We start from the raw sequence: 129,610 nt of genomic DNA on the forward strand, positions 1-129,610 counted from the left end.
GAAGTGTAAATAACAATATCTTCCAGACAATATTGTTGTAAGAATTAAAGGAGAGAGACACGGGAGGTGCCCTACACAGGTGGCCTGAGCTGGGATTCCATGTTCTACCTGTAGCAGCTCTGTCTTACAGAAACATAATGTTGAGCCACATACAGAACTGAAAAATTTCTGATAGCCATATTAGAAACATCAAAAGACATGGGTGAAATTAATTCTAAAAGTGTTTTACAATTTTTCCCACTAAGTCTTTAAGATCCGGGATGCATTTTATACTTACAGCACATCTCAATCTGGAGCAGGTGTATTTAATGTGTTCAATAACCACAAGAGGCTGGGGGCCCACCCTGTTGGGCAGCATAGTTCTGGAGAGTATTGGAAGCAAAGCTATAGAGAGACACTGAATCCAATTCCTCCCTTCCCTTCCCAAGTCTGAATCTTTTAGAAATGCAAAATCAAGCTATGAAAAACATCTTTCAAATTCATTTCCTCTCTTTGGGATGTCTTTTTTTCAAGTACTCAGTTCCTTGGCTGACACAAAGGAAGGTATTGGGCTCTGGGTGAGCCTGGATGTGGGATGTAGATTTTTTTCTTTTTGTCTGTGACCAGCAGTTCTAGTAGGAGAGTACTTTCTAATTTTGGAATAATAGAAACCACTTATTAAGTATCCAGTACAGTGCTAAGTGATTTCCGTGTATTGCTTTATTTGATCCTCACAAAGACACTGTGAAATAGGTGCTATTACGCTGTTTTTACAGATGGAAAATAGAAGCTCAGAGAAGTTAAGTAACTTGCCTAAAGTCACACAGCAGGGAAATGACAGGGACACTGGATCTCACTGAATTTGAACTCAGGGTCTATATTGATGAGCTTTTATGTTATTCTTTATCATTAGCAAATTGCAGAGTTAGGACTCAAATTCACCTCTGACTCCCTAGTTGATTCATACTACCACTCTGAAGCCACAAGTTTCTCAAAAAAGGGAATAATAGTAGTCACTTTGCAGGGTAATCCGGAGTATCAAATGAGCTAATTTACTTGCAAATCTGTACTGGAAATGGAAGTGCTTTGTCTCACTATCAGAGCTCTAGTTTTGGCCTTTCACTAGAGAGGTTCACGATCCGGTTATCACAAATTTTTGGATCCTTTAGTGACGGTGTCAGGAAGTGTGACTCCAGTGCTTGGCACAAAAGGCCAAGAAGTTAGAAAATCTGGGATGAGCCCGTGGGCCTTGCACGTCCCTGTGTGATGGAGTGCAGTGAGCACTGGGCCAGGAGTCAGGACACTTCTGTTCTAGTGGGGGCGTCTCTCGCAAGGCTAGGAAACTTTGGGCAGGTCCTTTCTCTGTAAACAATGAGAACAAGACCAGAGGGGATCTGAATTCCTTCCCAGCTCTGACCCTTCCCTTCGCAGAGAAGAGGACCTCGCAGTGCGCGCGCGCCTGCCCCCCCGCGCGCGCGCGCACACACACACACACACACACACACACGCAGAGTTTAAAGGCCCAGCGCATGAGCCACGTGACTACAAATGCACGCGGCGCTCTATTCCCCAGTGGGCGGAAAACGCAGGGGTGGCCTTATTATGAATGAATATCGAGCAAAACCCACAGAATTGAGGCTTCAGAGAGAAGTCACTATGGTGACCAAAGCAGAGAAAACGAGTGTGGGCTCCGAGAGCCCTCCAAGGTCTCCTGCCTTTCATTCCAGAACTCTGCCGGGCTCCCGGCACGGCGGGCTCTGCTGCGTTAGATGCCTCAAGGTCAAGGGAACAAAGAGAGAACAACTAAATTGGCTTGTCTATTCCCGTCTTCGTCAGCAACCACGGACCAGGGTGGGAGTGGGCTAAGCCTGCAAGGAATTCGGATTTGGATACAGGGGCCAAAAACTCCTACAGAAGGGGGTCACCTCTGAAGGTTCACTGCCTGGTGGAGTGGGGAGGGGTCAGGAGCTATGCCACCTCCAATTCAGTGCACCCAACACCCAGGTCTCCGCTTCCCGAGGAGAACTCCTTATGAATCATTTAAAGTCCCTGAAAAACTCTTCTGGGACTTGCTTCTCGCCTTCACCCAGCACGCACACCAAAGTAAAATATGTTGTGTGTTGTGACCCAACGGAGAAGGGCAGGCTGCTGACGCCTCTGGGATCTAGGATGCGGACTTTCTTATCCCTCCTCCCCATTAGCTCCTGGGCAACCCACTCAGGCCTGCTGCTCTGCACACCCTGTCCAGAGATTCCGTGTTTGGAATCCTCCTATTGGGAGGATGGCTCAGGTCATCCTGGGTGGCCCAGGTCCTGATTCCCCAGTTGGTGAGTTTCAGCCCACCTAAGGCTCTGTGCTGACAGCTGGGAGCCTGGAACCTACTTCAGATTCTGTGCCAGTCTCTCTCTCTGCCCCTCCCCTGCTTGCTCTCTCTCTCTCTCTCTCTCTCTCCTCTCTCAAAAATAAATAAATAAACATTAAAACAAACAAAAAAAGGAATCCTCCTATTAAAAGGCTACCCTAGGCTTTTTTAAAAAAATTCACTTAGTTATATATTTATTTGCTGAAGTAAGGATTTAAACATTTCTTAAATACATGTGCATTATAGAAAAACGAGAAAATTAGGATAACTGGGACATGCAGATGAGCAAAAAGAAAAGAAAACCCACATTGATTCTACCCCCTGGAAATAACTATTCACTTGCCTAGTCATTTGTTTATGAATTCTACAAATGTTTTTTGAAAGCCTGCCATGTGCCAGGCACTGTGCTACACATGCGAGAGATGCAGTGATGAACAAGACAGACATCACAAGGGTCTTTTTTTCCCCCTAGGTATAGCTAGACACGCATTCCTTCCTAAACCATGTGAGCTGTTTTTAAAACAAACAAATACAAATAAAACAGAGTAGGAATTTGGCATAAGAATGTACCAAAGCAGTTTAGACCTGTATTTGCATATGTAGTCAGAGCACTGGCTGGGGGTAAACACTGGAATAGCCCTAAAATAAATGCTAACACTAGTGCCTGGTCCCTGGCTTCTGGCTCAGAATTTACTTCGGATGAACCAAATGACTTCCATGCTCCCACCCAGGCCTCCAGACCTCTGGGAGGGATAATAAGAACTGTTACCACCTATAGACATGATCCAATTTAATGTAACCTTCACAGCAGCTATTTGAGGTAGAGATGATGATGATCATTCCTGTATTACAAACGAGGAAACTGAAACAGAGGTAAATAATGATGACAGAGGAGTAATTCTATCAAAATGATCTGGGGGTTGTGGTTTCTCAAGATTGGCCCTCGTATCACATGTACCTCTTTAGCTGACGTTTCCACCTATTTTTCAGAAATCTTCACATAAGGTCAGGGGCTCCTTGTAATCAATGAGCAAATAGGTATTGATCTCTGATGCCTATTTTTATTTTTTATTCTTTTTTATTTTTTTAGTGATCTCTGCACCCAATGTGGGGCTCAAACTCACAACCCCAAGATCAAGAGTTGCATGCTCTTCTGACTGAGCCATCCAGGCACCCCATCCGATACCTAGATGTGCCTCAGTTTCCTAATCTGTAATGGTGATAATTATGGAATGTACCTAATTAGGATATAATATGGTTTAAGTGATTTCATGCCGGATGAGAAGTAAGCACATGATAGAGACTAAATACCATTACTTGGATAAGCACTAGTCTAAGGAAGCTATAAAATGAAATCTTTTTAAGAGTCTCATAATCTAAGGGGCACCTAGATGGCTCAGTCTGTTAAATGTCTGACTTCAGCGCTGGTCATGATCTTGTGGCTTGTGGGTTTGAGCCCCGCGTCGGGCTCTCTGCTGATAGCTCAGAGCCTAGAGCCTGCTTCAGATTCCCTCTCTCTCTCTCTCTCTCTCTCCCCCTCCCCCACTCATGCTCTGTCTCTCTCTGTCAAAAATAAATAAACATTTAAAAAAATTTTTAAATAAACATTGAAAAAAAGAGAGTCTCATAATCTAAGACCTGCTACCTTTAAAATGATAGAAGAACCCAACTGAGAGAAATAATCAAATACATAAATGTTCTTAGAATTTTTTTTGAGAGGGTGGATACAATCAAGGTAGAATCTAAGGTCAGGTTTAACTTGTGGGCTTGCAACTAGAAGGCTGGACAAAAAATGCACACTGATATGCCTTTTATCCAAAAATCCTGTCCTGGAGGATGGTGAAGGAAATAGAAGAAATAGCCAAGAGATCAAAGTTGCCAAGAGCACATCTTTGGAGACTCAGAGACCTGGTGCCCATCCTAATCCCATTTTCCAGCTTTAGAAGTTTTCTTTGACCTCTCCGAGGCTCCCTTTCCTTCTGGGTTGTTGCAAGGATCAGCATTCATTTCTGCAAGACACCCAGCATGAATCCTGGCCAACTATCACCATTTGCCCAGGACTGTCCCACTTTTAAGCTGAATGTCCTACATTCCAGAAAACCCCTCGGTCCAGGCAAACCAAGATGGTCAACATAGAACGACTCCCTCTAAAGCAGTGTCCTTGAAGTGCAATTTTAAGGAACTATGTTGACATGGCAGCTGTTGAAAATATACAAAGAAGGGAGGGGGAGCATGTGAAAAAACACCCAAGACTGTAGAGGAAGATGTCTCAGGACAGTACCCATCTTTGATGTACTTATCGTCCCCAGGCTTACCTGGCTGCTGTCTACACCTGGCACATAGGAGGTACTCACAGATCAATGATGGCTCTCCTTATAGGGATTGTTCTCAATATTAGGATTGACCTTTGTAATATGATGGCCTCTTCCACCTGCCTATCTGAGGTGTGCATCTGTTAGTAAGGGGCTGGTGGTATGGGATGTACAGCATCTACATAAAACAAGAGGCTTTAACACAGTCTGTGGATGAGTATGTGGGGTGAGGGAAGATTTAGGGAAATATCTCAAATATTTTTCATTTTAATTTTTTTAAATCTTAAAAAATTTTTTTTAATGTTTAATTATTTTTTGAGAGAGAGAGAGAGACAGAGACAGAGAGAGACAGAGTGCCAGCAGGGGAGGGACAGAGGGAGAGGGAGACACAGAATCTGAAGCAGGCTCCAGGCTCGGAGCTGTCAGCACAGAGCCTGATGCGGGGCTTGAACTCACAAACCGTGAGATCATGACCTGAGCTGAAGTCAGACACTTAACCAACCGAGCCACCCGGGCACCTGTCATTTTTTAAAATCTTTAAATTGTGTGGTAATCAGCTCCCAATGATCCTTGCCTCTTGATACTCATGCTCTTGCATAATCTTCTCTCTTAGTGTTTGGGCTCAACCTACTGACTCGCTTTTTTTTTTTTTTAACACTTATTCATTTTTGGAGACACAGAGTGAGATAGGGCGTGAGAGGGGGTGGGACAGAGAGAGGGTGGGGAGACACAGAATCCGAAGCAGACTCCAGACCCTGAGCTGTCAGCACGGAGCCCGACACGGGGCTCAAACCCATGAACCACAAGATCATGATCTGAGCCAAAGTTGGATGCTTAACCCACTGAGTCACCCAAGCACCCCTTGACCTATTGACTTGCTTCTGAATAAACCATAGCACAAGTGATGAGATGCCTATTCTGAGATTAGGCTATAAATGACTGTGACTTCTCTATTGCTTGCTCCATTTTTCTCTGATGAAGCAAACTGTAAATCATGAACTGTCCTATGGACAGGCCCATGTGACAAAGAGGTGAAGGCAGCCTCTAGCCAGCAGCAATGAAGGAATTGACTCCTGCCAAGAATCATGTTAGTGAGCTTGGAAGTAGGCCCTTCCCTAATCTAGCTTTCAGGTGAGATTGCAGCCCCTGTTGGCATCTTGATTACGTTTTAAGAGAGACCCTAAACAAAGGATCCAACTAAGCTATGCCTGAATTTCTGCCCAGAGGCACTGTGATAAAATACATGTATGATGTTTAAGACACTAGCAGTAATAGATAACTAATATAAATCTATATACCGAAAAGCACACATAAGTGCATGGCTTGATGAACTTTTATAAACTGAACATTCCTGTGAAACAAGTAGGTAGATGAAGAAACAGAAAATTATCAGAATCCTAGAAAACCCTACTCATATTAGCTTGTAGTAGTCATTAGCTGAACTGTCCTGTTCCCCTTCCCTGGTCAAAAATAACCTCTATCCTGACTTCTGAGAGCATACATTTGCTTTGCTTGTTTTGGTACCTTATGTGAATGGAGTCATACAATATGTAAAATATCTTTTTTTGAGCAGATTCTCAGAGAGATCCCTTGATACATTTAGAACCACTGAGATGCATGGAGAGAGAGCCAATGATTGATATGTTTGTCAGTAGTTATCAATCACTGTCTTGATCTGAGAGTAGGTGATTTGATTTTAGAAGAGAAATATTGGTTACTGGACAGAAATTGTTCTAGAACAGGAGGAGCAATTCATTCAGTGACCATGGTTTTGCAGCCATGTGCAGTGAGTTAGTTCCTTTTGTGGTGGGTCTCTGCTCCCCATGCTATTTTTTGTCTATAATTTGATTTCCTGAGAAACCAAGCCCAGAAAAAAATAACCACAATTAGCCATATTTAAAACTCTCCATGAACCAACACCCCAGTGTTTGGGGTTTTATTTAGTCTTTCACAAGGTTGGTTAGTGGGAGTCAGAGCCCCTAGAATATGATTAACACCAGATGTAATAAGACTGAATATCTAAGGGCACCTGGCTGGCTCAGTTGGAAGAGCATCCAACTCTTAATCTTGGGGTTGTAAATTTGAGTCCCACATTGTGTACAGAGATTACTAAAGAAAATAAATAATAGTTTAAAAAAAAGACTGAATTTCTAGATCTAGTTGCTAACAATAATGGCAGTGTGCTTACTATAATTTAGGTTCTATGTTAAACACTTTACATATATCACTTAAAAACAAGCACACCCTTATGTAGTTATTATTTAGATATTTTGTAAATGAGGAAACAGAGATTAATCAACTAGTCTAAGATCATGCCCAGATCATATAGCTAGCCAGAGGCCAACGGGGGAGTCACATACAGTTTCATACACTTCCACGTTGAGTTTTTAGCTACTGAACTGTAGTACCCCACAGAGCTCAAGATCAAAGTCTTCTTGTGACAGTGAAGATCCACTTGAGTAGTCAGCTATATTCCTTATCCCTGCCATTTATCTGTCCATCCATTCAGTGATCTGTTTAATCACCATTTATCTACTTGCTATGGTCTGAATGTTTGTGTCCCTCCAAAATTCATATGTTGAAATCCTAAACCCTCATGTTGATGGTATTAACAGATGGGGGTCTTTGGAAGGTGATTAGGTCATGAGGGTGGGGACCTCATGAATGAGATAAATGCCCTTGTAAAAGAGGCCCAAGAGAGCTCCCTTGTCCCTTCCTACCATGCTAGTATATCAGAAGTCTGCAACCTGGAAGAGGGCTATCACCCAAACCATGGTGGCACCCTGATCTTGTACTTCCAGTCTCCAGAACTGTAGGAGATACATTTCTGTTGTTTGTAAACCACCCAGTCTGTGGCATTTTGTTCTAGAAGACTGAATGGATTAAGACATCATCCAACCTTTCAACCATCCATCCAACCCTCATCCATTCATCTAACCATCCATCTAATCTCAGATACCATGTGGCTATCCATTCCATAAACACCAAGGGCTTCTTCTATGCTGATTCTATGCCAGGAAGAGGCTGAATGCAGGGTTGACTAGGATACAACAGCTTAGGTTCCCAATAGACTTGAAACTCCCTGAGGGTAGAATCTCTTGTTTTTATATCTTCAGTAGATAAAATATGATTTGGCTCTGTATTCCTTTCCAGTCTTATTTCACCAAGCTATGTTCTTGCTCATTTCTCTTCAACAACACTGGTCTCTTTCTGTTTCTGGAATGAACTAAGCCCCCTTTGGCCTAAGGACTTCAGCAATTGCTGAAGTCATACAACAGTCAATAACTGGCTCTGTCTTATCCTTTGCATTTTAGCTAAAATGTTTTATCACCAGAGGGACTTTTTCTGACCACCTTATCTAAAGAAGACACTCTCTGCCCCTCTGCTAGAAATGATTGCTTATCACTCATCCTGTTTTTTTTATGGCATTTCTCACAATCTGTAATCATCTTGTTTACTCATTGCTTATTTTCTAACTCCCTAATTAGAAAAATAAGCCCCAGGAGGCCAGGCATTAAGTTTCTTATGTTCTTTCTACATGCCTTCAGCCTGGTAAGCCCAGTAACTGGCACATAGTAGGTCTTCAATATTTATTTGTTGAATAAATGGATGAAAGATGCATGATTAGATCTTCCCAGTATTAACAAGCTTGAGGAGTACTACAAAACAAACCTGAAAGATAGAGGAGGAACAGAGAGGGCCTCGACAGAAAAGCAGAAGGGGTTACGCTTGATGTGAACATAGAGACCCAGTAGAGGCTCTTGGGTTGCAGGATGAAAACAGTGATTTAGAGAGAGGACTTGGTATGCAGCAGTCTGCCATAAATGCTTAATTTAAGCGATTCACTGCAGTATCTTGCGATGAATTACTGTAAGAGTTAATCAGGTTCTAGGACCTGAGCTGTATTTTTTTCCTTCTGAGAGGTTATACAGTGTGGGAACTCAGCATGGATCTAGGAGTTTTATAGAATTATATGTAATAATTAATTGACTATAGTGAATTATAGACCAAGTGATCATGGTGAAAACCCTGTAAGGTGGGATCCATGTCTGTTTACTGCAGGCATCTGGCCTGCAGGAGATAAATTATTTGTTCAATGAATGAGTGAGTGGAATAGTTGTGCACCTTGGCAGAGGTGTGTTAGATTGGACCTGCTGTTAGGTGTGTGACCTCTGAGATCTTTAACCTGGCTAAGGGTCAGTTTTCTCATCTGGAAAAGAGGGAGAGGATTTAATTCACAGGATTTTAAATGAGAGCTTATGGGAAAAATCTCTGACACAGACTGGACAGTCAGTAATTTCATTTCCTTCTGCTACTTTGGAGATGCTAAACCTGCCCTGACTAGGATTTCCTATTGGCTTTTCCCAAGAGCCCCGTGACTTGAAATAGTCAGAACATATGGTGATATTTAGTTTTTTCCATTTTTGGTCCTTTTCAATGTAAAATTGGAATTTTGTCTCTGAAATTTACTAGCTGAGTGACCTCTTTGTGCTTCAATTTATCTCTAAAATGGGTGTAATAGTACCTACTTCATAGAAGTAGCATAAGGATTAAATGAGATGCTATACTAAGGGTTTGTACTAGGGCCTGGTACACAGGTGCTCAATAATTGTTAGCTATGATTATTTAGAATTTCATTTTTTACTCTCCTTAATACTGTCAACTTTTCTCTCCTCCCTCTGTTGGCAATCGCAGTGCCTACAACCTCTTCTGGAGAATAGGCTGATTCTGAGGTGCAATCTGAAATAAATGGCTTCAGTAGACTCTTCTAGACATAACAAATGAAGAGACTTAAAACGGGAAGAGCGTTAAGGTGGGAGCATTAGGACACTGAAAAGAGTTTTTGAGCCTGTGGCAGAGAGCCCAGGAAAGAAAAAGGTTTAAGCAAGGAACCAGGTGCGTCCACTTTCCAGTGAATTTGGAGACAGCAAACAATGTTCACATGTAAGCCCCTAAATGCCTCAGGACTGCTCTTTGGAACATTCATCAGCTGAACACAGTATGCATGGTGTCCCTCCTCTTTTCATCAGCATTTTCCTACTTTGAAAAAAGTAGGTGCATTGTTCCTAGAAAGTGGAGAGAAGTCAAGGAAAACACTCCTGTGTGTGGCTGGAGTGTCTGTCACGGGGTTATGGAGAATGTCTTGCACATCATTCTCATCTCCAACACCTAGCACGGTTCCTACCCTAGTAGGAGCTCAAAACATGTTTGAAGAATTATTTTCAAACTTTAGATGGCCTTCCAAAGAAGCTTGTCGTGCCTACACGCGGCCGCAAGCAGGTCCGCGCCTAGAAATAACATTTATTCTAAGGGCCTCCGCGCAGGGATTCTTGGGAAGCTGTTCCCCTCGCATACTCCCCTTACTCCTCCCCTCGGTCGCCTTTGAAAGAACTAGCACGCTACGTGATTCTCTCCTTTATCCCACCTCTGAAAGCCTGACTGATAATGGGCAAGAGCGTAGACCAACCATAAAACTTTATTTCCTCTTTCAGCCAATAGAAAGAGGCGACAAGTATGTGGCTCAGCTTTTGTGACTTCCCTCGTCCCCTCACTCCTCCTCTAAGATTCAACATTTGACAACTCATCCCGCCAATGAGAAGTTCCTACTCTGCATGGGAGGGAGGGACTGACTGGGTGATAGACGCCCGCACCTGGCCAATGGAGTATCACAAGTGCGGGAGGGGTATAGGGCGCAACCAATGGCGCGGTGCCAATAACGAGCAGCAGGGAAAGGGCGGGACGAAACTGTTCAAGGGAGGGAGGGGAAGGCCCAGGGAACCAAGCAGCGCTGCTGCCGCCGCTGCAGCCCGAGCTGGAGGAGGGAGAAGCCAGGAAGAAAATGGCGGCCGTGGCTGCAGAGGCGGCAGCGACTGCAGCGTCCCCCGGGGAGGGGGGCGCCGGCGAGGCCGAGCCGGAGATGGAGCCCATCCCCGGCAGCGAGGCTGGCACTGACCCCCTCCCGGTCACGGCGACTGAAGCATCTGTGCCGGACGGCGAGGCCGACGGGCAGCAGTCTTCTCCCCAGGCCGACGAGCCGCCGCTCCCGCCGCCACCGCCGCCGCCGGGGGAGCTCTCCCGCAGCCCGGAGGCGGCGGGGCCAGAGCTGGAAGCTGAGGAGAAGCTGCCCGCTCGGGTGGCGGAGCCGGCGGCAGCCGCGCCTCAGGGAGGGCCCGAGCTTCCACCTTCCCCTGCACCGCAGCCCGAGCAGCCCCCCGCTCCCGAGGAGCGCCAGGAACCGCCGCTGCCCCAGCCCGCAGCCCCGGCGCTCGTGCCGCCGGCGGGCGGGGACTCCGCGGTGTCGCAGCTGATTCCCGGCTCGGAGGTGCGGGTCACGCTGGACCACATCATTGAGGACGCGCTCGTCGTGTCGTTCCGTCTAGGGGAGAAGCTCTTCTCCGGTGTCCTCATGGATCTGTCCAAAAGGTACTGCGCCCGCCCCAGCACGCCCCCAGGCCCGCTTGGTCCCTAGGGAGGGAGCGAGCCGGGACGACCCCTGCATCCCCGGCTCCCGCCGCCTGCACGCCCTCGGGTCCCGTGCGGCGCGGGGCGCGCGCTCCGAGTGGGGCATCAGCGCGAGCCCGGGAGAGGGCGGTCCCTGCCCCAGGTGGGCGCCTGCGAGGGCAGGTGTGTCACCAGGTGGGGGACGCGGGTGCCTGACGGGCTCGCGGAGCTCATCCCTCACCCCTGAGCCCCGTCCCTGACGTGGCCCTGGTGTACCCCCTCTGGGGGCTGGTGGGTTAACGCGAAATGCGGGAGTTTTGCGGAGAACCTGGTGCGGGGGTGGGGGGACGTTGCTTGTGGGGCACTTTTCTTCTTAACCTTTAACGAGGTTTAAGAAAGGGGTTGTGCGTTGGGGTCCCCAGAAGGTTAACTGTCACTCCTTATAGGGGGAAGAGTATTTGTTAGAAATGAACCTCCAGACTGTTTTTCTTACTGTTAGAACTAATTCTCACTAGATAACTGTGCAATAGGGAAGCACATTTGTCTAATTGAAGTGATGGTTTTAAGAAAAGCCTAAAGAAGAGAGATTTTTTTTTTTACCCTGTAATATCAAGATGGTGTGGTATAAAACTGTTCAAATATTGACTTCTAATACTGTAGACATAGTATAAATTTATGTATTAAGGGCAAGAAGGTTGAGTTCACCCATAAGCCTTTGTCTTAGTCATTTTCATCTCTGATTTAAAATGTTTAAGGGCATTGCTTTAAACAGGTAAAGAAGGTGTTCTAAGTCTAGAGTAAAGTTAATCTTTCTATTCTCTTCTTTTGCAGATATGAAGTGCAGAGACTCCCATTCACGGCTCTCCATTCTGTTTCCTGCAACAGCACACACTCTGATGGGTGTCTCACCTGTTTGGAAATGGCTTATTTTAATATGTTTTATTTTAAATTTCTTGTCCTCCCATCAAGATACCAGAGTCCTTTTCCTATTTGGGAGAAAAAAAAAACATTTAAAATACTGAAAGCGCTTGTAAAAAAAAAGAAATGTTGAAGTAGAGTGTTTGGGCAGGGGGGAAGATGGGAGCTGGAGCCTTTACAATTAATTACTTCTGTACATTGTGTAATCTCAAAAAAAAATTTTTTTTTTTGGTTTTTTTTTTTTTTTTTTTTTTTTTTTTTTTTTTGAGAATTTTGGATTAGGACTTTTTGCACTTTTGTTTTCATAGTTAGAAAGCAGAATAAGACCAGTGTGCTTTCTACTGATGCGTTTAATAGTGAAGGAGAGAGACTCAGTAGTGTGTATGCTATTGAATCAAACAGAAATGAAGGCCAGTGATTGTGTGAGAATCTGGATTTCAAATCTGCAAAAGGAAGGTGCAAAAAGGTAAGTTGTTCCTGGCAATGGAATGGATAGTGCTTTTCTCTGTTGAGGTGCTCATGGTGTTGGTGTTTTATTTTATTTTAAAAAATTTTCTTTGATAGGAAATTGCAATTTGTTGTTTGAGTTCTACTTTGCTAACCATGCTTCTTATAGACAGCAATTTCTTTGCTTGAAGGAGGTATTTTTATTGCAAACCTTTTGCATTTTAATGTTTTAAAGTGAAAGGATTCTGTCATTAAAGTTTTTTTTTAAAAGGTCGTTAAGGAAACCATATCAACCTTTCAACAAATACTTATTGAACACATCTGTGACTAAGGCACCGCTTAGTGTTTTGAATGTTATGAGATACAGTCCCTGCCTTCTGGAAGCTTATATATGGGAGGTAGCCGTTGTGGAATTGGTGAGGAAATAACAGAGTTTTTAAAATTTAGCACTTGAAGGAATTATTATTGGACAAATGATTGACTAGTTGGGTATCTCTTTTTCATAATATAATTTGGAAAAATGGATCTGTCCATATATTTTGTAATCTGTGCTTTACCTTGATTGCATACTTGCATGTGCAGTTTGGGGTTAACTGATGATCCAGGAGATAGTCTTCATAGATTATACCATGACTATAGTAATCAGCTGCTTTAAAAACAGTTTGTATCCTATTTGAATTGGCTGTTTAATTAAACCTTTGGCTAAAAATAACAAGAACTTCCTATTGAGTGCTTATTATGTACCAGGCATTGTACCACTTGTTTTAGTCTTTATAACTCTGGTGGTATTTTTCATTTATATAGGAGGAAATTGAAGTTCATTTAATTTGGCCAGTCACTGCGCCTATGGCAAAGTAAGGATTCAAGTGTAGGTTGATCTGATTCTGAAGCCTATACATTTTCTATTTTCATATTAGAAAGTTGGGCTGGCAAATTTTCTTTTAAACAGTAAGTAAAGAATTGCAGATTTCTGAAATTTAGTGCCTATCTTGATTTCAGTAGTTATATGGGATAATACAGAGGGTATGAGTGTTGGAGCCAAGCAGATTCTTCAGTCAGGTAATAACCATGAGACCCTTCTGCTCTGCACCTTCCCCATTTCCTTAGCTGTAAATTGCAGAACACAAAGCAGTCTCTGAAGTCTTGGTTCTTGTTCAAGGAGACAGGAAAGAATTACATTTGGGAGACTCCTAAGTGCCTCAATGTATGTGCATGGTTTTCTTCAATCTTTAAAAGGGCCAGTTAATGCTTTTGATTATTTTATTCTGACATTATGAATGGTACAGAAATGTCTTTTAACGTTGGAAGAGTTGTTCACTATGTAGAAAAGTGTTCAGTCCTAGTGTACAGCTTTTCATATATATGGATTGATCCGGAGTCTGCTTTTGTAAGCATTTGATGTTCTTCACCCTCCTGTCATTGTATTATTTTTTGCCTTATTTTTAGTTATTTGATTGAAGAACACATTTTTGAGGAGAATCTTTTTTGTGGAGAAAAGGAATAGGACACATGTGATTGAAAAAGAAAAAAGAAAGTGGTAGTACCACTTATTGAAAAGTAGATTGATCTGGGCAGAGTGTCAGAGTAATTGGGGTCTGACTCCTGGCGCCAGGCTTTCTAGTTAACACTGTAACTTTGGGCAAATCTTTATGCTTCTTTGGGCTCCAGTCTGTAGTCTGTGAGGATAATTCATTTTTACTTTAGGCAGTTCACAAACCCAAACATTAAACAAACTTCATCCCTCAGTTTATGTATTTGTGTAAAATAAATAGGGTGACCAGGAGGTCTGGTTTTCCTGTACCACCCCAGTTTGATTACTTCCTCCTCATATCTTCAAAGTAGCTTGCTTTGGCTACTATTTAAATGACATGGTCACCTAAAAATGAAGATACTTGAATATCTGGTTAAAAACTGCTTTTATGTAGCTTAGGATTTATGAAACTGAATACCCTTTCAGGCATTCTTTAGTTTATTCTAGGTTCCTCCACTGTTGTTTTATACCCAGCTCTCTTAGGTAGTTTAAATTACATGCCTACTCCTGATTTCATTAGCAATATGTAATGACAATAATACTAGCAGATAAAAATAATCAACTAACCCACAAATTCAGTTTGGTTTTCTTACTCCCTTTTCTTCCTTAATCTTAAGCTTTTGAAATTTTGACATAAATACATTTGTTTCATTTAGCATTATATAATAAGCATTCCTTCAGGTTGCTAAACTATCTTAGTGATTATTTTAGAATAATAAAATCAGTGGTTGTACCATAATTTTCTTTTGTATTTTATTATGGGAAATGAACCTCCTTGTATGTATCATTCTTGCTTTGACGTTCATCAATTCTTAGTCACACTCCTTTCATCATATGCCCACCTCCACTGGATTATTTTGAAGCAAATTCTAAACCTGTTTCTTTACCATAAGAATTTTGGTATAGATCTCTGAAAAGATAAGAACTTTAAAACCATAATTGTACTGTTGTTACCACAGCCCAAATAATGGCAGCAGTTCCTTTCTATTATCCTGTGGCCAGTCAGTGTAAAAATTTCATAGTGCATCTCAAAATTAACATCTCAGTCAGTATCTAAGTTTTGTTCAAATTAGGATCCAAATAAAGTTTATACTTAGTAATTGGTTGATGAGTTTCATAAGTTTTTCTTTGGTAGTTCTCTTGCTGTTACATTTATTCCCTTGCAGTTTATTTGTTAAACCGTTGACTTTGGCAGAACTTTCCACATTCTGGATTTTTTTCCAGTTGCATCCCATTGGATGAATTTTCATGATTTTTAAAAGTAGTTCTTTTCCTTCAGGAGCAAACTGAAGGTGCAACAGCCACAGTCCCCTCAGGACCTCTTTTGAAAGCCTCTCTTCCCTAGTTTGGGTCAGTAGAAATGATACAGGTATCACTTGCCTGCTTGCACACCGTAGACCTATCGCTTAAACACACTTTCAACTTTAATAATTCCAAATATAGAAAAATTTAACCAGTGAAGATTTTCTGCAGAGGGCAAAAGGCTGCAGCCCCAGTTTCTGAAAACGTAGTTTCAGCCTTCTCAATCCCTACCTGAAGGAACAGTATATACCGGGACCTATGGTTTCTAACTACACAGAGGGATCATTTAAATTGTTTATTACTGCTCTCCACATCTTAAAAAGTAGTTCTAAAGCTACTTTGAAATCCTGAAAAATCTCTCTGAATTCCATTTTTTTTGATCTGATATGAATTAAGGAGTCATGAAGTAAATGTTTATGCTTAAAAACCCTGTGCATTTTAATTTTGTGGTACATGCTTATTACAAGTTGCAGCTAGTTACATTTTAGACTTGACCTTTTACAAATATTGACTTGTGTGTGTCTATGGGGTACTGTTGCATTAAAAAGAATTGAGGTGATTTCTTTAAAAAACTTCAGATTTCACTAAGTTCTTAAAACAGTTTGTAGAAAATTTATTTGTTTTTTTTAAGGAAATATAAACCAAGACAATGATTTTCTTTCTTTACAGAGACCATGAAACGTATGGTGCAATAGCTCTACTTTTGGTGGGAAAAATATACAGCCATTCTGGTGAAGCAGTGAGTAGTGGTATTAGTAGCTTATATTAAGCATCCAGGTTGAGAATTTAGGTCCTGAAGTAGTATGCTTGAATGCTTGTGTTGAGTTGTACGTATTTAAAACACTTAAATTTTTATTTTATTTATTTTTTTTTGGTGATTATACTGCTTATATCCCAAGGTGTTGATAAAAGGTTCCCATAGTAAGATAGCACAGAGGCAAGTGCCAACTACTTTCTGACCCAGACAGTTTTAGGACACCCACTACTAAATCAATATATATGTTGTATTGAGAGTGCGCTCTTCCATAGCATGTTGGACTGCAGGATTTTCTTTTTAAGAGGTGATAATTGTTGGACATTAAAAACCTAGTTTGAGTGTAAAGAATCCTGTAACATCATGCTATTAAAAACAGATTTTAAAGCTAAATTTTATAAACTAGATAAACTAGATGTAGACACAAACTATGCCAGGCGTGTTTTATTGGACTTGGGGTTTCTAATGAGGCTAATTTTCAGCCTTTTATATGTAAGACAGACCATACCTCACTATATACTGTTTTAAAGCAAAGTTGATGAAAATCGGCTTAATCTTCCTAAGATCTGTTTTTCTGTGGGGAGCTATTAAAGAGTTTGTGTAGTATGTGCTCATCTTCTCTGTTATGGCTGAGTTGATGTCACATTGATTAAAAAAAAAAGTTCTTCATAGTTATTTGTGCCTATGAAGTACATCCTTATTTCTTGATATTGGCCCTGTTCTTCCTAAATTCCGGATTGATTCAGGAACACATTACCAGCAGAACAGAGCTTGCTCTAGTTAGTGTCTGATCTTGCAAGAGAGTAAGTGGAGGTTAAGTTATACTGGGTGGATTTAACAGAATGTTTTTGCTAAACATGTTGGGCAGTGGTTCTCCAAACAAATGTGCTTAAGCTCCAATTTGCAGTTTTAACCAAGATGATTCTGATGCAGGTGATTCTTGTACCATATTTGGAGATAACTAATATTTAAGGAGTGGTTTTGCCAAAATAGGACCATAAATTTGTTAAACCTGTTTTAAAAGTTACTGGTTAATTTTGATTGGGATGTAATTACAAAGTAAGCAGTACATGTGGAGATGGGCCACTTGTGTGGCAAATCTAGATCCTTAGTATAGAACTGGCAAATAGGTATCCTAAATCTGGTTACCCACTAGAAATTTAGTAGTCTATAACTTTTATCTTTTTTCCTTGGACCAGTTTTATATAGTCACCTTAAAATAGAATAGTGTTTTTTAGCCTTTTAAAACTCATACCTCCAAAATATTTGATTTCACTGTCTGCATATTCCCATCTTCTAGGAAGGTTGCCAATCTTTACTTTCTGTAATTAACAGTAGCCACTATGTATTTCCCACTCTTAAACTAGGTCCTAGGCCAAGCACTTTGTATACATTGTTTTCACTTGACTCTCTGGAAAATCCAATGAAGTAAATTCCGCTAATCCCCATTTCACAGATAAAGACACTAAGGCTCAGAGAGATTAAATAAATTGCCTGAAATTCTAAGTGGTAGATATTAGTAGGTAGTTTACAGATGTCCTTTTTGAACAATATGCAATTCTCTAAGATCAGAAAACAATCATGGTCTAAATCTAATACACTTCACTGTTTTTATCATTACCATTTAGCTTATGATTTTGATGGGGTGGGTAGAAATGATAGATTCCTTGTTCTTCTCTCAACCGGGCAATAGTTGCTTGCTTTTAAAATATGAATTGCTCGGGGGGTGGGTGGTGCCAGGTGGCTCAGTCAGTTAAGCATCTGACTCTTGATTTAGGTTCAGGTCACGATTTCAGTTCAGGTTTGTGAGTTCGAGCCCCGTATCGAGCCCCGTATCGGGGCTCGGTGCTGACAGCGCAGGGCCTGCTTGGGATTCTCTCTCCCTCTTGCTCTGCCCTTCTTCTGCTTGTGTGTGTGTGCTCTCTCTCTCAAATAAGTAAACTTAAAAAAAAAAAAAATGAATTGCTTGGAGCGCCTGGGTGGTTTGGTTGAGTGTTTGACTCTTGGTTTCGCCTGGGGTTGTGATCTTAGGGTTGTGGGTTCGAGGGCTTCACATCAGGCTGCGAGCTGAGGGTGGAGTGGAGCCTTCTTGAAATTACATCTCTCCTGCGCCTCTCCCTGGCTTGCTCTGTCTCTTAAAAAAAAAAAAAAGGGGGGGGGGAATTGCTCTTCACTCCAATTTAGTGAATACTTTGGGCATTTTTGGAAATGGGGTTGGTTCATATATGGTCCTGGGATGTTTTGCCAACTACTGAATAGCTTAATTGGAAAATAATTTGAAGACTAAAATATTGTAAGTTGTTGAACAGCCAGTTTTTGGTAAAATACGAATAGAAAAATAAATTGAATAAATTGTCTTAAAAAGTCTGAGAAATCATTTAGGCCTCTGTGTGGTGGACCCCATTAGACATAATACAAAAGAGATATTAAAAGTACTTAGAATTCATAATAGAAAGTTTGCAAACTGATGAGTGTTCACATTAATGAAAAGGATCCTTTGATACCAGTGTTCATTTTCTTGGGAAGGTGTCAACTGTGTTGCTCCACGTGATGTATAAAAGTGAAGTCAAGATTTGTCTGCTCTTGACTGGTGTTGAGCAGCCGACTTGACACATGCTTCCTGAGTTCCGAGCCCTTCACTGGGCTCCCTGCTGTCAGCACAGAGCCTGCTTCGAATCCTCTGTCCCTCTCTCTCCCCAGCTTGTGCACGCTCTCTCAAAAATAAACAGTTAAAAAAAAAAATCAAGAGTTTACTATTAAGGAGTTAAATAATTTGACTACCATACAGATGTTATTACTATTTTTACTTTGAAAAAGACTGAAGCATATGGGCGCCCGGATGGCTCAGTCAGTTAAGCTTCTGACTTCAGCTCAGGTCATGATCTCGCAGTTTGTGGGTTTGAGCCCTGCATCAGGCCCTGTGCTGACAGCTCAGAGCCTGGAGCCTGCTTGGGATTCTGTGTCTCCCTCTCTTTGCTGCTCCCCTGTTTGCACTATGTGTGTGTGTGTCTCTCTCTCTCTCTCTCTCAAAAATAAATAAACATTAAAAAAAATTTAAAAAAAAGACTGAAGCATAAGTTTATCCATAGTTCTCTCCATCTTTATTTCCAAACTTAGTTATCCAGGTAGGTTTTTAGAGGATTGGTTGAAGGTACATGATTGGGAGCTTAAAATCGAAATTATTAGTGTTTAACTCCCTGACCCCTCCAAAAGCTATCCATATTTTATAAGAGGGTTGAATAGACTTTTCAAAGATTGAGTATATATTTTTTAATTTAGATGTTATTTAAAAATTTTTATGCAGCCTCCCTCCCTACCAGTTAATTTTAAAAGATATTTCCTGGGATTCTAGTTTATAATTGGTGCATGTTTTGTTTTTCTGTTGCTAAAGTCATCCTCCCTCCCTCCTTGCCCATTTGGGTACCCATAGTCCCTGCAGATTGCTCTTTTAATACTTGTAGTTTTTAATTAAAAACATGATCCATATTCACTTATATTTAATAAAATGAATACATTTTAACTTTAATAGTTACCATATATTGTGCCTACTTATTATGTTCTAGGCCCTAAGGTGAGCGATTATGCATATTCTCAATTAATCTAGATGACAGTTCTTTGAAGTTACTTAACTGCAGTTCCAGTATCGAAAAAGCTCTTAAAACTGAACTTTTTTGTTACTTTTTTGGTGACTATTTCATCTATTTATCTATCAAACCTTTACATCTACTTATCCCATTTAGTGTGAATTTTCTTTCATTTCATTGCTGAAGTATTAATATGCTTGATGATAGGCTGCTTGTTATCTCAAAAACCAGAAAAATTCTGAACTGGGAAGGGTGTCTATCTCCACAGGGTTCTGAAAAGAGCGTATAGAGCTGTCAGCTCCTCCTCTCCCTTAGTGGGGAGTGGAGGTGGAAGAAAGAGGATAAGTAACTTGATGAAACGGAGGTAGTGGTCGTAGCAGCAGCAGTGAGGAACCTGACTTTGGTTAACTGCACGGATTCATGTGCTGGCTCTACTACGTACCAGCGTGTGATCGTGGGAAGATTACTTAACCCTGTCTAAAATGGGGACAGGTCTAACACTTCACTAAAAGCGTTGTGGTGATGAAATCAATTAGTGAAAATAAGTATATATTAGAATAGTTGTTAGCATATAGTGAGTGCTATATGTATTAACTAAGTGGCAGATGTAAGCAATATGGTTTCGCTTGACTAGACACTCACCGTAAATCCTGTTATGTTGCAGTGTAATCTTTACCTTTAAAACACCTTAAAAGGACCGTAGAAGCTTCAGGTGATACCTGTGACGTATAACTTGGCCTTTTAATAAAGAAGAGTGACAGTTACATTTTACTAGGGAATGAGTAAGTAGGAGATGCTTGCAAAATATATGGTGTGGTGTATTTTTTTTTTTTTTTTTTTACGCACTGCCGCTTGGGGCAGATGGCTTTTGAGGAAATTTTGGGCTTTGTCATGAAGAAAAAGATACAGTCTCAGAGAAATTTAGTCCTTCTAGTGTTTCTACTTACTATATGCTTTTAAAACATTGAATAGGGCTTAGCTTTGAGAATGACATATTTCAGTGATGGAAAAGAATATAATTTTGTGCTTTTCTTTACACTTATTAAATGATAGAACAAGACTAGCATGGCTGAGCCTGTTTTTATTTTTTTAAATTTGTTTGAGAGAGGGAAAGCACAAGCAGGGGAAGAGCAGAGGTTGGGGGGGGGGGCAGGGAGAGCTGGACCTTGGTCCTGTGACTGTGAGATCATGACCCTAGCTGAAACCAACAGTCAGTTACTTAACTGAGCCACCCAGGTGTCTCTGAGCTAAAGTTTTATCAAAATGATGGAGACACTTCCGATCCCATCACTGTACAATCAGAAGCCTTCATTGGTCTTGTCCTTTTTGCGGGGGGGGGGGGGGGGCAATAAAAAAAAAAGTTTAGTTTTGAGAGTGTGAGTGGGGGAGTGGCAGAGAGCAAGAGAGAGGGCAGAGAGAGAGAGAGAGAGAGGATCCAAAACAGGCTCTATGCTGACAGCAGAAAGCCCAACTCAGGGCTGGAACTCAGGAACCTCAAGATCATGACCTGAGCCAAAGTCAGATGCTTAGTGAGTGGACTGAGCCATCCAGGTGCCCCTTTCTTGGTTTTGTTTTAAGTGACTAGTTTTCTCTCTTCACCATCCTCTCACCGAACTTTCATAGCAGTGCCCTCCCTCATGCACAGTGTCTCCGGCATGTGTTCTCTTTCCGCCAGATGGATTATCTTTGTTATTGCCTGTGTAAGCTGAATTCTTACCTCTCTCCTATGGAATAGGGAATCAGGTTGCTCTGTGGTGACTCCTAGTGCATCTGGTCATCTGCTGATTTTTTTGTGACACCTGTTCACTGTTTCTCTTTTCTTTTCTTTCTTTTTCTTTTCTTTTTTCTTTTTTCTTTTTCCCTTTTCTTTTCTTTTCTTTTCTTTTCTTGCTTTTCTTTCATTTTTGAGAGATAGAACAAGTGTGGGAGAGGCAAAGAGAGAAAGAGGGAGACATAGAATCTGATGCAGGCTCCAGGCTCTGAGTTGTCAGCACAGAGCCTGGCCTGGGGCTCAAACCCACCAGCTGTGAGATCATGACCTGAGCCGAAGTTGGACCCTTAACTGACTGAGCCACCCAGTCGCCCCAGTGTTTCACTTTTTTAAACCAGCTTAAATTGGTTACCAGCATTCACAAATGGGTAACCGCTTTTTACCACTCCCTGTTTCACTCTTCAGTAAATCTGTCTAGGTCCTTCTCGGTGTAGGCCATTTCCTACAAAGCTCATTGCCTGGTCACTAATCCACTGATTTCTTCCCTCTCAAGTCTGTAGTTTTTTGGCAACAAGTATTACATTCTGGTCTTGCCTACTGAAGTTGGGTTCTAGGACTGAGGCTTGGTTTTATACTGTGAATAATTAGCATAGTTGTATCTGAATATAGATTTTGTGCTTAGTGGTACTTGAAGTGCATTTGTTGGCATTTCTGCTTAAGTAGGACAAATTTTTGTTTTTAAGTAGGCTCTGCATCAGTGTGAGGCTTGAACTTATGACCCTGAGATCGAGAGTTGCGTGCTCTACTGACTGAGCCAGCCAGGTGCCTCCAATTTTTCTTTTTTATGTACCTTCTTTGCTTAAATGTTTTGGTGGAGTTGAGGTGAACTAAATTTAAGATTATACCTTTTAAAAACTAATTAAAAATTTTTTTTTAATGTTTATTTATTTTTGAGAGACAGAGCGCAAGTGGGGAAGGGGCAGAGAGAGGGAGACACAGAAGCCGAAGCAGGCTCCAGGCTCTGAGCTGTCTGCACACGGCCCGATGCGGGGCTCGAACTCACAAACTGCGAGATCATGACCTAAGCCGGAGTCGGGAGCTTAACCGACTGAGCCACCCAGGTGCCCCAATTAATTTTTAAAACCTTTTTATCTTAAAATAATTTCAAACACAGCAGAGAACTCTTATAATAAGCCCTTTATCTAGATTCACTAATTTTTTAGCATTTTGCCATGTTTGCTTTATTATTCTTTAAATGTATTTTTTTCTTGAACTATTTTGAGAGTAGGTTGCATACATCATTGTCCTTTACCTCTTAATACTTGTGCATTTATTTCTTAAATCAATATAGTTTTCAAATCCAGGAAACATTCACAAAGGACTTTTAATTTGCAGCCCATATTTCATTTTGTCAATTTTCCCAATAATGTCCTTTAAAGCTTTTTTCCTCCTCCAGTAAATGACCATGTATTGCATTTAGTTGCCATATAATATAGTCTACATGTAATAGGGACTTTTCCTCAATATTGGTTTGTCTGATAGTTGCTTACGTGAGGTTCAAGCTATACAGGCAGGGCGGTGTTCTCAGGGCACCACGTCTGCAGGCACATAATCCTTATTTGCCCTCATTGGTGCTGTTCACTTGGATTGTCCTCAGGTCAAGGTATTGTTCTGTTATTCCTCAGTGTAGTGACTCTTTCCCTTGCACTAATCATTCCATTACTACCATGAAAATATACTGCTCATCAAACTTTTCCCTTCTGTATTAGGTAGATATATAATTAAAAATTCTTTTTAAATTTTAAAAGGCGCATATTGTGTTCCATCCTAACCAGTTTTAAGTGTGTAGTTCCGTAACTAGTGTTAAGTAGGTTCACGTTGTTGTGAAACAGATCTCCAGAACTTTTCAGTCTTCTAAAACTAAAACTCTAGACCCATGAAATAACTCCCCATTTCCCCTTCCCCCAGCCCCTGACAACCACCATTCTACTTTGTTTCTCTGAATTTGACTGACTTAGATGTCTTATAGTGGAATCATATGGTATCTGTTTTGACTTATTGCACTTAGCATAATGTCAAGGTTTATCTTTATGTTGTAACATGTGACAATTTACATTTTAAGGCTGAATAATATTCCATTGTATGTACATACCACATTTTATTTACCCATCTGTCTTTTGATGGGCACTTGGATTGTTTCCACTTCTTAGCTATTGTGAATAATGCTGCTATGAACACAGGTGTGCAATTATCTCTTTGAGACCCTGTTTTCAGTTATTTTGGATATATACCCAGAACTGTGTGTACAGGCGTGAAGTTTTAATTTTGGGGGGCTTAGAGGCACATTTTTATTTTGTAAAATTTTCGGTTGTGTACAGCTTATTAATTTCATTTGTCCTAAGATTAAATTTTGACATGATAACCAATCTCCAGAGATGTAATGTGAACCAAAATCGTGCTTTACGGTTTCCTCCTTTATGAGTTAGCCTGTTGCTAATTTAAGGAAGAAGTGATTTCTGAAAACATCTACTTGACTTGAAATAAATCAGGATTATTATTTTTCAAGTGGTTAACTGCATATAATTTTTTTCCTACTGTAGATTCTTTAAGAGAACATAATTCTGGGAAGGAAAAGTTTATTTTTGTTTTCTGTTTATTGGAGGGAGGTCTGGTTCAGCCAGAACACTGGGGTCTGTCTCAGCTAACCTCCTGAATTATTTTCTGAGTGTTGAATTCCTCGGGACCCCTGTTTGCTTGCCTAAAATAGGAATACCTTAGTTTTTTGTTTCTTTATTTTTACTGTACAATATTTTTAAAAGAATTTCCTCCTACAGTTGGAGCTTGGCAACCAGAATTTGAAGGAAGAAAATGAGAATCAGTTGTGCACTGTTAAACTGTTGTAAGCAGGAAGGAAAAGAGTATAATCCTAGGTCAGAGATGAGGTGATTGAGGTTGCTGTGAAGTTAATGCAGATAAACAAAATACCGGCATTTAAAAAACACTTTCAGAATAAGAGGTAAGAGTTGTTGGTAAACATTTTTTGCTTTGTTTGAAGTGTTCCTGTGGAAAGGGAATTTGAATGATAATTTTTACTCTAAGAAGTGATGCCTAATTTAGGTATAGGATTGATTGGTAATGCTAGAAATCTTAAGCAAATATCATAATTTTATTACTGGGTGATTAAGAGCTTCATTTAGTCAAAGCTAGAATCCTCCATGGAATTCAGACCTCTAAAGTAGAACCCAAATATTAGAAAACATTCTTATCATTCCTCTAATAGTCACATTTTGAATTTTGCTGTATTAAATACTTTATATTACATTGGTTTCACCTTTACATTAGCTGAGGATACTTTTCCTTTCTTTCTTGCCTTGACACAAAATAACAAGCACCAGTATTCTCCCTCCTCAAGATTTTGGCATTCATTACTCCAAAATTATTAAGAAGATAACTAGTTTTAAAACTTAATTTTATAGATTCACAGGAATTTGCCAAGATAGTTCAGAGAGGTCTCTGGTGTACTTCACCTGGTTTTCCTCGGAAGCTATTTTTATTTTTTAAAAAAGTTTTTAAAAGATTAAAAAACAAATTTTTTTTTAAGTTTATTTTGAGAGAGCGAGCTTAGGTGGGGAAGGGGCAGAGGGAGAGAGAGAATCCCAAGCAGACTCTGATAGTGCAGAGCCCGATGCGGGACTCAAACTCACAAACCACGAGGTCATGACCTGAGCTGAAGTTAGGTGCTGAACCGACTGAGCCACCGAGGCACCTCTTTAAAAGATTTTTTTTGTTTTTATTATTAATTTCTTTAAAAGATTTTTAAAGTAATCTCTGTACCCAACATGAGGCTCAAACTCACAATCCTGAGATCCAAAGTCACATATTCCAGCAACTGAGCCAGCCAGGTGCCCCAGTAGCTTTTTTTTTTTTTTCTTAATTTTTTTTAAAGGTTTACTTATTTTTGAGAGCGAGAGAGAGCGAGTGAGCAGGGGAGGGGTAGAGAGAGAGGGAGACACAGAACCTGAAGCAGAATCCAGGCTGTCAGCTGTCAGCACAGAGCCCACTGCAGGGGCTTGAACTCACAGGCCATGAGATCATGAGCTGAGCCAAAGTTGGGATACTTTACTGACTGAACTAGCCAAGGTACCCAGGAGCTATTTTTAATTAAGCTATAATACCTGAATATTTTTCCTTTAGAGTTTTTGGGTAGTGGTTAAAGATACTGAAAATAGGTAAGGGTTAGGATGAGTCCCTGATACATTAATACCTTTGTGCTGCACAAAGAAGGGGTGAGGAAAAGAGGAAAGATGCTTTGTGTCTTATTTATTACTCAAGTATTTGTGAAAAGTTCTTTTAGAAAAAGCTCAGGCAAGGGATGTTAGTCAGCCTTCCACCTCTCCGTGATTGAAGTCTTCCTCTGCTGAGGTCACCCTTTGAACACTCAAAGGAGACCTAAATACCTTCACCTTAGAAAAAGCGAAAGCAAAAGTTCTTGTTAAAAATTTAAATTCTGCCTTCCACCCTAGGGGAGGGTCTTAGGATTGTCTTGTGGCAAGGGCTTAGGAATCTCCATTTTCAACCACCACAGAGTATTATGTTGCAGATTTTGAGAAATTAGATTTTGTGATTTTTTTTTTTTTAAGACCTGACCTTTTTTTTCTTTTTTTTTTTAAATCCATGCCCAACCTGAGGTTTGAACTCATGACTCTGACTGAGATCAAGAGTCACATGCTCTACTGACTGAGCCAGCCAGGTGCCCCAAGAGGGTATAGTTTTGTAGCTACTTTATATTCTTACTAAGGTTACAGTATCGTAAATTAGTGGTTTTCAAACTTTTGAGCATAGTTACAAATATATTTTATGTGAGCATCTGTATATACATACATAGATGAAACGGATTCATTGCAGTTTCATATATTTACACTCTGATTTTAAAAATTTAAATCATAGTTGTGATCCTAGAAATTGATATCTCAACCAGCATCTCCACCCTTAGTTACTAAGTGTTGCCCATGTTAGGGAGACATAGTAGGGAGACAACTGAGATGGAGTGGTACGTTGATACCCCTTTTCTTCTTAAAGTGATTTAATCTTTCTGGTCCTTTGAGAAAGTTTCCTTAACAAATATTTTTCTGCTTTTGCCAGTCATGCACCACTCACAGTTATCAGCTTGGCTCCCCCCACCCCCACCCCCTCTTTCGGTGCCATATTACACAATGAAGTGCCTTCCTGTGTTAGTAAAAAAAAAACAAAACATTTAATGCTTGTATTTTATATGCTTAAGAGGGAAAGGCGAGGGAAAAACCCCAGGTATGAAATTAATGTTTTTATTAAACTCTCTGAGCAAAAATATCAGATTCCACAGCTTATTTGATATAAAGTTCTAAAATAATTGGCTAGATCATCCCACTTTGAGATTATAAATTAAGGTTATAGAAATGTTCCTTAAGTCTAGTAAATTAGTTGAAAATAGGATCAAATTAATTAAATGAAGTAAATTTTAGTCAAGAAAAATGGCTGACCTTTTCCTGTTAATCCTTACCTGAATCCTTAGTGGTAGGAAATAGTGTTACCCATTTACACAAAAACTATTATCTAGTGAGGTTTAGTAACACCTATGGATATAGAGTTGGTAAGAACAGGTGTGAAAGTTTACCTCAAACATTAGGATGATTATGGTTTTAGTTATGCCTAATAAAGGAATGGCATGTTTTTTTTGTTCCACTGTGAAAACACCATGTGAGAGTGCAGGGGGGCAAAATGATAGCTTCTTAAATGGTAGAAATTTTATTGCTAATACCAGTTGTGGTTCTCACCATAGATAAGTTACATTGTTTTATATAGCTCTATGTTAAAATCCAAGAATCACCTGTCTTGTTCTGTCATCTTGAAAAAGTGGTCATTGAGCATATAAGAGAACAGGCTAAATGCCCAGAGTGCCTTGCAAGTAAATAGCAAGCCAACATTAAGTACTAGATACTAGAATAGAAAGCCACTTGGCAAAGTCTGATAGAGGAGAGTGTCCTTTGTGGATTAGCCCAGATTCAAATTTGCCCCACCCTAGGTAAAAGCTTTCCTCTTCCTTTGTAGTTTGTAAGTATTTCTCTCAAACTGTTGGTTTGTGGTCACCAAATAGAAGACTTCAGGAAGAAAATGATTTGGGTGTTAGAACCAGATAGAATTTAGTGGTGTTGGCTCTTACTATATCCCTGTCCGCGTTTGGGTGTGTTTATAGTCCTAAGAATGTAATCTCAACATTTCTTCCCAACAGAGATATTCTGAACCCTTTGGGGGACATAAGGACATTTTAGAGAGTAGAGAGTATGAGAACCAAGACTCATTCTCATGAAAAACAGACATGTAAAACATTCGCATCTTATGAGTTCAGGCTGCCTGAAGCTGGTCCGTGGGTTCTAAGCACCTCTGCCTTAAAGGATTGACATTAGAATTGTATTCACTGGTATTCAAACAGCATCAAATAGTGCTTAAAAGTAATGTGTTAACATGTATATGATGACATTTTTTTGGTAGTGTGACTTTATTTTTATGTGCAGGAGTCTGAGTGTGGCAAGTTTAGCTTTAAGAGTTCTTGATGTTTAGCCCAGGAGGATTAAACCACAGTGATTTCTAAGTCTACATGAGAAACAAGGTTATGTTGACCCCTGTTTTATTAGAAACGGAGAATTGTAAAGATTCATGTTCTGTACCAGTGCTTTGCAAATTTGGTCGGGACCAGTTTTAAAATCCATGTAATGTGTCATATTACATAATATGAGGTTAAAAGTATTTAGTGAAACTGTGGCATGTCTATTTATATATGTATACATGCATGTATACATAAATGTTTTAGATTGCAGTGTGAAAATATTTTTTTAATGTGTGATGTGTGTTTTAAACAGTTAGAAAGCCACAGCTCTATACCTGTCTGCTTGTGTGCTAACTTGAGCATCTGAATGTCTCATATTTTTATGATTTTGCGGGGCAGGAGGTAGATGAAGGGCTGAAGAGTTAGGGTGCAAGATGAGTTAAGGGAGCACAGCTGTCTTTGAGTCTTTAGTGATTAAACAAAGTTGAGATGGGGTTTTACTGATTCAGTGTTTTGGGATAGTTAAGGCTGAATTTGTTTTGTGAAGCTTTTGAAAGCTCATATAACCAGAGAGAGATATGTATGTTGCAGATTCATAGTCGCATTTACTAGACTTGCCCGTAGTCCAGCGAATGTAATATCAAATGTCATTTCATATTAAGCTACCTGATAGAATGAATGCCTTTCTGATCCAAGACTGAAAGGTCTGTTTTAAATAATCTCAGTTATTCTGGCACTGCTTAGAACAATCGTTTGAGTTTATACCTAGACATATAATCTGTTTAGCCCTAAGATATGGGACCAATGAAAAATTGAAGGGCTTTGGGATTTTGGGTGTGAGGTGGTCAGTTGGTATTTGTTTTTATTCTTTAATATGAAATAGTTTTCAGGAAAGCCATACAAACAAACATTAGGTGTTGTTGCAGTTTAAGAAACTGAATCTTAGACACTTACTTAACGACTTCTTTTTTTCTTTCATTTCTTTCCAAGGTTTGGGCCCCATGGGATCCCTGTGACAGTATTTCCCAAAAGGGAATATAAGGACAAACCTGAAGCCATGCAGCTCCAAAGTAATACATTCCAAGAAGGGACGGAAGTCAAGCGTGAAGTGAACGGTGCTGTTCCTGATGACCCTTCTCCAGTCTCGCCTCCCGAGCCGAGCCTGGCTGAAAGCCTGTGGACTTGCAAACCACCACCTCTCTTCCATGAAGGAGCACCTTATCCTCCCCCTTTGTTTATCAGGGACACATATAACCAGTCAATACCTCAGCCACCTCCTCGGAAAATCAAGCGACCCAAACGAAAAATGTACAGGGAAGAGCCTACTTCAATAATGAATGCTATTAAACTACGACCCAGGCAAGTCCTGTGTGACAAATGTAAAAACAGTGTTGTTGCTGAAAAAAAGGAAATTAGAAAAGGTAGCAGTGCAAGTGACTCTTCTAAATACGAAGACAAGAAACGGAAAAATGAAAGTGTAACTACTGTGAACAAAAAACTGAAAACTGACCATAAAGTGGATGGGAAAAACCAAAATGAAAGCCAGAGAAGAAATACTGTGGTTAAGGTTTCCAGTATTGCTCACAGCAGAGGCAGAGTAGTCAAAGTTTCTGCTCAGGCAAATACATCAAAAGCTCAGTTAAGTACTAAAAAAGTGCTCCAGAGTAAGAACATGGATCATGCAAAAGCTCGGGAAGTGTTGAAAATTGCCAAAGAAAAGGCACAGAAGAAGCAGAGCGAAACCTCTACATCCAAAAATGCACACTCAAAAGTCCATTTCACACGTCGATATCAGAGTCCTAGCTCAGGTTCCCTTCCACCCCGGGTTCGTTTAAAACCACAGAGGTACAGGAATGAAGAGAATGACTCTTCTTTGAAGACAGGACTTGAGAAAATGCGGAGTGGCAAGATGGCACCCAAGCCCCAGTCTCGCTGCACCTCCACCCGCTCAGCAGGTGAGGCCCCTTCAGAAAATCAGAGTCCCTCAAAAGGCCCCGAAGAGGCCAGCAGTGAGGTTCAGGACACCAATGACGTGCTTGTGCCTGGTGAGCGGGATGAACCACAGACACTGGGCAAAAAGGGCAGCAAAAGCAGTATCTCTGTTTACATGACCCTAAATCAAAAGAAACCTGACTCTTCCAGTGCTTCCGTGTGTAGCATTGATAGCACAGATGATTTGAAATCCTCCAACTCTGAGTGTAGTTCTTCTGAAAGCTTTGATTTTCCTCCAGGCAGTATGCATGCACCTTCCACCTCCTCCACTTCCTCCTCTTCAAAGGAAGAGAAAAAGCTCAGTAATTCCTTGAAAATGAAAGTCTTTTCCAAAAACGTCTCTAAATGCGTCACACCAGATGGCAGGACCATATGTGTAGGGGACATTGTTTGGGCCAAGATCTATGGCTTTCCTTGGTGGCCAGCCCGTATTCTTACTATAACTGTGAGCCGGAAAGATAGCGGCCTTTTAGTCCGACAGGAGGCCCGTATTTCATGGTTTGGGTCTCCAACAACCTCTTTTCTTGCTCTTTCGCAACTCTCCCCCTTTTTAGAAAACTTCCAGTCACGCTTTAATAAGAAGAGAAAGGGCCTGTATCGCAAGGCTATCACAGAGGCGGCTAAGGCTGCCAAGCAGCTGACCCCTGAAGTGCGGGCTCTGTTGACACAGTTTGAAACGTGAACATGGACAGTAAGGTAGGCAAGAACCATCGGAAGGCGCCACAGATTTTCTAGTCTAGTTAGGAGTAACTTCTACAAAATAGCTTGGCCAAATCGGAGAGAGAAATTGTACTCAGTTGGCTGCTTTTTTATACTTACCTTATAGCCATTTTTAGACTGAGAAGCTAAAATTGAACAAGCAATCAATTTGTCTTAAGGAAGTGAGATTTCAGCAGTATTTTTCAGTTTTGAAGTCAAACCATCCCAAGGCATAGGAGCCATAGCCTCAACTGAAAATGAATTTTTGCAGGGACTGTTAATTGCCATTTGTACCTTGTACTGTATGTGTGTATATTTATATATATATACACACACATACATATATGTGTGTATATGCATACATACATATATACATACATACACACATACACATATATATGTATGTGTGTATATATATATATATATATAAGATAGAGCCTGTCACTATGTGACACAGGTTGCATATTTGGGATTGCAGTAAGGGCTGGTGAGCTGGGGGCGGGGGGTGGTAATAGTGTGGATATTTAATGACGTCTTGTTTTTAATTAATGAACACTTAGCCTTTCTATGTGCATAATGGCGCAAGAGTTTGATACTTAGGTGTTTGACAGACTGAGATGCTTGCTATTCAGTTGCAGACTGGGCAAAGAGCCTGGTATTTGGGGTTAAGACTTTCAAGGCTGACTAGGTTTTTGAATCATCACTCTCTTTTGTCCAATGGGGATTTAACAAAAACTTTCAAATTCCTGGTTTGGGAGTTTAGGTAGGTTTGTCTTTGGATGTGTAAATAGTTGATTGCTAAATTTGGTCAGATTTCTCCTGACTGGCTGTTCCTAAATTCTTAGGATACGTCCTGGTAAATTACACTTTGTGAATTAATTGTCATATGTGTAATTGTTGCATTTTGGATGTACCTAATTTGATAATTTTTAAAAGATATTTCCGTTTAAGGTATCTGTTTGCAGGTCAGAAAATGAGAAAATGTAATTGTGTAATGCTCTGAAATGTAAAAAAAAAAAAAAAAAGCTGTAAATAAAATCGACTAAATCCAAATTATTTGTGTGTGTTTCTCAAAAAGCTTTGAAAAATTTCAAGATGGTAGAAAATTATTTGTTAGTGTGTAGAGGAGATGAAAAAAATCAAACTTTTATTTTCCTATTTGTCCTATCAGAGAAAATATCTGAGTATAGATGAAATTCAAGTAAGTGATCCTCATAACCTTAAAATGAAGTTTTATAGCATATAGGTCTGATGTGCTTCTAGATTTGAGACACTCTTCCCGCCAATTTCTCATAAACGTGTGGGGTTAATTTTCCTCATTTTTAGCCTTAATATTTCATCACATGGTTCTTGTAATTACAACCAGTCTCTCTTCCACCTGGTCTTCTGCCTCAGGTATCCTTGCTTTTGGGGCTAGTAATTTAGATCACTATTTTTCTACATGGTCCATGTAGATTTAACTTTCCATTTTTAGCTTTTCATTGTTAGTGAAAAGTAGATCTGATTGCCTGTGGAGGCAAGTTTATCCCAAGACTTTTCAAGTTGCTTTCATTTTTTTGTGTGTGTCTAACTTTTAAATTTGATGCAATATCAATTTGACATGGAAAATTGAAAATTTTAAGTAGAGCAACTTTTTGTGTAATTCTAAGTAATCCAATTTGAAATCTCTTAGTTACCTATGGAATTAATGGAGATTAAAATCCATAATCTGTCAGCTTCCTTAAGGTTATGGACTTCTATGATTTATGCACTGATTTCTGCAAAAGCAAGTAGAATTTCTTCTGGGGAACTCAGTCAATGCTTTTTGATTATAATAAACACACAATTGAAAAAAACAATGTTGCACTTGAATAGAACATATTCTTTCCTGCAAACAGAAACAACTATACTATTTTTAAAATTCTTTGATTATAACAGGTTGAAAGACGTTCACAGCGTGATTGAGGGGTTTTAAGGAATTAAAATATTTTTTTGGGTATTTGTTTCAGATTAATGAACTTGTTCATTCAGATATTTTTGAAAGTTTGAAATCTAAGGTTCAGAAAGATTTAAACAGGGCAAAGCAAAAAGTCCCTTAAAATATGTAATTTCAAGGCTTCATGTAATGATCCAGGTGAGTTTTATCTTAACGCAGTGGGTTTGACTGTGGATATTGCTAATAAGTAGTCAGAAGCTTTGGCAAATGTGCTCTGGTTGCATAAACCGAATTTGATTTATTTCAGAAGCCATGGAGAAAAAGAGTAACAAAGTCCTGGTTGTTGAGTAAAATAACATCCAATTTTATGTAGTCCATACCACTGAGGGAAAGGTTGAAATATAATCAGTAATGTGCATGATCTCTAATTATCTTGCCAAATACTCCCTCTGTTTTAAACTGTGGCACATTTCATTTGAAGTTTCCATAGGGGAAGAAACTTTAAAGAACTGCTTAATCTTAAAATCTGTATATTCTAAACACTAACCCAACAGCTGCATAGTAGTGTTTCATTCAAATGGAGATTAAAAAAAATTTGAGTATAGTTGACACACAGTGTTACATTAGTTTCAGGTGTACAGCATAGTGATTCATTTTCTCTGTACGTTATACCAAATAGAAATTTCTTAAACAGCTTAATGTATCCAGTAGAGATGGAGATAGAGTTGAATTGGATCATTGTAGCCATTTTCCTTTTACATTTTTCTTTAAAGTGGTCAAGAAGGAGGCATGTACTCTTTGTATGGAGATAACCAAAAGTGGTTTTTTTCCCCTGGCAGAGAGAAAACTAGGCTTAGACATCTCCAGTGGTCTAAAAGTGGCTTAGAATAAAGGATTAACAAGGGGAGAAACCAAGTAAAAAAGAGGTGTAACAGCGAAAGATGTCTTTATTTCTAGAATTGGTCAGAAATTTAAAGCATCAGAGTATCTTTCTCTAGTTTCCCAGAACAGCCAAGTGTTAATCTAAAAGGGGTATCTTTTCGACTCATTTATAGATGTGGAACCAGAGATCAGCAAAATAGGGAAAGTAGAATTCATTAGTCTGGAGCCCACTCATATGACTTGATGGACATGTATGTCCTATGTGCTTTTGACGGGAAAAATCTGTGAATAGTAACTAAGTTCATACTAAGTAGAATAGACAAGAATATAGGTATGAAGACAGACTGAAGGCAAAGAAAATGAAAGTGCTACCAAAATCAATTAAACGTGTATCTTCATTAGTGGGTTTGAGTTTCTAACTTACAAAATATTGACTTGCACCCCTATTTTGAACAGGTCATACTTAACGTTGGTTATGTTGAAGGAAAGATAGACATTTGCATTCCTTTACCTACATATACAAGTCCTTTATATAGAATAACTGAATTGGGAATTAGAAAACAGGCCTACCTCAGATACTGGGTTCAGTTCAGACCACCCAATAAAGTGAGTCATGAATTTTTTAGTTTCTTAGTGCATATACAAATTATTTCTATTCTGTTACAGTCTGTTAAGTGTTCAATAGCATTGTGTCTAAATAATGTATATCTTAATTTAAAAAATAGCTTTATTGCCAAAAATTGCTAACCGTCTGAGCTTTCAGTGGGTCTTTTTCCTGGTGTGGAGGGTCTGGCTTCAATGTGGATAGCTGCTGACCGATCAGGGTGGTGGTTGCTGAAGGTTGGGGTGGCTGTGGCAATTTTCTTAAAATAAGAAAATAGTGAAGTTTGCCACATCGATTGACTCTGCTTTTCATGAACGATTTATCTCTTTGTGGCATGTGATGTTGTTAGATGGCATTTTACCCACAGAAGAACTTTCGAAACTGGAGTCAGTCCTCTCAAAGTCCGTTTATCAGCTACGTTGATGTCATAGTCTAAATCTTTTGTTGTCGTGTCCACACTCTTCACAGCGTCTCCACCAGGAGTAGATTCCATCTCAAGAAACACTTTCTTTGCTCATCCATAAGAAGCACCTCCTCATCTGTTAAAGTTTTATCACGAGATTGCAGCAACTCAGTCCCATCTTCAGGCTCCACTTCTAATTCTAGTTCTCTTGCTATTTCTGCCACATCTGCAGTTACTTCCTCCACTGAAGTCTTGAACCTTCAATTTGTAAAAAAACCAGTATCTGCGAAGCGTAGTAAAGTGAAGCGCAATAAAACGAGGTATGCCTGTACCTTAAGAAATCTATAATTTGGATCTAAAATTAGATTTTTCCTTTTAACTTATGGATTTTTCTATGGTTTCTGCTGTATTGGTTCATTTTTGTTTAGTACTCCTAGCAGAGAAGGGACTGGCAAATGTCTAGAAAAGTTGATAATGTTTTGATTCAGGATATTTGGATTTGGGCCCAGTGAAGGCCTCCATAGGGGATTTGCTAGAAGAGAATGAAGACCCTCAGTTGGGGCAAACTTAGCGTTTGCTTTGGGATGGTATTAGGATGGTGGCAGTGAAGATCATCTCTGATTGAGATGCCTGATACAGGGAATTCAGAAATAGAACCAGAAAGAGCTGGTGCCATGCCAACTGCCAGGAGAAAATAAAAACAGCTAAGCTGAATTACTTACCTTTACCTGGTTCTGACTGAGTTAATAGGCCCTTCATATTCTGTGTTTACAGTTCGTGTATGCCCTCACTAAACAGAGTGCATAGAATTTAAAGAAAGAAAGCTTTAGCAATTTATGTGCTCTGTTGTGCTATTCTGAATAAAGGAATAGAAGGTTTAAAGTCATAGTGATATAGATGGTCTCTGTAGGGTTAGTTTTCCAGGATGTCTTAGTGTCTCTCCCATGGATAGTTGGTACCAAGAAGAGAAGCAAGTCTTCTTGTTTAGTCTCTACTCAAGAGACTTCATATTTATAGACTCAAGGATTTTTTTTTTTTTTGAACATTTACTTATTTTTGAGAGAGCATGAGTGGGAGAGGGGCAGAGAGAGAGGGAGACACAGAATCCAAAGTAGGCTCCAGGCTCTGAGCTGTCAGCACAGAGCCCGATGCGAGGCTCGAACCCATGGACTATGAGATCATGACCTGAGCTGAAGTTGGATGCTTAACCAACTGAGCCACCCAGGCGCCCCAGTATAGACTCAAGGATTTTTTCCCTTTCCTTGTGACTTTAGGTGGAAATTATTTTCTTCCTTCATATACATACACAGAACACTATAATTTGTTAGGGTTTTTTTTTTGTTTTGTTTTGTATTTTAAAAATTAAGTACACCTCACATAAAATTTATTTTAACCATTTTTTTAAAAAGTGTATGGCTCTGTGTCATTAAGTACATTCACATTGTGTACCCATCACCATCTTTCCACTTGTAATTTGGATTTTGATCGAAATCTTTTACATCTGGACTGATAATTTCCAAATAGCTTCTAGAACAGTAAGTCACGGGAGTGTTTTTCTTGGTCAAGCACCATGACTGGAACATGCACCTTGGTGCCTGGCTTCCAGGATTCCTTCCTGATCAGCCTGGTCAGTGCTAGAGCTGTAACTGCCTCGTGGCAAAATTTTTAGATGAGTTAGTGTGACTGCATTTGCCTATTAAAATCACTTAAGGTTAGGTTTTAAGTTAAAACCATTCCCTCCCAGTGACAAAAACAGTTGTTTTGGACAATTTTATCAATATGGAAATCATTGAAATTATTTTACTAATGGAATTAATTAGCTTCCAAAACTTAAATTATTATTTTTTTTTAACATTTATTTATTTTTGAGACAGCATGAACAGGGAGGGTCAGAGAAAGAGGGAGACATAGAGTCTGAAACAGGCTCCAGGCTCCGAGCTGTCAGCACAGAGCCCGACGTGGGACCCTGAACCCACGGACCGCGAGATCATGACCTGAGCCAAAGTCGGACACTCAACCGACTGAGCCACCCAGGCGCCCCCAAAACTTACTTACATACCATCACACTTTTTGCCATATTTTCAAATTTGTTTACTGTTACTCCCTTTGACACTTAAAAAAAATTTTTTTTTGAATCTTTATTTGTGAGAGAGAGAGAGAGCGTGAGCAGGGGAGGAGCAGAGAGAGGGAGACACACAATCCAAAGGAGGCTCCAGGCTTGGAGCTGTCAGCACAGAGGCCGATGCAGGGCTCAAACTTGCAAACTGTGAGATCATGACCTGAGCCGAAGTTGGACGCTCAACCGACAGAGCCACCCAGGCACCCCCACTTTTACACTTTTTATGTCAGTACAGTTAATGAAAAACACATACTCCTTGACAACATACTATTAAAATTCTAAAATTCTAAGATGATTTTGTGTACCACACTCTGGTAGGAAATGCTAAAGTAAATTAGTTTTTATATCCTGCCTTTAAGTCCAGTTTGGGATGGATTGAGTCAAATTTTAATGCATCTAATTTCTGAAAAAAGCAATTGCTGAACTTGAATTTTTCTTCAAGATTTCTGTGTTATTGTGGCACAAGTTAAGATTGGATACAGGGAGGTATAAAGGAAAAGAAACCATAGAATCAAAAATCACAAGGATTTATCAAAATACTGAATTTCTGAGTCAGATTCTTATTTTCTAACTGAATAAGTTCGATAGCTTATAGTGTATGTTGTCCAATTTATAGCCTTCTACTATTGGACACTTTGGTTTATAAAACAATTTCTTAAAACTTTGATGTTCGAAATAGACCAGTTAAAAAGTACGTAGTCTTAAAACTTGGTTTAAATGTGAATTAAAACTTTTTTCTTTAAATTCCTGACATTTGTATAAAGCCTCATTAAAAATACATTGAAAACACAGTCATAATTTATATTTTCCTTGTAATCATAAGAATGTGACAGGTAGCTGCTCTTTACTACTTTAGAAATCTAAGTCTTAACCAGAAATTATGATTTAAAACTGATAATTTTTTCTATCCTAGTGCCTGTATCTAGAAGGAAAACCACCTATGCCATAGCTAAAGCATTAGGCTGTTATTATAACACTTTTTCCCTTTTCATTTAAACTAAAAAAAATTGTGGGGCACCTAGGTGGCTCACTCTGTTAAGCATCTGACTTTGGCTCAGGTCATGATCTCACGGTTTGTGCTGTCAGCACAGAACCTGCTTCAGACCCTCTATCCCCCTTTCTCTCTGCCCCCCCCCCCCCCCACTCATTCCTTCTTTCTTCCTCAAAAATAAATAAACTAAAAAAGTTGTAATTATAATGTATATCATTATACACATGTATTCATTATAACACAAAGATTCACTTAAAAGTTACTGAAAAAGTCTAGAAGGGATATAATTTTCCCCTAGTAAAACAGTTTTTTGCTTGCCTGAAGAGAATGTTTTTATAAGAATGTGAGGGTTATCCTGTTGAGTGTAAAATATAGAAATGGATACTTGTGAGTATATAACTTGCCAGTGACCAGCAGTGCTCTATCCCAGGCTTGTATTGAGCAAAGAATCATTCTTTTTTTAAGTTTTATTTTATTTTAAGTAACCTTCACACCCAACATGGGGTTCGAACTTACAACCCTGAGATCAAGAGTTGCACGCTCCTGACTGAGCCGGTCAGACCCCCAGAGCCAAGAAGCATTCTTTCTCACTTTTCAGGGACATGGCTGAAAGTACAGGGTCTTGAGCCAGATTTCTTCCTGGATTCAATGGCAGGCATGGATCTGTCCCTTAGAAGCTAGCTGTGTGATCTTAGGTTACCTTACTGTCATCCTCTGTGATATGGGGAGAATAAATAGTACCTCCTCAGAAGGTAATTGTGAGAATTTAAAGCCATAAAGTGCCTAGCACAAGACCTATAGAAATAACTTGCTGTCATTTCCACAACCACTGCTTTCTGTGTATGGCATAGAAATTTCATTTCTGGTAGCTTTTGAAATAAGCTTTGTGTGACATACATTCATTTATAAACTGTTATAATAGTGTTATTACCTGAGATTTCAACAAACATAGCATGATCATCCATAAATATCTAGAAGTAGGCTGAACTATTTCCAACAGGCATTTGTGGGGAGCAACAGGGCTTTATAGTGAAGGGAAAACTGCATTAACCTTGCATTTCAACTCTCCCCTTATTCACTTACGTACTGCATAAATTCCAGTCTGTTCCTCTCCCACTTCTCTCCTTTATGCCAAGCACAGGGCCTGACAAAAGAGAAATGATGTCTACTTGTGAATGAATGAGGAAAAGTAATTCTGGTTCCGACAGGTATATACTAATGACCAATCACCATCTCAGAAGCCTGGCACATCCCAAATCATTTCAAAGACGTGTGGGAACTATCTGCCCTGGTGGGGCTCAGTGGAGTGAGTAGAGGTCCTCCTAGGAGAGCTTTATAAAGGCATCAGAACCACAAAGCTTTGCCTGTCAGCTTTTAAGTGAGTCAGTTAGCTGATTTGCACAAATGCCATATTCCCTTGGGACCCTGGTGTTTTAATATTTTTTGCCAAATGGTAAAAAGTGGCTATTAATTTGAAAATTCCTTTTTATTGTTTATTGCTACTGGTATGACTGAGTGGATAGTTTCCACTTTTTAGGAGGGAAATACCACACATTCCAAGGCCTTGATCTGCGTGTGCTGTGGCCATATTTTCCAGAAGGTAGTTATCTTTACCCATGGCTCAATTTTGAGATGTTAATTACAAACCTATGATTGCCCCCCCCGGTTTAGTTTTTAGCAGGGAATCTGGCTGGGAGTGGCATCTTAGTGTGAGTCCTGGTATGCTGGGAAGAACTGTGTGCAGTTTGTCTAAAACCCTATTATAACTGATTAGAAAAACAGCACCAAGGCTAGAAAAACAGAATGTCTACTGTAAAATGAGACACTGTGCTTTTCCTATTTGTTCATGTTGCATGATTTTACAGTGTGTTTTTTTGTTGTTGTTTTTGGGGGTGGGGAGCGAGAGAGAATGAATGAGTGGGTGAGGGGCAGAGAGAGAGAGAGAATCCTAAGGAGGCTGTGTGCTGTCAGCATAGAGCCCAATGCGGGGCTTGCTCTCTCTCACAAACCATGAGATTATGACCTGAGCCAAGATCAAGAGTCAGACACTTAACCGACTGAGCCACCCAGGCGCCCTGATACTACACTATATTCAAAGAAAACTTATATTGAGTGTTCAGCAAGATAACAGGTACAAGTATATAATCTTAATTCTTTAGTTTTTAATGCTGAACTTTGCTCTAAGAGCATGACCTCTACTCCCTTCTTTCATGACTTCCCCCCATTCTGATCTGCCCATTTATAGTTCTGCCTCCCAGGAATAGTTGCCATTGTTGCAAATAAGCTTTTTCTTAAAGGACAAAATAAGTAATTTCAAGTGAAATTGCTGCCTTTCATGCGGGTATCACTGCTAGGGCTCCGTGGCTCTTTCTAATGGATCATGTATGTGTGGTCCGTTTCTAAAGAGAAACCCAAGGCCCTAAAAGCACTGAGGGGAAACTCATCTTAAATATTAGGACAAAAGACTTATTAGCCAGGTTCTGTGGACTGGGACTGGCATGTTGATATTTTATATGGTGTTTCAGGGGGTGGGAAGGGCAAATGCACAGCAAGAGATCATTTTTTGATAGAGCTTCTTGACTCTCTTAACTAGAATCCAAGAGATTTAGAATGATGGTTGAAAACCTAACAAGTTTTACTTCTGGAGGGAGAGTTTCAAAGTTAAATTCTTTTGTGCACTCAAGATTCCTTTTTTTCTTCTGTGATTGCTGTTGGATTACAATTAATAATATATAAAACATAGTGTATTTGTTTCCCATGAACAAAAGGGCACATAACCTTATTAAATCTCATTTAAGAAAATTGTTCTCCTTTGAGTAAAAATTCAGAAGTAATTATAGATCAGGTGTATGAGGTTTCTCCTTTTCAATGTCAGAAAAGCCTTTTTAAAAGTTTTGATTATTTGTTACTGTTTCTGACGTACCTTAGTATTCTAAAAATCATTTTATTATAAGGACTGAAAATCATCTAAATAAGTGATCCCAGAGTTGACTTTATGGATGCGATGAATTTATACTTAAAATAGGGAAGTAAGCAGACAAACAAATATGTTAAAAATAAGGCTTAGAAGAGCAATCCTTCATTTGAATTATTCTTTGTATTTGAAATCTCTGTTCTAAAAGCCCCAGGGAGAAAGCTTATTTTGTCAGACTTCTTTCGAGCAGGTATTCACTCACACAGGAATGCCAGGTCCTGAGTAGTATGCATAGGAGGTCACAGACATTAAAAGGACAAAAGGATTCAGGTAGTTTTTGGTCATTCTGCAAAATAGGGTCTCTGAACTCATTAACGAAGTTAACATGGACAAGGATGACAAGTTCGGCCCTCGCCGATCAGGACTACTCCAGCCCTAGGTTAGTGGTAGGCTAGAAGAAATTTTTTAGCAGGAACATTACACGGGAGCTAGTATTGGAGGGCAGCATCTTAGTGTGTGCGCCCAAGGCGTCTTGCTGCTGAATTGACTTGTTCTGGAGAGTGCCCTCTCCTGGCCAATACTGGTGTGTACACACCTCAAATCTGTTTTCTTTTAGTATCCAAGCTTCACTTCCTGTGAAGTCAGCAAGTTATCCAGAATACATTCATGATGAAAATTCAACTGAATTTTGGTCTTATTTTTAAAATTTTTTTTTGTAAAATGGATTTAAAAGAACTCAAATGACTGCTCTATTTTTGTTAACTTGGTTTTTTCTACCATAGGTCTCAACAAATGGCAGCTATTACATCAGACAGTGACGAGTCCTGCTGCTCCCTTACAGTGTCTGACAGACCACTGTGGATTCAGACTGGGAGCATTGAAGTTAACAGTGAAACGGGCAGGTCTGTCTGTGCTAAGCCCTGCCACAAAGTGAAGAGGGCATCATGTCACCACTTGATCATTCTGAAGTAGGTTAGGCTAGACATAAAAGAGTTCATTAGTTCTTTTTCCTGAGTTTTCATTGACCTTTGTAGCTGGGTGTATCTCATATAGGTGACCGTTTTACTGAATGAAAGTAACTTTCAATTGGTATTACCAGCTGTGCTAAAAACAAGTAGAGCCAGCCTCCTGTGAGCTTCCATGAAATGAGTTTCTCCTAGGGCAGTAAAAGTTGAGTATCAGGTTGTAGAATTCTGTCAACTAGCAACAGAGTCTTCGTGGAAAGTCAAATAGTGGATTTCTCTATCTTTTCACTATCTGTCTTTGTCACTTTTATATTCATTTAACTTCTTAGTCATTCTTAATGTGTGTATATATAAGAATATATATATATACATCTATGAACATATATATATTCTTAGCGAACTAACCTCAGAACCATTGTCATTTATGTAAGGAAAGTCAAAATTCAGAGGGGGGCAAAAGATAATCCTGAAATGTGGCCATAATCTTTTTAAGTGCGTTTATTGAAACTTCTCTGGATAACGCCTTAAAGGCTTATTTGGGACTCTTCTACAGCTGGAAAGGTTTAAGGATTTCTGATGTACTGCTTCTGAACTTACGATCTCTTTTTGCTTCCTTGAATTAAGGCTATTTAACCCTCTGGTGTGTGCAGCTGGTGGTGAGCTGTAATTGGGCTGTATCATTGCAGATAAGCTATAATTTGCAAGCTGAGTCACAATGGCACATTTTGGATCAGAGATGGAGGCTGGGATATTTTGGACTCTTACCTGGATTGCAGGGATGGTAGCTACCCTTATGGTGATTTCTTGAGGAAAAATCATGTTTTAATTTTCTGTACATCTCATAGGAATCATAAGACATGCTTCAATCCTTGGCTTTCCTGTCAACCTGATTAGGCCTAAGGTTGAAGCCAAACATTGAGTCATAAATAGAAGGAAATGAAATTGTACATGGGATTGACTGTTTACTTTTTTCTTCTCTTTCATTTTACTTCCAGAGTTCTGTGTGGGTCTAAATAGTATTACGATTGTTAGTTTTAACAGGTGAACTTTTCTTAGTTCAGTGTCAGTTCTAAAAGTGTTAATCATTCTGTTTCTTTAGAAGCAAAGACTACATTCACCTTCCATTCTGATGTGTGCAGTGTAGAAGCCATTTTTCATTGCTTGCGAAAAAGCATGATAGAATGCCCTGTAAGTTTATTTTATAGGCCTTGATCCAGTAAGTCAGTGAGGCAGCACTGGGAAGCTTAACATAAGACCAAGAGTGCTAGCAAAGAATGGGAAAGACACCTACTTTGAAATATCTGGAAGTTAAACATTGGGAAGGATGGGGGTGGTTTTTCTTTTCTTTCCTGCATTCTGTGTTTGTTTTGTCAGTTATTATTCCACTGAAAACACCATAGATCTTTGGCTTAAAAGTACATTTGACCAAAAAGTCGTCATTCTCTCCACAATCACCTCTTTTGGAATTGAGGCTCTTATTGGTACTAGTCTCCCAGGCTTGAGAGGCGATAACCAGGGATTATAGAGGGCTTCAATGGGGTTCTTACCACTTGGTATTAAAGGGAAGTTGATAATGTTGGGCAGAAATTCTGGTCATGCTTCCTGGCAATCATTTTTATAAGCTTTGCCCTTTATAAATGTTTTGCTCAGGCTTGGTTTTTTTTGGAGGTATGGTGAAGAGGGCCTCTGCTCATGATCTGGTGTGATAAGGGACACTGTATCTAATGAGTGTACATAAGTGGCCTTTGAGTAGCGAAATGGCGCTCTTGATGCCTTCTGATGTGCTGTGTGTAGCTCTGGGAAGGCACCCTCCACCCCCCTTTTTTGCTCTTTATACATATGTAGATAGTATGCTGTGCAGCTGACTTGCACGTAGCTTGATTTGTTATATAAATTTGCTCCCATGTGTAGGCAGCCTGTGCTAGAGGAAGGCCTCTGGTGCTTCAGAGTGGTCCACAGCAGCTGAGGATTCACAGAGTTTAGTATTGTTTCTGGTGAGGTAAAGAACATAAAGCCGCACAAAGAACAAAGCTAAAACCCCCCTTTTATTAGGCAAATGTTCATCAGGTATTTTAAAAAATATACCCAAGTGCAGATTGTGTGAAGGAAGGTGACAAGTTTTGTGTTGGAATTTGGCCAGATGTACCTCGGAAATAAAATGAACGCTTCTGCTGGTTTAAAGTGGAAGTAAATTGTTTTCTCAAATATTGGTTAAGTTTAGCTGATTTAAAAGAAAAAAGTATGATCCTATAATCTATGCAGGGCTGAATTTAAACAACAAGGACATAATTTTTCTCCTATTTACTTGTGCTTAACTACCTTTTCTTCCTTTTCTTTACTGTATTTCAGCACAAAGACATTAGCAGGCTGCTGGTTTCATGGACCTGTACCACAGTGACACAGAACACCAGAGCATCAGGACTGAATGAAATTGGAGATTCAGATTTTTAAAGCTGCACTAAGAAGTAAATGTTAAGGCAGTGGTTAAAACCAACAGTCTATAAAGGGGCACTTGCAAATTGTGCTATATTAAACCGAAGACAAGGCATTAGGGGAATGTTTTATAAAAAAATAAACCATTGCAATAAGTTATGCATGAGAGGAGGAGAAAAGTGATACGAAACACGCAAGGAAATCACTTGAATTTTATGTATGAAGAATCACTGACCGTAACTTTTTTTGAATGTGAAGTTCTTACCAGTACAGTTTGGACAGGCCTAAGAAGGCAAGGGATGATGACAGAGAAGCTGCATTATTTTTTGAACTAAAACTTTGTGCTTTCTTCAAGGTTTTGTTAATCAGTTCAGCTATGAGCAAAGGCATTTCTAGAATGGATCTCCTGTGAAACAGCAATAGTCACATATGCCGAGGTGAGGCCAAGGTTTCCTTCAGGTGCTGGTGGAAACAACAGAAAAGATGATCTAACATCCTGCTAAAAGGATGGCAAAGTGCCCCACTCCACCCAGCAAAGAGATTTCGGACCTTTTTCTTTCTTCAATAAAGCAGGGCTGTATTATCTTGAATATACGTTTGCTTGTTAGAACATATTAAGATGTATTTATTTGCCACCAGTATTTAACATTTGTGCACATTTTCATAACAGCATTCTTACCTTTTAAATTCTGACTCAAAGTGGATAGGCTAGTGTTGATCTTAGAGTGAAAATGTATACTCTAAGAGCTAGTTCTTAATCCTACTGAGGTGGAAAGGCTTTTGCCCTGAATTGTGATGTGGACCTCTCTCATGGAGAGCCCTTCCTTCTAAGTGCAAGATACTCATTCTCCCAGGTGTCAGGTGGGACTTGACCCTGGGAACACGTAGTAGGAACAGACCCATCAAGAGCTTTCACACATGGAAAATGAATTCTTATTAATGGAGACCATACTGTTGTTTTGGTCTTTGGAAAATACATATTATGAAAAACTTTAATTTTTCTTTTTAATGAATGGAGAAAACATGAGAAAAACAGATGGACCTATTACTACTACATTTTTAAGGCATTTTATATTTGATGGTGCCGTACTTTTAATAATAATACTGAAGTTTTTTAGTGGCAATGCTGATTTATTTTTTACAAAATAATCCATATTGATTACTTAATACAAAAAAAAGGGAAAAATGCCAAAAAATAAAATACAAAATTCATTTGAAGCAACATAACTGAACATTTGGCTCCAGTGTTCAGACTTTCCATAATCTTACTGTATAGGTTTGGAATTAACCCCACACTCAGGATTAAGAAAAGGGTCTGGGTAAGAGTTGGGAAACATTTAATATACTTGACTAGGACTTGTTTTACGACTCAAGAAGAAAAGGTGAACAGTCTTCTAGTGAGCTTAAACAAATTTTGATTACACTGCAAATAATTAAGTTTGGAGTGCATTCTAAAGTCTTTTTGGAAAGTTCTTCATGAAGTCATTACACACGTTTGATCAAATCTGAAAAAGCTCAGGAACTAGCAGCAGGGAGTTCTAAAGATTACATGTACTTCTGTGGCGCCCTCTTAGACTTGGGTCCATCTTGTTCTTTCAGATGTTGAACACCAGCAGTACCTTTCAGGCTCACTTTAAGAACCAGAGAACTCTAAGCCATGGTGGGTTGTACAATAAGGATTTGTAATTAAGCTTTAGAATTCTTTGCGCAGTGATGGAAATGACCAAGAAATAATACAAAGGCAAAACCTGATCTCTCCCAATTCTTTTTGAGTATTTTTTCTCATGACAAAACTCTCAAAGGCATTTTGTTATAAACCACATTTTCATTTTTTAATGAAATTTGGTGGTGTTTAAAACCTAGACATACCATGTTGCTATTTCACTTTTCATTGCTTTAGTTGCTTAATATTTAAGCTTTGCTTCATGCTACCTTTGTATTTCAAATCTTCACAAGCCTATTTCATTTTGTAGACTTGAATGACAAAAATTGTTTCTCATCTAAAGTATGCTAAGACTTCAATGTTAAAGAATGTTGTGTAACATTTATCCAATAAAGTCTTGATTTTTTAAAATTTAGTTATCTAAAAACTTTTGTTTACTTTTTAGGAGTTAGATTTTTTTTTTTTAACTATTAGGACTCAACCACTGTTGTTCTTTAGGGAGCCGTTTTAAGTAACACTGCCTCCTTAGGCGAACAGCCTGTAAGTTTTTATTTAATCACCGGGAGATTTTATGGGACCCTCTATGATCAAAGGATAGAAGAAGGGTGAATGGTTTAATTAGGACCCTGTACACAGACATTACTGTTTTCTTCAAATTCTAGTTAACATATACTGTAATATTGTTTTCAGGAGTATACGGTTTTCTTTTCTGATGGAAACAAATTTACTACCATTCAGAGTTGGATGTGATTAAGTATCTACTGGTAGGTTTAATTTTAAGAAGTCCTGCCCCTTATGGATAAATGGTTGCTTCTTTAAAAGCCCAGCATGTCTGGGGCACCTGGATGGCGCAGTCGGTTAAGCGTCCGACTCTTGATCTCGGTTCAGGTCATGATCTCACACTTTGTGGGTTCGGGCCCCGCATCGGGCTCTGCACTGATGGTGCAGAGCCTGCTTGAGATTCCGTCTCTCCTTCTCTCTGACCCTACCCCACTTGTGATCTCTCTTTCTCTCTCAAAATAAATAAACTTAAAAAAAATGCCTAGCATGTCCAATGTGTTTGAGCAGAAACACTCGTTTTCAGGAAAAAATTAGCCTTTTAAAGCCTACCAGAGAGCTGAGATTTTTCAGACCCAAAAACTTAAGTTACTGTGTCTCACCCCCAAACCAGCTCATTTGAGATAAGCAATTCTTTAGAAGGCTGCCTGTTATTCCAGAGTATATGCAGAATCTTTAAGCTCAAATATTCTCCCATTTCAGTTTATCTATGTAAGTGTAAAGACGAGGCCACTGGATTATGGCTCTGTTTATATTTTGTATCCCCCCTGAAGTTTCCTACTAATGGAAATGGAACTAGAGAGAACCAAGGTAAAGAAGCCATGCACACATCATCTGGAAGGCCGCCACATGACATCCACCCCGCCCCGATACAGTCCAGATCATGTTATATACATGTGTCAGTGTGTTTACAGACACCCCTCTTAACAAAGGAGAGGGGATGAGTGATGAAACCCACGGATACAACTCAGGTCCTTTCTGGTCTTCATATAAGGAAATGTAAGTTTGGATTCATGCCCTGGAATCCTGTATGGAATGTACCAGTACCTCCATGGACATGCCGGGTATGTCACTGCAAATATGCCCTACAGATAAAATTAAGCTGTTTTCCTGCTTTTATACCTAAGAACTCATTTTTCTTCTTTCAAGTAATGATTCTTCCCTCATTGCTTTGAATAGAGCTGTGTTTTCTTTAAGCATACCTTGCTCTAGTGGTGAACATCCTGCCAAATCTTTGCTTATTCACAGTGAAATTTCATGGCCTAAACAAGTAGGTATCATATCAAGAAGGTAATGAACCTGGAAGGAAAGGGTATACGTCAGGAATACTGTGTCAGAGGAAGAAAGAGCTGGCTAAACCCAAGCTGCTAGGTCACCATACTTAAGCATACTTCTGGGATTAGCCCTTTCCCGATTCCCTTGTGAAACACGTTTGTAGAAGCAACCTTCTGACGCAAGGGAGGCAAAGTGAGTTGGTGACATTAAGAGGATGTTTCTATAGAGATAACCTGCTTTACAGGTATGGATTCTAATCTAAGGTCTACCAGTCACCTTCCTGACAGAAGAATCACACGGTAACCTCACTGGCCAAAACCATGGAAGATGGAATTTTTTTCCCTTGAGTGAACTAGTCTATAATTTTGTGCTTCTGAATTCTAAGCTCAGTGCATGATTCCTGAGTGGACAGCTCAGATCTGTGATCTAAAGCAGGTGAACCATATCATCAGTCTGAAGTACCTTGAGGTAAAGGAGTTGTCTGCTGTGTCACTGTTCCAGAAAAGCACAGCCAGGGGCTTCAGTAAGACACAAAGCAACCTTGTGGAAGACAGGGATAGGGCCGGGGATCCTTCACATGTTTAAATGAAGCTGCTCTAACACCTGTAGAAAACAAGGCAGTTACTCTTGACCTCTGATGTCAGCGCTGCCAACGGCAGGACCTCATCAGTGTCACGCTGCCTCAGGAAATCACCCGACCTTCTCTCCCAGTTAACTTCGTGAGGAAAAGTTGCAAATAGCGTATTCTATTTTGGGCTAGTCAAACTATTCCACAAAACAATGTTGTGTACGTCAGACCAAGTACCAGAGACCGTCCACCAAAGCCTACATTCTTTGAGATGTCAACACTGTTCTCCCTACTTCACTCCATTCCCTTGCTTCCCATTCCTGGCCTCCCTGAGGACTTCTGTCTTTAGTCCGCCTGAAGACTTTACCATCTGTGGATTTCTAACTTGTTACATTTGGGGAATTGGAGGGCACTTGGGTGCTCAGGTGGCTGCCAGGTGGGTGTTCAGGTGGGGTGCCTGATGTAGACATCCACCTAACACAGCATCCCACAGGGGGACAACAAGCTTCCAGTATCTTCGTATCTAGCTCCTCACCTTTGGCACTAAGGATTTCCCGGAGAGGCTTCTGAGTTGGTTCCCTTCACATCCGCCATGATGCCTGATGGCTTAGAAGCCCCAGTACCAGGCAGGAGTTCCCATCTGGTTGGGCTGTATTTTTTCAGCAAGCCAGAGCTCTAGGAGCTGGGACCAAATCGTGGCTGAGAGTGGTTAGCTATGCGCTTCCTGGGCAATGAGACAGCAGGCCGTGCCGTGCTTTAGCTAAGAGGGAAGTGTGGGCTTCCAAAGTTGCCTCCTGAGTGAAAGCAAAAAGAAGGTAAAGAGTCATATTTCTAGTTCTGGCTGATAAAGCTTAACTCCTATGTGATGGAGTTTATTCCTAGTTTGCAGACCTCACAGAGTTGGAAAATTCTTATTATAGAATATTCTAAACATCTGTAAAGTAGACTAGCATAACTAACAAACCCCATGTATCCAACCCTAGCTTCAACAATTAGCAGCTTGTGGCCAGGAGGACTGAAACGTTTAATGCCCTGAAGTATGAGGGCCATGCTCACTAATTTTCATATACTCATGTTACTAGTTTCTTGACTGCCCCTTGAAGGGTTTGAAGCAATTGTTCTGATACTCTAGGGTTATTTTAGCCCACCTCTCGGGTTGACTGGTAGCAAGCAGTCCATTGCTCACTTTCAGAAGCACTAATGGGCTTGGTCTAGTGGGGACTCAGGCCAGCTCTTGGCAGACAGCAGGAGGCAGATGGAAATGATCACCTTTTTCTGTCCGGCTTTTAACTGTACAGTTTCCTGAAGGTACAGACTTCCTAGCCCCTTCTGGTACAATGTGCACATGCTTCCTCTTTTAAAGGAAATGCAGGTGACGGAAGGACTAACTAAGCTCATAACTATCGAAATGGGGGGGGGGGGGGGGGGGGGGAGTGGGTTGCAGGGTGAAAAGGAGCATACACACTTCACTAAAAGTGTTCCAAGATTTTTACCAGGGTTTGGGGGTATCAAGCACACAGTACACCCCAAAAGACATATTAGAGGAAGAGTTCAATGCCTTCAGAAATGAGGGGGCGATGAAGGGAAAGGCTGGCTTATGACAGGAAGTGATCACAGCAACACAGACACAGAAAAGGCAACAGCCGAGCTGGCAGTGACCCCGGGGCTGCCCCTGGAAGACTGAGCTCCAGCAACTCTATGCTGCCTTGTAGGCCAACAGCAAGCTTAAGGGAAGTTCAGATAACAGAGGAAAAGGGACAGAGGCTTAAAGCACTGATTCTTCCTGTCCTAGGAGGTTTCTCAGATTGGCACCCTGGTCTTAGAGGGTTACTGGACCTTGCCCTTTAAAGACCTTAAGGATATTAAAGCAGCCATTCACCTGCACAGCTGTTCCCATCCTCTTTGATCTTCCCCTTTGACATTTCAATTTTTGCTAAACAGGTTGTAAAAGACAGGATTCACAGGTCTGGTTAGCTCTTAGGATCAGACAGACAACTCGGCAAATACATCTCCCAATCAGGTTTACATTTAATACCTGCTGCCAGTTCTCTAGCCCATGACATTTTACTCAGTAAAATCCCTCCCTCTGTCTTTCTAAATCAGTCTGGATTCCAGCTTCAGAGCTGTGTAAAAGGAATTCAATTACATTTCCAATAGGCCTGGAGGCCAGCTCAGCGACCCACAGCACCAGAAATAATCACCAGGCCCAACAACATTTCCAAGAGCAGTTCCCTACTTTTAATGCCACAAAATGTTGCGAGAAATAGGGACTTTCGTCATTTAAGACTGAACAAGCATTCATGCCTTTGACTATACCTGAGTTAACTCTGAAGGTCCAATGTGTGAGGTCTTGCCATTTTATGAAGTTCAAATGTAGGCCCAGTGCCACGATGTTCAGGTCATTAGCTAGTAGGCTCAGCCATTCCCCAGCCTCCACATCTCGGCATGGTGTAATATTCTCTATTCCTACAAGCACAATAACTTGTAATAAGATATGGAGTTCTGGGGGGTGAGACAAGGGGCAAAAGGGTGGGGGGAAGGGAACCCAGGGGCAGTGTTTCTGATGGAAGGGAATCATATACGGAAAGTCAGAGTTCTTAAGAAAAGAGGTTGGATCTTAAGAATAGAATATAACCATAACTCAGATGCATGACATGAGGAAAAGGAACTAATCTACAGTGCACTCCACAGAAAAAGCACTAGATGAGTAGGACTTTGTTGTAGGAATAGTCCCAGTTTCCTGGGTGAACCTCCTGTGAACAGAAAAGTCGCTCATGTCAAAGTTAGAGGGGTGGTTAAGACAGTATGGAAATACAGAGAACACAAGATTCAGTGGAAATGTGATCTGGGAGAGGGTGGGGAGGCTGAAACTACAGAACAAGGTGGGGATTTCTGAAAGTCTCAAGACAAACCCTTACAAGTCTCTAAGATGCAAAAATGAAAATTTACAGATGAGAAGACATATGCTTACAAGCCAGATTGAATGCTCAACATCTCAGGACATTTTACATGGCTGCACAAGATGGGCTCCCCACTGGCTTAAAGTGACTTTCTTTACAAAGTGTCTTTTTAAGCTTCACAGTGTATAAGTACTGGATTCACTGTTGAGAAATCCTAGCTGAGCCCTCTAAATTAGCCAGAACTGCACACCTATCCAAATAAAAACACTACTGTAGAAAGTTCTGGGACCATTAACTGTAGGGTGTTAAGGCCATTCTGGGCAATACACAGGGAAGTTCCAGATCAATCCCCTGGTCTCGACTAGGTGAAACCAAGCTATTATCTTTCATTGCCTCCCACCATATTCTTTGGAAGGTGAAAAATAGCACATAAACCTGGCTGACATTAAAAACACTTGCCAGATCTTAAGATTTTGAGGAAATGACTAGTTTCTACTTACCTTGGGATAACATATAACGGTTAGTAAAGGAGACATTTTAAAAATCAGGTACTAATCAAAGGGTACAGATACTGGAGACTTCTGGATTGTGATGGTTATTCACATTGAAAACACTTCTTGTAGAATGCTCTTTAATACCAATTAACTGGGTTTCTGGTAGAGCAGTAGGTGTTGGTGCTATTAAAAAAATAAACATGGCCCTTACCTTCCAGGAGCTCATGGAGGCAGGGAATAGATCATATTATTTAAATAATATGTATCTTAATAGTCTTCAAGGAAACTGTTGAAGGAGATCCAAAATTATTTTGATCATCACATCATGATATTGTCGGAGTAAGAACATATACAATATCAAATGCTTCAATTCTATTCCATTCATTCTAATGTCAACCATTTTCAAAAGGTTGAATCTATTTTTTCTTCCAGATTTGTAAACAGAGAAATAATTGTGGTTGATTAAAAACAAAAAAACAAAAAAAAAAACCTCCTTGGCTTAAGAAATTTCACACTTAGGGGTGCGTGGGTGGCTTAGTCGGTTGAGTGTCTGATTTTGGCTCAGGTCATGATCTCACAGTTCGTGGGTTTGAGTCCTGCATCGGGCTCTGCACTGACAGCTCAGCCTGGAGCCTGCTTTGGATTCTGTGTCTCCCTCTCTCTCGGTCCCTCCCCTGCTCGCACTCTCTCAAAAATAAACGTTAAAACAATTAAAAAAAAAATTCACACCTTGTTAGATTCTTTTTCTTTCAAGATTCATTGTGAGATTTCAGCAGGGTGGAGGTGGTGAAGGGAGAGGAAGCAGAGAGGAAGGCCTAAGAAGCAAAACCTGGGCACCTGAGTAGCTCAGTCAGTTGAGTGTCCGGCTCTTGATTTCAGCTCAGGTCATGATCTCATGGCTTGTGAGTTCAAGCCCTGCGTCTGGTTCTGTGCTGACAGTGTGGAGCCTGCTTGGGATTCTCTCTCTCCCTCTTTCCCTGCCCCTCCATTGCTCATGCTCGTGCTCTCTCTTTGAAAATAGACTAAAAAAAAAAAAAAAAAAAAGCATAACCTCTGGAGCCTGTGGCAATGACAATGTCTTAAGGAAGGCTGTATCTAGGCAAACATGTCTATTTCCTCACTCCCTGGAGGTTCAGACAGGTGCTCAGGAAATCTCAGCTCCAACCTTGGCTGAGTCTCAGCTGTTGAGCCCAAAGTCAGAATCTGGCAAAGTAGCTCTCAAAATGTGATCTGAGGGGAGCCTGGCTGGCTCAGTTGGTAGAGCATGCGACTCTTGATCTTGGGGTTGTGATTCAAACCCCATGTTGGGTGTAGAGCTCTATTAAAGAAGAAAAAAAGTGCCCTGAGGCCTGCCAGGAATTCCTGAGACCCTTTCAGGTCTCCAAGAAGTCAAAGCTATTTTCGCTAATACTAAGAGGTAGGTCAACTGCTTTTCTCACTGTCACACTGTCATGGGTGTGCCCGGTGTAGGATTCGCCAGGCTACACGACGGGATACTGTGACAACCTGAGTGCAGAAGCAGATCTGAATCCTGCTAGCCTCTACTAAGCCACACGTGAAAGAGATTTACAGAAATGTAAAATGATGTCATTCTTCTTACTGAAATGTTTTTGTTTTGGAAGACGTTTTTCTAAAACTATTGTTTTTTAAAAAAAATATATATAAACAAGAAATATATTTGCTATTTTTAAAGGAATTAACTAAGTATTTAAGGGACTTCCCAGTTTTAATTTCTCATCTGGTAAACATCAATGGATAAAATCCACATAACCCCAAACACTCTTCAAACGCTCTGGAGTGTGAGGGTCCTGAGGTGAGCGACCTGGGAATCGCTGCTCTGGCAAAACGGCTGCACACGACGTCATCACCACCGAGAGCCGGACACAGGCCTTTTGGCCAAAGCTCCTGCACAATCGCTGTGATTCCTCACACACACTTTTTTGAGAACTTCAGATGCCAGATTTATCATAAAGACAGCAAAGCAAAAGTAACCACGTGCTTTCTCCCTCTCCTTTTCCCCTTAATTCCATTTCAAAATCTGGAAGAGAGGCTTAGCATAGCACAGAATTAACACTGCACGTCATTCTGCGACCGACCAACGCACTGCACTCTAAGGGGCTCTGAGGAACAGATCAGAGCCGTGGCACATCTGGACACGGGGCAGGACTGCTGCAATGTCACTTACAGAATTATATGGGCACTTCAGTTCTGAGATGAAACCTGCAAGTCACTGCCTTTGACACTCAAACCAGAACTGAAAGCTTTCACCAACAATCAGTGATGACTAAGAAAGCCCAAACCTACCTTTGAAACCTCTGGGTTTGTGTAGTCTAAAAGAATATGGTTTTGTCTGGGATTCACATACCGCTCTTCTTGAATGGAGCTACTTTAAGTTGAAACTGTTAAGACTGATGCTTGGGCAAAAACACTGATCTCATCATGATCTGCACAAACCTGAAGAGGCCCAAGACACTGTGTGAGGTGGTTTCTGCATTCTAGTACCTGGCGGAATGGTCAGTTCTTCAAGATCATCTTCGAGGTGGCAACTAAGACTGTGGGCAGATCTGTGGATGCTGGTAACATTCAGCAACACTGAGCCTGAAGCCAGAGGAGCCTTCCGCTTTAGCTGTCATTATGGGGACAAAATTCACAAGCCAGCTCAGACCGTCAAAGAAAGCGTTTATTACCACAGAGGAAACCAGGAGACGCTGGAGCCCATGCCCGGCGGCCTGAGCAATGTGAGTAATCAGGGAGAGGGGGCAGCAGGCGGGAGCCTCATGAATCATGTCTGGGTAGTCTCTGAACCTGGCTTGGGCCAGGAGACACTTTGGCTGGGCTTGTGTGTATAGCTCAGGGAGGTCAGCTTTGACAAGCAGGCTTCTGCCCGGACAAAGCAAAGGTCAGCCAGAATCAAGGGTAACAGATGCATAGACACCACCTTAAAACGGAAATCAAATTAGGCTTATTACATCAGAAGTGCATTTGACCTGGATCATAAAACAAGAGGGAGAAGGGAGCACTGGGCCCTAGCAGATAGCCTGTCTTTGAGATAAGATGCTTTTGAAAGTTAAATATTGGCAGGGCCTTCCCCCTTGCTAACAGCGAGCAGCATACAATCTCCAAGCCAGCTTCAAAAGCTACTGTAAACTTTGTTATCTGTTATTATTTGGATTTTGAACAAAATTGATGGAGTAGGAACCAGTAGAGGAATCCTGTTTGATCTGGAAATTTTCGGTGGAGAGTCCAAAAGGTCGAAGAACCAAGTTCCCAAGATCTTTTAGTTTACCTGCAATGTAAAAGTGGAAATTCAAATAAATATGGGGAATAAACAGATGTAGGAAGACCTCGACTGATCCTGCCTTCCTATCTGATTACAAAATATAAAGGACATCTCTCTTCAGTTAAAGAAACTCCTGCTTTTAAAATTATGAAAACTTTAGCCCCCTCAGCAGTGTGGTCACACTTTAGGGCCACCCATCCCCAAGCCTTTTTTTTTTTTTTTTTTTTTATTTGGAGAGAGCAAGTGGGGGAGGGGGAGAGAGAGAGAGAGAGAGAGAGAGAGAGAGAGAGAGAGAGACACACACACACACACACACACACACACACAGATTCCAGAGCAGGATCCAGGCTCTGAGCTGTCAGTGCAGAGCCTGATGTGGGGTTTGAACTCATGAACCGTGACATCATGACCTGAGCCGAAGTTGGACACTTAACCAACTGAGCCACCCAGGCACCACCCCCAATCCTGTACTTTGTAGATGATCTTCCTGTCCCAACAGGCCCGGACCAACAAAGGACACAGGCCCTGGGATGAGTGATGGCCAAAGCGACTGTTGCTCCCAGGGGGGCTGAAAGCATACTGCCGAGCCCCAGGGCCTGGTGCTAAGGGCAGTGGACCCTCCAAGTCTGTTCTTTGTGGAAAAAGCAGCAGCCACCTGCTGCATCCAATTCTACTCAGCAGACTTCTACTGAGCCTGGGTTCACACTGAAGAGCTTCCTGCTTTACTAGGGAAAGCCTTAGCTTCTACACCAAACTCGTTGCTTCTCAGGAAACAGGCGTTCTTATTCCTTTGATGGCACCACCCACCTCAATAGTCCAGTCTCTTCTCCCCAAGATTTGGGCTTTACTCATTAATCACAGGTGCATTCACGTTTCAAAAACCAAAATTGAGACACGTGGTATAAACAAGGAATTTTATGTGGATTCTACATATAAGAGTGCCACAGAGTTTGTATGTCAACAGCTGGAGATTTATAGGGACTTATGGGGCAATGGGATGGAATATTTGAAGGTAGGAGCATTTTGGAAAATCTTTGGCTGGAACAGGTGAATACACAGTTTCAACTCTTTCTGAACAATTGTTCTTGCAGGTACGCTTCCAATGGAGAGGAGCATGGGGGTAAAGGGGAAGAAACCCCTAACTGTCAGAGCTACGGGTTCCTTCCCACCGTCCCACTTGTTAGCAGCTTTCTCTCTCTGAGGCCTCCCACCTTGAAGCAAAGCCCCAGCAGAGAACTTACAGATGCATGGCCTTCACATGTCAAGGTCTTTTCTAGTAACTCGTTGCAAGAGCTTTTGGTCTCAGTCTAAGACTTATCCCCCGGAAGCTCCCAGACCCAGGCTAACCAGTCTCCAGACAGGCTTCCCAAACTTAAACCTGGATCACACGTGCTGAGTATGCCTGTTTGAGGAGAGGCGCTGGCAGCCCATCCCCACACCCAGGTGCCGCCCAGAGCACAGCCTCAAGTGGATGGATGCCCAGGTAGGGGCCACAACAAACAAAGAAAGGAGGGGGCATCCTCAGGTAAGCATGAGTCACCCAGGACCTTGGCGGTCTGTCCTGGGGTTGAGGAAGGAGGGCAGGGGGGAAACACACATTTAAAGAAGCCAACTAAAAGGTCACTGCTGGCACAACCCTTGGCTCTTCTGACATGGAGCGAATGAAAGGAGAATGAATCTCAAGGGATGTTCACACCACGCTTCCCAAGAGCAGCAGCGCCATCTGGCAGCCTCCTCTGTTTGAGGGCCACTCTGGACTGGCGACTGAGCCCTGGGTGCCCCCTGGATGGAGGTCTTGCTGCGAGCCCATCTCACTGCACAGCAACCCATGAAAGCGCCAACCGTACGGGCTCTGCCATTTGATGCAATGGGAGCTACAGACTTCGGAGATGCTCTCGGTCTAGCGGGGAGGCAGACACAGGAGCGAGGTGCGCCCTGAGCCCCGGAGAGGAGCTCTCCGCCTGTGCAGGGGTGAGAGGCACCTCAGGAGAGACTACACTGCAGCGCGCTGAGGAACTGAGAGGGGCAGGACGCTGGCATGCCACTGTGTTCCGTGGATGCCAAGGGGACAGGACTTTAAACTGCAGATGGAGAGGGACAATTAGGGCCTTCTGCAGGTTCTCACTTTGCTTGCCCTGCTGAAGAAGGTGCCCACCACAGTGAGCCTTGCACTTTTAGCTTAACTGATTCTCTGGATGGCACTCATTAAAACGTGCTTCCCCAGAAGCCCTCTGCCGACACCTGCATGTCCCAGTCAATGACCGACTGAGCTCGGTAGGGGCAGACCAGGTGCTTTGACAGGTGAGTGGGGCTCCCCGATGGCTTTGCTGGAACTTTCTGAGCACTACATGCTGGGTGAGACTTCCTACTCCGCTTCCCTCTATCCTCCACAGCCATCTGACAGCTCCTACCCCTCTGCCCCACTTCCCCTTCCAGGTGTTTCCCCGATGGGTTTCTTGTACATCTAATCTGATCCTGCTTCTGTTTCTCTGAGGACTCAGCCTGCACACAGGCTATCATTCTCCTTCCTTCCATTCTCGGCCTTTCTAACATTCTGCAATAGTTTTACTATGTGATCTCCAGATCAGAATGTGGGAAGTTCTGCCTGCTACGTGAGACAATGCACACAAAGTGCCTGAGACACCTGATAAAGACACGATGAAAAAGTCTCCATGTTAGAGACGACCTGAGGTTCCCAGACTTGAATCTGACCAACAGTCCTAAGTTCACATGTGTGGCATCTCGCTGTGTGGTAGGGAGGCAGAGACAGGAGACAGTCACTTCACCAGAATAAGCTGAGATAGGATGGGGAAGACAAGAGAGACACACACACACACACACACACACACACACACACACACACAAGCCAGTTCACGGGGAAGCTGAGATATGAGTGCCAGGAGAGTCAGTAAGAAGATTCCTTCCTGGGGGTGGGGAGGGGGGAGCCCTGCCAGAGTTTCTCGTGTAAGAGTGTCCATGCGAATCATCATCAGAGGACAGACAGGACTGTAGTCATTTGAGACAGAGGGAGCGGGCAGGGCTGGCAAAAATGGTTTGGATAAATGTATAGAGAGGGGTGGGCAAGGGCAAGCAATGTGTCCAGTGGGCTCAGGCATGTTCTTATGAGCCAGGCCAGAGTCTATGGCTCTTGTGCCACGGGGAAGGCCACTGAAGATTTGAGAACTGAGCTTTAAGGGTTAATAATGCTGTGGCAAAGGAAGAATGAAAAGGAGAGGCTGGAGGTGGTCCTGACAGAAAGTTAGTGCAACATTCTGGGAAAGCAGCCATTTATTTATTCACTGAACAAATATCTGAATGCCTATAATGCTGGGTAAAGAAGTTCTGAGGGGTGCAAGGCTGGCTCAGTTGGTGGAGCGTACAACTCTTGATCTCGGGGTTGCGAGTTTGAGACCCACACTGGGTGTACAGATTACTTAAAAATAAAATCTTAAAAAGGAAGAAGAGGGGCGCCTGGGTGGCGCAGTCGGTTAAGCGTCCGACTTCAGCCAGGTCACGATCTCGCGGTCCGTGAGTTCGAGCCCCGCGTCGGGCTCTGGGCTGATGGCTCGGAGCCTGGAGCCTGTTTCCGATTCTGTGTCTCCCTCTCTCTCTGCCCCTCCCCCGTTCATGCTCTGTCTCTCTCTGTCCCAAAAATAAATAAACGTTGAAAAAAAAAAATTAAAAAAAAAAAAAAAAAAAAAAAAGGAAGAAGAAGAAAAGCTCTGAAATCAGACTGAGGCCAGTGAGAATATAAGGGAACAGAGTAAAACATTATGGTAGAACCAATGATTTTTTGGTTGAAAGATGATTGAAAAATTCATCTTTTGCTGTTTATGGTTACAGCAGAGAAGCACCTTCGGTAGAGATCATGCTCATAAATATACTCACACTCACCCTCAGGAGTTTCCCTGCTGCTGTTTAGAGTCCGGTTGGATGCTCAGAGACTAATGCAGCTTCCTGGCCCCTCGGACAGGATCTACCACATTAGCCTATCTGCCACCCTTTCCACTCGCTGCCAAATTGTACGCCTTCCCTATCTAGGCAGTAATCGGTCAGATTTTCTTATTTCCACTTGGAGCAGATCTGGCACCATCACTCAGCTGGGACGTGTCAACATGTCCGTGTTAGGATCTCATCTATTAGACTAACTGCAGGCAAAGAGAAGAGTCCCAAATTGCTTGTGCTCAGACAGGAATGTTTATGACCAGAGATCAACGCTTGTCACTGGATCCAGATCTGATAAGTGTTAGTTTCTATGCCTCCAAGCAACACTGTGTCACAATAACCCAATGGACTCTTACACGTAACTTCTCCTTGGAGATACTGTGTGGCAGTCCATTCACCCTGGGGAGGGCCAGGAATGCCATTTGTTTTCACTTCCTTAAGACAGCTGGGGTTTGGGCCCAGCAGGACACAACTGAATCCAGACTCATTGCATTTCCTCTTATGAGGCAGGAAAACTAAGCCATGCAGCTGCCTCTTGCTTTCCTTTGAGCAAAAGGCAAATCAAGCAGAGAATATGGAAGATAAAATAATTCACAGCCAAATCAAATGCCTACATTAGCTTTTGGGTGAAAGTGGAGGCTGAAATAAGCCTTCCCAAGAACTGTCAAAGAAGCAGGAGTGACTTTTTTTTTTCTTTAAAGTTTACTTATTTAAAGAGACAGAGAGAATGCAAGTGGGGGAGGGGCAGAACAAGAAGGGGACAGAGGACCTGAAGTGGGCTCTGTGCTAACAGCAGAGAGCTGGATGGGGGGCTCGTACTCACAAACCGTGAGATCATGACCTGAGCTGAAGTCAGACACTTAACCGACTGGGCCAGCCAGGCGCCCCAGGAGTGACTCTCTTGAGAGGAGCTGGAGAAGCAGCAACCAGGGAATGAGGCAGAAAGCAGGGCAGTGAAAATCTACAAACTGATACTCTCTGAGGGAATAATGACAGCAAGGGATTGGTTTAGAGACACTCATGTGGCCAGAGCACACTGCATGTGGAGTCTCTAACGAGCATCAGGCAGAGTGGCATGAAAAGAAATATGAAAAAAAGACCCTGGATTTCCATACTCACATGTATGACTTCAGAAGGTTTTTTTTTTTTTTTTAATGTTTATTCATTTTTTTTTTTTTTAAACTTTTTTTTCAACGTTTATTTATTTTTGGGACAGAGAGAGACAGAGCATGAACGGGGGAGGGGCAGAGAGAGAGGGAGACACAGAATCGGAAACAGGCTCCAGGCTCTGAGCCCTCAGCCCAGAGCCCGACGCGGGGCTCGAACTCACGGACCACGAGATCGTGACCTGGCTGAAGTCGGACGCTTAACCGACTGCGCCACCCAGGCGCCCCAATGTTTATTCATTTTTGACAGAGCGAGACAGAGCATAAGCAGGGGTGGGGTGGAAAGGGGGACACAGAATCCGAAGCAGGCTCCAGGCTCTGAGCTGTCAGCACCAGAGCCTGACGTGGTGCTCAAACTCACAAACCATGAAATCATGACCTGAGCCGAAGTCGGACACTCAACCAATTGAGCCACCCAGGCGCCCCTATGACTTCAGCAGTTTTAAGAGACAGTGACAACGTCAAGGCTTTCTTATGACGTTGGGTGAGGGAGCTGGTTCTAGGACCCTCTACTATGCAGAGCAGAGAAGCACCTAATGCACGGAAAGAGCCAAAAGAACGTGTCAAATCTTTGCAAAGACAACAGACAGGTTATTTCCAAGTGACCTTACGTAGCTCTTGATCACGGCATCATACAAGATGGTGTTCTTAATTCAGTTCACAAATGTGCACTTGTTAGGTTGCTAGTGGCCAGGAGTGAACACCTGAGAAACTTCAGGAATCAGGAGAGCAGAAATATGTTCCAAGAGGGTGTAAGGAGGTGATGGTATGAGTGGAAGAGCTGGGCTGGATGGGAACAAGGCCCAGGCGTGTGCCACAGTGGCTGGGCAGGAAGCAGCCGCAGGTGCCTATGAGAGGGAAGCATTACTGGGGTTGTTCTAATGATTTATGTAATTTTTTTTCTAATAATTTTCTCAATAACAGGCTAGAAAGGGAGAAGCAAGGATGTTCACCCTTTCATTAGTCCAACTAGGATTTTTTCCTTCACGGAGGCAGCTTTATCGCTCTTTTTTCTAACAAAAAGGAAGTCAACTTACTGAGAAAAGAAAAAGAAAAGAAAAAGTCAGAGATAACGGAGCAAACTTAAATAAAAAAGCTCATTTTGTTAAATAATGACCTCACTTTGTAAATGCCAATGACAAGTGGTATTGAGCAGGCTTTTAAAATCTTTAACTGCCAGTTTTTAGCAGAAGCCAGCATTCCAGAGAAACCAGCACTAAAAATTGTGTGGTCCACTGCAGAAGGCTTGCTCAGAATGTCTAGGGGTGAGATTATTCTGCCGTGAGTGGCCCCCAAGGACCCCCCAGCAGAGGAAGCACAGCCATGGCACCTGTAAGGGGGAGGGAAGAAGTCCGGAATGCTCTTGTGGGGCTGTGATTCCACCTCAAGAATGCTCTCTCCCTTTTAGGCTCTCCTACAGTGGGGAACACCTAGAGGCAGTATCTTATTCATGATCCTTCTACTGAGTAAGAATGTAAAGGAGTCTAGTTATTCATACTTTTTATGTTTAACAACAAACTGACATATGATTTACCAAGCAACTTAAACTGCTGAAATCCAACGAGGGGAGAAGTCATTACAGAAGAAACTGAGAATGAATTCAACTTGAATATTTCATACGAAGGGGACAATATAAGTAAAACCCAAAGCTACAGAGACAGAAATTCTGGCTCATGAGAATTTAGAGGGACTCAGCCAGCCAGGCAAGGAGAAATGGAAGTTTTGATTCCATCGGGAGTTGACAATGGCTATAAGATTCTGTCTACATCCATCCCTTCACAGTTTCAAACTGGCTCAAAGAAACAGACCCGGAGAACAACAAGGGTCTTTTCCAAGTGCACTGTGGCCACCCCAAATCTCCTCCAGCCTGAATCTGGCTCAGCTAAGTACAGATACTAGCTTTTTTCTAAAACAAAGAGTCACTGTTAGAATAGGTGAAAAATTCTCTTTTCCCTTTTCTTTGAAGAAAGAGTACCTCTAAAATAATTTTTTTTGCTCAAACAAGGTGTCAATTAGGGAAAACTGTCAAGTAGGTGTAAATTAGGGAAAGAAAGAGCCTTTTTTGGAAAAACTGGGGAATGCTCCAGAAGTGTCCCCAACTCTAAAACAGTTCTTAGCAGGAGCAAGAGGTTTTGGATTGTCCAGGTTTAATGGCTTGTTCTCAATCAGTTCTGCTATCAGACTGATCCTTTGGAAAATATGTTCTCATTCTCTGGATACTGACACCTATGCGGTGGCCATAAATGGCCAAGTCCAATTTATTTTAAGATTTTTTGTTTAGGCCCACCTGATGGCAATATATTAAATTCAATTCACATAGTAGATTTAGAAAATATTCATAAGGTAAAACACAAAGCAGATCTTGAGCAGGGAAATACGAGACAGGTTATAAGCAGAATGTGCTGGAGAGCTCTCTGTCTAGGAAACTTGACTCCCTTGAGTCAAACAGGCTGTTCATGGGAAGGCTTCTCTGACCCCAACTATAAAATGCTTCAGCAAATAAGAGAAATAAACCATGAATCCATTTGACGTATGCTTCACTCACACTCCTTTGTTCTCCTCACCATTTATTCCTCATTCCTGACTTCTCATGTCTTCTCAAACACTGAAGGGACTCTCATGCCATTTTCAAAACAAAAATTCCCTTAGTTCTGACACAGTATCGGCTGGTAGTGACTATACTCTAATGAAATGAAAAACATAAGTCATTTACTCCATGAAGAAACTCAACTCTTTTCATGAAATTCATGACCTGAAATAGTTGTTAGTGGGATCCCAGGTTGAATCACATTTTGCATTCTTGAAGGCAGGAAAAACTAAATAGAAGTTTAGTTTTTGAAAAGCTGACACCTCTCTAAACCACTCTAAACCTCCTGGAGTCCAAAACAGCTCAAACTCACTAGGGCCATGGTTTGGCTCACACAACAAATGAAGGGCCCCAGAGCTATTTCTCACTGTTGTATTTTCCTCCAGCAAGTACCAAATCCTGCTGTCTGCATCCTGCCTCCCAGCTACCAGGGCCATGGGAAAGTAAGGGGCGCAAACTTACCTAACATCTCTGCCTTTAGCTTTTCATTACGTTCTTCAATCTGCTTAGGTAATCTCTGAGGGGAAAAGAGGAGAAACAAGAAGAGCTGGTGAAAAATCTTCTGGCTTTGTTTTGAAATTGGGCAACACACACTTAATGTGAAAGTCAGAGCAGGTGATGTACATATATATGATCCTGTTAAATACAGAAAAAAAACCCCACAAATATTTGTGGGTGAGCTACACAAAGGAGTTTTGTCTGGTTCACTGCTATACTTCCAGTTCTTGGCCCAGTGGCCTGGGAAGAATCTCAATAAAAATTTGGTGAATATACACATAAAAAAATTTCTGAAAGAATACATACCAGATGTTTACAGTGGTAATATTTAGGTGGTAGGATTATAGTTTATATATTAAAAAAATTTTTTTTGGCTCATTTATATTTTTTAACTTGAAGTCCTTTATTAATATAATCTAATTTGCTAAGAAGGGGTCAGATCAATATTGGATGTTCCTAAATGATCACCTAGCTCAGGGTTTTTCAATCTTGGCAACATGATATCCTGGACTACGTAATTCTTTGTTGTGGGGGTTGTCTTGTGCATCTTGTGCAGGATGTTTAGAGCATCCCTGGCCACTAGATGCCAAGAGTACCATGCTGGTCATGACAACCAAAGTGTCTTCAGACATTGCCACATGTCCCTGGCAACCCATCCCAAATCATGCCAGCTGAAAATCACTGATCTAGATCAGAGTCTCAGATGGCTGCTTTTAGCTCTATGATCGGCCCTAAGTACTCTGCGATAACCCAGTTATAATAATTCAAAATAAATTCTTCATGCATATGACAACTAATATAAAAGGCTTCCTTTTACAAACGGTTTAAACCTAATTTGCCAAGGATAAAGGCTACCAAGAATTTAGCCAAGATTTTAAGAACTCTATTCCTTTTCTCCATGTCAAATTAAGTCAATACTACCACCAGAGATGTCAAAAGTCACATAAAGCACTAAAACTGGTGTCAAATTTACTTATGTATTTAATGATCCGAATCAGTCTTTTTCTCATTGCTCCATTTTTAGATAAATAAAAAATTTGTTATTACTGAAGGAATTCATCTCGAGGGTGCAAAAACACAAAGCAAAACAAAACCCAAACCACCTAGGACATTAATGCAGGGAGACCGGTCAACATCTCTCAGGTCTGCTTGGTGGAATAATGATCTCGTGAAATGAGTGGGAAGTCCTACATGGCGGGGCCCTGCTCAAATGCTCTGAAGTATCCAGACAGGAAATGTAACCTAGGAAATCAATCAGTGTAAGGCAATAGAGAGTAGCATAGTCAGCAAGGAACTGAAGAGTTCCAGCCGAATGCCAAGACACAGGAATTCAAGAAAGATCCAGTATGTCCACACCTCCCAATTTTTAAGAGGGGTCTGACTTAGATTTTCATCTAAACCTTTCCATTTTAAAATGCTGCCTTCAATGAAAAAAACGTCCCCGCCGTCTCATCTCCTGGAGGCCTGTAACCTGTGCTGTGTGCTGGTGCACACGACAGACCTCTCTGTCCTCATGGCCAGCTGGGAAGTTTGGCAGCGAAGAAGACTGTTTAATGAAGTCAGTGTTTCTCAAACGTATCTGAACATCTGTTATCTGGGAGGGCGATAATACAGACACATCCAACTCTGCAGCACGTGTGTTAGAGGGTGTACTGCTCTGCACATTAGAGACCAAGAGCAGTGCTAAAGGTAAAGGCACAGATCCAAGGTTATTTTTAAGGGGAGAACTCCAGTAATATGTAGCTAATTGACAACTGACCTAAAAATACTGTGATGTTTATTAGAAGCAAAAGGATCTACGGTGCCATGGACAAGAATAAGAGTCATTTTAAGAAAGATAAGGAGGCTAATTTGGAATATATTTAATTGGAAACATGCTGGCCATATAATAACTAGAAACTCGGTGACTGAAAAAGATGGACAGAAAAGCAGAGTTTATGATCTATAACACTAAGATTCATTTTGGACTAAACTGTACAACTACAGTGGACAAGATCTGCCTAGTCCAACAATGAAACTGAGTTCTTATTAACTCTACAGATGAACAGAATGGGGATTAAATGGCATATGGTCACAAAGTTAGATCTCCCATATATTTTGTTCCAGGTGCTAGTCCATTATTCGTGATCACTTTGACTCCTTAGACCGTATTTGTGATTGGTGAATAAAATGACAAAAGTGTGAAAAAAAAAATTATAATATAAATATATAAAAAACAGAACGTAGTTGGGTCCCAAAGGATTATTTAAGATTCAGTGAGTAGCAATACATGGAACAGAAAAAAAAAAAACACTTAAAAAAATTAGGTTTACCAGGATACCTGGGTGGCTCAGTCACTTAAGCGTCTGACTCCTGACTTTGGCTCAGGTCATGATCTCATGGTTCGTGAGTTTGAACCCCGCACTGGGCTCTGCGCTGACAGCACAGAGCCTGCCTGGGATTCCCTCTCTCTCCCTCCCTCTCTGTCCCGCCCCCACTTGCTATCTCTCTCTCAAAATAAATAAAATAAATAAAAAAAATTGGTTTACCATGCAAGCTTCTCTTGCTTGATGTATTGATGGATCTTTTTCTAATATGGATTTATAGTCCTCCAGGGCTTCATCTAGCTTATCAGTCTTCTCATACAACTCCGCTCTCCTCAATATTGCCCTGATATAGCTGGGGTTTAACTGAATAGCTGTAAAAAGAGAAGAAATCATTGTTACCATGAGGAAAAAGGGCCTGCACATCCTCAGCTATATCATGTTTCTTTATTAACCATCCTCCGAAGGTCTAAAAGGAAGAATCATTTGTCAAAGGCTACACCTGGCACAGGCAAACTTTTTCTTATAAAGGGCAAGACAGTAAATATCTCAGGCTCTATGGGACAGACCATCTCTTTTGCAACTATTCAACTCTGTGACTGTAGCACAAAAGAAACGACAATGTATAAATATATTTATTATAAATAAATAGATGGCTGTGTTCCCATAAACCTTTGTTTATGGACATTGAAATTTGCATTTCATAATTTTCATATATCACAAAATATTTCCCTTCTGATTTCTAACCACTTAAGAATGTAAAAGCCATTCTTAGCTCATGGGCTGTACACACGCAGGTGGCAGGCTGGATTTGGCTTGATGATTATAGTTTACTAAACCCTGGTCTATACCCAAAGTCCTGTTTTCACACACTTGTCCTTCATCTAGTTCACAACAGGCCAGAACACAGAGCCCATGTGCACAGTGCCAAAGTGAACAAGAATCTGAAGGTACAAATGAAAGAGTTGAAGGAACAGTTTGGTGGCAGATTCTGCTATGATCCTTTTTTCTAGGCCTCAATGACTGAGGTTATGCCTTAACTACTGAGGCTACATGTTTAGCTAAACCCCCATTGTTCCTTCAAACTTGTGTTCCAACACCTTTAGGTCACTGGTGCATAACACCCTTTTTTTTTTTCTTAATTTTTTTTAAATGTTTGTTTATTTTTGAGAGAGACAGAGACAGAATGTGAGTGGGTTAGGGGCAGAGAGAGAGGGAGACACAGAATCCGAAGCAGGCTCCAGGCTCCAAGCTGTCAGCACAGAGTTCAACATGGGGCTCCAACTCACAAGCTGTGAGATCATGACCTGAGCTGAAGTCGGACGCTCAACCAACTGTGCCACCCAGGTGCCCCATAACACCCTTTCCTTTATCCAACAACAATTGCCCTTTGAAAAATCCTCTGCCCATGTTTTGGATCAACTATATACTGTCTTTCTCCTATTCGTTTGTTTCTTTTTCTGTTAGAAAGCAATGTTATGGCTCTAGAACTTTTTTCTCTTCAAGTAATATACTCAACTTTTACTCATTCATGCTTTTAGTAACTATTTCTTTAGTAACAAATATATGTACTTCATGTAGTATTATCTCTAGAGTATAGTGGTAAACAAGCAGACAAGATCCTTCACATGAAGCTTTAAGCTATTCTAGTAGATCAGTGAAGGGAGGAAAATAAGGTAACTTCAGAGAGTGCTCAAAGACTACGAAAAGGGAATATCTGAGGGAAGCCAGCCATTTGAAAGGTGGAGTGGTTACAGAAAAAGGAGATCTGAACATCAGCAAACTGTTCCTAATTTAAATTCTTCTAACCCACACATCTCACACAAATTAAGGTTAAATACCTTCCTCCAAACAAAACAGTATATTCAGAATTAGTTCTAGCCCAACACAGTAATAGATCGAAAGTACTTTGCTAGATTCAAAGTAGTAACACTTTCCTTCAGTATATTAAGAAGGAAATACTAAGTATACAGAAATACTAAGCATAAAGAAAAGAAAGCCAGTAAAGAAGGTGATTAATTAATGTGAAGAAAAAAAAGAGAGGAGTTCATGCTGAGCATGAGTGGGACTAGATAACATACAAGCTTCCTTCTAACTCTTCAATTCTCTAAAAGAAAATACTATCCAAATATGGAAAACTGAAAAAATTTCCCAAATTATTAATTACCTAGAAATCCATGAGAGTAGTAGGATGCAAGAAAAAGTGATCATGTGTATTCTCCAAACCAACTGTCTGGACTATTAGGAAATTTTTGAAACAAAAACAAAAACCAACCAACCAACCAACCAACAACCCAATAGTGATCCTATGGCTGGGAGTGTGTCTATATGTTGGTGAGATGAAAAGACCATAATGGAACTCAGGTAGCAGACAGTAAAGTCTCGGTTCACTGTGTAGAATCTGAAAATGTAATTAAAATGATGGCAAGTAGGTTTGGAGGAATTATTACAAGTGAAAAGAGTACCAGTTCCCCAATAGAAGCTGCCCCTCACTGTGCTGCTTCTCTCTCCACAAATACACAGATCCAGATGCCCTAGCAGCAGTTAAAATCTTCAATTTCAATCTCCTCAGAAAGTAATTCAGACACTACAGAAGTGAATCCTGTTCCATGGGTTTCTGTTGCCAAGGTAGCTTTGAATTTTTCTTCACATATTTACTAACACAGGATAAACTGACAGAACTATCTATTCAAAAGCATGTATACTAAGGTGACTGTTATACAGTACCTCCAAGAAGGCTGAACTATAAAGCTTCTTCTTTTAAAGGTTCCAGAATAAGGGTACACACATGTACAAGTACAGTTGACCTTTGAACAACGTGGGGGTCAGGGGTGCTGACCTGTTTACCAGAAGCCTTACCAGTAACAGATGATTAACACATACTATGTATATATGTTATATACTGTATTCTCATAGCAATGGAAAGCTAAACAGAAAAAAATATTAAGATATCATAAGAGAAAATACATATAGAGCACTTTAATGTATTTATTGAAAAAACTCCACGTATAAGTAGACCCATGCAGTTCAAACCTGTGTTGTTCAAGGGTCAACTACACATATCTGACTGACTCTATTTGTTCAGCTGAGGTAATTAATGCTCTCATATGTTAACATACAACAAGACTAAAAAGTTTACCTTTGTTGCAGTCACTGATGGCCATCTCTTTCTTGTCCTAAAAGGAAACAAAACATTAATATGTGTCACTCTAGTTCTATCTTAATAGTTCAAAGAGTCAATAACATACACTGATCATTAATAACTGGTTGTGGAGATGCACAATACTCTTCAAAGACATCACATGAAAACATGCATGATATTTCCAAGCTAAAATTCAAACTAATGGTGACAGCTCTGATGTAAAAGCCTTCTAGCAACAAATTATTCATAGTTTCTTCCTAACACCTTTAAAGATTGTTGCAATTGACCTATTATATTTGCAAGGCACTTCACATTAGAATGCTGATATTGAGAAAAGGTTGTGATCAATGAGCAGGGCAAATGATTGATATATGAATAACTATTAATAACCCTCCTCTTTGGCTAGCTGTTGTATTCTCACACCCAAAGTGGTATCTTCCAGAAAGTATGCATTATGGACACACACTGTGGCTTATCATTAGTCTCGGTTATAAATCTTAATTTATCCACTGATGAAATAAAAATACAAAACAATTCATGAAATAAGATATCTAATTAAACTTGCTGAATCTAGAAGAATGGCATAGTGGAAAGAACACTGGATGTCAAAAGAACTAGACTGGAAATCCAGCTCTGACACTAACCTATTTAACTCTTCAAGCAATGTCTATTTTCCCCAAATCAGAAGTTTTCTACAATATTTCAGAAATTTTAATTCAAATAAATGTTCAATACTTCCTATAATGGCTATTGGAGAAAACACTAAATATTTTACACAATATTTCAGAGCAATGTCTATCAAACTGGGTTTCAGAATTCAGTCAAAAACAATTCCAGGAGTGGGGAGTGACTGCCTAATCGGTACAGGATTTCCTTTTGGGGTCACAAAAAAGTTCTGGAACCAGACAGTGGTGATGGTTACATAATATTGTGTATATATTTAATCATACTGAATTGTACAGTTTAAAATGGTTAAAATGGTCAGTTTTATGTCATTTTGCATTTTACCCACAACAAACAAAAAAGGTTTCAGAGTCATCTGGGAGTCACTAACTATATTATCTCTCTTCCAATGTTCATCGTAACAATTTACATATTAAAAGCTCTATGAAGTCCCGTAGTAAAGATATCTGTATACTTTTGTGTAAGTCAGTATTTCCCTAACTCACCATATTTGCATAAATCTAAAACACACAATTTCATATTAAATTCTTTTTTTTTAATCTTAAATGTTTCTTTATTTTTGAGAGAGACAGAGACAGGCTGTGAGTGGGTTAGGGGCAGAGAGAGAGGGAGACACAGAATCCGAAGCAGGCTCCAGGCTCCGAGCCATCAGCACAGAGCCCAACGCAGGGCTCGAACTCACAGACTGTGAGATCATGACCTGAATTGAAGTCGGAAGCTCAATCGACTGAGCCACCCAGGCACTCCTTAAAAAAAATTTTTTTTAATGTTTTTATTTTTTTTTTGAGACAAAGGGAGACAGAACATGAGCAGGGGAGGGGCAGAGAGAGAGGGAGACACAGAATCTGAAGCAGGCTCCAGGCTCAGCACAGAGCCCGACGCGGGGCTCGAACTCACAGACTGTGAGATCATGACCTGAGCTGAAGTCGGACGCTTAACCAACTGAGCCATCCAGGCGCCCCTACAATTTCATATTTTAAAGTTTCTAAAATAGGAGTAAATCTTTACAACTTATGTGTATATTGGTGGTGGTGGTATTCTTTGTGCCCCTAAAAAACCGCTAAGTGGCAATGCATCTTATCAATAACCAGCCCCTGCAGATCAAGGAATTATGGCATTTTACTCTGGAATCCTTTGTTTGAGGCTTATAGTCTACTAACACCTCAGGGCACCCAGGTATTGTCTGCTGCTAAGAGTGGCAGTCCAAGGTGCTGTGTATTAGGGGTGCCTGGGTAGCTTAGTCAGTTAAGCATCTGACTTCAGATCACGATCTCACGGTTTGTGGGTTCAGGCCCCACATGGGGCTCTGTGCTGACAGCTCAGAGCCTGGAGCCTATTTCAGATTCTGTGTCTCCATCTCTTTGCCCCTCCTCCAATCACAATTTGTCTCTGTCTCTCTCAAAAATAAAATATACATTAAAAAAAAATTTTTGTTTTAAGTGCCATGCAATTAAAAACTCAGAACCTATTTGCCATCGTTTCATAACTTACATAAGTCACACACACACACACACACACACACACACACACACACCACATTGTATATAAGGACAGTTTTAAAAATTTAGGGCTTTGTCTGCTCTTGTGTAGCCAGGCCTAGAGCTGAAACTCTGCCCTAACTCCAGTTGGCCTTTACTCACCAGATGTGAAATGTAAAGCCTGGTCAGTGTTGTTCAGTCAGGGATGGTGAGCCTACCTTTCAGAAATCCTAAAAGCAGTTAACCCACCACTTCTTGAAAAACTCAGAATATGCTCCTTATATCACTTCCAGTGCATTAATCCTGGAAGTTTTCATGTTTCTAATTTTAGAATCGTAAAATATGAAGAGTACAACTTAAAAGAATAAACAACTGTGCTAACAAAGCTATCCCTTGTACAGGAAACAGTCACAGAACAACTCTCTTTTGAGTTCTTCTCAGATGTGACAGACAAAAGACTAGCAAGACCATACCTTTTCCTAATTCCAAGAACCTGGTCAATGATACTAGTTCAACGTAGGCAGTATTAGTAACTTGGCAACTGTGGAAACAAAGAATTCCAAATCTCAGGAGCCAAATGGGTATGATGCCTTTTCTCTGAAATTCAAGATAACCCTGATGTCATTTCACAATGACAATTTCCAGTCTGAGAATGTGGCAAGATGTCTCCAGGAAGCAAAAGCAAAAGCAAAAGATTTTTCCAGCTAAGTGTAAAAACTGTTAGGTGTGAATTCAGGTCAATGGTAGAAATATATGAATGAATATTGTTCTAAGTAAACTAAATTATTTTGTTTCTTCGAACAAAAAATGTCTGCGTACTCTAGAATTCTTTCTTTTCCCATGCCACATGAATCACTCTAAAAACACTTCACCTTGGAAATTGAATCCACTAATCAAACATACAGGTTTAAACATACCAAAAACCCCCCACCTTTTTTCATGTCTAATTACTGAAATAATCCCCACCCTACCCCCTTAAAAAAAAAAAACAAAAACACCCTTACTCATCCGAAGTGACTTTGGTAGAGGTACTGGAGAATTTCTGGCAACAAGATAAAGTGACATAGATACCTGATCTAAACAAACAAAAAACTACTTAAGCCAATCCTGACCATGTTTTGTGGTTGCTTAAAGGTATGCTAAATAACCCACTCTTTGAGCTTTGGATATAAATAGCCAGAATTTTAAATAATCGGTATGGCTTTTTTCAAAACTCTCACATCATTTCAATCCACTAAAATAGACTATGTTGACTAAACAGGAATAGCAGATAAATCAACAAGAAATCTAACTTTTAATACCAATATAACACAAAACAAATACAACTGTACTCTTCTCTACACTCTTGTGGTTCGAAGTTCTCAAACCGTTGGGAGATACAAAATGCATTTGAACTTTCCCGGACACTTACTTTACACTTTAGGGGCCTCTCATCTTAACTGTTGGATTTCTGCCTGTGTCCATACTTTTGACAGAAAATCAGAATCCTAGGAATAAGCATTTTGAAGTCTAGAGTTTTAATCAGTGTTTCCCTGTCCCTTTGAGTCTTTATCTAGAATTCCAGAGGCCTAAAATAAACAGCTGTAGCTATTCCAGGATATATATTACTTGGTTTTTTGCTTGATGCAGAATTTGTCAGTGTTCCTCCCATGAAAGCATTCGATCAACCTCTCCAACAAGGAATTTTAAGAGTAATCTGACTCAAGTTTTTTCCTTTAAACAAACAAAAACATTTATTTTGAGAGAGAGGGAGAGGGAGGGAGGGAGGGAGGGAGAGAGAGAGAGAGAGAGAGAGAATGAACACATGGGAGCAGGGGAGGGGCAGAAAGGGGGAGAGAGAAACCCAAGCAGGCTCCATGCTAAGCATAGAGCCGGACACGTGGCTCGATCCCATGACCATGAGATCATGACCTGAACCGAAATCAAGAGTCGGATGCTCAACTGACTGAGCCTCCCAGGCACTCCCAGATACTTTTCTATCTTCCCTGTGCCCTTTACATCAGGGAAATACATGGGCAGGACAAGGGAGGCAACTTTAAGCCCCTGTGCTAGTTGTTCTTTTTTTTTTTTTAAAGATTTTATTTTTAAGTAATCTCTCCATCCAAGGTGGGGTTCGAACTCACAACCCTGAGATCAAGAGTTGTAGCCCTCATGCTAGTTTCGGAACAAAAGCTATCCTATGAAACACTGCAAGTTCATGTACTTCTTAAAAAGAAATGGTCAGGGGGCAGCTGGGTGGCTCAGTTGGTTAAGTGTCCAACTCTTTATCTCGATTCAGGTCATGATCTCATGGTTACTGAGTTCGAGCCCCATGCTGGGTCGGGCTCCACACTGATAGTGCAGTGCCTGCTTGGCATTCTCTTTCCTTCTCTCTGCCCCATCCTTGTGTGCATATGCTCTCTCTCCCAAAATAAATAAATAAAAACTTTTAAAAAGAAAAAAGAAAAAAAAAGGGTTAAAAACACATACCTGTTTCATCCTTGCAGCAGCTCTATTTGAAAACAGAATAGACCTGTCTTTCTGGAAGCAGGATGGGCACATCTGAAGGGCTTGACTGTAAGAACTCTCAGCTTCTATATAATCTGAAGATAAGGTAAAAGAGGTCATTAAGATTTTGTCCCTGCTATTATTGTATGCCATAGTATCTCAGAATGCATAGCTTTCCATTCACAAAAGTCTCAAACAGAATGTTTTGTATGTTTAACTTTCATTTGGCTTACCCATTTAGTAAGGAATGTTGAAAGGGGATTAGAGAACTGGACAGATGAAAGAGACTAAAGTTGGGATTAATGGCTTAAGATAAAAAAAATTCTCTGTATGTATTTTCATTAAAGATATGCTTTTATGGGAGTCACCAGCCAAAACTGCTTCTCTGAAATGCTTGGAGACACATTTTATGGATCTAAAAGCAACAATGTAAAAATCAGTGGTTGACTAAAGACCTAAAGAGAAAATGGTGATAAATTTATTTATTCACTGCTATGCACAGAATTACATGGTCAGGGCACTAAAAGAAAATTGCCTGTTCACTCCTTTCTCAGGTTGGAAATATTTAACACTAAAATACAAAGAGATATGCTTTCAAAATCAGAAACATTAGTTCTCTTAGAAAAAAAAAAGTGATGATGACTAAACAGAAAGAAAAAAAATTAACTTTAAAAATAACTAGAGAGGAAAATGTTACTACTCCTAGTTTTCTAAAGCATACACATTTTACATATGTGATAGAATACTACTGTAAGATCACATAGTTCCCCCAAAATATCCGAATGAACCCAAGTTATTCCTAAGCAAATGTAAAAAATGCAGAAGGAAATGGAGAACATCTCTCTACTTAAGGCAGCCAAAGAAAAGGGCACATGAAAGACCAGCCAAAGTACAAGCAAAATACTTCCCTAGGCCACACTGGAACCACGGGGCCAGTTTTTACAGCATCATTACAACTGAGGAACAGGGATCCTGTTTTTACATTAATGAAGACAGCAGCCTTTTAACCTTGCAGGATAGTTTTCCAATGCATCACTTGAAGAGTCTGCCCTCCTAACTTTTAGATCTATAGTGGATTACAGAAAAGAAAAAGTATGCCTGTGCCAAGAGACATGTGGTAATTGATCACCATCAGGTGAGAATGATCTGGACCTGGTGAAAAACACAATTTCAAGGTGCTGGGAAGCAACACTGTATTGTTAGTTTAGGTCTGCTAGTTGTTCCCAAATGTTCTCTGGTGTTTCTTCACACTCTAAAACAGAATGAGGACGCAAATGATTAGACATTGGTGCCCTACCTCCTTTTTTTTTTTTTTAAATGTTTATTATTTATTTTGAAAAGGAGAAAGAGGGAGGGGGTTGAGAAAATCCAAAGGAAGCTCTGTGCTATCAGTGCAGAGCCCAACACAGGGCTCAATCCCATGAACTGTGAGATCATGACCTGAACCAAAACCAAGAGTCAGATTCTTAACTGACTGAGCCACCCAGGCACCCGACCTTACCTCCTTTCTTAAACTGCGCGTTCCCCTCCTCCTTTAGTCTAGTGCTCTCTTCTCTTCTCTTCTGCAAGAGATCAATTACATCATTTCTCACAATGTTATAAGTGAGCAAAAAGGTTAGTTTTCATTAGGCTTTTAACAGGAAGTAACTGATTTTTGAGAACTGGGTCAGTTTTATCTAAATCTCAGATAGAGAAACACCTGACCATCTGGCAAATCATCAATTGCATTCTTGATGTTTAAAACACAAAACCTGGGTTTCTGGTGTTTAAATATTTTGCATGGAATAGTAATTTAGGTATCATTTAATTTCTCTTTACTCAAAATAAAACTAAACAACATACCCACTGGCATGCACACCTCTGCAAATTCAAATTCTGAATCTGCTACTTGTTAAATGTATTTTGGACAAGTTCCCGATCCTTCTAAGCCTTAGTTTCTTCCTCTAAAAAATGAGGCTTTATAGTTGTATGGATTAAAGTGATAAGGTGCATAAAGCACCCAATACACTGCCGGGTAAATAAGGGCACAATAAATACGAGCTATTACTTTTCTGTAAAATAAGTTATTTAATATATACTGAACTACAAGTGTGGTTTACATGATAAAGATGACCTACAGAATGCTGGTAGAGTGTGTTACAGGGAACAAAGCCCATCTGCAGGGTCAGGGCAATATTCTGTTAACAGGATAACACAAGGAAGTCTGAAGAAACCGAGATAAATAAATCTTTAGTTTCTGAGCTGCTTCTAACAACTCAGAAATTCACACAGATGGCCAAGCACCCATCATACTCAAAGGCAGAGTGAACGTTATTCTGCAAAGATGCACATGCTATCCCCGTGTGGTTTGCTTCCAGACCTAAACATCTTAGTAATACGGTCGGCTCAAGCAGAGTTGGCAGAAGTGCCTGCCTGCCACCTTCTGAAAGAGCTTGAGAGAGAGAGACAGAGAGAGAGAGAGAGAGAGCAAGCGCACACATGCAAGTGAGGGAGAGGGGCAGAGGGAGAGAAAGAACCTTAAGCAGGCTCTCTGCTCAGCACAAAGCCTGACACAGAGCTTGAACCCATGACTCTAGGATCATGACGAGAGCTCCCGACTAAATAAAAACTTCAAAGGGAGGAAATACAGTTAGCAGCTTATTTCATGCACAGGAAAAGCATGGAGCCTAAACAACTAGGACTCTTCAGATTAGGAACCAAAGAGGGGTGCCTGGCTGGCTCAGTCAGTTAAGCGTCTAGCTCTGTATTTCGTCGCAGGTCATGATCTCACGGTTCATGAGATGGAGCCCCGTGTTGGGCTGTGTGCTGCAGCGTGAAGCCTGCTTGGGATATCCATTCTCTCTCATTCCCCCCCCGGCCCTCACAATAAATACACACACACATACATACATACATACATACATACATACATACATACATAAATGCTTTAAAAAATGTATATATAAAAAAAGATTAGGAACCAAAGTAAAAATATGTCTATAGATTTGTAAATACACTGTTGAGACCAGGGTGCTTCCCAAATGCATTATTATACTCTAGATGATGAAGCTCAGTAAAGAAACTAAAAGGTATAAAATCAATTGATTGAGTATAAAATCAATCTCATTTTTATGGTATCTACTATGTGTCAGATATACGACAGATACAATAATTCATTCTAAAATATAACATATCTGGAACAGGGCTATTCTAAGGGAATACAAGAAAATAATATGGGTGATGGTGATGGGAATCAAAATATAAGAATATGGTGACACTTCGTTACCTAGTATTACCTAGGAGAGAGGTCGTAATGTTCTCTATGGTATCACAATTTATGGATGCAAGCAAAAAAGACTGTATCTTAGGTAAAAAAAAATTTAATGTTTCTATTTATTTTTGAGAGAGAGAGAGACAGAGCATGAGCAGGGGGCAGAGGTAGAGAGAGGGGGTGACACAGAATCTGAAGCGGGCTCCAGGTTCTGAGCTGTCAGCACAGAGCCTGATGCAGGGCTCGAACTCACAGAATGTGAGATCATGACCTGAGCTGAAGTCGGACGCTCAACCAACTAAGCCACCCAGGCGCCCCAGGTAAAAAAATTTTAAAGAGGGAAGATTCAATGGAAAGATACTGGTACTCACAGAATCACTGGGAGGCCTAAAAACACAGGCTTAGAAAATGGGCAGGATTCAAGGCAGCTCTGTTAAGTCAAGAAGCAAGAAAGCATTAACTGTCTTTTTATTTATTTATTTATTTTCCGGGGGGGGGGGGGCGGGGGAGCACAGAGTGAGAGCGAGAGTGAGAGAGAGAATCCCAAGCAGGCTCCACATCATCAGCACAGAGCCCGATGTGGGCCTGAACCCACGAACCACAAGACCATGACCCGAGCCGAAAGCAAGAGCCAGATGCTTAACTGTCTGAGCCACCCAGGCTCAATTAGGCTTCCCTAACTATCTTTTAGTGGAAGGGCTGTAATAGGAGCAAATAAATCCTAACTATTTCCTTTTCTTTGCCCCAATCGAAATTCAAAGTCTTGCTTAGGAGCATCCAATAAGCCAAGCATAGCTCACATGCCTTGGCTGTCAGAGAATGGAATGAGGAACATGGGGTAAGACCCCTGAACAAGACTACAATGCAGAAGAATTCTTCCAGCTAGGAAGGGGAGTTGGATGCTGGAAGCAAAGAAAACTCCGTAACAAGTTCGGCTAAAAATCTTTTCAAGAAGACATACAGATGGCCAACAGACACATAAAAGATGCTCAACATTACTAATCATCAGGGAAATGTAAATCAAAATGAGACATCATCTTACACCTGCTAGAATGGCTAAAATCAAAAAGATAAGAAATAACATGTGAAGAAAAGGAACCCTTGTACACTGTTGGTGGGAATGTAAACTGGTACAGCCAGTGTGGAGGTTTTCAAAAAACAGCCATGATATGGAAGCAACCTAAATGAATAGATAAGGAAGATATGTTATATATACACAGTGGAATATTATGCAGCCATAAAAAGGATGAAATAGTGCCATTTGAGACAATATGGATGGACCTAGCACGTATTATGCTAAGTGGTATAAGTCAGACAGAGGAAGACAAATACCATATGATTTCAGTCATAAGTGCAACCTAAACAAAAACAAATGAATCAACAAACAAAAAGCAGAATCAGACCTATAAATACAGAGAACTGGCAGCTACCAGTGAGGAGGGGTGTAGGGGGTTGGGCAAAACAGGTCAAGGGCAGAGGGAAATACAGGCTTCCAGTTATGGAATGAATAACTCACAGGATTAAAAGGCACAGCATAAGGAACATAGTCAATGATATTATAATAGCAATATATGGAGACAGATGGTAGCTACAATCGTGGTGAACATAGATAGCATAATGTATAAACTTGGTGGATCACTATGTTGTACACCTGAAACTAATGTAACATAGTGTGTCAACTGTACTCAAAAAAAGTTATTTCAACCCTGAAGAGCCAAAGCAACCCTGACAAAGAAGAACAAAGCTGGAGGCATCATGGTCCGATTTCAAGCTATATTACAAAGCTATACTAATTAAAATAGTATGGTATTAGCATAAAAACTGACGCATAGGTCAATGGAAAACAGAGGCAAGAAATAAATGCATGCATATGCAGTTAATTAATTTATGACAAAAGAGCCAAGAATATACAATGGGGAAAGGACAGTCTCTTCGATAGATGGTGTTGGGAAAACTGGACAGCCACATTGTGAAAGAATGAAACTGGACCACTGTCTCACAGGCTACACAAAAATTAACTCACAATGGATTAAGACTTTAATGTAACACCTGAAACCATAAAAAATTTCTAGAAGAGCATACAGGCAGTAAGTTCCTTGACATAGATCTTGCTGATGATTTTCTGAATCTGACACCAAAAGCGAAGGCAAAAAAGGCAAAAATAAACAAGTGGGGCTATATCAAACTGAAAAATCTTCTGCTCAGCAAAGGAAACCATGAACAAAATGAAAAGGCAACCTACTGAATGGGAGAAAATGTTGGCAAATCATATATCTAATAAAGGGTTAATATCCAAACTATATAAACAACTCATACAACTTAATAGCAAAAAAACCAATCAGATTAAAAAATGGGCAGAAGATGTGAACAGACTTTTTTCCAAAGACATACAGATGGCCAATAAGTACATGAAAAGATGTTCAACATCATTAATCATCAGGGAAATGCAAATAAAAACCACAATGAAATAACACTCACACTTGCTAGAATGGTTATTACTTAAAAAAACAAAAACAAAACCAAGAAACAAATGTTGAGGATGTGGAGAAAAGAACCCTTATGCACTGTTGGTGGGAATGTAAATTGGCACAATCACTATGGAAAATTGTATGGAGTTTCCTTAAAAAAATAAAAATGGAATTACCATATGACCATATGACCCAGGAATTACCATAGGACCCATATTCCACTTCGGGGTATTTAGCCAAAGAAAATGAAAGCACTAACTTGAAGAGATATATGCACCCTTATGCTCACTGCAGCATTATTTACAATAGCCAAGATACGGAAACCTAAGTGTCAGTCAACGGATGAAGAGATAAATTGTGGACTGGGCCTCATTCCAGTCTCCTTCTAGCTACCACCTTGCACCCCCACGTGTGACCACCTTAGCTCAGTTGCTCTGCCCAAGACTCCCTGAGCGCTAACCCTAGTCCCCTGCTCGGTTCCATTTCTGCCCCCAAAAGATGAAAGAAACTATCACGAACCAGGGTAAACTTGCCAAACTGCAAGCAGAGTGTGCAGCTCACTGAAAGAAGGGGGATCACGGAATGGCGACATGATAAAAAACTTCAGTTCTCCTTAAAGAAGTTGGGGGTAAACAGTATCTCTGGTATTGAAGAAGCGAATACGTTCACAAACCGAGGTATAGTGATCCACTTTAACAACCCTAAAGTCCAGCCATTCTTGGCAGTGAACACTTTTCAACATCACAGGGCATGCTGAGACAAAGGAGCTAACAGAAATGCTCCCCAGGATCTTAAACCAGCGCGGTGCAGATGGTCTGACTAGTTTAAGAAGAGACAGGCTAAAGCTTTGCCCGCACAATCTGCGGATGCAGAAGAACCACTAGCTACCAGAGAGGAGGAGGAGGATGAAGTTCCAGATCCTGTGGAAAGTTTTTGATGAAGCTTCCAAGAATGAAGCAAACTGAACTGAGTCAGCTTCTGGAGAAGGTAAAACTTGAAGAAGTTACTGGGAGCTGCTATTTTATGACTGCTTTTTAAAATTCTGTTCATGGATCTCTAATATTTTTAAGCCCAAGTCTCTGGGACAATGCAGCTCTTTAGTTTTTGCTTATATGCAATTCATTCTTTGCAGTGAATTAAGCTGAAGAAGCCTGGGGATAAAGTTTGAAACAAGGTTAATAAAGTTCTTTGCCTAGTAAAAACAAAACAAACAAAAAAACAAGAAGAAAAAGAAATTGTGATGTATATATACACACAACTGAATATTATTCAGCCATAAAAAGATGGAATCTTGCCATTTGCAATAACATAAATTGATCTCGAGGGCATTACCCTAAATGAAGGAAAAGATAAATATGATTTTTCTTATATGTGGAACCTAACAATAAAACACAAAAAAATCCCAAGCTCATAGAAACAGAGAATAGATTGGCAATTGCCAGAGGTGGGGTTAGGGGGTGGGAGACATGAGTGAAGGGGGTATGAAAAAAAGATTATAAAACAATTTTAATTAAGGTAAAATTACAGCCCTATAAATAATAGCAAATTCATGGTCGGTTTTTAATTCATACACACAAAATGCATAATTGGCCAATTAGGTTCTAACGGTGAAAAGTTTGACATTAGAATACATATTAATGTAAGGTAGCATATTAATAAGTTAAAAGAGAAAATTACATAATCATACGAATAAATGCATCACAGGTCCTAAAGGTCTTTAATATATTTTAAAAGGCTATTGCAAAAACAAAAATTCTTTAGAGAAGAACAAGTCATCAAGTTACTAGAGTTTAATATCCCTTCTGAACTTTCAGTCTCTGTTTTAACTCTAATTTCAAGCTACTTTGTAAGCTATAATCTGTTCTCCATTGCAAACTCATCAGGAATGTTTTATGAACACAGATGAATCACTCAGACTGCCAGATCAGACTCGTGTGGGGTGTTGTGTGTGTGCATGTGTGTGCACTCGCACGCGCGCATATGTTAAGAGTTTAATCACTCTTTGGTAAATTTAGAACACTGACTGACATACCAGTAGGCAAAACTTAGATCCAAGGTATACCAGAAGGAATTAATGATGATGGCCAGCCTGAGCAGGCAGTCTGGGAAAAGCTCACAGTGTTTTTTTTCAAACTATATTTTTTTACTTGAGTGTAGCTAACACACAATGTTACATTAAGTTTCAGGTGTACAACATAGTGATTCCACAAGTTTAAACATTATGCTATCTATGCTCAGTGTCTCTGTAACCAGGACTAAAGGTTGAACTGGCAGAGGGAAGAGATCCAGATCATATTTCTGAAGCCAATTATTCAAAGGAAAGCATTTTATTTTTTCAGCTGACAAATCACAACTCAGTGACCCATTAAGTAGTAAACACTGGAAAAGAGCTGCTGTTTCCACAGATTGTGTAAATTGAAGATTAATGCAATTATCACTATCATGCTGAATATCTCCTTGGAAACAGCTAAAAATAGTACATTTAGGAGAAAGCTGCACTACTCCCAGCTGTGCCAAGGGACTATCTTGATCCCAGTACAAAGACCAGGGTTTATGCTGCTGCCAGAACATTCTCTTTCTCCAAAAGACGGCACGCATACTGTGTAATATTACTGGAATCCAAGCACAGACTGTATCATGAGTCTTATTTAGCATGCTAAATGCCAAGAACATACACACATAAATGAGCTGGTGGTGTTGACATTCAGCAGCATTATCAGGTTCAAATTGTTCCAGGTTCTGGTATAATGTATAATGTGGTTAGGAGCCCTGTCATATGTCTCTACAATGTCCTTTTTTTTTTTTTTTTTTTTTTTTTTTTGAGAGAGAGACAGACAGACAGCGAGACAGACAGACAGAATCCAAAGCAGGTTCCCGGCTCTGAACTATCAGTGCAGAGCCCAAAGTGGAGGGGATCGAACTCACAAAATGTGAGATCACCACCTAACTGAAGTTGGACGCTTAACTAACTGAACCACCCAGGGGTCCCTTAAAGTAAACTTTATATTCAATGTGGGGCTTACATTCACGACCCCAGAGACCAAGAGTTGCATACTCTACTGACTGAGCCAGCCAGGTAGGTGCCCTTCCACAAGGTCTTTTAACACATTCCAGAGGCTTCACAGAGAAATATCTGCTCTAGAATTTTATTTCCATAACAATGGAAACCAAAGAAATTTTACAGAGCTCTTTACTCAGTACTCCTCCCCATCATGGAAAACTCAGGAAGAAACAGTGACATTATTCTGCATTGTAAATCATCACAGGAGCTGTCAAGGAAAACCCCAAAGAGATAATGCTCGTGATGAATGGAGTTTATTTCAGCAGTTATTACCCCAACTGCAAACTTTTCAGCCTGGTGTTCAAAATTTAATATAACTTGTATCAGGATATAGCACGTTACTTCTTAAAATCTGCAGTCACATACATTAGCTCATTTGCTTTTTGCAGGGCAATTCTCAGATGTGAGCATGAAAGTATTAAATGACCCATTTTACAGGTAAGAAAATCAAGATCAGATATCTCTTGGTTTTCTTTTTTTTTTTTTTAACTACATCAAACTTGTATTCCCATCTACTCCACCTTACCTCTCATTACCACCCAACACAAGTCCTTCCTTTAGACAGTCTGATCTCTTCACTGTCTCTCAACACCTACCATGCTTATCTTTTATCCTTCATTCCATTCCTTTGTGCATCCCCACCTTGCATCCCCACCTTGGAATGCACTTGTTTCTCTTCCGTATTTTCTTCCCAACTGTTTTCCCAAAAACAAAATTTTCCAGGTTTTCAAAGTCACACAAACCATATGTCCTCCCCAGAGCCACCTTTCACTTCTTTCCCTGCGTGACCTTTCTGTGACTGCACTGTACCTTGTCACCTCTAATTTGGTATATATTACATAACTATATAATTATAACTATATAATACATATGTGTACAAACACTGCAGAATGTTTGGAATGTTACTTAATGCTTCAATGGGTAATACAACATTGTGCAGCCTTCAGACCAAGGCAAGAGGGGCCCCTGTCCAGGCCCTTGGCTGATTGCACCTTTCCTCCCAAGGGGCTCCAGGATTTAGACCAGGCTCCTAAATCTCCCAGCTCACTTCCAGGGGTTCCTATGGGTGGACTTTGCTGCCAGTGCATACCGTGTTCCAGATATGATACTTTGTACTACGCCTGCTCCAGCCTTGGAATCAGCCATTTTTCCAAGGAGTCCTGGATCCTTTTGATGGGGAATGGTATTTAGAAACCAAGATCTGGATGCTAGTATGTTCCCTGTTACTAGCAAGTCATTGTTTTTAGGTCCTCTCAGTAAGAAATCCAGGAGATACAACTTTAAAAAATAAAAAAACAAAAATGCCACAAGTCAAAGAATACATAAACATGAAATCTTGTATGCAGTCAGACAAGTGAACACCACCAGATTCTTCCTCACTTTCTCCCACACTGAAAACTCTGGTTCCCAGTAACAGCAATATATTTACTCATTTGCTCTATCCTAAAATTAACAGAAAAGTTCTGAAGTTACTATATGAATATCAGTACCTATGATGAACCTACTATGTAAAGTTCAAGATTTCATTGTAGTTCTTTAAAACAATTTTTTAAATTAATTTTTTATCTTAGAGAGAGAAAGAAAGAGCACGTGCACAAGCAGGGAAGGGGCAGAGAGGGAGAGAGAGAATCCCAAACAGGCTCCGAGCTCAGCGCAGAGCCTGACACAGGGCTCGATCTCACAACCATGAGAGAAATCAAGACTTGCATGCTGAACCTACTGAGCCACCCAGGCACCCCTCATTGCAGTTCTTTGTAACTTTAAAATATATCCTACTAAGGGTAAACAGCCAGAGTACCGTGCTTAAAGTTACTGGAATTATCTTTTCTATGTGATCAATTTGATCACATTAATTTCATTCTATTTGTAATCAATTTTAAGGCTTAATTTTTGCCTCATCCTTTCTGGTTTAATTTTAATGTATAAATATTTGAACAGATCAAAACTCAATACTGGATGGGACTTCTGATGTGGCAAACGTAAAAAATAACTATAAATTGGACAAAATGATTAACACCAGCTGTTTCAGTGTCCTAAAAATTGACTAAAAGCTTACAGCAAAGTGAGTAACACTTGTGAAAAACTACTGAACTTCAGAAAACAGCCGTGAAATCTGTGGCTTCCTTGCAAGGACCTGCTCCCCTTCTTCCTCCCATCATTTGACACCGTAGTTCTAATAGAGCAAGGAAGGCCATGAAGAACCAGCAGCACCACTGCTTGAGGAGTCTGAGCTGATTCAAACCGGAGGTGAAATAATCCATGCCCAGTGGTACTGTCAGAAATAAGCAGCAATCTGAGTGGTAAGCAAACAGGGAAAGTCAGGGGTCCTACTAATCTGTGGTTGTGGCCCTGGCTGGGCAAATAAGGGACCCATGGACCAAGCAGAAATGTAACAGGGAGACAGAAGAGGCAGTCACAGAGGTACCTGATAAGCTCTCCTTGTACCCCTAATGGACTGGAGATGGTGCGCAAGCCTGGTAGCAATGAAGAGGACCAAAGCTATTCATGCACGCTTGTCCTATCAGGAACCTGTGCACCTATGCTGAGGAGACACAAGAGGGTCCAGCTGGGCTGACCTGAAAATTCCCTAAAATTGTAATACACTTCTAAATCCACACACAGATCAGTAGGTGGAAGCCTTGTTGGTTTGAGCTGTTTGAACATAATCTCTGACCAGTTATCGGCTGACCACTAAGCTGTACAGAAACAAGAGCAACCCCAAGAAAGCCATACTTAAAAATATCAGCAAGAAAAGGACAAAAACAAAACCCAGCTGAGCAGAGCTGTCAGTGGCCACACAGACACCAGGAGAAAATGGACTGTACAGCTTGAGACTAGGTAAAAAGCAACAGTTGCAAAAAAGCAACAGGAAAAATAATGCAAGCAGGGAAGGTGGTGGTAGAGGACAGAATCCAGGGCTGTTACATCTCTACTTAAAACGTCCAGTTTTAACAAAAAATTGTAAGGTATACAAAGAGACAGAAAAATTTGACCCACAACCAGGAAAAAAAAACAAAACAAAAAGAGCAGTAAACAGAAATATCTGAATATCACCGATTTTAGATCTAGCAAAGACTTGAAAGCAGCTATAAACATGTTCAAAGAACTAAAGAAAATTGTGTTTAAAGACTTAAATGAAAGCAAGACAATGATTAAAAAAAGAGAACCATTAGCACAAAAACAGACACATAGACCAATGGAATAGAATAGAAACCCCAGAACTAGACCCACAAACGTATGGCCAACTCACCTTTGACAAAGCAGGAAAGAACATCCAATGGAAAAAAGACAGTCTCTTTAACAAATGGTGCTGGGAGAACTGGACAGCAACATGCAGAAGGTTGAAACTAGACCACTTTCTCACACCATTCACAAAAATAAACTCAAATGGATAAAGGACCTGAATGTGAGACAGGAAACCACCAAAACCCTAGAGGAGAAAGCAGGAAAAGACCTCTCTGACCTCAGCCGTAGCAATCTCTTACTTGACACATCCCCAAAGGCAAGGGAATTAAAAGCAAAAATGAACTACTGGGACCTTATGAAGATAAAAAGCTTCTGCACAGCAAAGGAAACAACCAACAAAACTAAAAGGCAACCAATGGAATGGGAAAAGATATTTGCAAATGACATATAGGACAAAGGGCTAGTATCCAAAATCTATAAAGAGCTCACCAAACTCCACACTCGAAAAACAAATAACCCAGTGAAGAAATGGGCAGAAAACATGAATAGACACTTCTCTAAAGAAGACATCCAGGGGCGCCTGGGTGGCGCAGTCGGTTAAGCGTCCGACTTCAGCCAGGTCACGATCTCGCGGTCTGTGAGTTCGAGCTCCGCGTCGGGCTCTGGGGTGATGGCTCAGAGCCTGGAACCTGTTTCCGATTCTGTGTCTCCCTCTCTCTCTGCCCCTCCCCCGTTCATGCTCTGTCTCTCTCTGTCCCAAAAATAAATAAACGTTGAAAAAAAAAAAAATTAAAAAAAAAAAAAAAAAAGAAGACATCCATATGGCCAAAAGGCACATGAAAAGATGCTCAATGTCGCTCCTCACCAGGGAAATACAAATCAAAACCACACTCAGATATCATCTCACGCCAGGCAGAGTGGCCAAAATGAACAAATCAGGAGACTATAGATGCTGGAGAGGATGTGGAGAAACGGGAACCCTCTTGCACTGTTGGTGGGAATGCAAACTGGTGCAGCCGCTCTGGAAAACAGTGTGGAGGTTCCTCAAAACATTAAAAATAGATCTACCCTATGACCCAGCAATAGCACTGCTAGGAATTTACCCAAGGGATACAGGAGTACTGATGCATAGGGGCACTTGTACCCCAATGTTTATAGCAGCACTCTCAACAATAGCCAAACTATGGAAAGAGCCTAAATGTTCATCAACTGATGAATGGATAAAGAAATTGTGGTTTATATACACAATGGAGTACTATGTGGCAATGAGAAAGAATGAAGTATGGCCCTTTGTAGCAACGTGGATGGAACTGGAAAGTGTGATGCTAAGAGAAATAAGCAATACAGAGAAAGACAGACACCATATGTTTTCACTCTTATGTGGATCCTGAGAAACTTAACAGAAACCCATGGGGGAGGGGAAGGAAAAAAAAAAAAAAAGAGGTTAGAGTGGGAGAGAGCCAAAGCATAAGAGACTCTTAAAAACTGAGAACAAACTGAGGGTTGATGGGGGGTGGGAGGGACAGGAGGGTGGGTGATGGGTATTGAGGAAGGCACCTTTTGGGATGAGCACTGGGTGTTGTATGGAAACCAATTTGACAATAAATTTCATATATTTAAAATAAAATAAAATAAAATAATAAAATAAAATAAAATATAAAAAAAAATAAAAAAAGAGAACCATGACAAAAGGACAAAAATTATTTAAAAGGAAAAAGTTGAAAAGTCCAATAACTGAAATGAAAAATTCATAGAAAAGAGATTTGAACTGGCATGAAAATTAAATAAAATTCAAGGTAGAGCAATAGACACCCAATCTGAAGAACTGAGAGCAGAAAAAAGATGGTGAAAAATGAAGAGCCCTCACAATATGTGTTGAGAGTCCCAGAAAGGGGAGAGAAGAAATAGTTGAAGAAATATGGCTGAAATCTTCAAAATGTTGATGAAAAATGTTAATCTAAAGATCCAAGCAGCTCAATGAACCCCAAGTACATAGATCCATATCTAGAACCACCAGAGTCAAAATGTTGAAAGACAAAGAGAAAATCTGAACGAACAGAAGGAAAACAACTTATCAGGTTCAGAACAACAACAGTATTATTATTATCTGATTTCTCGCCAAAGAAATCAGTGTGATGACATACTCAAAATGTTGAAAGAAAAAAACTGTCAACCAAGAATTAGATATGCAGCAAGACCGTACCTCAAAATGAAGGCAAAATAAAGACATTCACAGATAAAGATAGAAAAAGTGCTACCAAACCTCCCTTACAAGACATACTAAAGGAAATCCTTTGGACTGGAAGGAAATGATACCAGACGGTAACTCAAATCGACATGGAGAAATGAAAAGCTTTAGAAATGGTTCTATAGGGAGACCTGGGTGGCTGGCTCAGTCAGTTAAGCTTCCAACTTTGGCTCAGGTCATGATCTCACAGTCTGTGAGTTCGAGCCCCACGTTGGGCTCTGTGCTGACAGTTCACAGCCTGGAGCCTGCTTTGGATTCTGTTCTGTGTCTCCCTCTCTCTCTGCCCCTCCCCTGCTCGTGCTCTCTCTCGAAAATAAATGTTAAAAAAATTTAGAAATGGTTCTATAAATACATTATTTTCTCAATTTCTTTAAAAGACAAAAAAGACTAATTACAATACTTTGTGGATGAGTTTACAACATATAATTGATATAATGTATATGACAATGGTGGCACCAAGGAAGAAGAAACAGTTATCCTGAAGCAAAATTTCTATATTTTACTGGAATTACAAAGTATTAAACTAAACTAGACTCTAATAGGATGCATAATATAAATCTATACAGCAACCACTAAATACATTTAGCTAAGAAACAGTTTAAATATTAGAAATATTACAATGGTACACTAAAAAATTATCTAACATAAAAGGCACTAATTTTAATTTTTAAAAATTAAATTTAAATTTTAAAATATTTTTAATCCTCTTGCTATCAAGAATTAAGACACTTGTTGGGGCGCCTGGGTGGCGCAGTCGGTTAAGCGTCCAACTTCAGCCAGGTCACGATCTCGCGGTCCATGAGTTCGAGCCCCGCGTCGGGCTCTGGGCTGATGGCTCAGAGCCTGGAGCCTGTTTCCGATTCTGTGTCTCCCTCTCTCTCTGCCCCTCCCCCGTTCATGCTCTGTCTCTCTCTGTCCCAAAAATAAATAAACGTTGAAAAAAAAAAAAAAAAGAATTAAGACACTTGTAAAGAGGATGACAGTGCTTTAGGCAGTCCCAGAGAACTCACTTCGAGTTGTTTTGAGAACTATGTTAAAAATAAACCTTTACTGGGCACCTAGGTGGCTGTTGGTTGAGCATCTGACTCTTGATTCTGGATCAGGCCACGATGTCATGGTTCATGAGTTTGGGCCCAGTGACAGGTTCTACATTGACAGCAGGAGTCAGCTTGGAAGTTCTCTCTCTCCTCTCTCTGCCCCTCCCCCTGCTCATAGGCATGTGCTCTCTTTCAAAATAAACATTAAAAATAAACAAACAAACAAACAATAAATCTTTACCTCACTGAATCAGGGACTCGCACCACAGATCTTCAGTTGTTTTTCTATAGGTAACCCAAGGCCATTTTCCACTGAATTAGCAAAATGAGTTCTTTGCAGACAGACTAATTCAGTTTGCAAATGTTTAAAATCTATTCTTTGCCTTCACAAATATAGGTATGCTAGGATCTTATTTTATTCTATTTTCCAGGGAACAATGTTCTTGGATTATAGGGTAAAAGAATTTCACAGAATAGAGAGAACTGTATTTTCTTAAAGACAAAACAACTTTGAAGTATTATATTGCAAAACACGATCCCAACAAACATTCTATACTTTTAAACTAATCAATTATCTAGTTATTTCTTATTTTTTGAGGTGGGGAGGAGCAGAGGGAGAAGGAGAGAGAGAATCTTAAGCAGGCTCCACGCCCATCACAGAGCCCGACACAGGGCTCGATCTCATGATCATGAGATCATGACCTGAGCCAAAAATCAAGTCAGACAGTTCACAGACTGAGCCACCCAGGTGCTGCTCTGCAGTTATTTTTAAATTTCATCACCACTGAGGGGCGCCCGGGTGGTTCAGTCCATGAAGCGTCTGACTTCAGCTCAGGTCATGATCTCATGGTTCGTGGGTTCGAGCCCCGCGTCGGGCTCTGTGCTGACAGCTAAGAGCCTGGAGCCTGCTTTGGATTCTGTGTCTCCCTCTCTCTCTACCACTCCCCTGCTCTCTCTCTCCCAAAAATAAATAAACATTAAAAAAATTAAAAAAAAATTTCATTGCTACTGAGATCTTTCAACGGTGATCTAACCCATGTCTAAATGTGGTTACTTTGATTAATGATACCACTATAAACCAAGTTAGGTTTTAACTGATAATTTAACAGGTGGAAGGTGAGCATTTGGAAAAAAAAAATACAAACTCAGTCTGAGTTGATATTAAAATTTAATCAAATCATTGAGGCAAGAGTAGACTTTTAAAAATGGTGCTGGGACAACTTGGTAGTCATTTGGAAAAAGACAAAACTAGAATATATGTTGCATCTTACAAACTTGCATCAAGCAAACTCCAAGTAGACTGGAGATCTAAATATAAAAAGTGAAACCATATAAGTATTGGAAGAAGATACAGGTGAATTCCTCTTTAATCTCAGTGTGAGTAATAGCTTTCCAACTGTAACTCAAATCCTAGAGAATTTAAGTTGATACAACTTTAATTTTGGTGTAAACTGGCAAATGTCAGAAGGTGCTCCTTAATTCCCTTATTAATCATGAAACAACCACCTTTTCAGTGCTAGCTAGGAATATTCCCTATTCTTAAGATCAGTGAATACAAAAGAAACAATTTGGAGCTTATATATACTCCTTCTATCATTAAATGATAAAAAAACTTGCATTAAACACATTTAAAAAATTCATTTAACGATCCTGCAATGATCATAGATTTAATAGATAACAAGGAGAAAATCAAGAGATTCACACCAGCAGGTTAATTTCCATATTGTAAATCTATCAGCAGGTCTCTGCTTCCCCCTGCAGTTTTGTAAAGTAATTGTTATAAAATAAACTTTTAAGTCAAGCACTGTGTTCAAAGATCACATAATGGTCAAAGAGAAGGTTAAAAAAGCCACACACTTACTAAAGGGTTGGAAAATGGAGGCACAAGTACCATTGCTGCTTCAGTCTTATCTAGGTGGGGTGGAACAACTACACACTGAAAGGACTGGAGACACCCATCCTACAAATGATCCTGAAGGGAATTCCTTTATCATTAAAAAGAAAGACCAGCTTCAGTTTTGTTTTCTTTGAAATCAGACATCATTTGCTTCACACATACAGACATTATTTGTTTTTTCCACAAGTTACTTTTAGAAGTCTTCTAGGGAGTCTGGAGGGAGGTTCTCTGGATTTGAGCTGTAGTGAGAATCTGACCTCTCACTAAGTCTTATCTTTCTCAGGATAGATGACTGACCTATAAGGAACTAATCTTGGAAATATTTCCTTGTTTCTTAGTTCAGAAAGTTCTATTTCCCAAAATTCAATTTAATAGAAATAAATTTCCTTATTTTAGTACTGTTTAAATTCAGCCCAACAAACCTTTTATAGAACCTGAGCAAAGAGGAAGATAAAAGAAAAACATCCCATGAGTCAACTCTTCTGATGTGAGATGCAGTCAGTATACTGGTTATACTTGCGTTTTGGAAGCCTGGTCGTATTTGTCAATCTGGCTTTCTGTCTCCCAAAGAGTGACCACAGTTCTACCTATAACAAAATGACCTGGAGATGTTTGTTAAAGCAGATTCCTGGCTGCCACCTCACAAGTCTGTGCTATCACACACTTCTCAGGGCTTTGCACGATTAATAAATTTCCTGTGACTCTTAGGCACTATACAGTTTGAGAACCATTGATCTACATAAAGTGATCTTCCTTAATAAACACAAGGAACGCTGAATGCCACTTTGTTTCATCAGCAAACAATCTAAAATTATCCCACTAACTTCCAAATGTTTTGGGGGTAAAAATTTTGGAAAAGTTATTTCCCCTGACTTAAACTCAGGATCAGAAATCTAAGGTCTTTCCAATTCTTAAATTCTAGGATTTCATTTAATCATTTGTTAACAGTGTTCGTTAAATCCAATACTAGTAAACTTTAAGAAATTAATAAATATGGCAACCTTAATTCAAAAGGATGCCCATTAAAAAGGAAAAAACAAATCAGAAAGAGTTTTGTCATAAGGTTAACAGAATATGCAGGCCACTATAGAAAAGTTACTGAAAACTTTCTGGAAGCAACCAGAAGAATGTTCCCTGCAAACAGGCCCACTGCTACAGCACCATTGATAACAATTATGAAAATAATGCAATGAGAAGGCAGAAACATGGAAATCAAAAGGATTAAGTACTGTGAGATTAAGGAAAAATGAGAGGGAAATAACTGATGAAGAACTTCTGCTCCAAACAATACTTCAATAATGGTCTCTGGCTAGAGATAAAGTCTTGAAGGAAAGAATAATCCTTTATGTCTTCAGAGACTAAGGAAAATGTTTTAAAATGCCAGAAATCTTGGGGTGCCTGGGTGGCTCAGTCGGTTAAGCACCCGACTCTTGGTTTCAGCTCAGGCCATGATCTCATGGTTCGTGAGTTCAAGCCCCATGTCAGGCAGCATGGAGCCTGCTTCGTATTCTCTCTCTGCCCCACCCCCATCCCCCAAGAGCTCTCTCGCTCACTCTCTTTCTCTTCCTCTCAAAATACACTTTAAAATCCCAGAAATCTTGTGCTCTGAGTCCACATTTACCAAACACAAGACTTCTGTACTTAAATGGATCTATGGGTGTACCTATTTACAAATGAATACCATGGGCAAACAACTGGTAGGAAGGAGCCAACCCATTAAAGTAACTACCTCTGCACTTTGGCTTACAAATAAACTTTTCATTTATAGCAAGAATTACATCACTAGAGCCCTAATGAACTCTAAGTCCCTCCATCTTCTCCATATTTGTAAATGGAATCACCATCCACCCAGTAGCTGAAGCTAAGAAATCATGCTGTATACTACTTTGCCCCATTGCATGGAACATTTCCCTCTCTGATTGTCACACATTTGACTTTTTCCCTCCAAGTCTTTGCTGATCTACAACCTTTCCAGAGAAGGCTTTTCCTGACCAGCCAATCTAAAGTAGTCCTCCCCATCCTTCCAACCCCACCCCTACATCATTTCATCTTAAAAATTTTTTATACCTCCCAACTAGCATATAGCAGCTAGGAGAGAAGAGAAACCCTCTCATCCTGTTTACCACTGTATCCCTAAGGGCTTCAAACAATTCGTGGCATGTGGAAGAAATCCAAGTATTTCTGGAATAAATAAATGAATGAGATAAACTCTCTGTAACTCGTAAGATCAATTACTGACCTTCACGGGAGAGATAATCATAGTATTTATTCAACAGCTATTGAGTGAAGGAAGATGATGTGCAAGGCCTTAAGACAGTGGTCTTCAAACTTCAGTGAGCGCATAAGAATTATCTAGGGAATTTACATACGACTAAACTCCACTGTGACAAGTAGCCCATAAAAGGTGATTTTCTCACAGGATCAGCCCTATGCAGTATGTTCTATAGGTTCTGATACTATAAAGCATCTTTGTATCATAATATCATAGCAACAATTCTCATCTGCTACCACATTTGTCCTTTACATCAGCCACACCTTTGAAAAGCACTTATTTGCTTCACAGTTCCAGTACATCTCAAATGTGTGCTAAAATCCCATTCCTCTGGATAGTCATGTCAACATTTAGGTTTTCACAAATACTTAAGATATACTGCTGGAACACACACACACACACACACACACACACACACACACACACACAGTGCTTTCCTTAAAAGATTTTGCCTGTTTTTAAAAATCTTAGCTGCCTTCTTCCTCCATTACTCTTGTTTTTGTTTTTGCCTCCTCTCCCTCCCCTTCTCCATTACTGATTTAGGAGTTCTGCTGAGAACTGGAACTCCAATTGAGCCTGGATTATCTTCTCAGCCACAGGGCAAGTCAAGTCAGCTTGAATAACAGGCTTTAGCTATTGATACTTGATTCTACCTGAAGAGAAACATACACAGATCCTATAATAGCATTTCTTTCCAAATCCTCAAAGGTCAGCTTTCTGTGCTCTGGTAAAAAGTCCATGCTGGTGGTAAAGAATCAATTTTTATTTATATTCTCAAAATGGAATTACTTGTGTTGTTGATTATAAATGTGATGTACACTTACCGTATAAAAAAAAAAAGTAGAGAATAAAACAGATGAAGGGGATTAAGAGGTTCAAACTTCCAGTTATAAAATAAGTCACAGGGATGAAAAGCACAGCATAGGGAATACAGTCAATAATACTGTAATAACTTTGTATGCTGACAGACTTACCGGTAAGCACTACCATGGCAAGAACTGAGAAATGTATGGAACTGTTAAATCACTATGTTGTCCACCTAAACCTAATAGAACTCTGTATGTCAACTATACTTCAAAAAAGTATATTAAACATAAATGAAAATTTCCCAATAATCACACCCTGTATCTTTCCAAACTTTCACGTCTGAACACATTTTTACACAGGTTTTTAACTCAAAAGGAATCATCATGGACTATTCTATAACCTGCTGTAAAGGGAAAACACCTCTTGCGTGTCTCCTCTCCTGCCAACACACCGAACACTTCTGTGACCAGACGTGTGGGAGTTTCCCCTGCACCAACAACTCCAACTCTACAGCAGACACCAGATGCTGCCCTGCGTTTTCACTCACTTTGGACACACTCCACCTGGAGATGCATCAGATCCCACAAATTAAGGACTTGCTCCCAACCCCAACCCTACTTCAGATGCCAACTGCCAGTCAAGGTTGTCACCTCTGCTTTTGACCCTTGGGCTATAAACTGGAAGTTCCCATGACTTCCTCCTCAGCTGCAATTAATTTGCTAAAGAGACTCCCAGAACTCCAGAAAACAGTTCACTTACTAGATTACTGTTTTATTCTAAAGACTGTAACTCTGGGGCCCCTGGGTGGCTCAGTCGGTTAAGCGTCCAACTTCGGCTCAGGTCATGATCTCACGGCTCGTGAGTTCAAGCCCCACGTTGGTCTCTGTGCTGACAGCTCACAGCCTGGAGCCTGCTTTGAATTCTGTGTCTCCCTCCTCTCTCTGCTGCTCATGCTCTGTCTCTCTCCCCTTCAAAAATAAACAAACATTAAAAAAAAAAAAAAAAACATTAAAAAAATTAAAAAAAAAATTAAAAAAAATTAAAAAAAAAAAAGACTAACTCTGGGCACAGGCAGACAGAAGAGACGGTATGCAGGAAGGGGCACTGAGCTTCCATGCTGAGTATGTCACCCTCCTTGCACCTCTACATGTTCACCCAATTCAGAAGCTCTCTGAACCCTTTTGTTTAAATTTTTTTTTTCATTGAGTACTTTTATTCAAATGCCAAAACATAAGTTTCAAGTACAAATTTAGTTATACTCAGTTTGTTTATTTTTTAATGTTATTTATTTTTGACAGAGTGAGAAACAGAGCATGAGCGGGGGAGGGGCAGAGAGAGAGGGAGACAGAATCTGAAGCAGGCTCCAAGCTCTGAGCTGTCAGCACAGACCCCGACGTGGGGCTCAAACTCACAGACCGCGAGATCATGACCTGAGCGGAAGTTGGATGCTCAACCGACTGAGCCATCCAGGTGCCCCATCAGTTTGTTTGATTTAAAAACATCGATTATGCTATGTTAACAACTTCCAAAACCAAATGGAAGTTGTTGTGACTAAAACATCTCCTAGTGCCTTTCTGGAGGATTACCCTTAATATATTTAGTAGCTACTCCAATTTTCACTCCACTAAAAGGAAAATGATGATGCTATAAGAAAAAGATAGCGAACAGTTATAATATGAAAGACTTCCTGAGAAAAACTTTAACCAGTGCTAGACAGACTAAGAAGGATACCTGTTTCTGTTCCATATTATAGCAAACAGGTTTAAACATTCTGCAAAAGTGCATTTCTGGTCCTACCCAGCCATAAATAGATATCTCATATCTCTTATTACATCATAGAAAGCCCAACTTTTCATCAATAGGATTTAGAATTTGCTAATTGCTTGAGGTTCTTTTCCTAAGAAAAAGGGGGTAAGAAGAAAACTCAAGTGTCTATGAACCAAATAACGAAAATAAATATTTAAATGTACTCTGATTTAAATACTTTCAAATGAGGTTGAACTGAGTGAACAGCATAGAAAGTTGTATCATCATTAAGCTTAAGAGATACCCAAATATTTTAATATTTATAAAATCAAATGAAATAACTTCCATTGTTAAGTCCCTCCAAATTTCCCCCACTGTTTTGTTATATAATGAAGGTTAGTAACTTATATTTTAGTGTGAACACATTCATTTCTGCTGACAGCAAAACATAGATTTTCTTTAATGTTCTATGAAGACAAGAATTAGATACCTAGGATCAAAGAACAAAACAAAACAGGAGCCCTTGGGTGGCTCAGTCAGTTAGGCGTCTGACTTCAGCTCAGGTCATGATCTTATGGTTTGGGGATTTGAGCCCTGTGCCGGGCTCTGTGCTGACAGCTCTGAGCCTGGAGTCTGCTTCGGATTCCGTGTGTCCCTCCCTCTCTGCCCTCCCCTGCTTGTGCTCTGTCTTTCTCAAAAGTATAAACATTAAAAAAAAAAACAAAAAAACAAAAAAACAAAACAAAAACAAAAACAAAACAAAACAAAACTAGCTAAGTACTTTGGTAAGTGCACAATATTAGGGTATTTTATTTAGTTTAGCACATGGCTGTTACTATGACTGATACTGCATGCTACTTTTAGAATTAGATGGTCTTTTCCTGAAGATTTAAGGCAGACTTCAATTCTATCTGCACACTCATAGTACTAAAATGGATTTTTTAATTTTTAAAAAATATTTACTTTTGAGAGACAGAGAGAGAGGATGACAGAGGGCAGAGAAAGAGGGAGACACAGAACTCGAAGTGGGCTCCAGGCTTTGCAATGTCAGCACAGAGCCCGACACAGGGCTCGAACTCACCACCTGTGAGATCATGACCTGAGCGCTTAACTGAGCCACCCAGGTGCCCCTGGGGTTTTAATGTAGGTTTCAGTACATAAGCACCACTCACTGGTCAAATCATTGGTCACTAGTGATTAACTCAACCTCCAGCCTCTGTCCCCTCCCCAGAGGTGGGGCTGAAAGCTCCAAACTCTGACAACCAGACCTCATTCTTGAGGTGATTTTTGGAAAGCTCCTATGTGTGTGGTTGAAAGGGGCTGGTTATAAACAACAAAACACACCCTTATTTCTTATTAGGAAATTCCAAGGGTTTAGGAACTCTGCTAGGAACTGGGACAAACCCAAGTACATAATTGTTATTATAAGCCATATTATCACACCTGCTTAATTCAATTAACAGGTATTTTTTCCACATCAATATTAAGATTTATCTTTCTTTTTAATGACTGCATTACATGCTACTGCATAAAAATGGCAAAACTGTTTAAAGTAATACCCTCTGTTGAACATCATTTCTAATGTTCAAAATTATGAATGATGTTGTGATACATCTTTATGTATACATCTGTACACATCTCTAATGACTTCCTTAAAATAAATGACTAAAAATTGTAAAATTCAGTTCCTCATCTCTACTAGCCACATTTCAAATGCTCCACAGCTGATGACTATTAAAATGTGGTTGATCATGGCCAGTAGCTACCATACTGAACAGAGTATACATAGAACATTCCCATCATTGCAAAAGGTTCTATTGATAGCCTTAGTCTAAAGAAATATTCATATTAAAAATGTGATACCTATATCCCACAGAAATGACATAGCACTTTAAACTCCCAAAATTAGCACAAGCACTCTTTATGTCCTCTCATTGCTGACATCAGATAAATCGAGACGTAATGTTTTAATCTGCACTTAAACACTATTAGTGAGGCTAAAAATCTGTTCACATTTTTTGGCAATTTGTGTTTATTTTGTTGTCGTTGAATTATCTCAACTCTATTTTAAAAGAATCAAGTTTAAAGGTATCCTGTTCCTAATGACCTATAAAAGCAAACCATGTGTGCAGTGAAGAGAGATTTCTTCATCTGTTTTGCTGGTTTCCTAATAGTTTCATAAAGATATTTATCAAAACACCAGAAAAATACCCAAGAGAGTAGTACCACAATTAGGTAAAGGTAGTCTGCACTCTTGGAGGTTGTTTCCTTAGTGGAATTAATGGTTTACATTTCTATAAAATAACAATAGCTATCACCACAGCATGTTGTTTCTAAGAGATATTGTTACAAATTTTCAAATTAAGCTACAAAAACATACAAGTTGATACACAAATATAAAATACAAAATGTTTATATCTGAAAAGTGATTATATTTACACAAAAGTCTAGAGTAGGAAAAAACCAACCTATGGAATAGGAATCAGAGCAGTGGGTCCCTGGGTTGGTGGGGGTGCAGGGACAGAATGAGTGGTGATGCACACAATGGGAGTTTCTGGAATGATGGTTATGTTCTGAATCCTAATAAGGGTGTGAGTTACACAGATGCATACAGTTGTCAAGACTCACTGAACTGTACACAGAATGTAAACAGTTTCACTATATGAAAGTTATATCTTAACTTTTAAAAGGAAGAAAAAAGTTTAAGTCATTGTGCCATTTAGAATATTCAACTTAGAGGCAATAAAAGTAATTGTTTTAAATATTTATAGAACTTAAAATGTGATTCCTGGCCAGGAGACACAAAGTTTTACTAAATTGGGAATGGGAGGCAGAGTATATAACATCTCGAGTCAAATCACACAACTGTCAAACCAATGGCACCGTAGAAAATTCACCATCAGGGTAAAACACATTAAGGTACCAGAAAGGCATTGCTAACACTTTAACACAGACATTTAATCAACGCTTCTAAAAAGCCTGCACCTGTGATATGAATCAAACACTTTCTGGAAAATCATTTCCCTAATTATTGAACAGTATGTGATTTAATTTACTGAGCCATTTCTGCTGAGGTAGTTTATGAAATTGGTTCATTTTGCCCTTTGTCCTTCTCTTCTAAGCCATTGTTATTTTATCCTATCACACTAGCACAAAAGCTAACACATGCATCTTAAAACTAATAGACTTGGGGTGTGTGGGTGGCTCAGGCGGGTAAGCGTCTGACTCTTGATTTTGGCTCAGGTCACAATCTCACGGTTGTGGGATGGAACCCCATATCAGGCTCTGACAGCATGGAGCCTGCTTAAGATTCTCTCTGCCCTTTTCCCCACTTGCATGGGTGTGCACATGCTCTCTCTCAAAAAAAATAAAAAATAAAATAAAACCAATAGACTTAATAATGAAAAATGCCCAAGGAGAGACAAGATGCTCCATGTCACATTACTTCCCAATTCCCACCGTTACAGTGCACATTCAGAATCCCTGCCCATTACCAATGTATCATAACCTGTTCAGTGAGTGAGTTGTTCGAAGCCTAAGCTACAAGTCTCATTCAAGTTCCTTGCAGACAAGGAACTCAGATATTATGGTAACTCTTCAGATGACCTCGATTAGGAGATGAGAAGGAAGGATATGTGGAGGATACCAAGACTTCTGCCTCCAAAAGTGAAGGCTTGCCCAGTTAAGGATGTGGCCCAGGGGCAAAGAAGCAGGAAAATGTACACTGTATTAGTGTATTTGCTTTGTAGAAAGACAGCTGTTTTTGTTATTAAATGCTACATTATACTTTGGAATCAGACTGGGTTTGAGAATCAGTTCTGCAATTTATTACATGTGTGATCTTGGGCAAGTTACTAAGTTCTGTTCTCTTACGGGAAATGCTAACAGTATATGTTTCATAGGTGTGTTGTAAAGATCACATGAAAACACAACTTTCTAAGTTTAGTGGCTGGCAAATTATAGGTGCTTAACAAATAACTACTATCATATACAAGTCTATTTCTCAAGAATGTTATGTAAACAATACAGGGCCGAGTCACTGCCCTCTGTAACCAAACCACCACCAGAATATTCAGGCAGTCATTTTTTTTTTTTTTTTGCTATCAAGGGATTAATACAAATAAACAGCATACCATAATCCTAAAGTCTAACCAAAAAACGTCCCTTACAGGAATTTCAGCAGCCAACCACCAATAAGGCCATTTTTTTAAAAAAAAAAAAGCTAAAAGGTATATACAGATGTTATAAAATTATATGAGGCAAACAGAAGAACTCAAAGTTGACCAAAAAAAAAAAAAAAGGAAAAAAAAAAAGGAAATCTGTTAAGCAGACACACTCCGTGCTACTGATTTATCTCAGCTCCGTCACTACTAAAGCAATAAGGACACAGATGGGCAAGTAACTCTTTCAGCACAGATGACCCAATTTGTGATAGAGTATCAAACACATTTATTCATTTTAAAAAGCAGTTTATCGTGGCAGATAGTGCACAATAAATATTTACCTGTTTCTCTTCATCTGGCATGTTTTTTTCCAGTTCTATTAGGTATTCTTCATCTAGTTCAGAGGAATTCACATTATCATCAGGTTTGTTCTCAACCCTGTCCACTCCTGGCTCCTCCTTTTCAACTGAGGTGCTAGGGTCATGAAAACACTCCTCTTCTCCCTGGTCCTCTTGGGGATGGGCTTCAACATCCTTGAGCAACTTGCTCTGGAAATGGTGATCTTTGGTATTAGAAACTGGAGGGCTAGCACACTCTGCTTCCTGGGGATCTGTAACTTTCAAACCATTGAAAAGATCCTCTGGAACCCTACAGTTTTCTGACTTCTCCCCCATGCTGGATCAGTGAGGAAGGTGAAGCTGAAGTTCTGGGAAAAGAGAAAATATGTTAGGTAATGGTGCTTATACAGGTATCCACCACTTTCCAAAAGTATGCCTTATGCCACTTCGCTTTTAACATTAGCATGGTACATTAGCATGGCAATAGCTCTTTTTGTAAAAGTGAAAATCCCCTTCAGATTTCTTTTAGTGAAAACATGTAAATATTACTACAGGCCTTTGTAAAAGCAAACTGGTATAACTCGACCTTTTGGAAAGCAGGGGGTGGTGGGTGTGTGGATAATCTTTATTTTATGCCATTTTGGCTCAGGAAAGGTTTGATAAACGCTCAACTTTTGAGACAGCAGGGGAAACCTGTATTAAAAAAAGATCCTACCTATTACACCTAAACAAATTTATACATCAATACCCCCAAACACACCTTAACTTCCTTTCATTGAAACTATTATAAAGAAAAATTTGGTTATAAACCCATAAATAATCCCAAACATCATTTTAACTGACACCCCTTTCAGAACTTCAGATAAGCAACAAAAGAGAACGATTTTAATGTGACTCTTCCTTTTTCCACTGCTCAAATTTTGTCAGGGTTGTAAAAAAATAGGCATAAGCTAAAACAAAAGAAAAATGAAACGCCCCTAACCTTTATTCAGAACGAATAGCCAGGTCGCAATAAAATAAAATAAAATAAAATAAAATAAAATAAAATAAAATAATAAAAATAAAAATACGTGCCTTTCCAGCACCACGATACGAAGCTCAAGAATAAGTATCTGACGGTGCTTAAAATGCAATCAGTGCCAAAACAGCGATTGTCAAATTCACCCAAGTGCGCGCTGTAGAGCCCACGCAGGTTACAGTGTAAAGGAAATCGTGGCGCAGCTGGTCCTAATCAGGACTCAGGCACGAAAAGAGTGGTTCTCAACCTTGGCTAAACACAATACTTGGGACACTTTAGCAAGTACTGCTACCCAGATCTTATCCTCCACAGATTCTGATTTTGGCGTCTGGCGTAGGCCCAGGATACTCGTATTTTTAAAAAAAGGCATCCCAGGTGATTCTAATGTACAGCCAATTGAGAACCACTGCTGTAGAAGCTGAGTCAGACCTTCAGCAGCTCCACCCCTCACCCCTCTGGTCACAGCAAAATCACGCCAACGCCCCTTGTGTCGCGACAAGAGCCCGAATTCGTCCCAGCTCGTCCCAAGAAAACTTCAAAAAACAAGACCTTAATACTAAGACTTAGCCTCCACACACAGTTTTGTTTCCCCTGCTTCCAGGTCTAGTGGAAGAATGAAGGAGTTTGAGTCCCCAGGGTTAAGAAGAGGCCACCCTACGCTTCACAACAGTTTGTTCTCTGAGTCCCCCACGCCTTAAGCGGACAGCCCCAGGTGGCACTCACAGCTCCCCAGCTCCTCTCGTCCTCACCTTCCCAGCCTCTAAAATCTTCTATTTCCGTTCAGCCAAGTGCACTTCCGTCGGCGCCAACCAATGGCATCACTGTTAGCAAAGCATCCTGGGAAATGTAGTGGCACCCTCAAGGAGAAAGCACGTCGCTGTCGCGGTGTGTGACGCCACTGTACGGACTGAAATGCAGGCGGAAGTTACCATCTTGGGTTACGGCGAGAGTCCGCATTACTCAGCACCTGCGGCAAAAAGGTCGTCTCCAAGCTGTTCCATTTACTCCGTCACTCTGACCTCTTATGCTAACAATGTATAAAGGAATCCTGAAGCATAAACCCTGTCCAAAATAAAATTTTCTCTCCAATGATTCTCAAAGTGTGCCTTTCAAGGGGTCCATTGCTAGATCAAAACAGTTTTCATAATAACACTAAATTTGCCTTTCCCACACTTCTTTCATGAATATACAGTGTTTTCCAGAGGCTGTGTCATGTGATCGCGCAACGGCTTGAATGCAGAAGGAGCTCTGAGAATCCAGTAGTCTTCTGTTAAGCAAGAGACTTGCATAAATAAAACCATGCCACTCTTCACTATAGCATTTTTTGTTTTGGAAAATATAATGATTTATAACAAGATAATTTATGTTGGCATATAATAGGTGTATTGTTATCTTAAATTAACAAATACTAAATATTTTTCAGTTCTAATTTCTAGTATAGTAAATATTGGTAAGTATAAGCCACATAAAAGCTTTTTGTGGTCCTCATTAATATTGAGTGTTAAAGGGGTCCTGGAATCAAAGGGAACTGTTGTCCAATGCATTCTTTCAAGAAATGTTTACTAAATGTTTATTAGACCCCACACATTATGCTGGGAATACAGAATTGAAATATCCTTCAAGGTAGCCAGACAGGTAATCAGTAATAACAGCAGAGATTACTTAGTTTTCTTTAACTCACAGAACCTATTGCAGAGATAGCTGGGAGGGACTTTATCAGGAAGGATATCGAACCTGTTTTTTGAATTTGTTTCTAAATGAAGTTATGCATACCCTCGTATTTTTGTGTACATCAAAAGCTTTAATATACAAAAACTATTAAAAATAGAATTTTTAGAATTCTATTCTAGAATAGAATAGACAATTTTAGAATTGTCCAGAATTTTGGAAACCTTTTAATATTTGAAAAATTTTTTAATATGGCAGGAACTAAAAAACTGTTCGGTAGTTAGGCCTTTTATGACCTTTAAGAAGTCTTGTTAGGTGCAAAGAGATACAAACTTCCAGTTATAAAATAAATAAGTCACAGAGATGAAGGGTACAGCATAGGGAATATACTTAATAATATTGCAATAATTTTATCTGGTAACAGTGACTACAGTTATGTAAGCATTGAGTAATGTACAGAATTGTCAAATCATTATGCTGTACACCTGAAACTAATATGACATTGTATGTCAACTATACTTCAATAATAATAAAAAAATAAGTCCTGTTAATTAAATTCTGGTGTAATTGCAAAGCTATGAATTTTGGAGCAAAATAAATAAGTAAATACATAAAATAAACTGAGTTACAATATCAGCTCTTTTACTTTACTAGCTGTCCAACTTTGAATTATAATTCTAGTAACTAACATTTATTATGTGTTTATTAAGTGTCACATGCTGTGAAAAATGCTTTAGGTAGATTATTTGATTATTTGAATTCTAATTTGGCTCTGCCATTTGACTAGCTATATGACTTTGCTGCAAATTACTTAATGCCTCTAAACTTTCTATTTTTTAATGTTTATTTATTTTTGAGAGAAAGTGCAGCGCGAGTGGGGTAGAGGCAGAGGGAAAAGACAGAGGATCCTAAGCGGGGCTCGAACTCAAGAATGGAGAGATCATGACCTGAGCCGAAGTTGCATACTTAACTAACTGAGCCACCCAGGAGCCCCAAATGCTTCTTCTAAACTTTAGTATATAAATTTGCCCTCAAATATAAAAATTGCATTGGGTAACAATGATACCTCACCATTAAGTTTTGGGAGAAAGAAATGATGAAATCTCGGAGAACAGGGCTTGACACACACATATTGTTTAATGAGTATTAGAGACAATAATATTATGTGACAGGTCTTGTGACTGTAGCTGGTTACAGGAAACCTAATAAGACACTGTCCCTGCCCTTCCCATTCGCAAGACTGCATAGGCTAGTCGGGGAAGGGGAGACTGGAAATAAGATAAAAGCACTACTGAGCCTGAAGGAAGATGCAATCCACTCTTTTTTTTTTTTTAATGTTTATTTTTTTGAGAGAGCCAGCAACAGAGCATGTGCAGGGGAGGGGCAGAGAGAGAAGGAGACACAGAATTCGAAGCAGGCTCCAGGCTCTGAGCTGTCATCACGGAGCCGGATATGGGGCTTGAACCCATGAACCGTGAGATCATGACCTGAGCTGAAGTTGGATACTTACCTAACTGAGCCACTCAGGTGCCCCTCAGTCTTTTTTTTTTTTTTTTTTTTTTTTTTTTTAACCAAGGGCCAACACCCAATTGGCCCACTTTAGCAATTCTTCACTAATAAGATATTTGAGTTATGCTGTTGAAAGAGTAATAGTTAATTAAAAGGAAAAAAAAAACAGGAAAGGCTGAAGGACATCATAAAAATATCAGGACTATTTTTGGAAACGACAAGTAGCTGGATGTTGCTATAGAGTACAAAGCAAGAAACAAATTTTTACAAATGGAAGCCTACTAATCAGATCCGGGAACTGTGGAAATTTTGTCTTTGTACTCACAGCCACTATTATAAAAGGAAAAGAAATGTTTGTCATTGAGAAGTCCGTTCTGTTATTATTTTCCTGAGGCAGAGACCATGTCTGTCTTGTTGTCAGTTGTAAGGGATCAGTGAACATCCTGTTATCACATGGGTGAATGGTTCTCTTCCAAGAATTTATGGATAACTAACTTGGATGAAAATCAAAAAATAAATTAATTAAAAAAAAGAATTTATGGCTAAAACAATGCGTAACCTGGTGCTCTGATGAGTTGTATAAAGAGCTTTGAGACTTCTGGAATTATCTTATAGGATTATTGTAAGAATTAAATGGTCATGTCTTATCTAAAACACAAGTGAAGTGCTCAATATAGAAAAAAATACTTTAATTGTAACAGCCCTTAACATAGTAAGTGCTCAATAAACATTTGCCGTTATTGTAATCATTATTATTAATGATGTTCTCACAGTATTATCAATATTATGATCAATTACTAATAGTACTTGATTTTTACTAGGGTTACTCATGATCATCAATATTAATAGTGATAATATTTATGAAGCTTTCATCAACACTCCCCAGACAGAGCATTGAGCCCCTAAGTTTGTTGAAAGAATGGAAGCTGAACATGAATGAATGAATGAATGAATGAATGAATAATGAATGAATGCTAGGCATCATAGTAGACTCTGTGGCATGTACATAATGAATCAGGAGAATAGTAAAGGAGCCATTTTCTCTTTCCTTTTCTTTCTGGGGGAGCAGCTGGGTGATTTCTCGGTGGCATGGAATGATACAAGAGAAGGAGTCTTATGCTCAAGGTGATCTTTTGGGTCACTGGCATGACAATAGGATTGCTGTTGAGTATGGTGGAAGAGTGTGGGCTCTGGAGTCAGACTTCCTTGGTCTGAATCTCTCTGCCCAGCCTCTCAGCATCTATGTGATCTGATGTTAGACAAGTCACTGAACCTTGATACCTACCTCATAAGGTTTCATGAAGCTTAAATAAAATAACAAACCTAAAGCACTTCCTACAGACTTTCATACAAACTTTAACATAAATTGCTTTGTGGAGAATCTTCAGGAAGAGATGGGAATCACTTCTGCCTCCCCTGATGACTTGTTATGTATGGACTGTGCTAAACTTTTGGGAAGCTCTGTGCATCTACCCTCCCTGGAGCTAGATATTTATGCTATATTGACTCAGTTTTTTTCTGTGCCCAGAGCGAATATATTCATACTATGGGGCTTACTGAGCCCAGCTTTGAAGATAAAGCTTCCTGCTCTGGGATCTTCTAAGTCCTAAGCTCTATTCTCCACATTTCCCCAGAGTTGGGGTGCATGAACTTGCCAAAGCAAGGTCCAACATCCAGGAATAGCCAGGGATGCCACAAGAATTCCTTGAGGATGAGATATATCACATAAAATACAAAATTAAGATGTAGATCTTATAGTCCTATAGTGTTTCCAAAAGGTGCTATTGCTTTTTATTTTTTCCTAGTTCCAATCTTCAAATTGAGATTTCTGATAGGAGACATCACCAAAAGCTAACATTCTGTGCATTTAAATTCCTGGATTTCTGTTTTCCCTTAGATCAGCATGTCTAATAGTGATAAAATGTGACTGCCACATATGTAACTTTAAATTTTCTGGTAGCAGCATTAAAAACAGTAAAAGAGGTGAAATTAATTTAAGCAATATTTTCTTTAACAAAATGTGTCCAAAATATTCTCATTTGAGCATGTAACTAATATAAAAATTAAGAGAATACTATACATTCTTTTTTTCATACTAAGTCTTTGGGATCATATATGTATTTCACTGTTAGGGCACATCTCAATTTAGACATTAAGTTTTCATTGAAAATACCTGAATCTGTACTCAGATTTCATAAAAATTATGGTTAAATAGATACATACATCTAAATTTTTTCAAAAATACTTCCCAATGACTGAATTAGATATTAATTTTTAAAACTCCTCTTATTCAAATAAAATGAGATATTTAAGTCCATGATTGCACTAGCCACATTTCAAATGCTCAATAGCCACATGAGGTTAGTGTCTACTGTATGAGGCTTAAACTTTCTAGAACACCAGCCAACTAACTTTCGTAAAGAACTTATATGTGTCATGGGTTGTGCTCATTATTTTACATTTGTAATTGTAGGTAATCCTTGCAATGATCCTGGCCTCCCTTTGCTGTTGTTTCTTATAATTCCTTCATTCCTTCACCATGCAGTAGCCAGACTCATCTTTAAAAACATGAATCCTGTCCAAGACTTTTTAAAAAATGTTTATTTATTTTTGAGAGAGAGAGAGAGAGAGAGAGAGAGAGAGAGAGAGAGAGAGAGAGAGAAACACAAGCAGGGGAGGGTCAGAGAGAAAGAGATGCACACAGAATCCAAAGCAGGCTTCAGGCTCTGAGCTGTCAGTGCAGAGCCCAATGCTGGGCGCTGGGCTTGACCTCACGAACTGTGAGATCATGACCTGAGCTGAAGTTGGACACTTAACCAACTGAGCCACTCAGATGCCCTTAATCCTGTACAAGTCTTAACCATTTTCATTGACTTCCCACTCTGATTAGAATAAAAGCCAAAATTCCTTATCATGACTCATAAGGCCCATGAGATCTGGTCTCTACTCACCTCGCTGACCTCCTCTTGTACCACTTTCCCTTTTGGATACAATACTACTTTCTGTTCTAAAACACAACAGTATCTGCCCCACCTCCAGACCTTTGTACTCAATGTTCCCTCTGCCTGAAGACATTAAGAGCGCTTCCTATGCTTTGCACAATTCTCATTCTTCTGGTCTTGCCTTAATATCACTTATGAATTTCACTCTAATACTTCACCCTGTACATTTCCTTTAGATCATTTAATAACATTGTAATGATCTTGAGTACTTACTTGAGTATTATGACTCCCTTTATGGCTGTAACAGCCACAAGAGATTTGTCTGTCTTTTTTTGCTGTGAAATTCCTAGAGCCTAGCACAGAGCCTGGCACTCAATAGACAATCAAATACTGTATAAATGGATTACATTGGTAAGTATTATTATTACAAATAAGACTGAGGCTCAAAGAGGTTAAAATTTTTCCCCAAGGTCACCCAGCTAGTAGAACAGAACAAGGACATAAGGCTAGGTCTAACCACAAAGTGTATGTTTTTCTAAAGAACAAAAGGAGTGGGCAGATATAGTAACCTAAAATGCAAAAATGAATGGTTTTGAAGGTGATTTGTATCTATAAAAATATATGTGGATATACACTTGGCAGGAAAACTCAGCAGTTTTTTTTAGTGGCAAGCAAGTGGCTCAGAGCCTGGTTAAAGATGAGGCCTTTAATGCTTGTGATGGATGGATGAAGGTCCCATATAAAATGGAGACTGAATATCTTGGGTGAGTCATCCAGAAAACCGTCAAGGCAAGCATCCCACACCCACTTGCCTGACTGTCCAACCTCCTTATGCCTACAGCCTTGGTCATTTGGATGAAGAAAGGGTATTTGTGCCCCAACTACAAATGGAATGACTGACCTAGCACATTTTTCCCCTGGGACTCATCAGCTGGACCAAATAATTTATTCTGAGTTAGCAACCACACTTCCAACCTCACTTTGCTATATTAAATGTCAATGTCCATCTTAAAGCATAAAGCATTGTGTTCATGCTGTACAAACCTTCGCAAGTTCAGAGGGCCAATTTTGGTCCAGCAGGTGGCAAGGACAGGTGTCAGAAGGAAGAAGAAGGGGACGTTTGTGGAGTGCCAGCTGGGTGTCAAGCACTGTGCTGAACATTTTCATCTGTCACTGAATCCTCCCAGGCTCCCTTTGAAGGAGAAAGAAACCTTTGCACTCCGGAAAGGAGACTGTTCCTTTATCATCCTCTGCTCAGGTCAAAGTAGAAACAGTGGATATTTGGACAGCTAAATAGTGTATAAATTCCTCAGTAAGAAGCTCTATCCCAGGATTCAGATCTCTGCTTGTGAGGCCCCTACTCTGGGGCTCACATTTTAAAGAGGATGCCTCTAACTTCCTCTTCTCCCTCCAGTTATTCTCTCACAGCACTCCATTTCACAGTGGAGTGAAATTCACGTTAAAAAACTATTTTCAAGGGGCGCCTGGGTGGCTCAGTCGGTTAAGCGTCCGACTTTGGCTCAGGTCATGATCTCATGGTCCGTGAGTTCGAGCCCTGCGTCGGGCTCTGTGCTGACAGCTCAGAGCCTGGAGTCTGCTTTGGATTCTGTGTCTCCCTCTCTCTCTGACCCTCCCTCGTTCATGCTCTGTCTCTCTGTCTCAAAAATAAATAAACATTAAAAAAATATTTTCAAGTATTTTAATTACCTCTTATTCCCCCCCCCCCTTTTCCTAAAGAGGAAGTATAGCAGAGTATTAGAGCAGGAGTTGGCAAACTTTTCTGTAAATGGCCAGGGAGTAAATATTTTAGACCCTCTGGGTCATACGGTCTCTGCTGCAACTGCTGGACTACTGTTGTCACATGAAAGCAGTCATAGACACCATGTAAAAGAATGGGAATTTTTATGTTCCAATAAAACTTTATTAACAGGTATCAGGCTGGACTTGGCTGGAAGGCTGTAGTTTGCTGACCTGTGTTTTAGAGCACAGATTGTAGCACCATACTGGGCAAGACTGAATAGCAGCTCAGCCCCTGACTAGTCCTGTAAACTTGGACAAACCCCTTAACTTCAATAAAGTTCCGATTCCCAACTATAACATGGGGATAATAACAGTATTTTCCTTCTAGGGTGATTGGGAAGTATAAATAAATTAGCATATGTAAAGTACTTAGAACAGAGTGGGTCTTTAAAAATGTTTAATGTCATCAGCGTTAGCATTTAAGTTTCACAAGGGCAGGGGCCACATCAGTTGTGTGCTGAATGCTTGGCACAGTGCCTTGAAAAAGTAAGCAGTCAGGAAACACTTGTCAAGAAATGAATGAGTAAATGAATGAATAAATGATCTCTTGTTAGTCTCATGACTTAAAAAAAACCAGGGTTTATTCTCTGCTGGTTTTTTAAAAAATATAAAGTTTTTCTTTTTCTTTTTTAGCACCATAAAAATCTTCCCCAAGTCTAACTTTTAGCTGGGTTCTCTATATAGCTCAAACCCCAGTATCAGACTAAAATTCTCTGAAAGCCAGAAGAAAAGGCAGCTTCCATTGTGCAAACCAAATATTCTCCCCAATAAAAACAGCTCAGAGCACATACTTGCATAAATCCTTGGGGAAATTTATCAAAACACTAGCTTGTTTAGGAAGCGTCTTTCTTGGCCAAGTTGACTACCTCACAGTACCTTTTGTTTTTGAGTTCAAGACTGTGAAAGCACTCAGTAATGTCCCAAACATAATTTGAGGTCCGTTCTAGAATATAACTTAACAAGATATTTGTAGATCTTTACTTTGCTTTTAAAACATTAATTATGGCCACCTTGGAAGACTTCTTGGATGAATAAATATGTAATAAGTACTCACAGATATTTTAAAGTCACAGATTACAAAAGAAACCAACTTCCCAAACATTCCTATCACTTGTCCAACTATCCCTATGTTTCGAGATTGCAAAGGAAATGACTGGTGATCCATGACTTTCTTTAAACCATGGTATGTTGGCCAAATTTTTCAAAAAGTCTAAGTATAATTACAGCTATATGACTCAGTGGTGAAATCTCATTTTATCTCCTTGTGGTCTTAAGTAGCTTCAACCAGGTGCACTTAAGGTGCATTTCCCTCATTATTATTGAATTTTATACTAGTTCGGTCCCAATCCTGCAATAGAAAATATATGCCATAGCAGGACACTCCCCCAGAGATGACAGAAAAATATCAGCATCTTTGGAAAATAGGTCTAAAGTTGGATAATTTGACAACACTCAGCATTTAGTTAGCATTTCAGCAGGTAACCCCGTGTAACTGAACATGCATGAGCTTTGCAGTTGGGTGTGCTTTACGTAGATTACTTTGGTTCTCCTAGCAGCTCTAAGCTAGGCAATGCATATATTATTACCATTCCACAGAAGAGAAAACTGAGGGGACTTGTTCAGGGTGACCGTGATAGCTCGTGGCAGAGTTTCATTTATAGCCAGAAGGGCACAGAGGTTGCATACTTCAGGGGTTCTTCATTTAATTTGTTCTATGAACTTCTTTGGGGATCTGCTGATCCCATGGATCCCGGTTTCAGAAAAATGTTTTTAACTGCATAAAGCAAAATATGCAGGATTATGAACAAAATAAATTATATTGAAATACAGTTACTGGATTATTAAAACATATATTTTTGTAATATAGATCACATTTATTATATGTATGTATATAATTAACATATTAAATATGGTAGGTATAATAACTACCATAATTTTGTAGTGATGAACATAGACAATATTTTAACATATCTAAAACAACTATAACATGCTATAAAAGTCCTGTGATTTTTTTTTTTTTTTTTTTGGTGAAAAAGTCACAGATTCTGCCAATATTACTGTGGTCTGTTGCCTACAATTACAATAGAAGAAGCAGCTAAATTTCAACTAGAGGTCAGTGAAAATAAGAATGTAATATTTTTCCCCATTCAAATTCATGACCCTCCCCCCTGATTTTGTTTTACATGTTTATTTATTTATTTTGAGAGAGAGAGAGAGAGAGAGAGAGCACGAGCCTGAGTGGGGAAGGGGCAGAAAGAGAGGGAGAGAGAGAATCCCAAGCAGGCTCTGTGCTGTTGGTGCAGAGTCTGATGTGGGGCACCATCTCACAAAACCACGAGGTCATCATCTGAGCTGAAATTAAGAGTCAGACACTCAACTGACTGAGCCACCCAGGTGCCCCACCTCCCCCCCACCCCGCCACCCTGAATGTTATCCATGGCCTTGTGGGGTCTGTAGACCCCAAGTAAGAACTCCTAACTCTAGTCTAATCCCTCATAAACAGATGAGAAGGGAAACTGAGGGCCAGAGAGGGAAAGAGATTTATCTGGGATGAGTTAGGCATGTAATAGCAGGGATTAAACTAGAATCCAGGCAGTTGGGGGGGCTACTGGCTGGCTCAGTCACATGCAACTCTTGATTTCAGGGTTGTGAGTTTAAGCCCCATGTTGGATATGGAGCCTACTTAAAAAAAATAAACTAGAACCCAGGGGTTGAAAAGGCCTTCCTTAAAGAGCTGTTATGAGGAATAAACAGAATAATACACGTAAATACTTTCCACAATATCAGATGCATAATAGCCATCTTGCAGAAAAGAGTGCCCGTGTGACACAGTAGAAGTACACAGATGGAACTTTCTGGAAATCTCCTTAAAAGGGGGACAGAATCAGCTGAATGTGCCTTCGCCCTGCTCCCTTTCCTCTTTGGGAGTGGAAGAGGGACATTATGGCCACATTAGAAGGATGGTACAGGCAAACTCTAGGAGGGACATGGGCCTTTCCTGGCAGTATGGGGTGGCCACACCATCCTTGGACTGCCTGCCTCCAAACTTCCTACATGAGAGAAAAACAAAATCTTCTGATTGTCCAAGCCACCATTACTTGTGTTGTCTTATGTGCAGCCAAACTCACTCCCTCACTGACACAGTCCTCTCTCTGGCTGGATGACTGAGCCTCTCTGAGCCCCTCCTCTATAACAGCCCCATTCAAGGTTTTTTGGCAAGGGGTAGAGGATATAGAGGACTTAAACGCCGTGCCTGGCCCAGTTTCAAGTGCACAGAAAAAGGCAGCTGTTATTACCTTTACTGTTTCAGTGTCTCACAATGCAGTGTGCTTAGTACCAGATTGGCTCCTAGCTTCCAAACCACACACAGCCTCACAGTCCCCCCCTCCCCCACCCGCTCACCGCGGCTCTGGTACACATGCCTCCAATTCAGCATTGATTAAATGCTTATCATGTCTCACAGAAAGGAACAGTTTATGAAAATGCTGACAGTGACAAAACACCTAATAATTAGCGGCTAACAACCACAGGCAATTGGTGGTTTATATAAATTCAGGGACTAAAGCCACTGCTCTGCATTCCTCAGATTTCTTGCATAAGTGCTCGAGAGGGACTTCTGCTAACAGTGCTGACTTTATAGGAAGAATGTGGCATGAGAAGTGACTGGAGAGGTTGTGGAGGCTGTGAAGGACCTTTCAACACCAAACGCCCCCCCACCCCCCACACTCCATGCCCTGCTCCAGTGGCCACTCTGCTGGACCTTCTGCTATCAGAGCTGGAGGCCTGTGGGTGGTGACAGCCTGCAGAAGCCCACAGGCTTTAGAAGGGGCCAAAGGGTGAAGATACAGTGCGGGGTCCCAAAGATGCGCTTGCCCTACAGACGCGTCACAGGACAATGCTATTTTTCCACGGGATCCTTTTCCTTCCCTTTGCACTGATGGGTCCCTGGGGACCACATGGGATGCTAATGCCTGCTGAAGTAGACTTCCTTCTCCATGGGGCCTAGAAGTGAGGCACATGGCTGTCAACACTCAGGGCTGGGTGGGACCTCTGGAGAGGTACTGGGAGGGCTAAAACTTGACATCCCTTCCAATTAATATCCCTTTATCACCAACATCTTTTAACATAATACCATTTTAGAAGTAGAAGAACAGGCCCAACTTGGATTCCCAGTGTCATTCCCCCAAAGTCACATTAACATCAGTGTGCTGTGTATCCTTCCAAAAGATTTCAATACATTGTTATGGACTGAATTACATGCTCCTCCAATTCCTATGTTGAAGCTCTAACTCCCAATGGGACTGTATTTGGCGATAGGGCCTAAAGGAGGTAATAAAGCTTAAATGAGACTGCAGGGGTGGGGCCTCGCTCCAGAAGGACTGATGGCCTTAATAAGAGGAGGAAGAGACACCAGGGATGCACACTGTCAGAGAAAAGGCCACGTGAGGACATGCAAGAAGGCAGCCATCTGCAAGGCAAAGAGAGAGGCTTTGCAGAAACCAACCACGCTGACATGTTGATCTTGAACTTTGAGCCTTCAGAACTGTGAGAAAATAAATTTCTGTTGTTTAAGCCACCCAGTTTGTGATATTTTGTTATGGCAGCATGAGCTAGCTAATACACTGACTTAATTATATAAATAAACCAGGAGGACAATTTATAAAAGTGTTACATTGTGCTTCCCCTCTATAGTTTCCCCTTCCTCCTTTTACCAGTTAGGCAATTCCTTGGCCTGGGGGTAGCTAATGTGTACCTTCTCTTAAGAAGTCTTGTTTCCATTCCCATGAGAACTACATGAAAATATTTGTTTGCCCACATTCACCCTGAAAGCGAATTGTCAAACTTTGCCCTTCAGATTTTATTTAGTGAGGATGAGGAAGAATTGATGTTCCACGAATAAAAATTCAGAGAAACATGAATCACCGAGTAGTGCCTCCGTCCACTAGTAAAGCAGAATTAACGTTCCAAGAAAAAATTCAAGAGAGCATCTCTTGTTGTTCTATGGACGTATTCTCTCTTTAAGTCTCGTTTGTGGTTTCTCTGAACCAGATAACTTTTGGGAAAGCAGGTTAAAGGGTGCAAAATTAATGTAATTACATAAATCACCCACTCCCCAGGAACAGGCCCACAGTATGCATTATTTAGTTTCAGAATTTCAGCTACCGCGAAGCACCCATTGACTTTGTGAGCCTAACGTCAATTGTTTTCAGCATGTTCTTGTTCTAGCCCACCCACATGGTTCAGATGAATTAATCACCCCTTACCAGCAGGCACTTGGGAAGAAAAGAACTGTATTATTTTCTGGTGTGGACAAGAAGGAACCAGCAAAAAATGGCATCAACTATTTATGTTTCATTCTTCTCCTGACTTTAGAGCAGAAGAGATCCATGGATTGGTGCCTATTTTTTAAAAATTTTTTTCTTAACGTTTATTTATATTTGAGAGACGGAGACAGCTTGAGCATGAGCGGGAGAGGGGCACAGAGAGAGGGAGACACAGAATCTGAAGCAGGCTCCCGGTTCTGATCTGTCAGCACAGAGTCTGATGCAGGGCTCGAACCCATGGACCGCGAGATCATGACCTGAGCTGAAATCAGGAGTTGGATGCTTAACAGACTGAGCCACCTAGGCGCCCCAAGTGATGCCTATTTTTTAGATGGAGTTTTCTCATCCAAAGTTAGCGGCTCCTGCTGGATCAGTGTTCAGAACTTGGATTCCCCTCTCCACGTCTGGGAGAACCGAGGACGGGGTTGGCTATGACAACCACGATTACACACAGCAGCGTACCAGGGTATGACAAGGACCCTTCATGCCTGCACTCCCAGTCTTGTCCCTCAGCCTGGAACCAGCTTCTAACTGCCCATCTCTTCCACATTTGTAAGCAGGGCTATTCTATCCTAGGAGCTGAGTTCAATTAATGAGGGCTTTCTTTTGGCCGGGCTCTGCTAGGGGGTTGCACAAAGTTGTATTTTGATTTGAGACACGTTTTGAGCCAAAGTATAATCAGTATTTGAACACCTACTTTTTAAGTTTATTTTTAAAGGGGGTAGGGTAGCCTGGGTGGCTCAGTCTGTTAAGCATCCGACTCCTGATTTTGGCTCAGGTCCTGATCTCATGGTTCGTGGGATTGAGCCCCATGTCAAGCTCTGCACTGACAGTGCAGAGCCTGCTTGGGATTCTCTCTCCCTCTCCCTTGCTCTCTGCTCCTCCCCTGCTAGCATGCATGCACTGTCTTTCTCTCTCAAAATAAATAAATAAACTTTAAAAGAAAAATGAAGGGAGTAGAAGCATTTGTAGGAGAATGTTTCCAAACACAGTCAGAATAGAACTGTAAGAAATATGCTTTTCACTATGATTAGCAATGTTTTGTTGACTCCGACTGAACATGTACAGAGTTAGGTCTGTGTTAGGAAAGAGTGGATTATTATTTTTTTTAATCTCCCCACGGAAAAACTGTCTGCTGGAGCAGGAATGAGACCAATTAGCTTTTCCACTAATTTATCCCAGTGATGCATTAGCATTTCTTACAGATCATCCCCTTCCCCCAGGAAGCTACATAGCTGGTTGGCTACTGAATCCAGCTGTCTACTCTAAAATCCCAGGCTTTCAAGGCATCAGTCTGAAGGACATTGGGAACTCTTCATAATGCTTTGTCTTATCTAGGAAGATTTTTCTAAAGGTTAAAGCACAGACAGTTGTTTTTGTTACACCTTAAAATGAACAGCCCTTTGGATCTTAGATTTAGAGATGGTGTTCATTTTGGGGCTTCTTAGTAATCACTGCCCTGAGGGCTCTTGGAATAGGATGCATGACGAGAAAAAATTTGAGTGCTTGGAGAAATATCTTGACCTCACTTCTCCCTGGAGACTGACCCTGCCAGTGGCATCCTCTTGGGAAGATAACTAGGCTAGCAGTGAGAGCACAACTCATGAAGACCTATTTCTAGAAGATCCTTTCGCTTGTGGAGGATGAGGTGGGATTCTGGAGGCAGTGAGATTGACCAGGCATTCTTTTTGCCAACTGCCATCCCTCCCCCCTGCTGAGGATTTCTGTTATGGAGTCACAGCAGAGTCCCCAATTACCTTCAGGGTCAGCTCAAAAAGCCTTGGACCAGAAGCCAACTCCTGCCTGCTCAGCTTTAATTTCCAAACCACAGGCCTCCCTGGCTCACTCCACTGGCTCCATTACAGTGATAGGGTGGGGGTGAATGGAGGCTGGTACAATCTGAGTCTAAACCAGAACTTTGTTCACAGCCTATAATTTCTAAAGGTTTGATGGGCTATAGTTCCCGAGAATTAACAGAAGTAATTGAACAGTGTACTTACCTTCTCCCAAACTACAATCATTAGCATATCCACATCATGATTTTTGCCATTTCTGAGGTTCAGTATTATGGCCCATTCAGTGTTTCCCCTTAAATCATCATGAAGTAGGCCCAGTGCAAAGCACATCACCTGAGCAATTATGGCATCTTAAAAAGTTAGGACCAGAAGAACATAACAGGCATCGGCTTCCTTCTTGCACAGCTGAGGAGAGATGAGGATAGATGGTTTATCACTCTGTTTCTCTCTCCTACAGACAATGCCGCAGCAACACCCTTGTACATTGTTGTGCACTTGGAGCACTATGTCCGTGGTGGGAGGCTTACATGTGCTCTGTTGAAGGGGTGTTCGCTTCAAAAGTTTTAGCCATTAGGGGCACTTGGGTGGCTCAGTCGGTTAAGTGTCCAACTTTGGTTCAGGTCACGATCTCACAGATTGTGGGTTCGATCCCCGCATCGGGCCCTGCGCTGACATCTCAGAGGCTGGAGCCTGCTTCAGATTCTGTGTCTCCCTCTCTCTCTGCCCTTCCTCCTCTCCCTCCCCCTCCCCTGCTAGTGCTCTGCCTTTTTCTCTCTCTTAAAAGTAAATAAACATTTAAAAAATTTTTAAAACATGTTTTAGACATTGTCGAATTGCCCTCCAAAATGTTTGGAGGTGCCCTCACACCACCCCCTAGCACTGTATGAGGTTGCCTCTGTCTCTACACTCTCAATAGATAGTCAATGAAAAAAAAATTTCCTGCTGTAATTTTAGAGTCGTTCAGAACCCAGGCCACTCTGCACATGTATGTTCTTTCTTTCTTTCTTTCTTTCTTTCTTTCTTTCTTTCCTTTGAGAGAGAGAGAGAGAGAGAGAGAGGCAGAGAAAGGAGAGAGAATCCCAAGCAGGCTCCACACAGTCAGTGTGGTGCCCAATGTGGGGCTTGAACTCACACAACATGAGATCACAACCTGAGCAAATCAAGAGTCAGACGCTTAACCAACTGAGCCACCCAGGCACCCAACACATGGTTTTTCTAAAGACACAGTAGCCAAACAGTGAGGTTGTTTTGTGGGTGTGTCTCCCTCCAGGAAAACCTTCCCTTCCCCTACCGTTTGCTTTCTCACATCCTTCGAGGTGGGCTGCAGTTTCCTCTCCTCAGATGCTCCTGCCTCAGCCTCTGCCTGGAGGCCGCTGTGTAGTCGAGGTTCATCTCACTGCACTTTCCACCATTGGTTCAACATCACCTGTCCTTAATTTATAACTTTTTGGATTTGTCCACCAAAATGTCCCTAACCGCAGGTCAGAGTGAATGCATATCTGGGAAACACAGTTTCAGATGGCTAAAGAAGAGGAAAATTTCTTTGAAGTCCCTTGTTTTATCTTGAAATCTAGATTTATATTAAACATGTTTCAAACCTGGTCTTGTCCAGGAAATCGCTGCTCCAGGAGCTGCCCGGCGTTTACCCTACAGCAGTGTGGAGTCCCTGGCACGTCTCCCTATAACCCAGGTAGGAAAATGCGGCCTGGGCTTTATCTTCCCACCTAGTCTCAAAGCTCTCCAGGAAAGGGGTTCAGATGTGGACTTAGCTCTCTAGCACAAGGGAGAAGTTCAATAAATCGGTGTTAACTTGCACTTTCTGCCTCTTTGACTTGTCTCTTCCTGGAGAGGGGAAGGACCAGTCATATAGAGACCCTTGGCGTTGCAAAGGACTGTGAGTATGACGTCTATAACCACCTTGAGGGTGTGATACCTGCTAAGATGCACATGAGTTTCCTATTCCTGCTGTAACAAGTCACTACAAAGTCACCGGCATAAAACAACACAAATGTGTTCTCTTACATTTCTGGAGGTTGGAAGTCTGAAATAAGTTTCACTGGGTTAACGTCAAGGTGTCGCAGTTCTTTCTGGAGGTTCTAGAAGAAACCGTTTCTGTGTCCTTTCCAGCTTCCAAAGGCAGCCTAAGTCTCCCCACTCTTGGTCCCCTTCTCTTCATCTTCAAAGTCAGCTGTGCGGCATCTTCAAATGTCTTTCTCTCTGTCCTAACTCAGATTTCTAGAATGTCTGGCTGCAGCCGAAACACCAATGGGGGCTCAGAGGAAGTGGGCAGAGCAGTGCAAACTGAATGCAGCGTTGTTCTTTTACACTCCGTCGCTTAGGCGCGGTGGACGGCAGGTGGCGCCGGGGTCCTCTTCAACGCCGAACTTGCCCAGCTCCAAGCACCTGCTCAGGGGAAGGGAGAGTGGAGCGGTCGCGGTCACTGCAGTGCCTAAAGAACTGTTTCCCAGTCTCTGCACGTAGGGAGGAAGGATGCCCGGCTCTGGGCCGCAAGGAGAAGCCCGGGGAGGCTTTGCTGAGTGCAGCTGGAGACGCCAGGGCGCCCGCAGGAGAGACGCTCGCACCTCTCGCGGGGGTAGGGCGTGGGGTGGGGAGGACAGTGGTCAGATCTCCAGGCAGTCACAGAACTCGCAGAAACCCAATGCCAAATATTTGTGAGCCTGCAAAAGGAGGAAATTGAAACCTCTCGGCGTGATTAAAACTAAAGCGTGAGAACAACTGCTGTTTGATTTCTGGAAATGGGTTTCCGGAGCTTCTTAACAACACTGCCCTTTTGCCCCCAGGCCTGGCTCCTTCCTCGCTTGGAGGCAGGGGTGAGGAGGTCAACCATTTTAAACTTCTGGGTCAGATGGAAGTCTTACCGTCTCTGAAGCCGTCCTGAGTTTAAGGCAGATGGCAGGCAAGTCAGTACTGGAAGCTGCCCTATCAGGGCCTGGGGAGAGAGGAATTTGCTCCTTCAACTCCTTGTTTAGCAAGTGGTTCCCAGAAGACTGGAGACCCTGTAGGGGATCTTGAGGGAGCAAAAGCTAGTCTTTTACTGTGGGGGTGCATGCAGTGCTTCTCAAAATGACTACCCAGGACGTTTGCTGAAAATGCAGATTACTGGGCTTTACCGTCACCTACTAAATCAGCGGGAGGAGGCCAGGGGCGCGTCTGTATTCTCATTAAGCCCCTGAGTGGTTCTTCTACTCTGAGTTTGAGAACCACGCCCCAGCTCTTGATACCCAAAGCAGGCAGTTTAGCTATAAAAGCCAGCCTCTGAGCACCCTTCCCCTTACAAAGTGACTAGCTCTAGTCCCACCTTGGGAGGGTGCAAATTAGGCCACATGAGTGTGAAGAGTCAATGTTCTTGTCTAGTCCCCACCTATCAAACCTCAGGCCCTCTTTTTAAAATTAAAATTTTTTTAAACATTTATTTATTTTTGAGAGAGAGAGAGAGAGAGAGAGAGAGAGAGAGAGAGACAGAGTACAAGCAGGGGAGGGGCAGAGAGAGGGAGTCATAGAATCCAAAGCAGGCTCCAGGCTCTGAGCTGTCAGCAGAGTCCGATGCGGTGCGTGAACTCCCGGACCACAAGATCAGGACCTGAGCCGAAGTCAGATGCCCAACCAACTGAGCCACCGAGGTGCCCCCAAAATTTTTTAATTAAAAAATTTTTTTTAAATGTCTTATTTATTTTTGAGAGAGAGAGAGAGAGAGAATGAGTGGGCAAGGGGCAGGGAGAGAGAGAAACACAGAATCTGAAGCAGGTTCCAGGTTCTGAGCTGTCAGCACAGAGACCAATGTGGGGCTCAAGTCCATGAACGGCAAGATCATGACCTGAGTTGAAGTCGGAGGCTTAACCAACTAAGCCACCCAGGTGCCCCAAACCTTGGGCCCTCTTAAAATGTCTTCTCAAATATTTCTGGGGTCTTGTGAATTCCTCATCTCCCACCACCTCCTTAATAACTAACTGCTTCCTGCAAGCTGTCTGAAAGAGGAACCACAAGTGTAACCACTGGAGCTCAATTTCCTGGTGTTTCACACTCTCCCTTGGGGCTATGTCCCAGCCCTCTCAAAGCTGCAAATCTTCAAGGGCCTGCTGGAAGTGTCTTCCCTTTGGGTCTCACAGTGCCCCAGCCATGCTTTGTTCCAAGCAGAATGCCCCTGTTTCTGGCTCAGGTGTTGTTGCCACGGCCCAGGGGCAGCATTGTTCGGGTTCCCAGGTGCCCCACAGTCCTTTGAGGAAAGAGCTTCTTCAGAGATGAAAAGTGGTGTGCCGGTAGACTCCCTTCTAAAAACGAAAACCAAAGCCCCGATCGGTAGTGTTTGCCGATTTCTGTATAATATTCCCATGGCAGCAGACTTGAAGCTACCAGTGTGATGTCACTGAATGCAAAATTGGAAAGACTTGCTGGTAATCAGCCTTGAAGCTAGTAAAGGGCAACTTTAGCACACCACTACTTGAGGCCTGGCCAGGGACCAGATGCCAAGACATCATTTGCCTGATGCGGGGCTCGAAGTCACGAACCAAGAGATCATGACATGAGTCAAAGTGGGGCACTTAACTGACTGAGCCACCCAGGCACCCCTCACTCAACAAATTTTTAATGAGTGCCTACCTTGTGCCAATTGCTACTGTCTGATCTGGGGATCCAGAAGTAAATACAATGGGTTGAGTTCTTGCCAGGGTGGAGTTCACATTCTAATGGAGGAGATAGTCAATAAATAAACAAACAAACAAACAAACAGTTCATGACAAGTGCTATAAAAAAAGGTAAGGAGCTACAGTGATAGGCAATCTATTTTATTAAAAAAATTTTTTTTAAGGTTTTATTTATTTTTGAGACAGAGAGAGACAGAGCATGAACGGGGGAGGGGCAGAGAGAGAGGGAGACACAGAATCGGAAGCAGGCTCCATGCCCTGAGCTGTCAGCACAGAGCCCGACGCGGGGCTCGAACTCACGGACCGCGAGATCGTGACCTGAGCTGAAGTCGGACGCTTAACTGACTGAGCCACCCAGGCGCCCCAAGCAATCTATTTTAGAACAAGTGATCAGGGGAGGCCTCTCTGAGGTGGTGACATCCACTCACCAAAAGAAATTGGGGGAGAAACCATTGAGGGAGAGAGAGAAACAAGAGGTCAGCTGGGGACTTGTTAAGTTTGAGAGGCCTATGAAAAGGCATGGGCTGGTGACACAGTTTGGGAGTGGTCACCATGTGGATAGCGTTTAATGCCACAGGAGTGGAGGAGGTCACCAGGGAGTAAAGAGAAAGATCCAAGGACTGAGCTGTGGGGAGCTTCAGCACTGAGGGGTTGGGATGAGAAGGTTCTCTGCTGAGAAGGAGTGGTCAGCTGGGTTGGAGGCTGTGTGAATGAAGTGCTTAAAAACATAGGGGAGTAAGATCTGTTGTGCCGAATGCTGCAGAGAGGTGCCCGCAGATGAGGGCCCGTCGGAGCCCTTCATGACCTTGACAAGCACGGTTCCCAACAGTTCCCAGGGAGCGGTGGAGATGAAAGCTGTTTGCAATGGATGGGAGAGGGAACGGGGGGGGGGGGGGGGGGGGGGGCGGCACAGAGTGGAGACATGGATGTAAGCACAAAAGGGAAATAACGAAGTAGGCTGGTAGCTGGGAGGCGGGGGTTGGGGGTCAACAGAGAGAGAAAGGTAAAGACTGGGGATGCTGGAATAAAAGGGATTATTGTCCCTCTGCCCCTAAATGCCCACCTACATAATTGGCCTTCTTGCAGACTCCTTTGATTCTGTGCATGCCAAGTTATGCAAACAGACGCTTGGGAGGGCCCCTGGACCACCACCGGTGCGGTGGGCCCAGTCACACCATGGATCCCAGATTCGGTTTGACTGCAACTCCTGCCACATTCCCATCACCGAGGCTGAGGGGCTGGGCAGTTCCGTCTAGTTCATCACCATACCTCAAGCACATCTGGCTTGGAGGAGGCCCTCAGCAGTATATGGTGAATGGTGTTGAAAAATACCTGTCCCTGGGTACCTTAGGAATGATGCTGAAGGTCCAGCACACCCGTGCTGGAATACCTGGAGCTTGAACCTTGCGTGAGGAAGATCCTGAAAGCAGGCATTTGGGCCCCCTGGCATCTCCCTGCAGGTAGTTCGTGCTGGGGGGGGAGGGAAGACCTTCCCAAGGTGTTTCCTTGGAGGGGTCACAGCGGGGGGCTGGCTCACTCCTGGGGCTCTCTGGGGGAAGCCCTGCAGACTCTGTTGTGTCCGGGGAGCCACTAGCTTCTGCCTTTGGAGCCCCTTCCTGAGAAATCTGCTGAGCTCATCCTGGGATCAGGTGAGGAGGGAAGGAAAGAGGCTGCTTCCACTCTGAAAGCTGCAGCAGATACTTCCTTATCAAGCCCTGCTCTGCAGAAGCTGGAGAGCCATGGCCTCGGGCAGGGTTAGTTGTGTGGGCCGGACCCCTGCACACCTGGCCGAGTCAGCATGCTTGGTCCTTCATATGTGTGCACATACACATGCAGAACATCTTCGCAGCTGGGTTCACCCTTTGGATGGTGATGGCTTGGACATCTGGGTAGTGAGTGACGGATGATAATTTGTGATGTTCATCCACATCTCTGCCCCACCCATCCCTCTCCTTACGTTCAAGCAGGCAACAGGTTCTGTGCTTCCCTCCCTCACATGAGGCGTGGGGGGGTGGGGGGAAGCAGAAACAGCATGCAAGGTTTCCTGGATTTGTTTTCTGAAAGCCCCAGAACAAAGAGAGGGCAGAGTTGGGGGGAAAGAGAAAGGAACTTGGAGAAGCAGAAGGGTGAGAAGCACTTCTTCCCACATACAAAGGGGGTTTCTGCAGTTTGGCCATGCGCAGAGTAAGATTAGTAGGCTGCTTGATTCAAATCCTGCCTCTGCCTCCTGGGGGCCACATCCTTTTGGATGACTTAAACTTCTCTAAGCCTAAAAATGAGACAATCATAATGCCCACTTCATTGATGTGTTCTTTTTTTTTTATAATGTTTATTTATTATTGAGAGACAGAGCATGAGCAGGGGAGGGGCAGAGAGAGAGGGGGACACAGAATCCAAAGCAGGCTCCAGGTTCTGAGCTGTTAGCACAGACACTGACTGACACAGGGCTCGAACTCACAAACCGCAAGATCATGACCCAAGCCGAAGTCTGACACGCAACCGACTGAGCCACCCAGGCACCCCCATTGATGTGTTCTTGTAACATTACGGCTTTAGTCCTAAGGTTCTGGGTTGCTTGTTGTGAGCTGAATTGTATCCCTCCCACTTCAAACTCATGTTGAAGTCATAACTTCCAGTACTTCAGAATGTGACTATATTTGGACATACGGTCTTTAAAGAGGTTAAATAATGTAAATGAGATTGTTAGGGTGGGCTCTAACCCAATATGGCTGGTGTCCTCATAAGAAGAGGACATTTGGACATAGACCTACATGGAGGAAGGGCCATGGGAGGACACAGGGAGAGGATGTCCATCTACAAGCCAAGGAGAGAGGCCTCAGAGAAAATCAACCCTGCTGACACCTTGATCTTACATTTCTAACCTCCGGGACTATGGGAAAGAAATTTCTGTACTTTGTTATGGCAGCCCTAGAAAACTAATACAATAGTAAATAAACTTTGGAGGTCCTTGAGGTTGGGGACCACATATCTACCTCCCCTAATTTAGTTGGGGAAAAAATAAAACCAGGTAGATGTATGAAGAAGAATATTATTTAGCCTTAAAAAAGAGAGAAATCCTGCCATTTGAAACAATATGGATGAACCTGGAGGGAATCATGCCAAGTGAAATAAGCCAGACACAGAAAGACAAATACCGTATGATCTCACTTGTATGTGGAATCTCAAAAGTTGGAGTCATAAAAATGGAGAGTAGAAGGGTGGTTGCTGGCGGGGGGTGGGGGGCTGGTAGGGGGAAAAGGGTGAAGTTGGCCAAAGGGTACGAAGTTCCAGATATGCAGGATGAGTAAGTTCTGGAGATCTGACGTAGAGCATGGTAACTATAGTTACTAATACTGCATCATATACTTGAAATTTGCTGAGAGTAGGTCTTAAGTGTTCTTGACACATCTACATAAAAGGCAAACTACATGAGGTGATGGGTATGTTAATTAGCTTGACTGGGGTAATCTCATTTCACAATGCATACATGTATCCAAACATCAAGTTGTCCACCTTAAATACATACAATTTTTATTTGTTAATTGTATCTCAATAAAGCTGGGGAAAAAGAATCAAACCACAAAGCACATCCCTTCCTGACCTAATTTCCTAGTCTTCCCTATCATCCTCTGTCTCCTTGGCAAGTCAAGATCAGGAGGTGCCAGATCTGAAATCTGGCTCAGCATTTCATTAGCTGTGTCAAGAGAACACAAACATGTTTTGGGCACTGGTTAGATGCTAGGGGTAATGGTTATGAGCAGGGGTTCCAGGGTCAGATGGCCTAAGTGGAAATCTGAGACCTTCTTTCCTTTCTAGTCATCTGTTGTTGTGTAAGAAACTTGTGGTGGAAAACAGAAGCAGTGGGTTATTATTATCTGTCACAATTCTGGGGGTTGATGGGGCTCAGTCGAGTGGCTCTCACTCAAGAATCACTTACAGTCTGGTGGTTGAGGCTGGCTGTTGGCTGGGCCCTCAGTTGGCAGAAACATCTACATGTGGCCTCAGCTTCCTCACAGAACAGCAGATGGGTTCCTCTGCTCCTGCTTCTTGCTCATCTCTACTTAGCCACATTTTCAGACCCAGCTCAGATGCCGCTTCCTCCATGAAGCGTTTCTGATTCTGCGCATGTGGATGTGAACCCTTTCTCCCTCAAATTCCTGAACCCTTTATTTCCATGGCCCCAGTGGCGTATTAGTAATCACAGTTGCCATTTATTGACCAATCACCCTCTACCAGGCACTGTACTAAACATACCACATGGCCTATTGAAACTGATTTTCACAACACCCCTTGAAGACAGGTAGGATTCTCCGATTTTACAGATCGTGAAAACTGCCCCTCAGAGACAGTAGGTGATTTGCCCAAGTAGACAAAACTAATAAATGGGGGAATAAAAGTCCTCACCTGGTTCTGTCTGGCTCTGTGGTCCTTACACTTAACTCTTGTGTCACGGGGACCTCTTTCTACGCGACGTATACATCATTTTGAGTCCAGTTTCCTCTTCCAGCCTGAAGTTTTCATGAGGGCAGAGCTGGGTTTTCTTCCTCTTTGTGTAGGTGCTCAATGATCATTTGTGGAGTAAATGGAAGAACAAATAAGTGAGAGCATAATGCGCAGGAGGCAGAAGCATGTGGCGGCGACAGGCGTACGTGGTTGCTGGCTCAGGTGACACTTGATGGAGACATAATATGCTTCTGACTGTAGTGGTTGACATGACACGGGAGGACAGTCACCAGATTTTAGTGCTTTCCTCTTCTCCCAAGCAGTCCTCTTATAAAGATGCCACTTCTCTGAATGAGGCCATTAGCAAGAACCAAAGCTGTTTGTCTTACTAGTCCTGATAAAGTTGTCTCCCAAAGCAGCTTGTCCCTGAGGACTGTGCATTGGGGGAAACAAAAGCTGGAGGCACAGACTGGCAGGGCTTGGCCAGCTCGTCTCTGGTTCAGTGTTCCTGAGCAGCAGTCTGAGGACAGAGGCCTAAAAAGAAGTGGGGACGTGGGGCCCGGCCTTCAGGTTCTCATCTCCACTGAGGGGCGTGTGAGAACACTAACAATGGAAGCACATTGGGTGTTGGGCGGTAGGGGCCCATGACACTCTTCAGCTGCCACTTCCTGCAGGGGACCTTCCTGCAGGAAGGGATCAGAAGTGCCCCTTCCTCCATCATCAGGTAGGGGTCCCTGCCATGAGCTCCCCTAGTTCCCTGTTCTACTCCTATTATAGACATCCATACTCATGCTAGGGATATATATACTCATTCATTCAAAAATATTTGAGTACCTACTGTGTGTTAGGCACCACTTTAGAGGCTGAGACTGCAATGGTGAACAAGTTGACAAAAACCTCCACCCCCGTGGAGTATGCATTTCTGGTGTGTGTGTGTGAGGAGACAAACAAACATATAAACCGATGAAATATATAACATGCTAAGTAGTGGCAAGTGCTATAGAGAAAAATACAGTGGGAGGGGCTACACGGTGTGCTGGGAGGCATTGGCAGCGGGAAGGTCGGTTTCTAATAGGACGGTCAGAGAAATCAGATGGCCAATGAGAAGTGACACTTGAGCACAGATGTGAGGGAGGTGAGGGAGGACGGGACTTTAGGCAGAGGACCAGAAGTGCAGAAGCCCTGAGTGGGGAGGTGGGCTCCCCCAACTTGAGGAATGGCAGAGGCAGCCTGGCTTCAGGGGAGGGAAGAATGGGTAAAGGTGCAGGGGGAAAAGGAGACAAAAGGGGAGCAGTTGCACCCCTGTGCCCTGTCTCACGTCCCAACACCCATACTTCAGCAAATTAACTTGCAAACTGAGACTCTGACTCTAGCCAAGCCAGCTAGGAGTAAGCCGCCCATTGCCACCTAGGGGAAGGTTTTCTAGAGAAAGCCAAAGAAAACAGTGTCAAATTCTTGGCTTTTAATATTCAGAAGGCAGGGCCAGGTAGAAGATGGGAAAACTGCAGAAGGATGCAAGTTCTTCCACATTGATGCAGACCTCCCTCCATATACTCCCCGCACCCTCAGCCAGACTAAATAAAGTCTCCCTGGGCTGGTGAGGTAGAATGGAGAGGGTCCTGAAGGGACCTGCTGAGAGGAGGTAGGGTGGCTAGAGGCCGCCATGTCTGCTTCCGGGGCCAGGAGGAAATTGACCCTGAATCTGAGGTGAGGAGTGGTTGCTGTTCTATTTCTTGTCGCCAAGAGGCTGACAGCAGCCAGGATAAGGTCAGTTCTTCATCTGGAGGAGTGATGCTCAATGCTTGGCCCAAGTGCCATCCAAACCCCTTCCAAGAACCTAATCATCACCGCTAAGCTCCAGATGGAAAGTGGAACCTGACACTCAGGGTCTCACCAAGTGAGGAAGGTGCTGGATCCCTGACTCCTGTTACACACTCAAATGGGACTGCCTGGTGGGTGGCCTGCCCACCTGTCATCTGTGTTGACTCCCTGAGAGAGAAGACATTCATCTCTGTACCTGTCTCTGGATTCGACCACTTCTGTACATTGGGGAAGTTGAATCTGTTGAGAAGTTTATAATCTGGGTTCCATGTGTCCATTGGGAGATTTGGGGCATGAATGGTAGGTGAAACTTGGACTGGTACACTCTTCTCTGGTTTTCATCAGATTCTTTTTTTTTTTTTTTAAGTTTACTTGCTTTTTTATTTTGAGAAACAGAGAGGGAGCATGCAAGCAGGGGAAGGGCAGAAAGAGAGAGAGCACACACGCAAGAGAATCCCAAGCAGGCTCCCCACTGTTGGCATAGAGCCCGATGCGAGGTTTGAACTCATGAACCGTGAGATCATGACCTGAGCTGAAATCAAGAGCCCGATGCTTAACTGACTGAGCCACCCAGGTGCCCCAAGTTTTCATCAGATTCTTTTTTTTTAAGTTTATTTATTTATTTCGAGAAAGAGAGAGAGAGAGACAAAGAGAGGGAGAGAGAGAGAATCCCAAGCAGACTCTGCACTGTCACTGCAGAGCCCAATGCGGGCCAGACCCATGAATTGTGAGATCATGACCTGAGCCAAAACCGAAAGTTGAACGCTTAACCGACTGAGCCACCCAGGCACTCCTTCATCAGATTCTTAAAGGAGCTGCTGATGCAGGAAAAGGGCAAGCTGCTGGAATGGGGATATATAAGGTCACACACAGGCACTAAAAATAGTGCCTACTCTGAGCCAAGCTCTTTTGTTTTGTTTTATCCCCAACTTGTGGGGTATGTGCTAACCATATTCTCAATTTACACACAAGACGGCTGGCCTCAGAGAGGCCAAGGTACCTGGTTCAGATAGTAGAGCTGAGCCTTGAACACAGCTCTGTGTGCCCCCAGCCACCCACTGTTCCCGCCCCACCTCCCATCACAGGATGCACAATCCCTAAGACATCCAGCCTTCTCTCGTGCACCCATTCTGGCTCTGTCACCCTGGAATGTTCTATAACTTTTATTGAATTTCATTTTTCCTTTCAAACTTGGGCTGTTCTCCTCTTTGAGTAACATGTTTCTTCCTGCTGTAGCATACAAAATTCTTTTGCTCCATTATAAACTTGTGTCTTTCTTCTTCAAAGTGGACCCTGAGTCCTAAAACACTGGACTCTGATGAATAACACTGAATTTGTTTTCTTTGTTCATGAATTCAGGTTTTCTAAATGTCATACATCGAGGTATTGAATAGTTAATACCTTTGCTAAGAGTAGCTACAGTTCGTTGGATGTTTCCAAGTGACTGACATAGTGTTGATTTATACTCATGATCTCATTCGATCTGCCTAATGTCCCTCTGAGGTAAGTACTATTATTATCCTTATTTTAGAGTTAAGGAAACTGAGGTTTACACCTGTGACGTGAGCTGCCCAAGGTCACATAGCTACTAAATGGCAGAGGTGGGCTTTGAACGTAGATCTGGAGGATTAACTCTTACCCCATCTTGCCAAGCCACTTGCCTCTTTACTTCGGTTGGCAGATGCATTCCCGTGCGTGTCTCAGTGGTGACAATGACCTAGTAATGTTTGGGTGGCTGGAGAGGATTAAGCAGGACTGCTTTGCTGCCAGTTGGGAGGTCCAAGTAAAGAGGACCTGTTTTCTTCCATAAGGGCTCTTGAACTCCGGACCTTCTCTGGGCCTGACCACAGTGAGGTGACCTGAAGAGGTAGCATAAAGCAGACTCTGGCTGGGATCAGATCTTGAGCCCAGCACCCTATGAGGATGTAAGCCACTGCTTGGTCAGCCTTTCTTCTGGAAGAAGGTCCCCGTGTCACCTGGGTGGCCTCCAAACACTGGTGATGTGTGAGGTCATCAGAACCAAGCAGCTCAGGAAATGCCTTTGGTGCTTGTGGCTTTAGGTATCTGTGGTCCAAATGATAACTTGCACCTGCCCAGTGAGTCACAGTTTGGGGATTACCCCACAGTTATCTCACTGAATCCTTTGTGCTTCCTGGTAGGCTGTGATGAGCACGGCCATTTGGTAGACGGGAAAACAGACCAAAAGAGGCAGGGTGAACTGCTCAAGGTCACACAGAGCCAAGAGCTGAACCCAGATCCTACTGACTTCGAGTCCCACTCGCTTGCACTAGACCAGTGATTCCCAAGCCTCATTCTGTGGAGCCTTGGAGTGCTTGGTGCAGGCCAGAGGGAGGGGCTCAGGAGGAGGGCACTCAAGGGGCTGAGGTTCTGCTGTCCCTTTCCTTCTTCACTCTGGGCCTCAGTTATGTCAGGATTCTGTGTAAAGCCTGTTTGGAAGATCTGTGCTGCTAACAAAATGTTTTCAGAGGACTGCTCCAAACTGTTTCTTCTTCCCTGGAAATTGGGTCCAGGCTCTTCTTTTTCTAGGACTCTGTTATCGGTATTGAGACAAGAAAAAATCTGCTGTCTGTTAGAGGATGTACTCAACCCCAACATGGCAACACAAGGGAGTATAAAAGGTATGGCCACAGAGGCAGCAGATTGGGGTCCTGGTCCTAGTTTAGTGTCACATAGTCAAGTTATTTACCTCAGTATCCCTATCTGTAAAGATGAGGGATTATCCTACAGAATTCTAAACTCCAATTTTGCTCAAATAACCTGTGGATCTAGGGCATCATGCTTGGTTCATGGGATCTTAAACAGGGATGAGTCACTTGAAACTGTGTAAAAATATTATATATCTATATTTATAGATAATTTTTTTTATGGAAGGAGAATGTACAGCTTTCTCCTTGAGACTGTACAGAGTCTCAAAGGGGTCTCTGACACAGAATACCTAGCCTCTCAGGACTCTTTCTTTCTTTCTTTCTTTCGTGTCAGAATTAGTGGGAGATATTTCTCCTTTTTCGGGGGTTTAAGTTGTAACAATGGTGTGAGAAAGCTATTTTCAGAAACAGGGAGAGATAAGCAGAGCTAAAAGTTGAAAGCTAAATAAAAGCATCAGAACCTGTGAACAAGTTGACAATCTTGTTTAAACTCCTGGATGCAGCCATGCCTGATACCCCTACACTTTTCAGTTACATGAACTATCGCTTGCTCCTTTTTCACTAAGCCTTTTCTATTTCAATTGCCTATAGAAGAAATGATTGATGCGCTAACATTGTTG

At 41.2% G+C, this 129,610-nt stretch overlaps 2 protein-coding genes and 1 long non-coding RNA gene across 11 annotated transcripts; 1 reads left to right on the forward strand and 2 right to left on the reverse strand.

Annotated features, from left to right (window-relative positions):
- The first annotated feature begins 10,394 nt into the window (after positions 1–10,394).
- Positions 10,395–45,919, forward strand: PWWP2A (PWWP domain containing 2A). Of its 8 annotated transcripts, none has more exons than XM_043596885.1 (5): positions 10,395–11,076; positions 28,915–29,879; positions 34,652–34,739; positions 41,226–41,345; positions 43,758–45,919. In XM_043596885.1, exons 1-5 carry the CDS (start codon positions 10,493–10,495, stop codon positions 43,804–43,806), a joined length of 1,806 nt encoding a protein of 601 aa, XP_043452820.1. In that variant the 5' UTR covers positions 10,395–10,492; the 3' UTR covers positions 43,807–45,919. The 8 variants fall into 8 exon arrangements, with proteins under 8 accessions (XP_043452820.1, XP_043452813.1, XP_043452840.1 ...); XM_043596878.1 differs by having other exon boundaries at positions 10,406–11,076; positions 41,226–41,411; XM_043596905.1 differs by lacking the exon at positions 34,652–34,739 and having other exon boundaries at positions 10,406–11,076; positions 41,226–41,411.
- Positions 44,036–50,214, reverse strand: LOC122493018. The gene is made up of 4 exons (XR_006299802.1): positions 48,441–50,214; positions 47,800–47,940; positions 47,265–47,361; positions 44,036–44,303 (listed from the first exon to the last, which is right to left on the reverse strand). It is a non-coding gene; the product is annotated as an uncharacterized LOC122493018 (long non-coding RNA).
- A 3,747-nt stretch (positions 50,215–53,961) lies between these two features.
- On the reverse strand, positions 53,962–101,171 carry TTC1 (tetratricopeptide repeat domain 1). 2 transcript variants are annotated; one of them, XM_043596956.1, is made up of 8 exons: positions 101,110–101,171; positions 99,346–99,710; positions 74,371–74,431; positions 72,852–72,964; positions 68,218–68,254; positions 65,304–65,452; positions 62,740–62,794; positions 53,962–54,585 (listed from the first exon to the last, which is right to left on the reverse strand). In XM_043596956.1, exons 2-8 carry the CDS (start codon positions 99,676–99,678, stop codon positions 54,452–54,454), a joined length of 882 nt encoding a protein of 293 aa, XP_043452891.1. In that variant the 5' UTR covers positions 99,679–99,710; positions 101,110–101,171; the 3' UTR covers positions 53,962–54,451. The 2 variants fall into 2 exon arrangements, with proteins under 2 accessions (XP_043452891.1, XP_043452881.1); XM_043596946.1 differs by having other exon boundaries at positions 101,084–101,139.
- Between the last annotated feature and the right edge of the window lie 28,439 nt (positions 101,172–129,610).

Source organism: Prionailurus bengalensis, chromosome A1 (genome assembly GCF_016509475.1).
Source record: "Prionailurus bengalensis isolate Pbe53 chromosome A1, Fcat_Pben_1.1_paternal_pri, whole genome shotgun sequence".
Lineage (NCBI taxonomy): Eukaryota > Metazoa > Chordata > Mammalia > Carnivora > Felidae > Prionailurus > Prionailurus bengalensis.

What these genes read in the sequence shown, in the direction of transcription:
- PWWP2A (XM_043596870.1), top strand. Translation starts at nt 10,493, where the DNA reads ATGGCGGCCGTGGCTGCAGAGGCGGCAGCGACTGCAGCGTCCCCCGGG. An exon ending in CTCATGGATCTGTCCAAAAG is followed by an intron (nt 11,077 to 28,914) that starts GTACTGCGCCCG and finishes TTTCTTTCCAAG; the next exon opens with GTTTGGGCCCCATGGGATCC.
- TTC1 (XM_043596956.1), bottom strand. Translation starts at nt 99,678, where the DNA reads ATGGGGGAGAAGTCAGAAAACTGTAGGGTTCCAGAGGATCTTTTCAAT. An exon ending in TGCCAGATGAAGAGAAACAG is followed by an intron (nt 74,432 to 99,345) that starts GTAAATATTTAT and finishes GATCTCTTGCAG; the next exon opens with AAGAGAAGAGAAGAGAGCAC. An exon ending in CTGCTGCAAGGATGAAACAG is followed by an intron (nt 68,255 to 72,851) that starts GTATGTGTTTTT and finishes GTTTCCTTTTAG; the next exon opens with GACAAGAAAGAGATGGCCAT.